The following is a 144,179-nucleotide window of genomic DNA, read 5'->3' on the forward strand; positions in this document are numbered from 1 at the left end:
CAATTTCAACTAATTAAGAAACAGTTTTAAAATGTCATTGACTTGTGGCAATACAACGAAACACCATCTCTACAAATCATTCAGAGAAACAGTTTTGTAGAAAAATACTATGATTTCAGTGTAAGCAATTAAGTATTATTTTTCAGAGTACATTTCAATTATTTTTAAAGTACTTGTTTGGAAATAATATTAAAAACAGTTTAATGCTACATTTTCACCTTTGTACAAGTGTTGTTTATCACTTTATTTCTTCAAATTCTTCAATTATTAAGCGCATTAGACATCAATAAATTTCAAATCTTTTTTAATGAAAAAATATAAAATTAGGTATTTGAGATATAAAAGCATATTTGTAAATATATTTTACTTACTGCATCGTCAATAAACCAGGATACATACTGACAACATCATCCCCTGGAAAAGTTTTAAAATAATTTTTAACTTTGATAAATTATTTTACATTTTAAAAATTAAAAACAATATGATTATTAATAGATTTACGTAGCATTACAATTAAGAAAAAATAATTTGGAATAATAATAAAAATTATAATTCATGATAGTTCTAAAAACAAGGAAATATTTCATAAACTACATTTGATCAAAATCAAGCGAATTTTCATATTGCGTTTATAACTACAGAACTAGAAGATCAACCTAATAAAATTTTACATGAGATACGAGGATAGTCTGACAAACAAAAGAAACTGCATGGTAGTCATCGGGGTGGGAAGGTATGCAGCAGGAATTAGAGAATCGAACAAAAAAATGGTTTAAGTTTTGATAAAACTTTTGATATCTTCGAACATTCTTTGCAAATAAAAATGGCGTCTCAATGCTACGTGATTTTCTACCCTTCAGCATTTTTTCCCTTTCTGTTTCCATGGTATTGAGAAATCTTTCTTTTTCCTCATATTACTTCTTATTGTAACGTACTCGAGTAAGGAAAGAACAAAATTTGCCGATAACATTGTAAAGAGGTGGGGGAAAAAGTAAAGAGTGGAGAAATCGCTTATCCTTGAGACGTCTTACTCTCTTTACAAAGAGTATAGTTGCATTTAAACTATAAACATCCACCTTTCTCAACGGGATTTAATGTGGGAAATAGAACAGTATTGTTATTCTTGTGCTCAGTGCTTTCGATAGCTCAGCAACATGGTTCTCAGGCGATGGTTGCCAGATGACTCGATGCCATATGGTTGCCATTGCAACAGCGGATGGTTGCCAGAGACTCTCGATGGTTGCCAGAGAAAAGGCGAATAGCACTTACTCTTCTTAGGACATGCTTGATAGGATTGAGATCTGGAGTCTAAGATGGCCATTACACACGACAACTACCAAATCTCCAGCCTTTAAAAGATCAGAGTATGTCTGAAATATTTGGGGAGAAAATTTGAACCTCGCAACCTCTCTCTGGCAACCGTCTTAAACCTGAGAACAACGTTGCTGAACAAATCGGACCAGTTACCACAGAATTATCATAACTGTCTTATTTCGTACACAGTAGAAAAAATATTAGTGCTTAGTTGCTCCCATTTTCGGTGCTGAGGTAAAATAAATGAATTTTTTAGTACAGAACTGTATCTATCGAGCAAGAAACTATATAAAATTAATGAAATAATACAGCGAATATATTACTAAAAATGTGCCTGTTTTTTTTAATAAAATGTTCTTGCATTGATGCCATAAATTGATTATAAGGCTCATGAAAATATGCATTGTCAGTAAAATAAAAGAAAACAAATATACAAATAAATAAAACTAAAACAGACCTAAAGGGAATAAAAATTGTGACTGCCAGCTCTGTAAAATTTATTTAGCTTTCTTCAACTCTAAAAGTGATGGAAAATAGGCAGCAAATGTTTTTACATTGTAAACTATAGAGTAGTGTCTGCATACCATTGAAGATTTGCTATGAGGATACTAAATCTCTTTTGGGCCAAGATTTTTGTTTGATTCAGTTACCACTAGATCATTGAATATCCCAGGAGGATACCGAATCTCTTTTGAACCAAGTGTTTTGTTTGATTCAGTTACCTCTATTTCATTGAATATCCCTTGAGGGTAACAAATCTCTTTTGAACAAGTTTTTTGTTTGATTCAGTTACTACTAGTTCATTGAATATCTCATGAGGATACCGAATCTCTTTTGGGCAGAGTTTTTTGTTTGATTCAGTTACCACTAGTTCATTGAATATCTCATAAAGATACAGATCTCTTTTGGACCAAGTTATTTTTGATTCAGTTACCACGAGTTCATTGAATATCCCATGAGGATACCGAATCTCTTTTGAACCAAGTGTTTTGTTTGATTCAGTTACCTCTATTTCATTGAATATCCCTTGAGGATAACAAATCTCTTTTGAACAAGTTTTTTGTTTGATTCAGTTACTACTAGTTCATTGAATATCTCATGAGGATACCGAATCTCTTTTGGACAGAGTTTTTTGTTTGATTCAGTTACCACTAGTTCATTGAATATCCCATGAGGATACCAATTTTCTTTTTGACCAAGTTTTGTATTTGATTCAGTTACCTCTATTTCATTGAATATCCCTTGAGGATACCGAATCTCTTTCGGACTAAGTTTTTTTTGTTTGATTCAGTTACCACTGGTTCATACTTGCTGTTTCCAATGAGTGTTATACAGCAGCATAGTGAGTATTATAACTATGTTAAATGGTTATTTTGTATATATTATATCGACCTGTTATTAGACCGAATGTTATGTAAATTTATTCTCTGTTTCTGGAGTCCTATTTGAAATATAAAAATTCTCTTAATTATATAGCAACGTATAGCATGAGGGTACATTTGGCAATACTATTATCAACATTATTTTAATAATGATAATAAATAAAATAACAAACTAAAGTTTTAAAGACCTAAAGGCAAAATTAAAAATATCATCTTAGACATTCAAGACTTATTTGGAACAAATAAGAAGTTGATGGAAGAAATATTATATTATTTATTTAAAAAAAATATTTTATACAAGAAAGCTCAACATATTTTTTTTAAATTTTAAATTTTTTTAAATTAATTTATTCACAATTCTTCAAACATGTTAGGTCGTTGAACTTGATGTTAGATTTATTCTATATCTAGGAATGGTGAAGTTTGGATTAAAAAAAATATTTCGTATGAAAATGAGATTAATTTTTCTACTTGAAGAAATATATTTTGTTTCTTACGAAGCTTCAAAGAAAAACATCCCGAATCTTCAGAAGGGGAAATAATTACGTCTTCAAAAAAATGCCTCGTTGGTAATATCTATCTAAACTCGACAAAATACAAAAATTTAATAACAAAAATTCCCCAAAAAATCTAATTAATTGTCACTTTTTTTTACTTGCTGAAAATAGTAATCAAAACTGTCTATCAAGGAAAGCATGAATACTCTAAAAAATTCAGTCGCAAAAATTTTCTAATTTAAGTACTCAGATATCGGAATTAAAAAAAGTAATTAGTTAATTTGTATCTTATCAAAGGAATAGTTTTTGCTTGCGAAAAATTTTTTTGACAGAAAAACTTATTCTAATTCGATTTTGAAATTGAAATTTGCAATCATCAATGGTGCAGTGGTCAATTTTAGGTGTCTCAAAACTTTCGACACATTAATGAGGTAAAGTAATTTTTTGGAATGAGTTTCTAACTTAAAATTTAATTATCAATTTCTTTTTCCTCTTTCTTTCCAAACTGAAGAAAACATATGGACAAAACTATCAGAATATGGCACAATTTACCCCGTTTTTGGCTCTATGGAAACACTAAAGAACTCGGTAATTTTTACCGAAGCGCTTTGCTAATGATTGTGTTAACAATAAAATATTTGTTAAAATTCGATAAATATGGTAAAATTTGGTAACTTTATCATGGTACTAAAGTACCATGATAAAGTTATGAACATGGTATAAAAACCATTTATTTGGTTAAATTTAGTTTTCAGTTTTGTGACTTTTACGAAATGTATGACAATAAGAACTAGAATTGAAAAATCAAAATTGAAAAGAATCAAAATTGAAAAGAAAATCAAAATTGATAAGCAAATCGAAATTGAAAAGAAAATCAAAATTGAAAAGAAAATCAAAATTGAAAAGAAAATCAAAATTGAAAAGAAAATCAAAATTGAAAAGAAAATCAAAATTGAATCAGAACTAGAATTTTGAAAATCAAAAAAATGTATGACAGTAACAACAAGAATTTTGAAAATCAAAATTACAGCTAATAATTAATATCATATGAACGGAAAACTTACCAAATAAATGGTTTAAATAGGTTTAAATAACGTAAATTTTCATTTTCAGTACCAGAATTATGCTTTTTTAACCAGAAATACATATAGCACCATAATTTTACTTCTCCGTGTAGTTTCTGTATCAATAAATAAAAAATTAAAAATTATTTTTTTAATTACTCTCTATATATACAGGTCAAATGTGGCATCACAATTAAGGGTATTTCATTATGAAAATTGATAATACTTGGAGTCATATGTAAATGCATTGGATTTATTATTGCCTTTTAAAAATAAAATACGTAAATGCTTGCACTAAAAAACTACCAATTTCTTATTACAACTTACGTGTATATAGAAAATAAGATTTTTCTTGCTTTATTTTCGATAAAATATGAATAAAATTTTCAATTGACATTATGCAAAAATAGTTAAAATTTGAATAACTTTAAATCTAATGATCGAAATTTCATCTACAAGGACTCAATCTTAATAGTGCTGGAGCCTAACTATATAATGCTGATTAATTATTGCAGGTGATATATTTATTTATGAAATCAGACATGAAACGTTCCTTCAATGCATAACTTTTAATAGAATTGAGTTTTAAATCCTCAAAATATGAAGTATAGTTATCATCCGAGAAACATAGTCCCAATCAAATTAATAATCCCAAGAAACTGAAGCAGTGAGATATTTACCTAATAACAAATAAGAAGCAGGCATCAGACGACATGTTTCAAGCGCTTCCAAAATAGGCGCCCAATTTCAAGATTTGCCGATTATGAATGAGAAGAAACAAAAGAGATTTGAAATTAAAAAAACATAATGTTGTCAACGAAAAATGGAAAAATAAAGGTGAGAAACAAAACTAAAAAAAAACACAGTGGACGAGAGGGACAATTCAGGGTAAAATGCATTTCCACACGCTATGGAAAGGTGATGAGGCACTTATGTCGTTAAAATTCGCATGATTCATTCATATGAATTCATATTCATATAAATGCCGATTTCCTTGTAAATTATGTTAGTTTCTCTTCCACAGCGTGTGGAAATGCATTTTACCATTTGCCCCTCTCGGTCACTGCGGTTTTTTTTTGTTCTGTTTTTAAACTTTTTTCTCCATCGGATGATGCTATTTTTATAGTTTTGTTTCTGGCCTTTATTTTTCAAATTTTAGTTAGCAACTTCATTTATTTATTGATTTCAAATAATTTTTTTCTCTTCTTATTCACGTCTGGCAAGTCTTGAAAATGGGAGTCTATTTTTGTAGCGCTTGAAACATATCGCCCGATGTTTGCTTCTTATTTGTTTTTGAAGCAAATTAAGTTTTCAGTTTGGTAGTGACCCGAATTGTTTAGGAAAGAAAACGGTCGAAAGTTTCTTCGTTTCGCTTTTTAAATATTTTACTATCTCAATTCAGTTTCGCAATGATTTTTCTTAAAAATTCTTCAAACTATCCCCTCAAAATTTTGAATTTTGTCATTTATATAAAATATTAAATTTTTCACTTTTAACGCCATCAATAATACTTTTACGCATTACTCTATGTGGTGACAAGTAGCTATCGACAATGTCAACCTTCATCTATGAAAAGGTACCCCGACATAGGATCGAGTTAACATGCCTTATATACTAGTGAATTGGAATTATATTTTTGTAGTGGTAGAAGCACTACAGTATTCCCCCACCGGAATCATAGCTGTGATAGAATTCGATGAACGGATACCACTTGTTGATTCTTTGCTGCTTTGTGAGAAACCGGGAGAGCTGTATTAAGATCACCGTACTCTTAGAGTGCTGATCGTGAGAGCTGTATTAAGATCACGGTCATGGTCGCTTCTGTGCTGCCTTTAGCAGTCGAGTGAATGCGTTGTACGTTATGTGTGATCGAAACTGAATAGTAACAGCACGAGGAGGTGGATAATATCGCAGTCGCAAGTAGCAAATCAACTGCTCAATGTGGACCATCCATCGAAGTTGGGCGTGTTCAAATCGTAGTGGGCGTTTCTGCTGTTCACATCACGTCCGGGTCACCAATATGAGGCTCGTAGCTATCGACAATGTCAACCTTAATCTATGAAAAGGAGCCACGAGATAGAATCGAGTTAACATGCCTTATATGCCAGTGAATTGGAATTGTATTTTTATAGGGGTAGGCGCACTACACTGTATTTACAATCATTTTCGACTAAAATCGATGCTGAATGCTACAATTTACAAGCTGAGCTCCTTTCGGTTTAAAATAGCAAAAGACAACTAGAGTGGATTTACTCCATCATTTTGGAAAATAAATTATTGCGTTGTTGTTAGTAATTACCAAATATGGTGGTACTTCCAGATTCTTATCCAATATATTATTGTTTTTAAATGTCTTAACATAATTACAAAAAAAGGTTTGACTGTAATTTCGGGTGCGAGCTTTTCAATAACAAACATACAACCTTTATAACAACAAACGTAGAACTTTAAAATTGGTCATTGGTTTTTCTTTAGTTACAGTACAGTTCCGATTATACGAGTTTCCGCTTTAACAGAGTTATCAAATATTTCAAGGACTTTCTTTGTTCTAGTTTATTTTTGATGTTTAAAACTACCGCCGAAAAAAAAATCTGAATTTTTATCTTCCAAACACTCAGGAAAACAAGCTGAAGGACAACACGAGATTACCGATGAAATAATCGTTAATATCATCAATAATGAAAATGAATCTAGCGGAGATGATGAAGGCAGTGACGATGAAAATCAACATGCAAAAATCTCTCATACAGTGGGACTAAAAGCTATCGAAAATGCTATTGAACATATAGAACAACAAGAACAGGGGACACCAGTATTCCTCTTATCCCGAAAAAATTGTGAAGCATTGCTACAGAAAAGCGATAAGAAATATAAAAAATAAATTTAAAAAAAAAAAAAAAAAAAAAAAAAAAAAGCATTAAGAACTTTTTTAAATAAAACTTCTTTCATTCTCGTAAAGTATGCTTTTTATGTGTTTTTAAGTAAGATTTTTAATTATAATATGAATTGTATGTGGTCCACTCGTATTAATTTTGTATTTGTTGATTATAATACATTTATACCTGAGCAGCGATAGCTCAGGGGATAGAGCGTTTGCCTTCCAATGCGGCCAGCCGGGTTCGAACCCCAGTCGATACGAATTCCGCATCCGGCTTGCACCGACCACAGTGTTGACGTGAAATATCCTCAGTGGTAGACGGATCATGGATTAGAGTCCCCTGCCGTCAAGCAAACCCTGGTAGGCTCTCGTGGTCTTTCTCTCCGTGTAACGCAAATGCGGGTAAGCTCCATCAAAAAAGTCCTGCACGAAAGCAAATTTCTTCCAATACTCGATCCAGGAGTTCCCTTGTCTTCTGGATTGGGTTCAAAATTACAAGGCTAGGGAGTTAAACATTGGTAGTCGTAAACCCATAAAATTGGGTCGGCTGTTCAACGACTGTTATAATACATTTATACCTACTCACTCTTCTCTTCAACCGAGTTTTTCGGTTATCCGAGTAAGGTTCACATTAATTCGGATAATCGGGACTCTACTGTAGTTTTTGTAGTTAGTGGGGTTTTTTAATGTGCACGTTCTTCTTAAGGTTTATGATTGCGCATGTAAGAAAGAAGTTTGCGTTGTAACCAAAAAAATAATAAAAAATTTCTCTCTATAGACTTAATAAAAATAAAAAGATGATTTCAGTTAATATTAATTTCATTTTTATTTTCAATAAGGAAGTGGGAAATAGTTGTGTTTATTTTGAAATAAACATGTTTACGATTTAAAACATTCTGAAAATGCTTAAAAATAAAATGCTATTACCATATTAATTTAATTGATGCTTTATTATACAAAATGTGTGTGCGTGATACATATAATTTAAGATTAGTTTTGTTGTTTTTAAAAATATTTTTAAAATCTCAATTAGTAAGAACAAATATTTTTGAATTAATTTTATTAAAGATAAAAGCGATTCGTTACAAAAATGAAGTATTATTAATGAAATTTTTAATGAAGCTAATTTTAATAAACATATCTTTTTCAACTAAATTAAGAATTTTCAATTATGTTTGTATAAAATTGTGTTTTAATCCTTCTATTACATTTTTAAATTAAAACTAATATTTTTCGCTGTTGTTTTTAATAAGATAATCATACATAATAACGCAATGTTTCTGGATTATTTTACACATTATTCGCACTGCCTATATTTGCATCGGAATACAATATTTGTCAGAATTATTAATTACATAATTTTATTTTCAAAACATACATGAGATTTATTAAAATGTTAGAATAATTGTAAAATACACAGACAATTTAATTTTATTTCAAACAATTTCGTTTTATTTTACACATATTTCAATATGTTAGCATAGTATAATATATTTTATGCACACTATTGTATAGTGTAATAGTATACTAATATGTTGTAGCATAATATTATGCAATGGAATAATGTAATAATATGTTTTATACATATTACTATATAGTGGAATCGTATACTAATATGTTGGAACATAATATTATATAATGGAATAATGTAATAATATGTTTTATACATATTACTATATAGTGGAATAGTATAATAACATGTTTTATTTATATTATTATAAAGTCGAGCAAAACAAAACATATTCTTATAATAAGGACTCTAAACTTTCACCTTCACCCCAAAATGAAAAGAAAATGTAAATAAAGAAAAAAATATTTCTTTCCGAATTTTTTTTTTATCAAATTTTTTTTTTTGTGGCTTAAAGAAAAGTTCAAAGATTTTAGTTAAACGAAACCTAAATTTTGAAATTTTGAAAAGAAAAATTCTGAACTAATCCTTTCTGAGGAAAAAGCTGTATGTTTAAAAACGGAGACTATTTTATTTAAGAAGATCGAGTTTCTGGTTTTCTTTAAAAATATTTTTTTCTTCTCATTATTATTCTATTATTAATTATTCATTCTATCATTAATTATTTATTCCCTTATTAAATATTTATTCTATTATTAATTATTTATTCTATTATTAATTATTTATTCTATTATTAATTATTTATTCTCTAATATTTTTTACATTAACTAGGAGGCTTCGCCCCCTGCTCGCTGGCGCTCGCCAACCCTCGGAACTGCTTTCGCAGTTCCGAGGGTTGGTTCCGAGGCTGGAACAAAGCTAGCCATGAAAATTTACGATTACATATTTTTCTATTGGCTATTTTTTGCTGAGTTAACAGTTAATAATTAGTGGTGTCAACAGCCAGTTGTGATTTTTAACTTTTGTGCAATTTTCTTATAGTAAAAAATGCATTCATTTTTTATTAGTAGTACACAGCGTTACGACAAATTTAAAAAGGGTGCACAAAAGTCATAAGTTTGGGAAACACTGCCACTACGGCTCAAGGATCGATTAAATTATTTTGATATATTTTTTCTCTCATTGTTATTTAATTGTCTATTATACAAATATTTCATAGAATGATTTATTTCCTAAAAAATGCAATCAGACAAACTTAAATTTTTTTTAAAAGTATTTATTGCTCTTATGTCTATGAAATTTTCTAAATCACAATTCGCCCAAGGAGTAGAACTATTCAGAAACAATGATAATTTTGTTACTTTTTATATTTTTTATGTTTATTTGCGAAACTTTCACTTTATCTTCTCCAAGGACAAATATATATGTTAAAAGAACACTAGCTGTTTTAATTAGAATGATTGATTTAAAACGGATCTGACTGGGGCGCCAATTAAGAAATGTATTACCAGAAATAATGGAAAAGACACGAGAGAAAATAAATGCAAAGAAGCAGAAGAATTAATCTTTACCAATGATATAGATACACAGATTTCAGTTGCTCATCAAAATTTGCTTAAATAGTTTTTAATTAATTCTCAGTGCATTTATTATTTCCATTTTAACAGAGATAAGAGAAAATAGTTTTTAATGTATTTTACCGGAATAAAGTGATTTAAGTGATAACTAAGAAAACCGTCAAAACAATTTTAAAGCATTGATACATTATGATATTAATCTGTAATTAATAAAACTAAACCAATATTTTCAATTTCTTAAATGAGAAATGAAGAGAGCGATGCGTAAACGTTAACAGAATGAATTAAACATACTTATAATGATTAATTTAATTCCCTATTTTAAGAGAAAATCGAGGAGATTTTCTTTTGTTATTTCCTTATTATGTTAGTTTTTCTTGAAAGTAAGGTTTCAGATTACAAAATTTTGAAAGAAGTTTTCGGTGTAGAGAACAGTCTTTTCCAAGTAAAAGAAATGGAATTTATTGATTTTGATAAACGTTATACTTTACCTCTTTTGTGTTGATAAAATCAAATATCTTAACGATGCTTGCAAATTGGGGTTTTTTAAGGTGGAAAATAGTCCACTTAAAAGAGAATACTAACTTAAGCGAATCATTCGAGTGAAAAAACACTGTAGAAAATGCTAGTTTATCTTAACACCAAAAAAGGTGGCAACTAGTTTACACCTAAGGGACGTACCACTATGCCAGCTCAAGTAAATATTTCCTGATGTAGTGAAGAATCTTCTTTTACATTATTTATATTAAAATAGCCACCAGTTTTTTTTGTCATTCAATAGCACTAAAATTTATAATTACTGCAATTCCTATAATTCCTATAAGAGTGAGTCAGGAAAATTTACTTTCATAAAGTAAGAATCATTAACTTAAAATGCAATAATAAAATATTTCTAAAAATAAAATTAGTTTGTAAATCAAACATACGCTCATCACAGGCAGAATATTAGTTTGAAATCAAACTAGGCTTAACAAATCGAAGTGAATAGAAGCAAAATATAATAAAATTATTCAATATAATACACGAATTCATTTAAATCTTATGAGAATAATAAAAGTATTTTTATTATACAACTAAAAGCATACATGCATTTCATAACAGTTTACGCGAGTAGTCGACAATCGACAAAAAAATTTAAATTACTTAGCAAATGATCGACTATGATCTTGAAACTTGCTCTCCTGTACACTGTAAAAAAATTTCATGGATCTCAACACCAAAAAGAGTAGCAACTACTCTACACCAAAAATAAGTTTCGCTACAGCAAAACCCGAAGATGCTCCTTTCACTATGAAATAGTATAATAGAATAGAATAATATAGATATAGAATAGAATAATAATAGAATAGAACAATATAGAATAGAATAGAATAACATAAAAGTGCATAAAAAATCAAAACACAGAAAATGCAAAAAATTTACACCGAAGTCTCTTGCCTCCTTAGACCATAAGTTAAACATTTCCAATTATAATGGACAAAAACTCCAATATTGGTGTGTTTTGATTTTGGCTTTAACTGTTACAGTAGCTGGCAAGTTGGTGAGGGTTTGTAGCTATCTGCATTGTTGTTTTTCATGAGCAGAAACAGAAGTTCTCCTTTAAAAATATGTAAGCATGTTTTTATATTAAGGCTATTTATATTTCAATTTTCAAGTGATTCTGAACTGCATTAAATAATTTTATTGTATAATTCTCAGAAAATAAGTATATAGAACTCATAAAATAAGTTCAAAATGTTGAGAAAACATGGAAAAAATTATAGAACAATGAAAGAAAACAAGAAAAAAATAATTAAAAAAATTTTAAAAATAATAAAAATCCGGAAAAAAAATATATAATCTTTTCATCAGCTCACACGATTATATCCACAAAAATGTGTGCTTTCTAATATTATATCAATATAGTCAAATCAAAATATAGTAATCAATACAATAGTATTTTAACTACTTTTTTCTTCTCTTTTTTCATTATTCTGTAATTTTTTCCATGTTATATCTCTCTCTGTATATATATATATATATATATATATATATATTACTCTTTTCATTGGTTTTCTCTTGTAACGGTGCCACCTATTTTAATTACATTTTTTAAAGTTTTTTTACCTAATTATTAAAGCTCATGATTTGAAGCCCAGTAAGTAATCCAGTAGTCTGTAAGTAATCTCAACAAATGTGAGTTCTTCTGAATTATTCATTTTATATTTTAAATAACAAAAACTATTAACTCCAATAAAAAACCGGACCAAAAACTTAATGCACTTCAGTGATGAAGAGAAAAAATAAGTAAAAGAAATGTTCGAAAAGTTTTTATTTTCAATGCAAGCAATGTGCTTTATCAGTTTCTTTTAACCTTGGTTGAAGAATACTTAGAATGAGTTTTTACTTTTGGAGTGTGAAATATTAATGAGTTCTTGAGAGCACTTAGAGAAATAGATAATGTAGATATTGTAGATTTTATATTTAAAAATATATTTTGACTTTTTTTAAATGGATTATAAATTAGCTTCTTTCATTTATTTTCAAATATCTGGATAAGTTCTAAAATTAGAATGTATTTAGATGGTTCTTAATTTGTTAAAAGCATTGATTATTAATGCAATTTTAATTCTCATTTGTATATTTCTTAATGTTTAGAGAGGTATTTTATGCAATTGGCTTTTCGTATTCGATAAACTAATACGCAACGTATTCAAAACTTATCTTATTCTTTGTAATGTGTTATTTAAATGTTAAGTTAGGATTTTCTTACATAAGATTGCATTTACATAAAATTGTTTTACTATTTTTATAATTACATAAAATTAACATCTTTCTGAAATGTATATACTATTAATGTATAATTATTTGCTTTAAAAAATATATAATTACGATTTATTTAGAATTATGAAAAAGTATATTGCATAATTTGCACGATTTTTGTGCAAGTTATATAGACCGGAATTTATATAGATCAGTGATTTAAAAATATGAAAAGAATTATCTGTGAAGAAATATTTTTATTTTTAAATCGTTAAAAACTAGTTATTTTAAAATCATTTCTGGTTATTTTTTCAATGTTTTCATTCTTTTTATTTTTGTTTATTGAATGCAAAATGTGTGCCAAATTATTTCAAGAGTGAAAAAATGAATTAGAAATATAAAAATGTGTATTAGTTAATAACTTCAAAATTTAAATTTAAGATTATAGCTTAATAGAGTGCGTAATGCTCACTAGCAGCAAAGTTTGCGTCCATTTAAATATAACTTAGATAGTTATTGCAAAATAATTTGTTCCTTGATAGTTCAAAAGTCACAATTCAGATTATCGTTGTAAGCTAAATTTCAATATTATTATTAAATATAATATCATTAGGATTATTATTGCAAGTTAATAAGTTTATATCATGATTATTTATTTGAAACATAAACTATTTATAATAATTTTTATTTAATATACTGATTCGCAGATAATCTTCAAAATACTCTTTACAGAAATTTTTTTTTTACCAATATGTGAATGTTTTAAAATACCTAATACGCATTGTTCAACTTTTATGAACGATAATAAATTATTGAAACCTAACAAAATTTAACTTTCCTTCTAAAGATGTAATTAAGGTACTGAAAAATAGATTGTATTTCATTTTAGACGACAAGTACTATATTTTATTTCTGATAAACCGACAAGGACGGATAATTAAAAGCAAACTACGACCAACTAACTTGTTTACCTTTAATGTTTGTTTCTTTCAAAATCTCCCTCTGGCGGAGATCGCCTGCAACATGTGGTCGTTTTTCTAAATGTTTTCAAGGAGAAGAGAAATCGTTTGCTGATCATTTTCCTTTCGATCATGGTTTCGTGAAGATCATCCACGGATGGAAAAAAGGAAAAAGGATGAAAAACAATGGAATTTATTGAAAGGAAGATATTTCGTGGATTAAAGTTCTCGATTATTGGACTAAATCGGAGTTAGAAATTTCTTGATTTAATTGGTGAGTTAAGAAGTTTCATAAGCATTCATTTAGTTTTTCAAACACTAATTTATTTTGTTGAATTTGTAGAATTTCGTTTTAAAATTATTGTGTTTAGAACAAATAACTAACGCGTTCCTTTAAATATTTTTATTTGCAGGGCCTCTAAAACCTCATTATTTGGTTTTAGTGATTAGTAATGTTAAGTGATGTGCAATGTTAAGTTTAAGTTGGTGATTTCAGAAGAGTAATACTTTCAATATTTTTTTTTAAAAACATTGTTATCTGAGGAAATAAACTTTCTTACAAAATAAATAAAGAGCTTAGTGGATGAAGCAAGTAAGAGAAATTTACAAGGGTATTTATCAATCGGGGATAATAATATAATGTGGTCACAACAATATGTTTTTAGTGTAACAGAATTGTTTTTGTTATCACTTTAAACTTAACGTAACTAAGTTTTGAATATGCTTGCATGATTTTTATTTCAAATTAGCTTGGAGTAAATAAAACAAAGCAGAAAACTATTACATCTTCCTTTTAATAATTCTTTGATAAAATAGTTCTGATGCTACTTTTTTTTCTCATTATCCTAACTATAGCAACTCGAAAAATATCAGTTACCTGGTTCTTCAATTAAGACAATGCAGTACTTTAATTGCAGAAGAATTTGATTCTATATTATCGTCCTCTCTTTCTATCGTTATTTCTTTATATATATATATATATATATATATATATATTACATGCCTTTAAAGGCTAGATAGTTGAAGAGATTTGGGCTAATTCATTTGAAAAGGCATTTAAGTAATCTTAAGTTATTTAAAACAGTGTTCGTTGGCTATTTATATTAATGGGATTTCCATTGCAGGGATGTTTAGATTTGCCCCAGATTTATCTAGTCATGCAAATATGAAAAAAACCACGCATTTTTGGCTGTCCCGATATTTAAAGGGAGGTTCTGAAAGGGAGGTGGTTGCAAGGATATTCTTATCTTAATGAAACCTCATTCAAATGATAAAATTTAGAGATTTTGATTCGATAAAAGGATGGCGCCATTCTGGTGGTGGGAAGTTTCTGGGACTATCTTAATGCGTACTTCATATACGAATTATTGCCCATTAACTTCAGAAAAGAATCTTTTATCTGGCCTTATCTGGTTCATCTTGACTTTCACTGACTCTTTGTGAGAGACCGACTTCTACATCTTAAACTTGATAAGATATATCTGTTTTAAGTTTATCGCTCAATATAGAAAGGCTCTCATGAGGCATTCTATATATATATATATATATATATATATATATATATATATATATATATATATATATATATATATATATATATATATATATATATATATATATATATATATATATATACTAGCTGACCCGGCAAACGTTGTATTGCCATATGAATTATTTCTAGAGTATGAAAATATATCTTATTTATTGTAAGTGTGTGCGTATGTGGTATATGAGTGCAAGAGGCATGGAGCGCAGTGAGCGATGACGGAAAGTGAAAATAGCAACACACCAAATAATAGTTTTTTTAATTTATTGTAACTTTTTTTTTATGAATTGTATATACAACGAATTCCGAAAATATTAGTCAATATTAATCTTTTAGTGCAATGAAGTGTACAATATCTTTTGTCATTCCGTCTTCGAGAGCATGCCACGTATAATTGTCCGTGTGAAGAACATGGTGTGCTCAAATCTAAGACACAAACAGACATTGCTTGACCTTGCCATTGCAAATGCCAATCTAATGGGGAACTGAATGCGTTTAAATTGAATGAGCACATCTGTGGGTATAATAGAGATTCGTGGAAGTAATATACTTTCACCCCGGAATTTGTCATTTAAAATAATGACTTCGATAACATTGTTCTTTAATTTTTTAACGACTAATCCCGTGCTGTTGCACAGCCGCGGTGGGTTCAAATTACGAAGCAAAATAATTGGAGATCCAACTTTGAGTGCTAAATTATGCGGTGGTATGCCTGGTAAGTCCAATGAGTTAAAAAACTCTGTTGGAAAATTTGCAGCTTCAATGGAATCGCAAACTGCATAAACGGATTTATATGTCACCAAGTTACCTGGCAATAACTGTTGAATCTTCAGATTCAATTCGTTGACGTCCACATTTTTAGCTGCCAAAACCCCCCTTTCTGCCAGTCACTCATAATGAATGTATTGCGTGGGTACATCGCGAAATATTAGGTTAATGAGAGCATCTTGTGAATTAATGATTGTGCAGAAATCGTCCGGTAATTTTATGCTTCCAGTCTTATCCTTAGTAACTTTTCCATCACCGATATCTAACAATTGTTTTGAGAATCTTTCAGCGGATGGATCTTGAAGCATTTGGACGCGCATATTTACTTTTAGTTGAACTTTTTCAACATTACGCCACAGTGGAGATGATTTCAAGCAAGCATTGATCTCATCAGCGAACGAACGCGGTATGACGGGAAGTGTTTGTCTGAAATCACCTGAAAGGAGTAACAGAGTGCCGCCAATGTCCTGTTCAACGTCTCAAGCGAATGTTTGGGTGCCATAGTGCATTCATTCCAGATGATAATTTTACAGTGTTTCAACACTGTGGTCACAGACGATTGCTTTTTTATGTTGCACACTGCATCTGAGTTGTTTTGAATATTTAGTGTAAGCTTAAATACTGAATGAGCTGTTCTGCCTCCATCCAATAAAGTTGCTGCAATGCCAGATGATGCAACCGCCATCGCGAGAATTAGCGAAATAATAAATGTTTTGCCAGTTCCCCCTGGTGCATCCAAAAAAATCTACCTTGTCCTGCCGAAACTGCGAGCATAATGCAGTCATAAATGTTCCTTTGTTCCTCATTCATTGTTGGAACATTGCGAATAACAATCGCTGCCATTTCTATTGTATTGTATTGAAGTTCACGATTCATGTCAGTGTTAAATAAATCAGATGCACTTCGATTTGGCGAAGGCATACCGAAATGACTGAGTGGCAAGTTGGCAATAATAATGCAAAGATCCTCAATAGCAATCAGTGCTTCATTGTACATAGCATCACTGAATGCTATCGTTAGATCGTTGCAACGTGTGCGATGTTGATACTGTATATCATCAGTCATCGAATCTTTGTGATTATCAAATAGTAGACGAATTTGCTTCGCAGTACAGTTCAATGCTACTTCAGCAAGCATACATTCCCTCTGGTTGTCGTCTTCCAGCAAGCCGAGTGCAAGGCATGTATCTTTATACGTTGGATGCTGATGTCCATCGACTTTACGTATATCTTGAAATGAAAATGAGCTGGTGAAATTAACCAACAACAGTCGAAAATTAAAGTACTCCAGTTTTTGGTGGATTTATAGCTCGGTCAATCGCTGTCTCGTTCGTGAAATATACGCTCTGACCATTTTCAAGATGGACGGCTAAATGAATAACGGTTTGATCCCGTTCATGAATTGGGAAACCAAAGACACGCCAAACAGCTTCATTGGAGCTGATGCACCGACCAATTTGGTATAGCGTTATTTCATCGTTGTTATTCACTGGAAGAGCAGTCACATTGGTATTTTCAACTCGAAATACTGCCATATAACTGCCTTTATTCATATACTTGCAAATATATTTGATGCTCTTCTTTTAAGGGCGAGCATAAGTAATAGAGTTTAATATGACTTGTTGCAACGTGCGTGAATATTGTTTTTGATTTATTATGTTTTTATGTCTAGTTTGGAATCGCTTAAATAAAGATATATTTAAAATATACGTTAAATCTGTTCAAAAAATGAAAAAAAATTAGTTATAAACCTATTCTCAGACCTACTGAATATACATATAAAATTTCATCAAAATCGGTCGAGCCGTTTAGGAGGAGTTTAACCACTAAAACTGTGACAAGAGATTTTTATATATATAGATATATATATATATATATATATATATATATATATATATATATATATATATATATATATATATATATATATATATATATATATATATATATATATATATATATATATAATTTGCAGACTTGGTCGTTTATCTCTAGAACTACTGAACCGATTTTAATGAAATTTTAAATGTACATACATTACATTGATACAATACAAAACAAATAATAATTCAAAAACTGTAATACACATGCATGATCGTACGTAACACTCGTTGTAGTCGGAAGGTATTAATTTGCCACAGGACAATTCTGGCCAATTGTCACAGGAAATAATAAACTGCCTAATTTCAAGAATGAAATCGCGCTACAAGGTCTGTATATTTGTAAGAGTAGAACATACCCCCCATTAAATCATTTTTTTTTTTGCTTATTCTGCAACCTCTGTTTCATACCTTCTAACTCCAACAAGCGTTATGCACGATCATGATTTGTTTTGTATTGTATCAATGTATGTATATATCAAATTTCGTTAAAATCGGCCCAGTATTTCTAGAGATAATCGATCAGGTCTGCAAATTCTCTTAATTTCTTACACCGAGTATATATTATTTATATATATATATATATATATATATATATAAAAATAAGAAAAAATAAGAAAAATACAAAAGAAAAAACTTCTATATATCTGTACAAAGCGAGTTTACCCCAAATAATTTTTTAAAAAAATAATATTTTAGAAATTTTTTTTGACCTGTAAGCAATAAAAAAAGATAACAAAATTCATGAAATGGAGTAAATTACATATAACATATGTTGATAAAAAGAGAAAATTCTGAAACTTAATTTATAACGTTTCTAAGAACTTAGTACATACAAGAACATTTTTTATTTATAATTTCTTTACGAAAACGTTACAATTATCTTTCAGATTATGTAAAATTTATCAATGTATGCTAAAGAATAATTTAATGCATACAAGGGGGCTTAATGTGCCGTATACTCAAATTGGATACTTTATAATCAGAGCTAAACGGTATATTTCATATTAAAATTTAAAAGATATGTCTAACATTTCAAAATCAAACAAAATGCTTCATATTCAAATTCAAATAGAATGCTTCACATTTCAAATTAAATAGAATGTCTTACATTAAAAATCAAATGAAATTACATTCAAAACTGAAGTTTTTAAATTGAAAACCTGGAACGGAATCGCTTTCAGTTATTATGAAGCGAATTTTCAAATAATATTTCTTTTACAAAATTAATACGAATGCCTTCTATTTTTACAATACTTTTATATAAGATGATAAAAGCTTTAATTCACTTAGCTAACTATTCGTCAAATAATATTTCTCATAACAATAATACGAATGCGGAGTTTTCATATATTTAATATAGAGAAATATTTTAAGTATTTGCATGCTACTCTATTGCTGTAACAAGTAAAAAAAACGTCTTTTCTCCCTCACATTTTTCAAATAACATACGGTGCACTCTGTTAATGTAATACGATTAACTGCTAATTGAACGATAAATTTATCCTTTTCTTCTTTACTTTTAATTGAATTTACAAAAAATTATCTTGCATAGTCTGGTTATTTGATTATATTATTTTCGCAAATTGTTTGAATGTATCACGCTTTAGATACGATTTTGAGACAGTGAATAAATTGATATCGTTGATTTTAAATTAAGTATAACATTCTTAACGTAATTTTAGTGGCTGAAGACGAATTCTTGGCCGCAGATGACGCCACTGAAAAACAAGAAACGCACCCTCTGCCTTAAATTTGCTCGGTTTCACCAAGCTGGCTTGCTAGTGAGGCAAAGTGGCATTAGAAACAACAACAACGTATTTTTAAAATAAGACATAGTATTGTGCTGTGTTTAAATCTATTTTTACCATTTCATTCAAAGGAATTTTTCAAATCTATTTTGCCATGAAGAATAAAAAAGTTACTATTTACCTTATAATTTAGCACAGTGAACACAGTTCCTCTTTGAACAACTCCAGTCCAATTATTTTATAGATTGAAATGAAGCCAATCTTTAATCTTTAATTATCCAGGTGGAGATTCAGTTCCAAATTGGAGGAGGGAGAATAAAGAATTCCATAAAAACCCAGAGGCCGAAAGTGTTTTCAAATGCCACTAGGAGTGCTTACTTATTATAGACAAGCTGCTTATGCGCAATTGAGCCTGTATTTTTATTAATACAGTTAAACCCCGTGATAATGAGCACGGTTTATAGTGAACTTCCAGATATAGAGAACAAAACATTCACTCCCGTGCCTTGTTATGCACATATAATGTTATTTTTTGAGGATATAGTGAACTAAAAAAAGAGAGGAAGTTGGATATTATGAACTTTTTTCTGTCTTCGACTGATTTTTTTCTTCATTTTCTGGTAATTTTGAAATTTCTACAAATAATACATGTACCAATTTTTTTGTAGCCGTAAGCATTTTTCTTGTTTGCTTCTTTAAATCTCAATTTACCATTCCTAAATAAAGACCATCCCTAAATTTTTTGTACGATAGACGAAGAGTAATAAAAAATAAAATTTAGCCCATTTTTTGTTAATACATATTGCTTTTTAGTCATTTTTGTATTTCATTTTATTGGTCATTTATTTAAATAATGTGTAATAAAGGGAGGAGTTCAGAACTATTAGTTGAAATTGTTTGCGGTATGGATATAGTGAACTCCCGGTTATAATGAACCAAAATTTCGGTGCCTTGAAGGTTCACTATAGCGGGGTTTGACTGTATAAATTATCTAAATTTTATGTTTTCTTTCAATTTTTATTAGAAACTGCGCAAATTTAGCTGTTTTATCGTAGCTTAATAATTTGGTGATTAACTTGCACAGATTGACAATTTGATTGACAAATTGGCAAATTGCAATAAAGCAGATATTTTTGGGCTTTCTCAGAAATATAAAATCAAACTAATTTAGGTAAATAAAAAAAATCGATTTCAATGCGTTTGAAGATTTCCGATAGGGAAGTGGCCTAGCGGCGCACTATGTCGTTTCTGGCCACGGATTGCATTTCTCAATCCTAATGATGAGTCCAACGTTCCTTCTGTGTTTTTAATACGTCGGAGGTGAAAAATGTTAAACACAATGAATTAATTCTTTAACGTTAAACCCAAATTTAATAACTATATGGTCTTAGTTTACCTTACTGTTTTAACCTCTGAGCATGATCATTACAGGACAATATCTTGGCTGTTGTGGCCGGAGTAACTGGAGATATTACTACTGAAACTTTTCACACGATTTCCTCATATTCAAAATATTAAACGATAACGCATGATTTTTAAAAATCTAAATTTAACCTACTTCAGAGTAATATTATAAATTCATAGTAACCTTTGACAACCTTGTAAAAACAGCTCTCGACTTCTTAAGTCTTTTCAAAGAAGTCTAATTAAAAATTTGTTAAGTGATTTAGGCAGATGGAAGACAGCAAATTACAAATTCGTTTGGTACTATTAAAAAAAGAATAAATGCCATAAGAAACGTTCAAAAACGGAATCATATACTATGGAAATTTTCTTAAATCGATATGTCATTTCTTTTAATACACATTTCGGCTGCGTCATTTTTCTTAAATACGTATTTTAGGCTTTGCCCACGTATCTTATGAGTTGTATTAAAGAGAAAATGTGACAGTTCCTTTAATTAAATCTGAGTGCAATTAAATATCAACTCAAACTTATTAAAATATATTCAAAATCAAGTTTACAAGCAAAAAAAAAAGGAACTATTTCCTAACAAAGTAAGAGAATACGTCTTCACTTAGATTTTCTTTTAAGCAGGATAACATCATGCTCCACCTTCTTTTATTGCCTTTATTTCTGTCAATAGAGACGCCGCAACATCAAACACGCATTTTGAGCTAAGCATGTTTTCTTAAACACGCATTTGGAGCTATGTCCAATTTCTTAAGCACGCATTTTTGTCTGTGTCCTTATTTTTATAAACAAATTTTGAGCTATGTCCAGAATTAAAAAAAATCCTTATAAGCTGCACTAAATGCTCCGTTATACACTTCATATACATCCAAGCTGCATTGAATCACTCTGTTCATAATATTTTGTTAAAAAAGAAAAGCATTTTCTGAACTTTAAAACAGAAAAATGGTTTAAAAATCTTTTTAAAAAAATCGCCAATTTGGCGAAAATCTCCTACTTTATTTAAATCATCGAATAAATTCACGACATCTGCATATTTTTCTGATCCTAAACGATTTGGATGCTTACTCAAGAAGGAAAATACTTGATTAGACCCAATCATGTGATTTATATCAGATTTAATTGGATACTTACTCAACCTATTTAATTGGATACCTGTAAACAACGCCAAGCATGTGTGTCGAACTTGATTGACTTTTGAATCAAGGGAGGCCACGTTTTACCCACAATGACGTTGCTAGCAGGTATCCAATTCAACGATGCAGTGACTTTTAGAGGATTAAAAAAATTGGCCAGGTATCCTATTTATTGGTCATTACAGTTATCTATATATATAAAAGAAAGTCGTGTTAGTTACTTCACTTATAACTCAAGAACGGCTGAACCGATTTAGCTGAAAATTGGCAGGGAGGTAGTTTAGAGCCAGGAGAAGGACATAGGATACTTTTTATCCCGTGCGATAAACCGTTCCAGCGATATCAGTGAAAGTCGAAATGGAATTTTCTGATTGGTTAAAAGCTAGCCATTGTTTTAAATTTTGATATAAACGATTCAATTTTCAAATATCTTGAAGATAACAACAGTTATATTTTCTATCTTATAACTCTATTCATTTAGAAAAGTAAATTAAAGTAAATTGCATATACTTTAATTTTTAATTCGCGCTTTTCTTTATGTCAGGTGAGCACAAGCAAGTAAAATCAACGAGAATAGATTTCTTAATTGTTGGTCGTATCACGGATTCAGTACTGTGAAAACTGTTTAATAAATATAAAGACAAAAGCAAATTTCATTCAAATTGCACGTTTTCAGAAATATTTATATTTAGTACGTAATTTTAGGTTAGCAAAATTAAATAAACTTTTCGAAGATTTCAGTGCTGTGACAGTTGTCATTTGAAAACTATTAGTTTGTTTGTTTATTTATGCAAAGTTTTCGAATTCATCCATTTTATTTCTTTCATTTATAAAATTGATTTTTGTTTTAAATCTTATAATTTTCATATTTCTTATTCATCTCATTTTTATTGCTCTTTTTATTATTTAAAATATGTATGTGATATTTCGATTTAGCAAATTTGCGACCACTGCCAACTTTTACATTTCTTTTTCGTTGTCAGAAAGAATATTTGCAAAAATATGCCGCCTAAACAAATCGCTCTTAGTCGGTCGACATCTCAAGCGCGCAAAAAGAGAACTACCCGTGTTTCAGAAACATCGGAGCAACGGGAAAAAGACTTGAAACTAATCGAGAACAGAATGCTTTTGCCCGTTCCTTAGAAACGTCTGAGCAACAGGAAAGAAGACTGTCAACAAATCAACTACGAACTACACAAGCCCGTTCGTCGGAAACATCAGAGCAACGGGAAGCAAGAATGAAAACCGACCGAGAACGCATTTCGCTATTCAGACGCTGCCAATACTCTGATTTGAATTTCAGTGCATTTCACTATGATCCGACAACAAACTATAGTCTTCCCCCAAGTGTCATCATCGGAGAAATATATCAATTATGTATGTTTTGTAATGCTCTCAAATTTAAAAATGAAGCAGCTGAAATTTGCTGTTCTAGAAGCATACAGAAACTACAAGATTTTACGTCGCCTGCCGAGACATTATCAACCTTCGTATCAGGTCAAACAAACCAATCGAAACATTTTTTGGCGCATATACGCCGGTACAATTCGTGTTTCTAAATGACTTTATTCGGTGCTACACGTATCCTGAACGAGAATTACATCCCAACATTCAAAGTGCAAGGCCAAATTTATCATCGTGCAAGGATCACTTCTTTCAATGCCTAACGCAGATCATAAATTTCTACAAATTTATTTCATGGATAACACAAATGATCAAGTCAATCAACGTTGTCAGGTAAACAATGGCACTAAACGAAAAATTGTTACCGTATTACAAAAATTTTTCGATCAACATAATCAGTTAATTAGGCTGTTCACAATTGCCCTAGACTAAATGTCATCCGATATTTACAAAGTTGTTATTAGAGCTGAAAAAACACCTGTAGGCCACCACAAAGAAAAATACAATGCGCCAACATTGGATGAAGTGGCTATTGTTATAGTTGGCGAAGAATTTACCTCCCGCGATACAGTTCTTCATCGCAGAAATCGTGACGTTCAAAGAGTTCTCAGAAACGTATCGATCATATGATGCATTGCAATATCCTATTTTATTTTGGTGAGGAGAGGAGGGATATTATTTTAACATAAAATTAAGAAGTCCGCAAACAGGCGAGAAAACCAATAAGAAAGCAAGTGCAATAAGTTTTTATGCATATAGATTAATGATTGCCAAAACGCTGATAATCATACTTTAAAATGTCGACAATTAGTTCATCAATACATTGTCGATATGTATGCGAAAATTGAAACTGAACGCCTACTGTATATTAAATTAAATCAAACCAAATTACGTTCAGAAGAATGCATTCATTTACGGGATGCAATAATTAATGATGGTAACGTTAATCCTAATGATGTGGGGAAAATGATTATATTGCCGACTACATTTGCAGGGAGAAAAACTTGGACTACCTGCAAATGTAGTATTCATACATGTCTGAGTATTCATACATGTGCCTTGGACTCCAAGGCACATGTATGAATACTCACAGGATGCAATGACATATGTTCTCGCATATGGGCTCCTAGATTTATTTATTACATTTACGTGCAATTCTGCTTGGGTTGAAATTAGAGATATTTTGTTACCAGGACAATCATCATCGGATCGTCATGATATTACAGCACGTGTGTTCAAACAAAAATGATAATCTTTACTTGATTTCATTGTGAAGCGTCATGTTTTTAGAGAGACACGGTGTTGGGTGTACTCTATTGAATGGCAAAAACGAGGATTGCCTCAGGCACACATTCTAATTTGGCTTATTGAAAAAAAACCACCTTCTAAAACTGATCAGATATCAGCAGAAATTCTTGATGTCACCATAGATCCAGTCTTATTTCAGATCATTGTCCAAAATATGTTTCATGCTCCGTGTGCATCACCATACATGTCTGTTTGAAAATGCACTAATGATATCCTAGAGAATTAACTGCTTTTTTTCACCATTAAATAAAATTTGCATTTCAAATCATAATCGCAAATGTCATTTACACACTTAAATACAAAATTCAAATTCAAATTGAAAGCGTTGCAACGCACGCAGGGTACAGCTAGTTAAAATTATATTAAGTCAAGCTTATAGGCTGACTCCTACCTTAACAAACAATGCAGATTTTTAGACCAATAGTTGCGCAGTTCTTTTTCGTTACTTTTCTTCTTGGGGTAATACCGGGTACTCTCTTGATGTGTGCCTATACTGGGCCTATGAATGCTGCAATACAGTGGAGGAAAGAGATAACTACATTCAAGGCTAAACAAAGATTTTACGGGTCCTAGGACAGAATTTATTGCGGGGGCCCCTTCTTCAAAGAACAAAAAATTTTGATTTCATATTTTGTAGAATTTTTGGGAACCCTCCATGCAAAATTCTAGTTTTTATATATACATAAAAAAATTTCTGCAATTATTTTGTTGTTGTTGTTTTAAATGATTAATGAGCACGATATTTTTTGTAAGGAACTTTGAACGGGCCCTGAACATTCCCGTATGACAATTAGTCCTCCTTTACTTGAGTACAGACTTGATTACAACACAGATAAATTACATGCATAATTCTCTTAAATTGACATATAATATATAATAAATTTTTCACTGAAATTCTAGGATATCTAATTTTTTCATCGAGTTGACATTTGTAGCGGGTAAGGCCGAGTGATTTGACTTTTTCCAAAAAAAAATTTTTTTTATAAAAGAAATAGTACGTAATTGACTTTTCTCAGGACTAATATATTATACACTACTAAACAATGAATATCTTGATAAATCTGACGTTTTTTAGGTCAGACAGTTTAACTCCAACAATCTTTTGAATCTTAGCTACCCGGTCTTACCCCAGTATAGTTCGTTCACCAGAAGTTGAGACTTGGCTCCACCTCCTGGGACGCAGAGTTCATTTCAGCGCGGGAGTTAGAAGAGAAACATCTCCGTTGTTGAAATTGAGACAACCCTTAATTTGCGCCAAACACAAAAAGTGAATTATTTTTCAGTCATTACTTTGCTTTATCATCTGCTTTTATACCTTTTGTTACACTAGCTAATTAAATATAGTTTAAATTTAAAAACTGTTATTCTCCCAGCGAAATGACTCATAAAGGACAAACTATTCACTCAAAAGAAAGAAATATCATAAGAAATGGTGCAAAATATAATCAAATTTATGAAATATTTATTGTTAAAAAAATGCACATAAAGTTTGCGAAATAAATATTTTTGCCAAACGATCGCCAAATAGCAACATTGTTCAAGTTTGCTCACAACCTTCTCCCAAAAATAGCGAAATAGTATCGTCGCATACCACGTGATGAAGGTGGAGCCAAGTGCCAACTCCTGGTGAACGAGCTATATCCCCTACCATATTTTTGGAAAAATATGGAGTAGTCTGTTGTTGTCTCTGTTAAGCGAAAATAAAACTCTATTTTATCTAGTATTTATGAAACTCTTGACAGTTTTATTTCGTAATAATTAGTTTTAATTTCAGTTAATAGTTAAGTGACTCGTAATAATAATCTTCGAATTTTGTTAGTTATTCAACATTTCACAATACGTCTCCATATGTTTGTGCAGAATTTCTTTTAGTAATTTTCAAGCTGACTCCAGGAGATATCGTATTAAATTTGTTTAACCCTTTGCTTACGGTGTTCCATGTTTCACATGTGGTTCACATGTTGTACCAGCCGTAATCAAAAAGTTAAAATACTATTTAAAAATCGCGATTCGCGCAACATAGGGTTAAGTAATTCGTAACTTAGCATAATTTGTAAATTTTAGAGTGTCATTGCAATTCTTTTGTCTATTAATAAAGAAACAAAGTTTAAACTCAACCACTGTGGAATGCACGTTTACTTACATTTTTGGACACATTATATGTTTTTAATCAAAAGTGATAAAATATTCTAGTGCATTTCGTTTAGCATAACTTCTATAAGAAGAAATTGTTCAACAACTTAATATAGATAATTTATTCTTAGGCAGAATGATTTTTTTTTATATTTAAAAATTTTTAAATACATAATTAAACTAAAAGTGGACATTTCCCTTTTAATTAATACAATAAATATAATTCAGCTATTCAGTGTACGCAATAGTAAAAAATATAAGAAATTAATTGTGCATTTTATTTACATCATAAATGATTGAGAAGATAAAGAAACGTATTCATTAATTCACAGATTACGGTAAAAAAATATATTAATGCTCTCATTTCGAGGAAATTAAAATCTCTGTACCTTAATTTCGTCTTATATAACTTGATTAGGGTGAATTATTCATATCGAGTTGAGCGAACAAAAGAAGGTTTTTTGTTTTGAAATTTTTCACCACACTGCAAATTTACTTCATAAGGACTTAGAAGAAAGACAATTTTTTGAGAAAACAAATATAAAAAGAAAATATTTGTTTCAAAAGTTTCTTCTTTGTGAACTACAAGTCTTATCAAATAAGGAGTTTCTTCAAAATATTTTACTGTATATTACAAACTCAATAGATGAAAAAAAATTTATTCTTAAAGTTTCGTGAAAATATTTGAAAATAATGAACTTGTTATTGGAAACTCAAAATTCTTATTTTATAACTTTTATTTGTTGATGTATTTATTGTTGTATATTTCTATAAAATAATTATGTGAAATTAAGTACTAAATTTTCATGAATATTTAAATAAACTTTTCCTTAAAAATAATATCCGCTTCTATTTCTAAGTAACTCGTAATATAGGGTAAACTAAGCAGTGAAGGAACACTTAAGCTTCGCTTGCCTTTTAAAAAATCATATTAATTTCAAAATTCGTAATTTTAGTTAAATGACAGTGTCAACATATTTGTTACTAATTGCAAATTATGTAAAAAAATTGTAGAGAACTTACATAATATTGTTTTAAAGTTTTGGAGGTTCAAATAACAAGTAGTAAGAAGACCAAGTGAAGGAACAGCTCTTACCAGTGAATGAACATCCAGTGAAGGAACACTTAATTTCGGTTATTTTTTAATGCTCTTCATGAATTTATAAGCCATACAAATATTTAAAAACAAGTCAAACAAACCACAAATTATAACATATAAATACTTGGAAAATGTTAACTTTTTTTTTGTAATCATGAATTGAAAATTAAAGTGTCAACATATTAACACATACTGTTCATTCACTGGGAAATCTATGCCCAGTAAAGGAACATGCCTGTTTCCTCACTGGTTAGAAGTTGTTTTTCGTATTTTTAACATACTTTTGATGCGGAACATCACTAAAGGTACAAGAAAATCAAAGTTTATCTTTTACTTAGGAAAAAAACCCAGTAAAGGAACACTTGTTCCTTCACTGGTTTTTCATCGTTTGGTGATCCAGTGAATAAAAATCCCTTTATCTCAGTACTTTATTATGCTACGATGCTTGAAATGAAAATAAAACGTAACTTCAATAACTATATTTTGAATTCTCTTTTTCACAGTTAGAAAAATAAAACTAGTGCATGCAATTAATTCCACTTCAAACATATAAATACAAACACTCACCTTATAATTTTTTCAAAGAAACAAGGTGTTACAGAGATAATAACAAATTCAAAAATTTTTCCAGAGAAGTATATTTGACCAGCTCCATTCATATTAAAAAATTAATCAATAATTAACCAATAATCAATCAAAAACTAATCAATTAATTAACAATTCATAACCATAAATTATTAAAATGCTAAATGTAATATTTTTTGCTTATTTTGACCTAAATTAATATAAAATAATTAAAAAGTATGAAAAATAAATTTAATAGAAGTTCTACGTCAAAGGGTTAAACACCAACCTTTATTTTCTGTATTTTCAAACAAAAATTACATGCATTTCCTTTACATTATTTGAGAAATTAAAAGTCAAATCTCGCTTATTCATAGAAAAGTGGGACAGTATTTTATTAACCCTCGACGCAGATGGGACAATGGTGTTCCTTTTATGTATTTGCCAGATGCTCTAGTTTCAAGTAAGAATATATTTTGGTATATATTAATTATAAAAAACAGACTAATAGTTACTAAAAAATCTGTTTGATTATCGGAATTATATTTGTACTAAGATATAAATTTTAAATAAAAAGGTAGTCTGATTTTTTTTCTCCATTCATATTAAAAAATTAATCAATAATTAACCAATAATCAATCAAAAACTAATCAATTAATCAACAATTCATAACCATAAATTATTAAAATGCTAAATGTAATATGTTTTGCTTAATTTGACCTAAATTAATATAAAATAATTAAAAAGTATCAAATATATATATAATAAAAGTTCTTTGTCCAGGGGTTAAACACCAATCTTTATTTTCTGTATTTTCAAAAAATATTACATGCATTTCCTTTACATTATTTGAGAAATTAAAGGTCCAACCTCGCTTATTCATAGAAAAACGGGACAGCATTTTATTAACCCTCGACGCAGATGGGTACCGGTGTCCCTTTTATGTATTTACCAGATGCTCTAGTTACAAATAAAAATATATTTTGGCATTTATTAATTATAAAAAACAGACTAATACTTAAAAAAAAATCTGTTAGATTATCGGAATTATATTTGTACTAAAATATAAATTTAAAAAAATAGTCTTATTTTTTTCCCATTTATAATGAAAAATTAATCAATAATTGATTTTGTAAATTAACGAAATTTCAATGATGAATAACCGTTTTCTCTTAGATCAAACAAGTGCAGATTTGAAAAATTATTGTTAGGAAGTTAGCCATGTTTAAAAGATTTTACATATAACGCAGAAAAAGACAGCGGTATTTCATAACTATAAGTTATTAAAATGCTATATATATTTTTTTTGTGCTCATTTTGATCTAAATAAAAAAAAACATTACATGCATTTCCTTTACATTATTTGCGAAATTATAAGTCCAATTTCACTTATTCATAGAAAGGCAATGAATTCTCATAAATGTAAATATTTAAATCTCAAGCAAGAGTTGAAAAAAGTTGAAACTTTGATAGATTCACGCTCTAACAAAGATAATAACAGCGTGTGTTGCGCATTTCCAGTGAAATTGTTTTAACAGTACTATTTCATCTGGAAACAATTCTACGAAGCAGATATGCTCTTACAAGAAAATAAAGTTTGTTACTTTATGCTTTATTCAAAATATTATTTAAATTTAATTCCATTGATTTAGTCGTTTGTTCAGTATCTGTTTGCTGAGAAAAAATGTTTGGATTCTATATAGTTTGTTACAGGAAATATCTATGATATTGTGACTTTCTCATTAAAAGCTTTTTCCTTATTCAACACTTTGTTCCAGAAATATTGTGTTGAAATATTTCTGAGATTTAGATTAATTCGCAAAATAAATTAATTTAGTTTATCACCTAAACTTATTTTATTTTGAAGACCATTTTTTTTGGTAGAAGTTATGTTGGCGGTATTTTTAAAGTTTTACCTACTACAAAGAATTACAATAAACTTGGAGTTCTGTGCGTATAAATAACGGAATTCATAAATTCTGAGCCGCGATGGCTCAGGTGATAGAGCGTTCGCCTTCCAATGAGAGGAACCGGGGTTCGATCCCAGCGATGGCTGGTCCATACGAATTCCGCATCCGGCTTGCACCGACCATAGTCCTGATGTGAAATATCCTTAGTGGTAGACGGATCATGGGTTAGAGTCCCCTTGCCTACCGTCCCCTTGCCTACCGTACCAGGCTAACCGTAAAACGTTCTCGTGGTCTTCCTCTCCATGTAACGCAAATGCGGGTTAGCTCAACACCTCCTCGAAAAGAGCAGGCCTCAGCACGGGTTACCACAAATATCCTTTTTTAGTCCAAACGTAATGACATATTTCGTATTTTCAACCACTGCGCAACTTAGTACCCCGAACGTAATGACATCTTTCTTATTTTTCCTCTGGAATGAGGAAATTGAAAGTTATTTGAAACTGAAAAATCAGAAGTGACCACGAAATAGCTGTTATTATAGTATTTAAAATGAAAGTCACACGGGAAGAACAGTTTTTGTCCATCAAAGTTGATTTAGATGTAAAACGATTTTGCCTCGTGGAAAGAGTTTTTCCTTAATAGAGCTCGTCTTCACTGTATAATAACTCTCGGGGAGTATTCAAAACATTTTTGATTTCTCAAAAATGTGTGATCCTCAAAATGTATCATATGGCGATTAAATCGTCATTTTTGTTTAAAAAAAATGAACATAAACTGTTCTTGTCCCTTTGTCTTCAAATATTAACAGCAATAATAGCTTTTATTTAAACGATAACAAGCATTTTATTTATTTTTAAACTGAACTATTGTCGGAAACTTAATTTTATTTGAATCCTTTAAAATGATTTAATTAAACCATTGCATTTTTTTATTTAATCAAAAAGAGCTTAACAATAACTGCAAAAACATCGAACAATATCAGGCAATGAGGTTAGACAAACGAATTGTAGAGCTTTGTGATAGCGTTTGCTGAAAATATTTATCTTCATTGAATTAAAGCAGTTCTTCCATAGTTCTTGACATTTTTATTTCTACGGCTAACTTTCTGTTTCCGTATAGGATGGGATTATTGATTAACACCAGTTGGCTTTCAGATAATGTCAGAAGGCATTCGAAAAATGATCAATAAAAGAAGTTAATCCCACTTACGGAAATCTTTATCGTAAGTAAGAGGTTAAGATAGATATCATAACTTCTTCTCAATCTCTTAATTAAAAGCAGCAATCGTAAGGACGGTTGGATTGCATCTGCTGGCACTATTCAATGCCAACATAAATAAATAATAGATAAATAAATAATAAAATAAAATAAAAAATAAAAAAAAAGAACAGAAAAACCTTAACGACTATTGATCTAATGATTGAATGTTGTTGTTGACGTATGCCTATTTAGGCAGCGGGGGTGCGACTGTTCTTGCTTTCCAGTGGCGCCATCTATGGCCATAAATTCAAATTCTGCCACACCATACGTTGCACCCGTTTATAGGGCGAACCCATTCATACAGATATTCATTCATCCACAGATCGTAATTTTGATCTGAATCAGAGAACGATCGATCTCCAATCCAGTATCCCCAGAGGTGATAATTTGTTATTGGAACATGGAGGACTTTTGTGACTCGACAGATTTAACTTGCATCAGTCGCTTTACTACACGGGGAGTCTTCGGCCGGCGGGGTTCGAGCCCACGAACTCTCGGGCATGGCCCAGCGCCCTACCGACCAGGCTGTTCCGGCCCTTAATAATGATTGATGTTTACGGAATAAGATGCCATTTTAATGGTTCAAAAACCAAACTTTTTATATGCTAATTACTTGGCGATAACGATAACGTGGATACTAGGGGCTTAAGAGCCCTTTATCTATTCACCAATTCGAATGATTGCTTTGAGAAACTAATTCCAGATTTGAAATCTTCACTACCGAATTAGGCAAGAACAAGTATTTGCATAAATGCAATAAAAGTTTGTTCCCCAGTATAATTTTTCATATAATTTTACAATTTATATTTAATGTATTGTTAAATAAAATGTGACAGTTATAAAATCATCCACCAGACAAGTTTTTATGATCGTTTTTAACTTCAGTTAGCAAAAAAAAGAATGCAGGTGTATTTTCTCAATTATTATTGTATTTTTGTTCAAATAATTGCAATTTTTTCAACAAAGTTATCAAAAAAGTCTTAAGTGAAAAATTTAAGAAAGCAACATTTTATTAACAAAGCAATTTTTATTTGTATGTAATAATATTATTTAGAAGGACGGACGGCGATATACTTCAAAAATCTATTCATTATTTTATAAATAGTATCATAAGTATGAGTAAAACACATTAATTAGTTTCGACCGCTTTTCACGAAATTTTGTTTAAAAAAAATAAAAAATTAAAGAATAATTTTCCGAGTTAAAACTTTTTATGTCCAAAGTATGATAAAAAAGGACTGTTAAATTATCTGAAAATGGAAACTGATGGAAAGTGTACGAAATATCTTTTTTACTGTTACAGAAAGAGGAGATAGTCAAGACGAATTATGATATTTTTGCTAGCATGAATATTTAACAATCAATATTACGGGAAGTAATAAAGAACTATAGTTTAGTTTAAAAAATTTCTACTTTATAAAGTGACAATTTTTCTCAAAATTGTTGCTTTTAAAGACACACGTATCCTTTAATTTAATTAAGATTTCAAGTCATTTAAATTGACATTAGTTCTTAAATTTATTGTCCTAATATTAAATAGTTGCTGTAAGTGTTTCTCTGTTCAATATAACAAAAATCATTTTAATTTAAGTTTTAAGTCATAAAAAAGTTAATTATTTTTCTTTAAAAAGAAATATTTTCTTTTTATACTGTTTATGACTAGGATGATATGCATCGTAAAACATTCCGAATAAAATTACGGTAGAAAGTACGGCATCGGTACCGGTACTTTTTAACGTAAATTCCATTTTTACCAGAATAAAAAACTTGATATATCGTTATTTTCACAAAAATAATTACCAAAAAAATCACTCGATTACTCTAATTAAATAAATATTACAGTTAAATTTATGATATCATATTTTATTGTAAAATGGATTTTATGGCAAAAAAGATTTTATGGTAAAATAGATTTTGCGGATGATGTACCCAAGATGCCGGTACATTATATTGTAATTTAATCCGGAAATTTCTATGGCGTGTTTTTCATACATATTCTGAAAATGTATCTACATTAAAAAAATGTTTAGACTCTGCATTTTACCTCGCAACAATGGCCTCGAAATAAAACATATATATAAAACTTTATATACTTTGAAAATGTAAGTACATTAAGAGAAATGTTTAGACTCTGCTTTTTAACTTTTATATAACAATAACCTCTAAATAAAATATATATATTCTAAACATATAAAACTTCACATATTCTGAAACTGTAAGTACAAGAAATGTTTAGACTCTGCTCTCTAACTTGTAACAATGGCTTCTAAATAAAACATGTATATTCTAAACGTATATATAAATTTTTGCATATTCTGAAAATGTAAGTACATTAAAAGAAATGTTTAGACTCTGCATTTTAGCTAACAATGGTATCTAAATAAAACATTTATATTCTAAACATATATATAAAACTTCACATATTCTGAAAATGTAAGTAGATTAAAAGAAATATTTAGACTTTGCTTTTTAACTTGTAACTATTGCCTCTAAATAAAACATGTATATTCTAAACGTATATATAAAACTTTACATATCCAGAAAATGTAAGTACATTTTAAAAAAAATTTTAGATTCTGCTTTTTAACTAACAATGGTTTCTAAATAAAACATATGTATTCTAAACATATACAGAAAACGTTACATATTCTGGAAATGCAGCATATAAAAAGAAATGTTTAAATTCCGCATTCTAACTCGTAACAATGGTCTCGAAATAATAGAAATAAATTAAAAATGAATCTAATTAAAAAATTATATTTTCAGCTTTATTGAAATAAACATTTTTAGTTCAAGTTGTATAATTTATTTTTCTATTGATGAGTATTCAAATCAATATTGTGATAATTAGCGAGCCATCTTTTTGCAAAAATGATAAACTTTTGTGAAAATAACAATAAAATAACAAAAGAGAAGCAAAAATAATCTGAAAGCACATTAATTGTAATATTACGGATTGAAGAAAAATATTTTCTTCCGCACAACAAGATATTGGCCGTAAATATTTATTCTAAATGCTTCCATCGTACCATTGAAATTATAATCATTTATCATTTCTTCAATAGATGATACATTTTGAATGATTTGGCCAAAATAACTAAGATTATGTTAGATAGCTGAAGATAAATACTTCAAGAAAAAAACAACAATGACATGTGTTTACTGTTCATTGTTTACTGTTGTTTTTATATGGTAAAAATAGATTTAAGAGAATGTCGTGAGATGAAAAGTTATTAAAAACATCTAAGACTAAATATTAAAAGCATATATTATTAATATTGATGCATGATAGTATTGAAAACTTTTAAGACTTTTGCTATAATTTAAGTAAAAACTGAAACACTGTTGGAATTTTCATTTTAAAATTACGGTAAAATAACCTGTGCAGTCTATACATCCAATTAACTGTAAAACTTGTGATTAGGAGCATTTCTTTTTTTCTTTTTTTTTTACGGGTTTGCAATTTCTTTCAACTGGTATGGTTAAATAACCGTTAATATTAAAGTATACGGTTTTGGAACTATTTAAAACTAGCATGGTTTTAAAACGGTGAAAAATAAATTAAACTGGACTGGAGTTCGATAATGTGAGACTAGCTGGTTAGGAAATGGATTTTAGAGTTAAGAAATTTGTATATATATATATATATATATATATATATATATATATATAGAAAATTTAATTTTTGAGGAATTGTTCCCATGACTTCTTGAAATCTTGAATCAAAAAAATGAACAAATACGATCGTATTGGTTATCTTCTGGTAAAGTTGTTCACAAGCGTTTTTACAATTTTATTAGAAAACTTAAAAGTGCAAATGTTACATAGTTTATGGTTTGAATGCGCTGTTTTAATATCTTTAAAGAACGTCTAATTGTACAAATACAAATATCGTAGGATTGCTTATCTTTTTCTGCATTGTTCACATGCCTTCTTAAAAAGTTTTCAAAAAACTAGAAAGTACAAATAGTACCGCATTTGTTATCTTCTGCTGAAGTTTTTTTACAAATATACTATTTAATTCGAGCAAATATCACCACATACTTTGTGAAAAATGCTGGATCAAATTATGATAAAAAATTACTAGGACTCAGGGTACCTGTTTTTTTTACTGTAAAATTCATTTTTATTGGAATATTTAACGCAACAAAAAACGATTGATAAACCGTAATGTTTACATCAATAACTACGGTAAAATAACTGAATCACTCTATTTAAATAATTGTAACTGCAAATTTTACGGTATAATATTTTACGATAAAAATTAGTTTTTACATAAAATGCATTTTAAGTGTATGCACCGAAAGTGCAGGTACTTTTGTCAGTAATTTGATTCGGGTTTTTTTACAGTGCTGTTTAACGTTTTAGTATGTTATTTTAACATCTTTTAAGAGCACCTAAGAGTACAAATACAAATAAGGTAACATAGTTTATCTTTCGTAGAATTGTTCACATCGCCTTTTGAAATCTTCTTCAAAAACGAAAAAGTATAAATATTACCGTACTGTTTATCCTTTGGTGAAATCTTTCATAAGCATTATTTTGTTGTTGTTGTTGACTTGTCCAGTAGTGGAAGGAAAACTAAGTTTGACCAAAAGTATCTATAACAGCTTTGGCCACAGTAATAATCTCTAAAGAATTATAATATTAGCATTATAATTATTAGATTATTAAAATTAATAAGGAATTATTAAAAAAATAAAAGTATTATTATTATTAAGGATTTATAATATAAGCATTATAATTATTTCATTAGGGAACTTAAAAATAAAAATATCACCACAAAATTTATCGCCTCTTGACATTATTAATGCGTTATTTTACTATCTTTTACGAGCACCTAGATGTACACATTTTTTTCATGGTCTTGTTTACATAGGTTACTAAAATATTTTTATAACTATTAAAATCTGTTTAATTTTACAATCAAATAAGAATTTTTATCTAATATCGAAACATTAAAAATACTCCTGTTTTTATTAAAATTTTAGCAACTTTTCAGTATTTGTCAACAGAAAATATATCAGTTTACCCTAGAGATTATGTTTTCTACATTTCCTATAAAGTTGAGTCAATATTTTTGATAAAATGTGACACATGTGTACTTCTGGCCGAATAGTTTAGAAAATCATTTGTAACATCTTTGAGTCAAAAAGTTTTCAGTATTGTATTCTTTATCTTCTTTGGTGTAAAGAGAATATAAATACTGAACCAAATCCAATCTTAAACTTACAGCTCAAATAGAATTAAATATCATAAAAAGTGTGTGTCTTTTGATGAAACTAATAACATTTAAGTTATTTTTGAAAGGTTTCATCATTTTGCTTTTTTTTTAAACCATTTTCAGCTTATGCGTCGCTATGAAAGAAAAATTCGTATACTTAAAATTTGATTTTTCAGAAACTATTTGATCGATTTCGTTCAAATTGTGTATTTTATCATATAAAATTACATTCTTTAAAATAATGTTAAAGTACGTATACTTTACAATTAAAAAAATTTCGACTCTTATTAAATAAAGTAATAAAAATAATAAATAATTATTAAAAATTATTTTTAATGTAGGAATTTTTTTTTGAATAAACGAAATTTATAATTATGTGCAAAAAGTTTTCGATTCACTTAGAAAGTTACAAAGATATGGCAAAATATGCAAAAACTGAAATTAAGATTGAGGGTTTCAAACTTTTGACCACTTTCTTGATCTAACAAGGAACCATAATTTTCCGATTGCGTCTATGACCACACCACCCCTCCTTTTAAGAACCAACAATTCAAATTCGTTGGAGAAAAACTGTGTTAATTCAGAGAAAGAAGTATGTTTTTGTTTCTGATTTCATTACTTGAAATATCCTCTGCACTAAAACATATTTGAGGTCTCTGTTTTAAACTAGTGAATATTGAACATGTTGGGGTCACCACATTCAGCTAAGATTGAGTGCTAGCATATCAGCAACGCTTAACCCCGTATCCCGGGCATCCGGGGAGCAATTTTATTGATCAACTAAAAAAACAAAAACAATTCCCAATTTGAAAAACAAAGGGAGGATGAGTATTTACAATGAGGAATAGAAGGGGTGACTTGAATTCAAGACATAGATAGCAAAACAGATGAAGAGATGACTCAATCAATAAAGTATCGAAAAATGTAAAAATGCAAAAAATGTAAAAAGCAGATGCTTGAACAGATGAAAAGTTAACCCGGTGTGAATGCTAGCATATGAAGATCTGATCATTAGATTACGAACTTAACAAACAGATTGTTTAAATTTAAACATACATAAAAATGGTTTTTGTAAACACTGTTGGCAATGTTGCAGCAAGCAATACATATCGTTGAAAGGTGATAGCGTATTACAATATCGCATGATATTATCATTACTAAACAAAGAATGCTTGAATATCATTCGTTATTCTCATTATAAAAGTTATAACAGTATTTGTCGGTAAATTATTTGTTTTTCCTCTATTTAATAGTATTTACCAACAATATATATATCAATCCGTCTCAAAGTTATTCTCTGATTTTTATTATCTTCAAAATTTTGAATTTTTTTTAAAAAAATGTAATGGCTTTAATTACACTGTTTGAAATTTCTCGGAAAAAATGGTTAAAAAAAACAATTTATGTAATTGTCATAGTACCATATTCAATAAAAAAAACAATCAAATAGCCTTAAAAATGATGGTATTAAAACTGCTAACTGTGAGGAAAATCATTTATTGACTGTTCACCACCTAATACGGTTAAACAAACAGTATTTTATTCGCACCAACCTGATCCACAGTCAATGAGAATCAAGTTCATATTCTTTGAAAGCTGTAAGCTAAGCTATGTGATAAGGATTACAAATTCATATTCTTATTTTCCATCATGGGATGCCTAACAATCTCATAGTAATATGAAATAACTTAGTTCTTTGCAGCTGGCTAAATTTTTTATTCGAAATGTCTACTCTTTCAATCTCATAACTGCCTGAACGGGTATTGAAATCGCAGGTTTGACACAACAATACTTACTCCATTTCCTCAGCACCTGATGAGTTTCTATTGCCCTGCATTCTTCACTTGGTGACCCTGGATTAATGAAATACGAAACTCTCACTTACGCATAGAGCTGCTTGACAAAATAAAGCTAGCATTTCCCCTCATTTGAGATAGATTGTACCACTATATAAATTAATTGAGCCACATGTAACGGTTCACTTGACAATGCACTACGTAATCTCACCTTGACTCAATGTCCATTACCTAAATTAAATCTTATGATAACTAAATTCCAATGTCCAGTTAAATCTCATTTTTGCGATTTTAAAACCATGGTAGTTGTAATTGGTTACAAAACCAAATAGTTTTGTATATTCGTTGCTTTTTAAACAGTTTCAAAGTCGTAAAAGATGTTTCAAACTGTACGCTTTACAGTAAATTGGAAGGACAGACAGCTGTCGTTTCTTTTACCGTAATTTTAAAAGAAAAAAATCTTTCAGTGTTAAAAAATCGCTCCTGTATTATAAAGCAACTGCATATAGCCGTATTACGCTATATTTTAAGATAAATATATTAAGTTACTGATTTAAAATTATTATAAGTAATAACGGTAATAAGTTATATTTGCTTCTTAATAAGTTAGGTTAACTTTAATAATACATTTATTTAATATTTTGACCAGTCAAGATACTGAAGTAAATGAAACTAGTGGGCTGCGCCCCCTGCTCGCTAACCCGCGAAAATTGCTACGCAATCTACAAAGCTCGCTTCTAACTTAAGTACGTTGCAAATGCACAAAATTCTAAGAATTCAAAACAATCATTCAAATCCATATAACAACTTTTTTTTTAAAAAAAAAATTACATCTTTTTAGTAAACACTAAGTCATTAAAATAAATTTGAATTCAAATAAAGACTCATTGACTGAGATTCATTTTTCAATGAATAACTAATAACAATAATAAAACAAATAAATTCGTGGAAAAAAAAACGCTTTCGACAAAACACTAAAATAAAGATCTATCGACAAAGACTACTCACTTCTGCCTAGTTTAGATAGTATGAGATTGCCGTAGCTGAATTGTTATTTCAGTTTCCGTTTTTAAAAGCGCTATATGTTGAGCCACCTCATCTTGATTTGGCATGTGACATTTTTAGCGGCAATCATTGGTCGATTTTCTAGCGTTGCCATACGGGGAGTTCTAATGAGGCTTTTTTTTATCGCCGTGTAAGAGAAATATATATATAGATGCAAGTTTTAAGAATTGATAAGAAATCATAAGAATTAACATATTGCTCCACTTATAAAAAATATTTATGGTGTAAAACGTTCATTGAGTTCTTATTGCATCCATAAACTGCATTAGAATTTAAAAACAAGTTTGTTTTTGAAATGGCAGCCGAGCAAAATTATGTTTAAATTTTATTACAATAGAGCCGGGAACTGAATCTGCGGAACTACATATGCGTTAATAAAGAGGATAAATTTGAATATTTTATTAAAAAGCATTTAATTTTGATTTTACATACTTTTGATCATTAAGAAGTAAAAATAATTACGATGAAAACGAGGGATTGTGTGAGGAAAGCGATCCGGGAGTTGTTACCCTTTGTACAAATATGAATTTTTGAGTACAAAATCGAGTTTATACTGATAAATGACATTTATCATCGCCCCACAGTGGACTGATCGTAAGAACCGTCACTCAATATATTTCTGAATGTGAGTATCACTGGGTGCAGTCAGTGAGCGGATGGGTGACCACTTTGATCACCCTGCAAAAGATCCGAGGGTGCACGGTACCAGTCTTCGTTAAGCCGTTCTACTCATAAGTGCTCAACTTCGCTCACAGGTCATTAGGATACCAAACAACAAAAGTCATCCCTTCTGCAGAGGATCAAAATTGTGATGGCATGTCCTCAGAGCATCCTCAGGGATGTTTTCCAGACCGTTGCCAGTTACCCATTGTACACCTCGAGTGTGATTTAAATAAAGTATTAGTACTATTACTATTAACTGACATTTATGTATGATTAGTACATATCTAGTAAATGATTAAAATGGTAGTGTGTTATCTGAAGGAAAAAAAACAATTCAATGGTTTTTTTTAAAAATTTGCTTTCAATGAAATAAATGAAAACTTGAATTCGTCTGAATTCTAAATTTTTCTTCTTTAGTGATAAAAATTCTTTCTATTGTCAAATAGCTTGAAGACAAAGAATGCTTTAAAAGCAAAACAAGAGAAAGGGAATCTAAATCTGAGATAGGTGAATAAATTCTTGTCTTTGACGATATTTGGGATGTATAAGAAATAAAACTACCCGAAAACAAATAAATGGGCGCCAATAACAAAAGTGTAAGTGTGCTCTGAATTTAATTAATTTGCCTTAATTATTTTTTTGAATGTATATTTTAAGTAAAAAAGACGATTGGCACTATTTTATTGTTCTGTAAGTCTAGAATACAATTTGATTTCTTTAATTAACTAATCGATTAATATGATCGTAAGTATTTCTTTTAATATTTTAATCTAGATATTTTAAGATTTCAAATTTTGTAATTGAAAGGCAAACTTAACGTTTTTTTTTGTGTACATTATTTTTATACAGCCTCAATTTAAAAGAACTGAAATAGCTTTTGCATATAAGGCATACTAGATTGATGCCCGTTTGAAAATAAGTCCAATGATTGATTGATTTCACTTTCAATTTTAACTATTTTCAGGAGATGTCCACAATATTGTAAAAGTTCTCCATGTATTGAAGCTTAGTATTAATTTAAAATCTGTTCAGTAGCTAAAATCTCATTCCAATTCTCCATTACGTTCTGTACTACTTCCTCATACACCTCTCGAATCATATACACCGAAGAGCCATTACATTATGACCACCCTGCTAATAACATGTAGCACCACCTTTAGGCCTCAAAACTGCTAGCACCCGCAGTGGCATTGATTGCACAAGGTGCTAATAGGTACGTAGTCTGAGACATCTGGTACCAAGCGGTCACCAACTGGTCCTGCTATATTCCCTCACTTTGCGAGGGGGTAGCGTGGCAGCACGAATTTGGTTTTCCAAGTAGGACCACAAATGTTCTATTGGATTAAGGTCAGGTGAATTTGGGGGCCAAGACATGACTTGAAAGTCACTGGAATGTTTTTTGAACCAATCCATGACGATTCGATCCTTGGTGCATTATCCTGTTGGTAAACACCATCCTCTGCAGGAAAAACTGTTGCCATGAATGGGTGAACCTGGTCTGCAACTGTGTTCAAGTAGCTAACAGATGTCAAGGATTGTTCTATGAGGATTATGGGTCCTAATGTGCCCCATGAAAACATTGTTCCTTTGCTAGAAACTATGAAAACCCGGGAGAGCCCATTGTTATAGATGGAGGGTGGTCATAATGTAATGGCTCTTCGATGTATATATTATTCGTAACTAAAATTTTATTTTTATGTTAATACGTAATTATTCTAGAAATCACTTAACTAACTATTCAACACCACTTGAACTATCCTTTACGACATTCTAACAAAATGAATCTCTAGACAAATAGCCATACTTAATTTTCTATCAAATCAAGCTCAAATTTTCAAAAATTCGATTTCTGAAAGCTATTTGATCGATTTTGCTTAGATTTTTTATTTTACCATTAAAAATTGTTTTCTTTAAATTGAAGCAATAAATTGTGTACCTTACATTTCAAGAGATTTTCGACTGTAATTAATAAATTAATAAAATAAAAAATATTTACCAAAAGTTGTTTTTTGCATGGGATTATATAATTGTGTATAAAAATTTTCCTGCTCATTTGAAATTTTTTTAACATATAATTAAATACACCAAGAAAGTAAAATTAAGTGGTTTAAACTTTGTACTTCTCTCCTGACCAAACTATTGGGATTATTTTTCCCAGATTGCGGCTCCCCCTATATTTAGAGGATCAGAAATCCGAATTCATAATAAAAGAGATATGTTTAGTACAGAGAAAGAACGTTTAAGTGCCTGATTTCGTAACTTAAAATATCGTCTGCACTAATTAATTAGCATATTTGAGGTCACTCCTCCGTACCATTAAGATTGAGTCATAGAATGTGATGATCCGATCATTAGATCAAAAGTTATACATGATGGACAGTTTTTTATTTAGCGCACTGAACCATAGAAATCAAATTTTGTGTTTTTTATGAATCGTCCTAAATAATCTTTACCAAATAACTCTTATCAACAGCTTGCAAACAATGACTAGCTATAAGCTCTATTTACTAACTCTGAACATAACTCAATAATTCTTTATTCCTAACATACAATACCTACATACTTAAATCACACCTTCACATTTGAAGAGCTTAAGGTAATATAATCATGTGCCATATTTTCAAATTTTTCAGGCGTTTTTGTGAAGAAAAAAAACCAAAATTTTAATACATCCAAAAATATGTGTATTATGCTGTCATCTGGCGGAAATTTCGCGAACTTGGAAAGTATCTAACTATAAACAATACATAGGAAAATTTTGTTATAAAAATAGACCATCTCAGAAAACTGTGGTTCATCATTGTATTGCATCAAGCATGTCATTAAATATGTGTAATGTGCCCTTCTTTGCCTTTCGAGTTATAATTCTTTAATAATGGATTACTTGATTTATCTGCTGCAAATAAAATCAGTTTTAGTTAAACCGATATTATTAAAATCTTTGAAGCACAAAGTATATTATCGCATGTAGGGTGCTCTTTAATGACTAACCTAAGTATGTATTTTTAGAATCGTTGTCAAAACTAAGCATAAAATATTAGGGGGGTAAGAAAGTAATATCGTTTCGGTGCATTTAATATTTGTTATGAAGCTTTTATTTTTAATCAATAATGTATTCACCCTCGGTATCAACAACCTTTCAATGCGGGATCGAAAATAATTCGAATTAGATCGAAAAGAAGGAATTGGTTTTTAAGACTAACAAATATTTAATACGCCGAAATGAGATCCACTTACCAGATACTTTCCAGTCCCCCGAATGGTATATGTGCTAAGCAAAACGATACTCAAACGAGGACAAAACAGCGATAAAGAAATCCAAAGAATCACTACAGAGGAAGGTGGGACTGAAAACAAAAGCCATTTTGGTTATCTGATAAAACGTGAAAATTTTTCTTAATCAAAAAAATTAATCACCTTTGATCAAGAAAAATTTAATCAAAAAATTAATCAAGAAAATTTAATCACCTTTGAACTTCTCTATTTCCTGCAGAATACAAACGGATTTTGATGTTTTCAGGCCTATATTTATTCAATACTGATGTCTTAGATTTTCTTACCGTTTTTGTTTTTTCTCGCTTAAACACTAATATGTGACATTAAAGAGTCTATAATTGTTGGATTTCAGCTTTGGTAAGAATATTAAAATATTAAGAACATTGCTACAGAACACTCTTTATTCTTAAAATAGAGGTTACTTTCTTTCTATTTTTTTCTTCGTTTAGAGTTAATTGTTTCGAAAATTTATCATCGAACTTCCAAAATGTGCGAAAACAGAGTGAATTTACAGAACAGTTCAGATAAAATTAAATCAAATTCTTTACGATATAGGAAAAAAAAATACAAAAATCATTAAGAAAGGAAAATCCATTCCTCTCTTTTATCGTTTTTTCAAAAATACTTTTATTTCGCTTTTCTACTGAATTTCTTTTTTTTTCAGAAAAAAAATTTTAAGTTGATAAAACTATACAATGATAAGACTTTAATTCTAAACATAACAAGTTAAATGGATTCTAGACAAGTAAAAAAATAGATTACTTGTTATTTGAAAGTTCACTGAGAAAAAAAATGTGACCTCTAAAAATCTTAAATGGTTTAAGAAAAGAACTATTTGAGGAAAAAATTTAATATATGTTAAAAGGGTTGACATTACGAAAATAACTTTTATTTTAACTCACAGAAAGTTTTTTTTTATTTTTGATGCATTTCAACTCAGTAAAAAATATATTTGCACATGAATAATTAATTGCATAAATTGCGTGTGGCTAAAAAAATATAAGGTAATATCGATAAAAAAGTTTTAAAAAAATTAAAGGGAAAAAAGATACAACATTCGAAACAAAATTGAGATAAAGAATCCTTCTTTTTTATTCTCCATTTTAATGATAGGAATGATTTTTTTAGTTAACTCTTAACTTTTAATTAAAAACAGTGATTGAATTTAATCATATAAATGATGTATAGAGAAGTAGAAAATAAAGTTGACTGAAATTTGGTTGCAAGATGCCTGTTTTTTTATTATAGATAAAAATATTAAAATCTGCACATTTAGTTTTAGTTTAATCATAAATTTCGCAGAGCTATTTTACCAAAATTTTTCATCAACCCGACTTCTTAGTATGGTTTTAGTTAACAAAATAGAAAAATATTATTTAAGTATGAAATATTTTAGTAAGACCACCAGGGTATGCTAATGAAATCTCTCATATATTTAAACTTTTATAGGGCAATTCTTTTTTTATCTAGTAATGCTATGTTAAAATATTTTTGGAAACGAGACTGATTTCAAAAAGATATTCATTTATTCTGCTACTTAAAACTACTTTGCTTTTTATAGTATTTTTTCTAGAAAATGTGCGTGGGATTTTCAAAGTTTTTCTTTCTGAAAAAATTGGCCATGGATTTAAAATTCTGCGTTTATAAAAAAAAGCATATTTATAAATTCTGTGTTTTAACTACGAATAAACTCAATGAGAGATGATAAAATGAGCAAACGCCTAAACGTAGAAGACGTAACGTACGAGAGAAAAATAGTTCTCCCAGTATTGGCCTGTCTTCTTGACCACACTCTAACCTTTACTGTTACCCATATTTATTTAAACATAGCCTTTCTTTTATATATTATATTACATATCTGTATGTATATCTGTATATATTATATTACATTACAGTCTTTTATATATTATATTTATATATTTCTTTTATATATATACTTCTTTTATATATTCTGATGTCATCAACAGATGACCAAACTACAAATAGTTGGGAAAATAGCTTTAAATCGATATTTCAATAATTAAGTTGCTGGGAACTACACTTCTCATGGCTTTATAAATGATACATTAGCTTACATTTTATTTATCCAGATTTGATGTGGGAAGTCATCGACAATTAATTAATTAAGTTAATAAGTAGTGCACTTTCCACGGCCCTATAAGTGGTTAATTAGCTTACATTTGATTTAGCCACCTTTGATATTGGTAGTCGTCGACATTAAATTAATGAAGTCTGTGGGAAGAACACTTCCCAAGACCTTATAAATGGATAATTAGCTTACATTTGATTTTGGATGCTTCGACTTTGGAATTCATCGACATTTAATTAATAAAGTTGATAGGAAGTGCACTTTCCACGGCACTATAAGTGGTTAATTAACTTGCATTTGACTTAGCCAGCTTTGATATTGGTAGTCGTCGACATTAAATTAATGAAGTTGACAAGAACTGTATTCTCCATGGTCCTTTAAGTGGTTAATTAGCTTGCATTTGATTTAGCCAGCTTTAATATTGGCAGTCGTCGACATTAAATTAATGAAGTCGGTGGGAAGAACACTTCCCAAGGCCTTATAAATGGATAATTAGCTTACATTTGATTTAGCCAGCTTTGATATTGGCAGTCATCGTCATTTAATTAATAAAGTTGATAAGAACTGCATTTTCCACGGCCCTTTAAGTGGTTAATTAGCTTGCATTTGATTTAGCCAGCTTTGATATTGGTAGGCGTCGACATTAAATTAACAAAGTCGGTGGTGTGTATACTTCCCACAGCCTTATTAATGGTTAATTATTTCACATTTGATTTTGTCAGCTTTGATTTGAGAAGTAATCGACATTTATATTATAAAGTTAGTTTATAAAGTTAATTTATAAAGTTAGTTTATAAAGTTAATTTATAAAGTTAGTTTATAAAGTTAATTTATAAAGTTTGATGAAAAGTAAAGTTCCAGGGCCTTATAAAGAGTTAATTAGCTCATATTTGAGTTGTGCAGCTTTGATATGGGAAGTCAAAGGCAAATCCAAGCTCTATTAGTTTCAATTAAATTGTATTTCGTTTTCGAACATTATTGTTCTTATTTTCTTATTAAGTGGGCAAAAAAACCATCGAAATGAAATTCCACTTAGAGAAATTATAACATTTGAAAACCATGCAGAAATTTAAAAAAGAAAGATTCAAATATATAGGCGGAATTCGAAATCGTTATTGCACAAATACCACAAATGGACATAGAAGAAAATTTTTAATAAAAACATTATTTTATTGGGAGATATTTTTCTATTTTAAGCTCACAGTGGTAAAAAAAGTATATTATAATATAGTTGAGTATAAATTAAAACTTTTGAATGCTTGTTCTTTTCAATAATATATGTTCTTCAAAAACATTATTTTACTACTAATACCATCGACTGTTTAGGATGAATTTCAAAACCACTCCGGTGATTTTCAAGAAAGACCTACTTCAAGGAACTGAATCGATAATTTTTCACCTTCAATTTTTCTTTCATGGATACTATTTTGCTTTGACATACTGCATAATGCGGATATTACTTTTCAAAAAAAATCTTTAGTTTATTCATAAAACGTTACCTTTAAAACAAACATATTAAGCAGTCATGAAACTGCTAAATATTCGAAACTTGGGTAAACAATTTGTTTGGCAGCATATATTTTAGAACATTTTTAATTAAAAAAATAGTTCAAATATTTAATTCTTCAGATGAGAAGTATTTAAAAAATATTCTTCTTGGATATTTTATAAGTACAAATGCTATAGCGAAATAAAATCTAAAATATGAATAAGGATATTTTCTTTACATAAAAAGAATAACAAAGACGATAAAAGAATGAAATATATTGCAAGTGAACGCAAAAAAATGAGAAACAGGTTTAAGGCGGAAAAGAAATGTTTGAGATATGATTGTCAAAATAAGTAGAAAATTTCAACAAAGCCAGTGCAATTAACGTGATATGAATGCTTTTAAAAACGAATATCAGTACAAACAAGAAAAATAACAGGCATGAAATATGATTTTTAGTATTTAAATGATAACAGAATCGAAAAAACTTGTTGCAAAGAGAAATTTTAAGTAAAGAGATGGAATAAAACATGAAAAATATGCCTGTTTTGCAAATTTATACAATAAAATATCACATCAAAACTCAAAAATTAATTTTAAAAATATCCATTATTGATCATTATTGTAAAATGTCATCATATAGAGTTTCAATATTTTTAACATTCACTGTAAAAATTCGGATCAAATTATAGTTAAAATTACCGGTGCTTTATGGTAAACAGTACAGGGACGCAGGGTACCCCCAAATTTTACTGTAAAATTCTTCTTTCCGAAACATGTTACAGAACAACAAATCATACATAACGTATTTTTTATAGTAATAATTTACGTAAAATCACTGAATCATTCTAATTAAATAAATATTACTATAAAAATTATAGTATAACATTTTACGATAAAAATTGATTTCCCTCTAAAATGGATTTGCAAGATGCACTCAATGTGCCGGAACTGAGTACAGTAACTTGATGTGGAATTTTTTATAGTGTATAACTGCTAATATTTGATTTTATGAAAATATAAGTTAAACTCATTCAAAGTTTTACTGTTTTGAATATTATTTGGACAAATGACTGGGGTAATAAAATTCCACAGAGGCAACATCACACTAATTGAAATAAATATACAGTTAAAGGGAAATACTAATAGATTGACTGTAAAAGCTCCATACATTTGAAAAATACGTTACAGCAGTAAAATCAATAGCAGCATGATTTATGTTAAATAAATAGTCCCAAGAAACTGAAGCAGGAAGATGAAATTAAGTGATTAAAAAACTTCATTGGCTTCAAAAATATGAAGATGGAAATTTTAATGGTGTGGAAACATTCCAAGAAATCCAAGTCAATGCATAAAACAAATTTATGAAATATGTTAGGTGAGGAAAAATTGATAGTGTTAATTCAATCCATCGGAAAACACTGCTGAATAGAAGGCTATTGGTTCGATTTTTCATCACCTGATATTACTCATAAATTTATTTAAAACATCGACCTGGATTTTTGGGAGAGTTTTCCCATAATTAAAAATACAAATTCTAGTGTTAATGTTGTACCATATTTTTCAAATATTTGGAAATTATAATTTTTTTTTAATTTCCAACTTTTACTGTCAATTTATAATTGTTACTCTTACTATTGTCCTTTTTATTGATATTGTGACGTAACCTCTGTCAAATTATATAATATCTCTTTTGCCATTCCTGCCATTTGTTCTATAGGTGATAGTGTATCTACACTGAAGAAAAAAAATAGTGGTCAAATTTACCAGAAAATGGTTAAACTTACTATGCTTCTAGCTCTAAAGGAACAACAAAATCTTCTGTCACTTTTACCGAAGAGCTTAATAATGATTTTGGTAAAATTAACAACAAAATATGGTTTCATAATATATGATAAAATTTGATAAATGTGGTAAATTTTTGGTAATTTTACCATGATATCTTAGAGTAATGGCATAAAAACCATAATTTACTATTCATTACAAATAAATTTATTATTAATAATAATAACTATTAATAATATTTATTATAATAATATTAATATTAATAATAAATTTACTATTCAATTTGATATTTTTTACTAAATGTGTGAATATATAAACTATAATCTTGAAAACCAGAAATTTCGGTAAACCGTTATGGTAAACCGTTATGGTTAATATGAAAAATTACCATATGAATGGTTTAAATAACTTATATATTTGTTTTTAATACCAAAATTATGTTTTTTTTTTTGTCAGGTCATTAAGTAATGTCATTACTATAGAATACGATTGTTGTGCCAAATTTGTCTTCGTGTATGTGACACAAAAACGTATTTAGAGTTTTAATAAATTTTAGTACTTGTGATTTCAACCATCATTTTTTATTTAATCTAAAAGTATTAATCTTGTTACTTTAAAAGCGAAGTATAAAAATTATGATACATATCCTTCTTATCTGTCAGTTTTTTTTTTCAAAAAAAAAAAATATTAATTTTGCAAAAATTATTAATTTGATTTTTTTAAGTGCATCTCAGAGTGAATTTGTGAACTGCATGATGAGTAAAAACATATTTATTAATATATTTACAATACTAATCAGTAAAATAATTATGTGACACTAAGCACATATTTTCTAGATAACATAATAATTTTTTAAGATGTATGTAACTCCGTATTCAGTTTTAACTTCTTCATCATGCCATTAAAAAGCTAATGTATTATTGTTGCATAATTTCGTTCTTACATATGCATGTGGAATTTATACTTTTATGAATAACACTGAGGAAATATTTATTTTTTTCATTTCCTGTTGCTTGAGATTTCTTAACGGATCTTAAATATTTTGATGTCGTTGATTTCGAATCGGCAATCGGTTTCTCTCTCCAAGCTTCAGTTTTTTTTAAAAGACATTTCTAGTCCTTTTTCTCCCGAAAAGTACAAGTTTAAAAAAGTTATATATAATAGGAGGTCAAGTGAATGTTGTTATGTGAATGCTATGAATGTTTAAATAATTTTGAATGTTTAAATAATTGTTGATGTGTAACTAAACGTATGTGTGCACGATGGAGTAATCGTAAGAGTTTTCTCTAGACATATACACAAGTCTTTTAGTTTTTATATGTTTTTCTGAAATCTTGATTAGCTTGCATATTATTGTAGAATTTTCCATTACAGAAATGATTAAAATATTTTTCAACCAAAATGATGATATATTTAAACGAAAATTTTAAAGAATACCCGAAGTACACAGGATTTTACATTTAATTAAATAAAAGAATAGTGACATAGTAAATTAACCACCTTTTTTTTCTTCAATTTTTCAAATATTTTTTCGTAAGTCCTAATACAATTATATCAAGAAATCAAACGTAATTCACTTCAACATGATTGTTTCATCTAAACAAGATAGTTTATTTATTTTTTAGACAATGTGTTAATTTTATATAAATTTTAGTTTTGCTAAATAAAAGGTTAGCACATAAATTTTAGTTTTGTTAAATAAAAGATTAATACATAAATTTCAGTTTTGGTAAATAAAAGGTTAATACATAAATTTTAGTTTTGTTAAATGAAAGGTTAATACATAAATTTTAGTTTTGTTAAATAAAAGGTTAATACATAAATTTCAGTCTTGTTAAATAAAAGGTTAATACATAAATTTTAGTTTTGTTAAATAAAAGGCTAATACATAAATTTGAGTTTTGTTAAATAAAAGGTTAGCACATAAATTTTAGTTTTGCTAAATAAAAGGTTAGCACATAAATTTTAGTTTTGTTAAATAAAAGATTAATACATAAATTTCAGTTTTGTTAAATAAAAGGTTAATACATAAATTTTAGTTTTGTTAAATGAAAGGTTAATACTTAAATAAAAGGTTAATACATAAATTTCAGTCTTGTTAAATAAAAGGTTAATACATAAATTTGAGTTTTGTTAAATAAAAGGCTAATACATAAATTTGAGTTTTGTTAAATAAAAGGTTAATACATAAATTTTAGTTTTGTTAAACAAACAAAAGGTACCAAATTCTTTAACAAATCATTCATAGAAGCTGAGAAGAAATATGAGAAGCATTTATACCCATAACCCAATTTCAGGAGCGATTCGCGATAAACATTCAGCCGATGTATTTCTTAGCATTTCGGGATAAACAGTATTTTTCTTTCTGGAAAAGCAAATTGATTTGTGTCTTGAAAGAAAATGTGGTCATTCATTAATTCTTGAGGTAATGTTATGGCAAATAAAAATCAATGTTTTTAGAATTAAGATACAAAAGAAAAAAAGACAATATTTTTATCCTTTGATTAAATAAGGAATGAATTTTATTTTTATTTCTTTAAGAGTATTTTTCTAACAAACTAGAAATAATTTAGGACAATAAAGTTCGGTTTGGCTTATCTTTAGCTATGGGATTGATTTATACGGAAAGGTTTAGTTTTCTTTACTCAGCGAAAAAGATAATTGCAGTTCCGGATAAATTTAAAATAGCAATTAAACTAAATGTGACTATTAGAAATCAAAGAATTTTATAATTAAAAGTGTCTTGATGACTCATTAAAGGGTTTAAATTCTTTATAAAATTGCTGAAAACTGAATTTGTATCTTTGATCAAATAAAAAAAAACTTATTGTCTGCTTTTTAAAAAGAATGAAAACTAATTTTCTTAAAAAAAACTTATTTATAATGAAAACTTTATAAAAATAGTTATCATCTAATTAAAATTGGAACACTAAAAATTAGTAATAATATTTATATTGATATTTTAGTAGCTTGGAATGATATAAGAAAACGAACTATACTAAATTATTAGTTAAATTACTAGAATTCAATCTATTGAAATTTTAAAAAAATTTACGTTTAGAGAAATTGATATAGAGAATTTCCATTAATTGAAAACTTATTATATTATATTTATGCAAAAACATATTATAACGACACTTTTATAAAAATAATTGGTTTATAAAAATAAATTAAAAATGAAAGGTAACGGTGATTTCCTTTTTATATCAAATTATTTTCATCACATAGTTTTTTGTAAAACAAGAAATATAATTTTTTTTTATCTTTTCTGAAGTTAAGAAATAATTCTCTATATTTAGTTCATTCAATTTAAAATATATATTACATTTCTAAAAGCTTAAGATATAAATTGTGTTTTGAATTATGGTATCTAATATATCATCTTTCATTTTTTGAACGCTAGAGAGTTGAAAAATGAACATATTTCATTACAAGAGAAGGAAAAAAATCATCTTATGTAACATACAATTCGGACTGTTTAAGAAATATAAAATTCTCTGACGTAAGATACTAGATAAATGTTTTTGATATAATGATAAATTATATTTCTTACTCTCCATGTTTTGATTTGAAACGATCTAATCTTTTTCATTATTATTATCAGAACCCCATAATCTTTAAGAGAACTTTTTATTAGATTTTTGAAGTGTAAACTATTATTATAGTAGTGGTCTTAAATGTTTCGAGAACAAAATGAATTCCTATAATTTTATTCACTAATATCCGCTCTTAACATAGATATTTAGAATTCTGCACGGAGAAAAAAATTCTGGCAAAAGTACCGTACTTGAATCATAGACATTTCGTGTAAAAAAAAAACTTAATTTAAGTAATAAAAATTAATTATTTAAACCATTGTTTCAATAATTTTTCAGTTCGTATGATACGATGTACTGTAAAGGCTGGTATTAATATAGTTCTTATTACCACACATTTAGTAAAAATTCAAAACTGGAAAGTAAATTTAAACAACAAAAATCTTTTTTATGCCATCTTCTAAGGTATCACGATGAAATTACCGAATTTCACCACCTTTACTACGAAACAGCATGGTAATGAAACCTTATTTTATTGCTAATTTTACCCTAAGTCATTACCGAATCTCTTTGAAAAAAATTACCACGGTATTTGGTGTTCATAATGTCAGAAACATGGTAAATATTACCACATTCTGGTACGTTTGGCAATATTTTTTCTTCTCATGGGAAAAAAGTAGGTTCATTAAGGATTCTGAGTCTTTATTTAAGCTTGATAACAAACAGAACAGTATCTCTGTTGAAATGCTATGTATCATTACTGACAAAGGTGAAAGTGCGAACAAAAATCCATTTTTAAAACTCTTTAAGTATGTATAAACAATGAAAGAGGTTTTGATATTTTCTGTTCCATCTTCTTCATTACTGATTCGTTAAGTTAAGATAGCATTTTTTTCTATTTATAATAATTTGCGCTCCTAATTGTGTATACTTTTTGGCAAGGATTATGAAAATATGCGATTGGTAACATAATGTATAAAATACACGAGAGCCTGGGTTTCTTAAAACAAGAAAACAGGTGTTATTGATTTAAGGTCAACAATTTTGTCTTAATTTTAACTGTTTTTTCATTTTCAAACAATAACAATAAAAATAATCTATAGCAGGAGGTGAAATATTAAAATGGAACATTGTACCTCATAAGTAATTGATTTTCATTTTTTAAAAATCTTTAATGTAAGTTAAATAAAATAATGCGACTAAAACAGAACCTTACCTCAATATGCAAGCATATTTGTAAAAATAAGTAAATTCTAAAAAAATATTTGACAATAAACATGACATTAACGACTTCAAATTAAGGAACGTTATCGATACTAATTAATTGTTTGATTCGTTTTGTTCTCTTGTTTGTTGATGCATCTATTAAATCTTTATTTTAGGCTCAAAACTAATTTCAATTAAGAAAATCAATAATGAGTGTTTTCTTAAAATAGAAATCCACTATACATTTCAATGAAAACCAATTACGGCAAACAGACTTCATTGTTATATCAATAATCCTGAGTGCATTATCTGAACAATCTAAAACGATACTTAGCATATTGACTAATTATTCTTACATTTAAAAAATGTTTGTTTACATCCTTTTACATAAAATACACATTTAAAAATAACATTGTCTAAAAAATTACCTTGCAATTTAACTAACAATTTGAATTTGAATGAATATGAAATATTTTGATAGAAGCAGATTTATTTTAAACATAAATAATATTGGAACCATTAAGTAGGCATAGAATCTTAAAAAAAATTTCCGGAGAAAAAACCGATTGGTGTTGTTGTTGTCGTTCATTAATTCATGCGATTGATCTTGTTTTCCAGTAGCGCAATCTATTACTAAGAATTCGACTTCCGTCACACCCTTTAATAGGGCGGACCCATTCATACATCCATTCATTCGTTCACAGATCGTCAGATTCGATCACAGACCTGAATCAGAGGACGATCAATCTCCAATTCAGTGCCCCCAGAGGTATTGATTTGTTATGGGAACATGGATGGCTTTGTGACCCGACAGATTTAAAGTGCACCAGACCCCATTTTCTACACGGAGAGTCTTCGACTGACTGGATTCAAACTCCCGTTTGCACAAAGGTGAAACCAGCACCCTTTCAACCAGACTTAGTTGATTTTAAACCTTATTTATTGTTCATTATAGTAATAAAAACTATTTTTAATACTGCTTATTATGTGTTTACAAAAATATAATATTTTAGTAAACAGTTGGGGATTATAGTCGATTTATATTAATAATATAAATAGACAATTACAATTTAAAAATAAATGCGAATTCGTCTTGTTACAAAGTCAGTTTCCTTTTGTGCTGACTCTTCTGTTATATTAATTTCATAGCAATGCGCAATTTTACAAGGCGAACAATTTAATAATAAAACACTGTAAGTTCGTCTTGTTACAAAGTCAGTTTTTATTTGTGCTGACTCTTGTGTTATATTAATTTCATAGCAAAGCGCAATTTTACAAGGCGAACAATTTAAAAATAAAACACTGTAAGTTCGTCTTGTTACAAAGTCAGTTTCTATTTGTGCTGACTCTTGTGATATATTAATTTCATAGCAATGCGCAATTTTACAAGGCGAACAATTTAAAAATAAAACACTGTAAGTTCGTCTTGTTAAAAAGTAAGTTTCTATTTGTGTTGACTCTTGTGTTATATTAATTTCATAGCAATGCGCAATTTTACAAGGCGAACAATTTAAAAATAAAACACTGTAAGTTCGTCTTGTTACAAAGTCAGTTTCTATTTGTGCTGACTCTTGTGTTATATTAATTTCATAGCAATGCGCAATTTTACAAGGCGAACAATTTAAAAATAAAACACTGTAAGTTCGTCTTGTTACAAAGTCAGTTTCTATTTGTGCTGACTCTTGTGTTATATTAATTTCATAGCAATGCGCAATTTTACAAGGCGAACAATTTAAAAATAAAACACTGTAAGTTCGTCTTGTTACAAAGTCAGTTTCTATTTGTGCTGACTCTTGTGTTATATTAATTTCATAGCAATGCGCAATTTTACAAGGCGAACAATTTAAAAATAAAACACTGTAAGTTCGTCTTGTTACAAAGTCAGTTTCTATTTGTGCTGACTCTTGTGATATATTAATTTCATAGCAATGCGCAATTTTACAAGGCGAACAATTTAAAAATAAAACACTGTAAGTTCGTCTTGTTAAAAAGTAAGTTTCTATTTGTGCTGACTCTTGTGTTATATTAATTTCATAGCAATGCGCAATTTTACAAGGCGAACAATTTAAAAATAAAACACTGTAAGTTCGTCTTGTTACAAAGTCAGTTTCTATTTGTGCTGACTCTTGTGTTATATTAATTTCATAGCAATGCGCAATTTTACAAGGCGAACAATTTAAAAATAAAACACTGTAAGTTCGTCTTGTTACAAAGTCAGTTTCTATTTGTGCTGACTCTTGTGTTATATTAATTTCATAGCAATGCGCAATTTTACAAGGCGAACAATTTAAAAATAAAGCACTGTAAGTTCGTCTTGTTACAAAGTCAGTTTCTATTTGTGCTGACTCTTGTGTTATATTAATTTCATAGCAATGCGCAATTTTACAAGGCGAACAATTTAAAAATAAAACACTGTAAGTTCGTCTTGTTACAAAGTCAGTTTCTATTTGTGCTGACTCTTGTGTTATATTAATTTCATAGCAATGCGCAATTTTACAAGGCGAACAATTTAAAAATAAAACACTGTAAATTCGTCTTGTTACAAAGTCAGTTTCTATTTGTGCTGACTCTTGTGTTATATTAATTTCATAGCAATGCGCAATTTTACAAGGCGAACAATTTAAAAATAAAACACTGTAAATTCGTCTTGTTACAAAGTCAGTTTCTATTTGTGCTGACTCTTGTGTTCTATTAATTTCATAGCAATGCGCAATTTTACAAGGCGCACAATTTAAAAATAAAACACTGTAAGTTCGTCTTGTTACAAAGTCAGTTTCTATTTGTGCTGACTCTTGTGTTATATTAATTTCATAGCAATGCGCAATTTTACAAGGCGAGCAATTTAAAAATAAAACACTGTAAGTTCGTCTTGTTACAAAGTCAGTTTTTATTTGTGCTGACTCTTGTGTTATATTAATTTCATAGCAATGCGCAATTTTACAAGGCGAACAATTTAAAAATAAAACACTGTAAGTTCGTCTTGTTACAAAGTCAGTTTCTATTTGTACTGACTCTTGTGTTATATTAATTTCATAGCAAAGCGCAATTTTACAAGGCGAACAATTTAAAAATAAAACACTGTAAGTTCGTCTTATTACAAAGTCAGTTTCCTTTTGTGCTGACTCTTGTGTTATATTAATTTCATAGCAATGCGCAATTTTTCAAGGCGAACAATTTAAAAATAAAACACTGTAAGTTCGTCTTGTTACAAAGTCAGTTTCTATTTGTGCTGACTCTTGTGTTATATTAATTTCATAGCAATGTGCAATTTTACAAGGCGAACAATTTAAAAATAAAACACTGTAAGTTCGTCTTGTTACAAAGTCAGTTTCTATTTGTGCTGACTCTTGTGTTATATTAATTTCATAGCAATGCGCAATTTTACAAGGCGAACAATTTAAAAATAAAACACTGTAAGTTCGTCTTGTTACAAAGTCAGTTTCTATTTGTGCTGACTCTTGTGTTATATTAATTTCATAGCAATGCGCAATTTTACAAGGCGAACAATTTAAAAATAAAACACTGTAAGTTCGTCTTGTTACAAAGTCAGTTTCTATTTGTGCTGACTCTTGTGTTATATTAATTTCATAGCAATGCGCAATTTTACAAGGCGAACAATTTAAAAATAAAACACTGTAAGTTCGTCTTGTTACAAAGTCAGTTTCTATTTGTGCTGACTCTTGTGTTATATTAATTTCATAGCAATGCGCAATTTTACAAGGCGAACAATTTAAAAATAAAGCACTGTAAGTTCGTCTTGTTACAAAGTCAGTTTCTATTTGTGCTGACTCTTGTGTTATATTAATTTCATAGCAATGCGCAATTTTACAAGGCGAACAATTTAAAAATAAAACACTGTAAGTTCGTCTTGTTACAAAGTCAGTTTCTATTTGTGCTGACTCTTGTGTTATATTAATTTCATAGCAATGCGCAATTTTACAAGGCGAACAATTTAAAAATAAAACACTGTAAATTCGTCTTGTTACAAAGTCAGTTTCTATTTGTGCTGACTCTTGTGTTATATTAATTTCATAGCAATGCGCAATTTTACAAGGCGAACAATTTAAAAATAAAACACTGTAAATTCGTCTTGTTACAAAGTCAGTTTCTATTTGTGCTGACTCTTGTGTTCTATTAATTTCATAGCAATGCGCAATTTTACAAGGCGCACAATTTAAAAATAAAACACTGTAAGTTCGTCTTGTTACAAAGTCAGTTTCTATTTGTGCTGACTCTTGTGTTATATTAATTTCATAGCAATGCGCAATTTTACAAGGCGAACAATTTAAAAATAAAACACTGTAAGTTCGTCTTGTTACAAAGTCAGTTTCTATTTGTGCTGACTCTTGTGTTATATTAATTTCATAGCAATGCGCAATTTTACAAGGCGAACAATTTAAAAATAAAGCACTGTAAGTTCGTCTTGTTACAAAGTCAGTTTCTATTTGTGCTGACTCTTGTGTTATATTAATTTCATAGCAATGCGCAATTTTACAAGGCGAACAATTTAAAAATAAAACACTGTAAGTTCGTCTTGTTACAAAGTCAGTTTCTATTTGTGCTGACTCTTGTGTTATATTAATTTCATAGCAATGCGCAATTTTACAAGGCGAACAATTTAAAAATAAAACACTGTAAATTCGTCTTGTTACAAAGTCAGTTTCTATTTGTGCTGACTCTTGTGTTATATTAATTTCATAGCAATGCGCAATTTTACAAGGCGAACAATTTAAAAATAAAACACTGTAAATTCGTCTTGTTACAAAGTCAGTTTCTATTTGTGCTGACTCTTGTGTTCTATTAATTTCATAGCAATGCGCAATTTTACAAGGCGCACAATTTAAAAATAAAACACTGTAAGTTCGTCTTGTTACAAAGTCAGTTTCTATTTGTGCTGACTCTTGTGTTATATTAATTTCATAGCAATGCGCAATTTTACAAGGCGAGCAATTTAAAAATAAAACACTGTAAGTTCGTCTTGTTACAAAGTCAGTTTTTATTTGTGCTGACTCTTGTGTTATATTAATTTCATAGCAATGCGCAATTTTACAAGGCGAACAATTTAAAAATAAAACACTGTAAGTTCGTCTTGTTACAAAGTCAGTTTCTATTTGTACTGACTCTTGTGTTATATTAATTTCATAGCAAAGCGCAATTTTACAAGGCGAACAATTTAAAAATAAAACACTGTAAGTTCGTCTTATTACAAAGTCAGTTTCCTTTTGTGCTGACTCTTGTGTTATATTAATTTCATAGCAATGCGCAATTTTTCAAGGCGAACAATTTAAAAATAAAACACTGTAAGTTCGTCTTGTTACAAAGTCAGTTTCTATTTGTGCTGACTCTTGTGTTATATTAATTTCATAGCAATGTGCAATTTTACAAGGCGAACAATTTAAAAATAAAACACTGTAAGTTCGTCTTGTTACAAAGTCAGTTTCTATTTGTGCTGACTCTTGTGTTATATTAATTTCATAGCAATGCGCAATTTTACAAGGCGAACAATTTAAAAATAAAACACTGTAAGTTCGTCTTGTTACAAAGTCAGTTTCTATTTGTGCTGACTCTTGTGTTATATTAATTTCATAGCAATGCGCAATTTTACAAGGCGAACAATTTAAAAATAAAACACTGTAAGTTCGTCTTGTTACAAAGTCAGTTTCTATTTGTGCTGACTCTTGTGTTATATTAATTTCATAGCAATGCGCAATTTTACAAGGCGAACAATTTAAAAATAAAACACTGTAAGTTCGTCTTGTTACAAAGTCAGTTTCTATTTGTGCTGACTCTTGTGTTATATTAATTTCATAGCAATGCGCAATTTTACAAGGCGAACAATTTAAAAATAAAGCACTGTAAGTTCGTCTTGTTACAAAGTCAGTTTCTATTTGTGCTGACTCTTGTGTTATATTAATTTCATAGCAATGCGCAATTTTACAAGGCGAACAATTTAAAAATAAAACACTGTAAGTTCGTCTTGTTACAAAGTCAGTTTCTATTTGTGCTGACTCTTGTGTTATATTAATTTCATAGCAATGCGCAATTTTACAAGGCGAACAATTTAAAAATAAAACACTGTAAATTCGTCTTGTTACAAAGTCAGTTTCTATTTGTGCTGACTCTTGTGTTATATTAATTTCATAGCAATGCGCAATTTTACAAGGCGAACAATTTAAAAATAAAACACTGTAAATTCGTCTTGTTACAAAGTCAGTTTCTATTTGTGCTGACTCTTGTGTTCTATTAATTTCATAGCAATGCGCAATTTTACAAGGCGCACAATTTAAAAATAAAACACTGTAAGTTCGTCTTGTTACAAAGTCAGTTTCTATTTGTGCTGACTCTTGTGTTATATTAATTTCATAGCAATGCGCAATTTTACAAGGCGAACAATTTAAAAATAAAACACTGTAAGTTCGTCTTGTTACAAAGTCAGTTTCTATTTGTGCTGACTCTTGTGTTATATTATGCTGGCAGAGTTTAGTGCGTTGTGGAAAATGCCCAGCAAGCATAATGAAAAAGTCATCTTTTAACTAATCATAAATTTTATTAAGCAAGAAAAATCATAACTTAACTTAAACATCATAAAGGAAAAACAATCCTCTCCATAACATGAATTCAATACATACAGTCATGAAATCAAAAGAAACAAAAACTCCAAATCCAATCTTGATTTGTTATATATATATACAAAGTAACACTTGCATAATGAGGGTACTTACAAACTCAAAATTAATACTATGCAAATTCTGTCTTTGAATTATTTTTAAATGTTCGAACTCCCTCTTTCAGAGGTTTTTCGAACTCGTGATCTCTGACTCTTACTCGAACCTTGTTCATTGAAATTCATAGTCTGACATATTAATTTCATAGCAATGCGCAATTTTACAAGGCGAACAATTTAAAAATAAAACACTGTAAGTTCGTCTTGTTACAAAGTCAGTTTCTATTTGTGCTGACTCTTGTGTTATATTAATTTCATAGCAATGCGCAATTTTACAAGGCGAACAATTTAAAAATAAAACACTGTAAGTTCGTCTTGTTACAAAGTCAGTTTCTATTTGTGCTGACTCTTGTGTTATATTAAGTTCATAGCAAAGCGCAGTTTCATAATACGAACAATTTAAAAATAAATGCGAATTCGTCTTGTTACAATGTTATTTTCTGCTTATGCTGATTCTTGTATTAAATTAATTTTATAGCAATGCTCAGTTTTAAGAATTTTTCAAAAATAAATAATATATCATGTTTTTTTATGATGGCGAATTGAATTATTTATAATGCAAACTTTAATTCCTTCCCTTGCAGTTTCTATTAAACAGATATGATATAGTATTTCAGCACAATAAGAAATTAAAATTTTCTCATATGTAGACTTATGCTAAAACAAAATATATAGTTGCCACTAAAGATACAGCAATACAGTCACACTATAAAACAGTACAAAACTTCAGTTACCTGAGTTCGATAATTAGTTTTGATAAAAGCATACGAATAGAAGTTAAAAAACCAATACTCTCAACAAACAGGTGTATAAATGACCTTAAGTAATTCTCAGATAAACACAAAGAAAAATCGATACAAAAAGTCTTATTGTACCTCCAGTCCTGACCAATGCATCCGAAACAAGGACTCCACCAAAGAAGGAAGAGACTAAAATGCTGTCTTAGAAGAAGAAAAAAATTGCGAGCTATTTTTGGCGAGTTTAAAGAATATGATTTCGTCAGAAAATGGACTAACACAGAACTTTACAAAATTATAGGCATTGATGTATTAAAATTCATATAACAAAACAGAATGCGATTTATGGGACACATTTACCGGTTAAATACAACTAACCCAACACTTAATATTTTCAAAAATAAAGCAATTGGTGGCAAAGTCTAAACCTTCGATGGCTGGGCTCCGTCAACAAGGAATATTAAATATGAAAGTGATAAACGAAACGAAATGGATAAGTCTAAGGCCCAACATGGACTGCCGGAACAACGATTATGATGATCATGAGATTAATGCCGTGAATTAATTATTTAAGCGTAATTTTTCTTTTGTTTGCGAAAGAAAGTTTTCGAAACACAATAGATAGTTAATAAAATGATTGGGCAACAAATAAGAAATGCTATATTTAATGCCGTGAATTAATTATGTGTGCGTAATTTTTCTTTTGTTTGCAAAAGAAAGTTTTCGAAACACAATAGATGGTTAATAAAATCATTGGGCAACAAATAAGAAATGCTATAATTAATGGGTGAATTAATTATTTGTGCGTAATTTTTCTTCTGTTTGCAAAAGAAAGCTTTCGAAACACAATAGATGGTTAATAAAATGATTGGGCAACAAATAAGAAATGCTATGGTGAATGCCGTGAATTAATTATTTGTGCGTAATTTTTCTTTTGTTTACAAAAGAAAGCTTTCGAAACACAATAGATGGTTAATAAAATGATTGGGCAACAAATAAGAAATGCTATGATTAATGCCGCGATTTAATTATTTGTGCGTAATTTTTCTTTTGTTTGCAAAAGAAAGTTTTCGAAACACAATGGATAGTTAATAAAATGATTGGGCAACACATAAGAAGTGCTATAATTATTGGCGTGAATTAATTATTTGCGCGTAATTTTTCTTCTATTTGAAAAAGAAAGTTTTCGAAACACAATAGATAGTTAATAAAATTATTGAGCAACAAATAAGAAATGATATTAAACTCTTCTGGTTTAGTTTATGAGATAAACAATTGTAAATTCCCTAGTTGTAATTGTGAATTCTGTATTTTGTAACTTGTATTTTATAGCCAATTTCAATTCAGGCATCTCAAAGACGAATTATAAAATATTTTTCTGGACTTGATAAAATTTTTCAGTTAACACGCGTGTATGGCTTGAATACACCAATAACATTTAGATTAAATATTTTAAGAAATACAAAAGGCAGGGAAACTTAATTTAAAAGCGTTGTTTTGCAACAAAAGTGTAATGTGAAGAGCATATTGAAAACATTTTATTTATAGAAACAGAAAAATTCGAAAAACTTAATACCTTCTTTAATCTCAACTGCATGCTTGAAGTTTTATTTATAGTAATCTTTTCTTTCTTGTCGCCGAATATGTTTTGAAACTTATAAGTTTCACTCTGGCTTTCGTAAGATGTTTTAAAAACATTGCATTTATATCAAAGTAAGATTAGTCATTTGTTGAAACTAAAATCTATAATCGAAACATATGTCTTGATAAACTCTGGAAAAAATATGGAATAAAACATTGTGAAATGTGATATATTTTAGGAAAAGGAAAACAAGAATAAAATAAAATACGGCATCTGGATGTACTTATTCATATCTTAACGCCTTCTTAACGATTGAGAAATATTTTATAAAATTGCAATTTTATTGCAAAATAGTCTGTAAAAATATTAAAATCTCTTTAAGTTTTTTCTCCGTGTCAAATGGACAGACAAATAATTTTTTAGGATATATATATATATATATATATATATATATATATATATGTGGGGGGTTCTTTTTTTATTATCAAGATTTGATATTTTTACTAAACTTGAAGATTAATGTTATTTTCGCAAGTCTCCTAGTTGCATGAAATGGCGTTTTGCATTAGGCTTTTAGCGAATCTTATGATTTTTAGCGAATAATGTGTTGTTTTTATAAATGTTTTGAGTTTGTTTAAGTTATTTATGACAGTTAAACATAGTTTTGTTTTTGTTTTCGTCCCTCTCTGCCTAGTGCTGAAAAAGGCGCAAAATGTGAATACGAAGAAAAACCACATTTTTGTGAAAATGAAAAATGTGTGTGTATTTGTTCTTACCCATTGGCAAAATGGTCCTGTTTTGGGTTTTATGGCTTGCGCACTTTAATTGGATGTCATCACACTTTTCAACTGTGTTCAAGAGTAATAATAAACAGTGCGCATGTGTCGTCGTTGCAAGCGTTGCTATGGCGACCGCTGCTGTTTGATAATTTTTTTAGAATTAGTTTTTTCTTTTTATTTTCACCAGCAGTCATTCTTAATGTATTTACATAATAATAATTTAAAGCATTTTTATATTCTTTTTATTATCAACTTATAATTACTGTCTTGACGGTGATTTTAATATACACCGAAGAGCAATTACATTATGACCACCCTGCTAATAACATGTAGGACCACCTTTTAGCCCTCAAAACTGCTAGCACCCGCCGTGGCATTGATTCCACAAGGTATTCATGGGTAGTCTGAGGTATCTGGTACCAACCACTCACCAACTGGTCCTGCAATTCCCTCCCATTGGTAGGGGGTAGCGTGGCAGTACGAATTTGGTTTTCCAAGTAGGACCACAAATGCTCTGTTGGATTAAGGTCAGGTGAATTTGGGGGCCAATACAAGACTTTAATTTTACTGGAATGTTCCTCGACGATTCGAGCCTTATGACATGGTGCATTATCCTGTTGGTAAACACCATCCCCGCAGGAAAAACTGTTGCCATGAATGGGTGAGCCAGGTCTACAACTATGTTCAAGTAGCTTACAGACGTCAGGGATTGTTCTATGAGGATTATGGGTCCTAATGTGCCCCATGAAAACATTGTTCCTGGGCGAGAAACCATGAAAACCTGGGCGAGCCCATTGTTATGGATGGAAGGTGGTCATAATGTAATGGCTCTTCGGTGTAAATATGAATACTGAAGAAGGAAGGTGACGTCTTGAAACACGTATAAAGGCAGGATTTGAAAACCAATCTGACGACAAACATCAATTGCGACAGTTTTTGCAACCCATGATTTGAAATGTTTTGACATTTATCAAACCAGAAAAAAAGCAATTGACAAATGGGTAACCAGTGATCGTAATAAAGGAATCACAATTTTTTTAATATTTGAAAAGTAACTCAACCGCTGCATGTCTAATGTTTTGCACGAATTGATTTCAGCGAATTTCCGATGTTTGCAAGTTATTTCGTATATTTAAAATACAATGAGAAAAAAAATATCCTCAAAACTACCAGAACATGATAAAATTTATCGGAAGAATTTATGACAAAATGTTATCATTATTATGACTCTGTTTTCACCGTCTACTTAAATCTACACTAACTTCCACATTTTCTAATACAAAGGTAATTTTACCAGATTTTTCCGAAAAACGGTCTGTTCTAAACACCAAATAATTCTTGTTATCGTATTTAATTTAAACTTTAAGCTTTGTTTCGATGTAACGTGCTCAAAATGTGGTTTCTGATCTTTGGTGAAAAAACTTTAAAAACTATCCTCAAGTTAATAATTAACACTAAAAAATAATTTCAATATGAAAAACATGTAATAACTTTAGAATATTTTTATAATTTTGATGTGTCAGTACAGTACTAAATATATTTTAGATGTAGTATTTACAATATTTTTTTAACATGAGAAAATTAATTTTTGTTCCAATTTTCTCACTGACGGATTTTTTTTTGTATGAAATAATATTTGTATGACTATGGGACAAACTTAGAGTATTTTCGGATTGCAAGTAGGTTCCATATCCATTTGAAAACTTCAAGTCAACAAATAATCCGTATTTAAGTATTATTCTGTCGATTATTTTCGCCAACATCGCCCCAAAATCAAACTTTTCAATTTATTTTAATACAGTTTATTATAAAGAATTGATAAAATGTAAATGTAACTTATCAAGTGCAAAAAATGCGATAATAATATTTAAATATGAACTATTTCCAACTTATTTTCAGATTTTATATCCGTCGTTGAACAGCCTACCCAATTTTTGGGTTTACAATTACGAATGTTCAACTCCGTAACCTTGTAATTTTGAACCAATCCAGAAGACACGGAAACTCCTTGATCAGTACCCCCAGAGGTATTGATTTGTTATGGGAACATGGAGAACTTTGCGACTCGGCAGATTTAACGTGCATCAGTCACCATTTACTAAATGGGGAGTCTTCGGCAGACGGGGATTGAACCCACGAACTATTGGACATGGGCCCAGTGCCCTACCAACCAGGCTATCCCGGCCTTTTTTTCAGATTTGGCGAAAATGGTTGAAGGGATAATACAGCCTGGTCGGTAGGGCGCTGGGCCCATGTCCGAGAGTTCGTGGGTTTGAAACCAGCCGGCCGAAAACTCCCCGTATTGTAAATGGTGACTGATGCACGTTAAATCTGTCGAGTGGCAAAGTCCTTCATGTTCCCATAACAAATCAAAACTTCTGGGGGTACTGGATTGGAGATCGATCGTTCTCTGATTCAGGTTAAAATTACGATCTGTGGATAAATGAATGGATGCATGAATGGGTCCGCCCTATAAAACGGGCTGTGACGTGTGTGTTGAAGACGAATTCTTGGCCATTGGACGGCGCCACTGAAAATACAAGAAACACACACTCTGCCTTAAATTTGCTCGGTTTCACCAAGCAGGCTTGTCTGTGTGGCAAATGGCATTAGAAACAACAACAACATATCTTTAAAAAGCTTGCCTCTTAGCGAGTATCAAGAGTAACAACAAGAGTAACATCAAGATTAACAACATCAGAACTTAAAAAGTTTAAATCGGAATAAGGGATTTTTCAGATATCGCCAATCAGAAAATCGAGTGCAAGAAATAAACACAAGACAGAATTTTTATTCCCTTCTGTCAAACGGGTGATTTATAAAATTTTAAGCTAACTTATTCAAAGTCACTAAAATGTGTCATCTACGCAGCTCTTCTATAATAAAATTAACTATATCATTTGTTCATAGTTCACAGAGGTATGAGGATGTATTTTATGTCCATTTGTTTTGGAATTAAACCCAAAAGAAACATTAAAATGCATTTAGTTTTTTAAAAAGTTCTTTTAATACATTTTCACTTTTAATTAATAATTTGCGTAAATTTTTGAAATTGTATTCAAAGTGTATTTCTAAATATTAATTAAAGTTTAATTCAATTGAGTAAAAAAATAATAAAAGAATTATAATTATTATTTTTTCGTTTGGTAATTGGTGTTTTAAGTATTTTTGAAAAGGTTAGAAAAATTCCAATTTTTCCAAATTATAAAAGAAAACTAGCTTTAATCGAATATCTATTTTCCTAGTAAAATAAACAACAAAAACTTTTAAATTAGTTTTTTTTTAAATTATCTTTTTTTAAAATTTAGATAGAATAATTTTAGATCGCATATATTTCTGAGAGAAATATAATCGTTTAAATGCAAGAGAAAATGAAATAATTCAGTACTGTTATAGAAATAAAATAAAACAAAGTAAGTGCTTTGCAAAATAGTTGCACTTGAGTCAGTTTTTTAACTGCATGGTACTGCAGAAAGTGAGAAAATAAGGGCGCCGATGTGAGAAAGGCTTGTAGAATTATGCTCTTGAATTACAGACAAGTGCATAAATCATTACGGTAAATGTCGTTAATACTGGTTATATTAAGTTCCTTAAAACTGTTTGGATTGTAGAATTATGCAGAATAATTAGTAATTTGTAAATCAATTATGCTTGATCCATTTTTCTGAATTTAAAAATGTCGAAACATGTATTTTAAATAAAATACTCAGAGAAATAAAATAACAACGGTAAAAGTTTAAATTAATCGATAGACATTTAGTTATTATAAGCGAAATGAAAAAAAAAACTGATAACCTTAAAGAGGTTCTCATATTCTCCCAAACCAAATCACAATGATATTGATTTCTCAAAATCAGCTGTTTCATCTTATATATACATGATATATATATATGTACAGTTACGTATAATGTTAGTGCTTAATTTTTATTTTAGTTGTGTTCGTTGTTTCGTTTACTTGTGTCCTGTATAGAATGTAACAAATGTGTTGTATCGTTAATTTATAGCATCTATTTCGTTTTCTTTTTAGTTAGGCTAGTTAGATTAATTGTCCGAGGAAGAAACTCACAGCGTTAAGTGAAACAAACCATTAATAATAGACACTTTCTCTCAAAGCAGTAAGGCTTTAGTGTCTTAAGTTCTTTATTTAGAATTTTTCAAAAAAAAGAGAAGAAAATCTTTATTTCGAATTTTTTTCATTTTGAATCCGTTCATTTAAACTTAGCTAAACATGAAGTAATTTTTGTTCGATATTTGATGAAATAGGTGTCTTTTAACATACACCTATTTGTCATGTCACATGTCTTTTGAATTAAAATAGGTGTCTTTTAAACAAAAATTTAAATATAAAATTTAATGTTAAAAATTAAACTCTCTTTGTATAATATAATAAACAGGAGATTATAATTTTATTACTGTAATCTTATTACTCCATTTAGAATATAAAATTAACTCGTATTGGCTGCATCCGCAACGTTCCAAAGGAGATTTGAGAATTCTAGCTAGTTGTCATTTCGATTGACAATAAATTCCTTTTGATACTACGAAACATTTGTCTTATTATAATTAAATTTTATGGTGGTCAAGAAACTTCTAAAATTTTAATTTTCATCGAGCACCAATACAGATATTTTTAAAAATGGTAAGACTTTATATATATACATATATATATGACTATTAGTTAAATTATTAATTATCACAAACTTAATTAATAAGATTTGAATGATTTTGATCTCATGTTTAACGAAATTATTGTAAAACACAGGAAGTCATTGAAACTATTAAAACTCGATATTGATAAATGAAGTATTCATAAGTTGTCTTTTAATTTATAAATTCCAAATCATAATTTATATGATAACGTTATAAAGTATCTTAAAAAGAGGATTTGAATAAATTTAGTTTATCATTTGCGATAGTTTTCAAATTCATTAATTTTCTCTGAGAAATTTTGTTTGTTGTAAGTTGCTTATATTATGTGCAAGTGTGCGTGTAAGAAATTGACATTTACACAGGGAAAAAACTCTTGTAAAATTATAACTGGTTTAAAATTATTCTGTTAATGACGCGGCTATTATGTTTTTTGAGAAAAAAAACCCACATAATTCTGATTAATAAAACTGAAATATACGATTTTTATACTATTCATTTGGAAATGTAAACAATTCGTATTATAACGCTTTACCGGAAGTTCTTGTTTTCAAAATTATGCTTCTAATTAAAACACATTTAGTAAAAAATACAAAATTTTACCGAACAAATGATTTTATGTCATGCTGTAAGGTATCATAATAAAATTATAAAAATATGCCAAATTTAACATAACATAAAATAATATTTTCTTGCTAATTTCACCAAAATCAAATATAAACCGCTTCTCTAAAAGTTACCGACCTTTTTTTCGTTTACATACACACAGAAACACGGTAAATTCAACCGTATTTTGGTAGTTTTGGCCATACTCTTTTTGTCAGTATAGCTTATTTCTTATAAAGGTTTTACACAATTTAATTTTTCTGTGCAAATTCGTTAAAAAAAATTGCTACTGTTACATCATAATTAAAATTGTGACTTTAAATGAAATGCTTTTTACTTTAATAACGTACAGCAATCGGAAATAAATAATTAGAAATTAACAATTATTTAATAAAATAAGTTAAAGTTAGATTCAGAGTCGAACTTTCTGGAAAGTTTAGGAAAGAGGCTAGTATTTCAACTGCTCTGGTGTGGAGATATATTCAGTAAAACATTTTTTAAACTTTTCAAAGTCAGAAAAAGATTATATATTTATCTGCATAAAAGAACAGAATTATTGAAAAGTTGTGGAAGAAAAATAAAATATAATTCGTTTCTTTAACGGAAACTTTTCAATAGAGTTTTAACTTTTCTAAAAAGAAAATGTTTTTTAAGCACGTTTTAGTCAACCGTTAACATTTTTTCTAAACAAACAATGAGTAGGAAAAAATATTTTCATAAGCTCGCTTTTTATAGATAAAATTATTAAATACATTCTTGTTCTGAAAAGATGGTTTTTTCATAAAAAAAATATAAACGTCAACATAAATTGCATTTTTTTTCCAACTTCATAGTCATAAAAAATTCTTAAAGACATAAATTTTTGCTGAAAGGTCTTTAATGTAAATGAGTTCTGTACATGAAAAGAGAATTCATTTCTTTTAAGTAAAAAAGCAACTGCGTATTTTCAGTTAAAAACTTTGTATTTCTTGATATTACTGTTAAGAAGTTTTTTTATTTATTTTTATATCATCAAATAATATTATAGAAGTAAGCAACAATTATCAAACATGGATGTTTTCTAATACAATGTCTACAATGTCTCTACAATCTTCAGATGAACTAAACACGGGATTAAAGCTGTGAACAAGTGTAAAAGAAGCCCAATTTTGCATTTCTGTTCTGTGTTGGGATATTTTCACTTTAAAGGTATGATTTTAATTGATTACCATTAAATACTCGTAAGTTTTCAATGGTTTTATATATAGTACTTAATATACAAGCCCTTTTGAATGACAATATCTTTGCTTCTCAGTTCCCAATCGATCGATCGTAGTTTTTCTCTTAGCATTTGAAAAGCCTTTTTTTGGATTTAAAAATTTCAAGTCAATAAAGGAGTTTTCATGGAGGTTGCGTACACTGTAAAAAAACTCCTGATCAAATTACGGTATTAAGTACCGGAACTTTGGGTGCCTCATCCGTAAAATCGATTTTACCTTAAAATACATTAATACCGTAAAATATTATACCGTAATTTTTACAGTAATATTTACTTGATTAGATTAATTCTCTGATTTTTCAGTGATTACCACTATAAAAATTACAGTATATCAGATTATATGACTCCGTAACATTTTCCGGTAAAAATGGATTTTATGGTAAAAATTACCGGCATCCTGAATACCAGTACTTTTTACAGTAATTTGATTCGGAACATTTTACAATGCTATCAAAGTTTTTTCACTCTAACTAAATTATATTTATATCTCTAGGAATACAACGAAAATTAAAAGTTTTTATATAAAACAAATTATAGCTTTCAAGTTCTTAAATGTAAAGTTTATAATGTAAAACAACGATAAACAAGTTATATATATCATGAAAATTTAATTCTTTTAATTCACAAATAATTAACAAATATTGTATAGTTTAAATTTTCAACCCAGTTTTCGATTACTTTAATGTACGTACAGAGTCTGGATTTGCAATAAGATTTTTTAAAAAAATTAAAGGTTGCCTTTTACATGCAATTTTTTTACAGTTACTTTACACTTTAAATTTTATATATTTGAACTTAAAAACTGAAATTTGCTTTACAAAGTTTATCTATTTATTTTCCTTCAAAAATATAAAACTTCAAAATTATTTCGGATGATGTAAACATATTTCAATTTGGGCAAAATAAAAGTAAGTATTTGACATAATTGCAACTTTTGAAGATTCTAATTTCTTTAAAAAAAGCTTTCCATGACAAACTCGATATTTTTTTAACGTTTTCCAATAATTTTAATAATACAAGTTCAAGTTATTCTGGCTATGAAACTACCGTATGGTATGGTAATAACATTTCTAATAAGAAAAAAGCATAATTCTGGTTAATAAAACCAAAATATACGGTATTTTAACCATTCTTTTGGTGACTTTTCTGTTAATGTGATAATGGTTGACCGAAATTTCTGGTTTTCAAAATTATAGCTTTTATTACCACAAATTTATTAAAAATAAAGCTCAGAAGTAAATTTACACTAATAAAGGGTTTTTAGGTCCTGCTCTATATCATGACAAAATTATCAAATTTTAGCGCATTTATGAAATTTTATCACTTATTATAAAACTATATTTTATTCTTATTTTCACCAAAATCATTTTCGAAGTGCGTCGTTTAAAATTACTGAATTTTGTGTTCCTATAGAACCGGAAGCTTGTAAATTATCCCATATTCTAGCAGTTGCCGGCCAGGTGGCCGAGTGGTTAGCGCGCCTGATTGCGAAGCTAATGGCAGCGGGTTCAAATCCCGCTCTGGTCATGGATGTTTCTCTCTCTCTGTGTGTTGTCTTCTGATGTGTGAATGTATGAATATGGCCCACCCTATGAGCAGGTAATTGTGGCAGTGTGGCGTGGGTGATGTTGCTCGCCTCCGTGACTTTGGTTCACAGGTACCCACTGTGTAACGATAAATGAGCAACACTTCCGGCATCTTCAAAGGCGAAGAACGAAAGTTCAGTACCTGCCGTTATTGAAAAAAAAAATATTCTAGTAGTTTAAATCATACTTTTTCTCAATGTATATACCATACGACAAATATGTATTTTTTTTAAAGAAAAAAAAGTTTTTGTTTTTTTTAAACTGGATGCACTAAATGCACTTTTTCTTCATTGCTGCTAGTATTAAATATATTACTTGATTTGCGTTTTACGAACTATAAAACATAATTCACAATCATAAAAACTGAAATAATAACGTATCTAATAAATGCCATAAATAATATTCAGACTAACTTGATGTTACCGATTCTACCGTAGAACAGCATAAAGTGTATCATAAAAAGTTTATTATAAAAAAGAAGTCCTTAATAGTCTTTTTGATGGAGTTTTGTATCATTTTTTTTAACACAAAGTAAAACGAGAGAATATTAAGAGCCAATACATCTTCTTACTTCATTTGCGTATGTACATATTGACTCACTTAATTATAGTTGTCATTACAACTTAGCTGACAGCCATTAATTTTTAGCGATGTTAAGATGATGATTTTTTGTGAGGTATGGTAAGGAATATGTGTTTGAAATAAGAGCGATAAAAAAATTAAAGCTTGTTATATTTAGGAAATATTACCTAAATTTTCTTTCAACATCCGAAAGATCTGAATTTTAAAAAATCAATATTTAAATATCAAATTATTTGTTCTTAATGAAATTTAAAATGAAGATGGTTTTTAAATAAATACGAAATATGCTTATCTTGATACTTTACTGCTTCATTATCTTCAGAGTCAGATTTTCAACAGTACACAGGATAAACTTTCAACTTTAAATTACAGTCAGTGACCGGTAAAATGTGCTAAAGTCTCTGAACGTAAAAAGAAATTTACATCCGTTAAGCCTACATTACTATAAAAATACAAATCTGTCCGTAAATTTTTTTCCTTGCGAAATATACGGCGACCACCGATCGTAATTAAGCATATTACGCTCGCAAACGGTACTTTCAAATTTGCCTGCATCGTCCCAAAATCAATCTTTCAAATTTGCCTGCATCGTCTCAAAATCAATCTTTCAAATTTGCCTGCATCGTCCCAAAATCAATCTTTCAAATTTAATTTAATATAGTAATTTATCTTAAAGAATTGATCAAATATAAATACACTATCTACCAATAAGTTTTTGGACACTTATGCAAATGGCTATATCTGTATATCTGCGGTCCTGATATGGATTGTTTCCCCTGGAATGGATTGGGACCCTTGATATCCATTCATGGTAAGCTCAACGCCGATGCCTACTGCACTATTTTGGATGACAATGTGCTTCCTACGTTGTGGCAGTTATACGGGGTGGAACCCTGTTACTTCAAGGACGACAATGCCAGCTGTCATGTTGCGAGGCTAACCAAGGCTTGGTATGGTGCCAATAAGGTTAATCGAATTAACTGGCCTACCCAGAGCCCAGACCTAAACCCTATCGAGAACCTCTAGAACGAGTTGGATGGTCGAATTAAGGGGTGTACTACCCGTCCAAAATCGTTGAAGGAACTTACATGTCTTCTCCAAGCCGAGTGGAAGAAAATAGCACTAGCCGTCACACAAGGACTTGTGGAAAGTATGCCCCTGAGGGGTTCATGCTGTAATTGCCTCTCGTGAAGGCTCTACCAACTATTGATTATGAATAAAGTTTGTTTTTCTTTTCAATCACACGTATCCAAATACTTACATTGGTAGATAGTGTATTGGTAGATTGGTATCGCGTGCAAAAATGAGATGATATTCAAATAAGAACTATTTCTAACTTATTTTCAGATTTGGCAAAAATGGTTGAAAGGATAATACTTAAATACTGAATATCCTTAAAAAGCTTGTCTCTTAGCGAGTATCAAGAGTAACATCTAGAGTAACAACATCAGAACTTGAAAAGTTTAAATCGGAATAAGGGATTTTTTAGATATCGCCAATCTGAAAATCGAGTGCAAGAAATAAAGACAAGACATAATTTTTATTCCATTCTGTCAAGCGGGTGATTTATAAAATTTTGAGATAATTTATTCAAAGTCACTAAAATGTGTCATTTACGCAGCTCTTCGATTGGAAAAGTAAAAAAATTACTTGCATCATTTGTTCATAGTTCACAATGTGCGAGTTACTTAGAATGTATTTTAGGTCCATTTGTTTAGGAATTAAACCCGAAAGAAACATTAAAATGAATTTAATTTTTTAAAAAGTTTTTTTATGCATTTACACTTTTAATTAATAATTTGTGAAAATTTTTGAAATTGTATTCAAAATGTATTTCTAAATATTGGTTAAAGTTTGATTCAATTGAGTAAAAAAATAATAAAAGAACTATAGTTATTATTATTTTTCATTTGGTAATTGGTCTTTTAAGTATTTTTCAAGAGGTAAGAAAAATCCCAATTTTTCCAAATTATAAAAGAAAACTAGGTTTGATCGAATATCTATTTTCCTAGTAAAATAAACAATAACTTCTTTTAAATTGATTTTTTTTTAAAATTTAGATTGAATAATGTTAGGTTGCATATATTTCTGAGGGAAATATAATCGTTTAAGTGCAAGAGATTAATTTAGTATTATTATAGAAATAAAATAATTTAAAGTAAGTGCTTTACAAAATAGTTGCACTTGAGACAATTTTTTAACTGCATGGTAATGTAGAAACTGAGGAAATAAGGGCACGGATGAGAAAAAGGCTTGTTGAATTATGCTCTTGTATTACATACAAGTGCATAAATCATTGCCGCAAATGTGGTTAATACTGGTTAGATTAAGTTCCTTAAAACTGTTTGGATTGTAGGATTATTCAGAACAATTAGCAATTTGTAAATCAATTATGATTGATCCATTTTTCTGAATTTATAATTAAAATGCGAAATTGTCTTTATTATTGTCTTAGGTTTATGCTAAAACATGGTCATTCTTAAAAATGTCGAAACATCTATTTTAAATGAAATACTCGGCAAAATAAAATAACAGATTTTAAAGTCTAAAATAATCTATAGACATTTAATTATTATACCTGAAAAAAGTTATCATGTTCTCCTAAAACAAATCTCAATGTTATTGATTTCTCAAAATCAGCTGTTTCCTCTTGTATATATAAATATGACGCTAAAAAACAAGCAACATTTTTTAATAAAATTATTCAATTAGTTAGAAAAGTTTTCAGAAGCATTTAACATTATAGTTATGCATAATGTTAGTGCTTCATTTTTATTTTTTTCGTTTAGTTGTTTCCCGTATAAAATGTAACAAATGTTTAGTATCGTTAATTTATAGCATCTATTTCGTTTTCTTTTTAGTTAGGCTAGTTAGATTAATTGTCCGAGAAAGAAACTCGCAGCGTTAAGTGAAACAAACCATTAATAATAGACACTTTCTCTCAAAGCAGTAAGGCTTTAGTGTCTTAAGTTCTTTATTTATAATTTTTCAAAAAAAAAAGAGAAGAAAATCTTTATTTCGATTTTTTTTTCATTTTGAATCCGTTCTTTTAAACTTAGCTAAACGTGAAGTAATTTTTTTTCGATATTTGATGGTAATTAAAATAGGTGTCTTTTAAACAAAAATTCAAGTATAAAATTTAATGTTAAAATAAAAATTAAACTCTCTTTGTAAAATATAATAAACAGGACAAAATAATTTTATTACTGTAATTTTATTACTCCATTTAGAAAATAAAATTAACTCGTATTGGCTGCCCCCACAGCGTTCCAAATGAGATTTGAGAATTCTAGTTAGTTGGAATTTCGATTGACAATAAAGTCTTTTTGATATTACGAAAAATTTGTCTTATTATAATTCAATTTTAAGGTGGTCAAGAAACTTCTGAAATTTTTATTTTCATCAATCATAGAGCTCCAGTACAGATATTTTTGAAAATGGTAAGACTTTTTCAAGATCCCCTTCCAACAATATCTATCTATCGATTTGTGTATATATATATATATGTACACAAAATTATTATCTGAATGATTATTATGACTATTAGTTAAATTATTAATTATCACAAACTTAATTAATAAGATTTGAATGATTTTGATCTCATGTTTAACGAAATTATTGTAAAACGCAGGAAATCATTGAAACTATTAAAATTCGATATTGATAAATGAAGTATTAATAAGTTGTCTTTTAATTAATAAATTCCAAATCGTAATTTATCTGGCAACTTGATAAGTTATCTCAAAAAGAGGATTTTAATAAATTTAGTTTATCATTTGCGATAGTTTCCAAATTTAAATTTTATCTGAGCATATTTGTTTGTCACTGTAGGTTGCTTATATTATGCGCAAGTATGCGTGTAAGAAATTGACATTTACACGGGGGAAAAATTCTTGTAAAATTATAACTGGTTTAAAATTATTCTGGTAATGGCATGGTAATTGTGTTTCTTGAGAAAAAAACCCACATAATTCTGGTTAATAAAACTAAAATATACGGTTTTTATACTATTTCATTTGGAAATGTAAACCATTCGTATTATAACGCTTTACTGGAAGTTCATATTTTCAAAATTATGTTTCTAATTAAAACAAATTTAGTACGAAATACAATATTTTCCCGAACAAATGATTTTAATGCCATACTGTAAGGTATCATGATAAAATTATCAAAATGTACCAAATTCAACATAATATAAAATTATATTTACTCGCTAATTTTACCAAAATCAACAATAAACCGCCACTCTAAAAATTACCGACCTTTTTTTTGTTCACATACACACAGAAACACGGTTAATTCAACCGTATTTTGGTAGTTTTGACCATACTCTTTTTCTCAGTGTAGCTTATTTCTTATAAAAGTTTAACGCAATTTCATTTTTTTTTTGTACAAATTCGTTAAAAAAGAATTACTACTGTTACATCATAATTAAGATTGTAACTTTAAATGAAATGTTTTTTACTTTAATCGCATACAACAATCGGAAATAAATAGTTTGAAATTAACAATTATTTAATAAAATAAATTAAAGTTAGATTAGAAAAGTTGGATTAGAAAATTCAGAGTCGAACTTTCTGGAAAGTTTAGGAAAGAGGCTAGTATTTCAACTGCTCTGGTGTGGAGATATATTCAGTAAAACATTTTTTAAACTTTTCAAAGTCAGAAAAAGATTATATATTTATCTGCATAAAAGAACAGAATTATTGAAAAGTTGTGGAAGAAAAATAAAATATAATTCGTTTCTTTAACGGAAACTTTTCAATAGAGTTTTAACTTTTCTAAAAAGAAAATGTTTTTTAAGCACGTTTTAGTCAACCGTTAACATTTTTTCTAAACAAACAATGAGTAGGAAAAAATATTTTCATAAGCTCGCTTTTTATAGATAAAATTATTAAATACATTCTTGTTCTGAAAAGATGGTTTTTTCATAAAAAAAATATAAACGTCAACATAAATTGCATTTTTTTTCCAACTTCATAGTCATAAAAAATTCTTAAAGACATAAATTTTTGCTGAAAGGTCTTTAATGTAAATGAGTTCTGTACATGAAAAGAGAATTCATTTCTTTTAAGTAAAAAAGCAACTGCGTATTTTCAGTTAAAAACTTTGTATTTCTTGATATTACTGTTAAGAAGTTTTTTTATTTATTTTTATATCATCAAATAATATTATAGAAGTAAGCAACAATTATCAAACATGGATGTTTTCTAATACAATGTCTACAATGTCTCTACAATCTTCAGATGAACTAAACACGAGATTAAAGCTGTGAACAAGTGTAAAAGAAGCCCAATTTTGCATTTCTGTTCTGTGTTGGGATATTTTCACTTTAAAGGTATGATTTTAATTGATTACCATTAAATACTCGTAAGTTTTCAATGGTTTTATATATAGTACTTAATATACAAGCCCTTTTGAATGACAATATCTTTGCTTCTCAGTTCCCAATCGATCGATCGTAGTTTTTCTCTTAGCATTTGAAAAGCCTTTTTTTGGATTTAAAAATTTCAAGTCAATAAAGGAGTTTTCATGGAGGTTGCGTACACTGTAAAAAAACTCCTGATCAAATTACGGTATTAAGTACCGGAACTTTGGGTGCCTCATCCGTAAAATCGATTTTACCTTAAAATACATTAATACCGTAAAATATTATACCGTAATTTTTACAGTAATATTTACTTGATTAGATTAATTCTCTGATTTTTCAGTGATTACCACTATAAAAATTACAGTATATCAGATTATATGACTCCGTAACATTTTCCGGTAAAAATGGATTTTATGGTAAAAATTACCGGCATCCTGAATACCAGTACATTTTACAGTAATTTGATTCGGAACATTTTACAATGCTATCAAAGTTTTTTCACTCTAACTAAATTATATTTATATCTCTAGGAATACAACGAAAATTAAAAGTTTTTATATAAAACAAATTATAGCTTTCAAGTTCTTAAATGTAAAGTTTATAATGTAAAACAACGATAAACAAGTTATATATATCATGAAAATTTAATTCTTTTAATTCACAAATAATTAACAAATATTGTATAGTTTAAATTTTCAACCCAGTTTTCGATTACTTTAATGTACGTACAGAGTCTGGATTTGCAATAAGATTTTTTAAAAAAATTAAAGGTTGCCTTTTACATGCAATTTTTTTACAGTTACTTTACACTTTAAATTTTATATATTTGAACTTAAAAACTGAAATTTGCTTTACAAAGTTTATCTATTTATTTTCCTTCAAAAATATAAAACTTCAAAATTATTTCGGATGATGTAAACATATTTCAATTTGGGCAAAATAAAAGTAAGTATTTGACATAATTGCAACTTTTGAAGATTCTAATTTCTTTAAAAAAAGCTTTCCATGACAAACTCGATATTTTTTTAACGTTTTCCAATAATTTTAATAATACAAGTTCAAGTTATTCTGGCTATGAAACTACCGTATGGTATGGTAATAACATTTCTAATAAGAAAAAAGCATAATTCTGGTTAATAAAACCAAAATATACGGTATTTTAACCATTCTTTTGGTGACTTTTCTGTTAATGTGATAATGGTTGACCGAAATTTCTGGTTTTCAAAATTATAGCTTTTATTACCACAAATTTATTAAAAATAAAGCTCAGAAGTAAATTTACACTAATAAAGGGTTTTTAGGTCCTGCTCTATATCATGACAAAATTATCAAATTTTAGCGCATTTATGAAATTTTATCACTTATTATAAAACTATATTTTATTCTTATTTTCACCAAAATCATTTTCGAAGTGCGTCGTTTAAAATTACTGAATTTTGTGTTCCTATAGAACCGGAAGCTTGTAAATTATCCCATATTCTAGCAGTTGCCGGCCAGGTGGCCGAGTGGTTAGCGCGCCTGATTGCGAAGCTAATGGCAGCGGGTTCAAATCCCGCTCTGGTCATGGATGTTTCTCTCTCTCTGTGTGTTGTCTTCTGATGTGTGAATGTATGAATATGGCCCACCCTATGAGCAGGTAATTGTGGCAGTGTGGCGTGGGTGATGTTGCTCGCCTCCGTGACTTTGGTTCACAGGTACCCACTGTGTAACGATAAATGAGCAACACTTCCGGCATCTTCAAAGGCGAAGAACGAAAGTTCAGTACCTGCCGTTATTGAAAAAAAAAATATTCTAGTAGTTTAAATCATACTTTTTCTCAATGTATATACCATACGACAAATATGTATTTTTTTTAAAGAAAAAAAAGTTTTTGTTTTTTTTAAACTGGATGCACTAAATGCACTTTTTCTTCATTGCTGCTAGTATTAAATATATTACTTGATTTGCGTTTTACGAACTATAAAACATAATTCACAATCATAAAAACTGAAATAATAACGTATCTAATAAATGCCATAAATAATATTCAGACTAACTTGATGTTACCGATTCTACCGTAGAACAGCATAAAGTGTATCATAAAAAGTTTATTATAAAAAAGAAGTCCTTAATAGTCTTTTTGATGGAGTTTTGTATCATTTTTTTTAACACAAAGTAAAACGAGAGAATATTAAGAGCCAATACATCTTCTTACTTCATTTGCGTATGTACATATTGACTCACTTAATTATAGTTGTCATTACAACTTAGCTGACAGCCATTAATTTTTAGCGATGTTAAGATGATGATTTTTTGTGAGGTATGGTAAGGAATATGTGTTTGAAATAAGAGCGATAAAAAAATTAAAGCTTGTTATATTTAGGAAATATTACCTAAATTTTCTTTCAACATCCGAAAGATCTGAATTTTAAAAAATCAATATTTAAATATCAAATTATTTGTTCTTAATGAAATTTAAAATGAAGATGGTTTTTAAATAAATACGAAATATGCTTATCTTGATACTTTACTGCTTCATTATCTTCAGAGTCAGATTTTCAACAGTACACAGGATAAACTTTCAACTTTAAATTACAGTCAGTGACCGGTAAAATGTGCTAAAGTCTCTGAACGTAAAAAGAAATTTACATCCGTTAAGCCTACATTACTATAAAAATACAAATCTGTCCGTAAATTTTTTTCCTTGCGAAATATACGGCGACCACCGATCGTAATTAAGCATATTACGCTCGCAAACGGTATTTTCAGTTTTAGCCTTGATTTTGTTTGAGATTCAGACAACTTAATTATCAAATCAAGGCGAGTTGTCCAATGAGGAGAATTAGCGTAGGGGTACCATCTTTCGAGGATTTTCGTGTTAGCTTGCCCGTGGTCACCAATGAGCAGGGGTTGTTAGAGGAGTGACCTCGTGTATTGAGTTTTGAAACTTTGTATAGTGTATATATATATATATATATATATATATATATATATATATATATATATATATATATAAATGTCAGTAAAGTTACTTTTACAATACAATATAAAGTAAAGAATTATTAATTTAGAAAGGATATATAAACTAATTCTTAATATAAATTTAGTTTTTAAATCAAACATGCGTGTAACACAAAGAGAATCTTAAGACGAATTCGAACTAGGCTTAACAGAACGGAGGCAGATAGGAATTATACATTATAAAATCAGTAAATACAGTTCTCAGATACTTAAAATTTAAACTATAATTATCCTTATCACATTGCTAAAAACGTACATACATGTTTAACAGCTAATTTCTGTTGTTCATAAATTCGGCACATTCATTTGTCAACTTTCATAAATTCATTTGTCAACTTTCGGTAGTTTATTCCAGATTGTAAGCAAACTGCTTGCCGATATTACTGGAATTTTTAATCTATAAAACGTGCCAACATTGGTGTTTTTTGAAGTGAAAAAATTCTATTATGACCTGAAAGCGTGATATTTCGATGCGAGATTATTTAGTTTTAAGTGTTCCGATTAAAATTCTTTAAACCGCATAGGAATGCCTAAGTGCTGTATTGGCGTGATTTGGCGTTTACCTGGAATAAAATGTTACATCACCCAATTTTTTGTTTTGTTAAAGAGATATTATGCCATATATTTTGCCTTTGGAGAGATATTATACCATAGTTTTTGCAGTACTAGTTTTGCCGAAATTTGCTACAATTACGACACTGATTTTTTCTCCAAAGGGATTTCGTCATACAAATTTAAGGTCATTCTAATTTTGATGAATATTTCAGTTATAAGCCTTGATGGGGGGTTTTTTTTCAAAGAAAAAATTTACCGTATCAATTAATGGTTAAATTTTCTAACTTTGATGAAATCCATTACAATTATCGACATTGGGATTTTTTTACTTTCAGAAAGATTGCTAGCTGTATAACACAATAGTTATCTTAGAATGCTAACTCCAATTTTAATGATGCGAGGAACTCATCTCACATATACTAATATATTGTGAAGACAACATTTTGAGACATGAAATCAAATATATAAGCGTACCTTCTCTGAAGAAACATACCTTTTTTGAGGCTGATTTTAATTTTTTACTTTTGAAATATGGAAAAAGTAATTACGGCTAACCCCCTCTCCTCATATATTGCTAGTCAAGAATCCAAATCCCCTGAACGTTTGAGTGTTAAAATTTATAACTTGAAATGTGAAAATCCAATCATAAGCTCAGAAGTCATTAAGGTATTCTTTTATTATTATTATTGTTATTATTATTATATTTTTTTGCACTTTGCACATTTCACAAATTCTATTTTCTGATTTCTTTTATCTATTTTTTGAAGATGCAACTCAAAAGATTCATTCAAAAACAATACCTATAAAATATCAAGTTAAACATGACATCACATCGGTTTGTATTTATTCAAGGAATTGACGCGACTAGTACTGAATTATTATGGGGCTGATTTTGTGCCTGGCCTAAGGGTGATAAATCGCAATAAGCAGCTATAAAAAGGACTTATTCTTGAGCCAAAGTATTCATGTATCGTCATATTCTCCTTTGTCAACAACTTCGATCATATTCCAGGATACGTTCGATATTTTTTTTCAGATTATTCTACATATAAAAATGCTTAACTAAAAAAAAACATTTATCCATTAATGGCTTGCGATAATTTTTGGGAATGTTCTAAAACTTTTTAATAAGCTCACGGAAATCAATTTTTTACATAAATTAAGTATTCACATCTTTTACCTTTTATCCAAATCAATAAGTGTTAGATAATTTATTTAGGTCCCTTAGGACTGTTCTGAAACTTTATATTAAACTCACGGAAATTAATTTTTCTATATAAATCTCAAGTATTCAAATCTTTTGCATTTCATCTATAGAAGCATGTATTAAATGTTTCATTAAGGATATTGCAGGTATTTCAGTGCTTCGGGTGTCTTATAAAGTTTTATAATAAACTAACGGATATTAATTTTTTCTACATTAATTAAGCATTCACATCATTTGAATTTTATTTATAGCAGCATGTAAGTAATTGTTTGATCACATAGCTTTTTTTTTTAATTTTCAAGTTCGACACGAAAGTAAGGCTTCAAAATCTGGAATAGAAAATTTTTAGTTCAGTTTAAATATTTAAAATTCAGTCACCTGATTCTGCTACGTATTTTGTTAAATACAATCTTAAGAATAATTTGCTTCGAAATGTCCATCAGTTTTAATATGAATATGCCCCGCAGTGAACTGATCACAAAGACACGGTTCCCAGCAGAACACCGAAGTCAAGCATCACTGGATAAGGTCAGTAACCCGGTGGGTGACCACTTTGATCAGCCTTTTCGTTAAACTGTTCTACCATAAAGTGCTCGACTTCACTCCCAGGACGTCGGGCTACCAAAGCAAAGGAGCCATCCCCTCTGCAGAGCATCAAAATTGCGATGGCATGTCTTCGGATCATCTTCAGGGATGCTTCTCAGACGTCGCCCATAGCTCATTGTGCAGCTCTAGTGCAACGTAAATATAGTATCTATCCACCTTATATGAATACAATTGTAACACAATTTTTTAATCTCATTTGATTTTAATAAATATGATTATAATAAGATTTTTCTTGAAATCTCTAATAATGTCCAATCCATCATCTAATCAATACTATCGTCAGTATCGTAAAACTTTTTCTGGGATGCTTCTATAGTTTTAGATTTCGATGTTTTGGATATTTTTACAATGTTCCTCAATCTAGCAGATTGATTTCAATAAATATGATTGTAATAAGATTTTTCTTAAAATCTCTAATAATGTTCAATCCATCATCTAATCAATACTATCGTCAGTATCGTAAAACTTTTTCTGGGCAGCTTCTATAGTTTTAGATTTCGATATTTTGGATATTTTTTACAATGTTCCTCAATCTAGCAGATTGATTTCAATAAATATGATTGTAATAAGATTTTTCTTAAAATCTCTAATAATGTCCAATCCATCATCTAATCAATACTATCGTCAGTATCGTAAAACTTTTTCTGGGAAGTTTCTATAGTTTTAGGTTTCGATGTTTTTGATATTTTTTGCAATGCTCCTCAATCTAGCGGATTGATTTCAATAAATATGATTGTTATAAGATTTTTCTTGAAATCTCTAATAACGTCCAATCCATCATCAAACCAATACTATCGTCAGTATCGTAAAACTTTTTCTGAGAAGTTTCTATAGTTTTAGATTTCGATGTTTTGGATATTTTTTACAATGCTCCTCAATTTAGCGGATTTTTTTATTATTTTTTATTTGATTATAGAAAAAGGCTTAAAATCACTTTTTAGTTTGAAAAACAGATACCGCAATTTTACCAAAAACGCAAGAATATAATCGAATGTTACAACGGAACTCGAACTCATTACATACAGGCTTCAGATCGATTAGTGGAATAGTAATATTGCACGGCGAGGTTTAAGTAAAGTAACCACACATTATTATGGTTAATGTTCTAAGAAAACGCCATTGAATTTATCTGTCGATTTATTTTTCTTTTAAATGCATATCACAGTAACATTTGACAATATGCTAAGAGATATATTTTTATACAATATTTGAAACTATTCTGTAAATCTATGTCTCAAAAAGAGGGAATTTTGTATCTAACATACATTTGTTTCAGGAAAGGGTGTAAAAAATTTTGGAAATTTACAAATAAAATTTATACTATGTTTCAAAAATGCATACGTTATCTTGTCAAATTGTCCAGATTATGTCTAGGTTTATTACGAATGAGTAGACATTCTTCTATAAGTATAACATCACTTGACGTTTTTATTATGAAGAACTCCTAGGGAATTTGAAGAAAACATTTGGGATACGTATAAAATAGAAATAATAAAATGGAAACATATTCTAAATAAAGTATTACTTTTGAAATAAGATTTAAAAGCTCTTTGAAGCTATCTTCTAAAAGTCATGACAGTAACATTCAAGATTGAGATTTGATTTTTGTTGAATATTTATATTGGTGCATTTTATTGTGGAATCTTTTATTTTTAAAACTGTTTTTACCAGTATAAATCAATGGGAAAACAAAGTTTTGATACTGGTTTAGATGTTTTTAAACAATTCAATAATCAAATCTCTCAAACATTACTAAATTTCTTTATAAATAAATATTTATGGCATTGTTATGCAGTTTTGAAATACCGAAGTTTAAGTGCTGAACTGTTTTAGTCGAACATTTTCAACTGTCACAAAACTATTTATTTAGTCAGGTATTTTCGAAGTTTAGAATCATTTCCCCACATATTTAAGCTTTTGCATGTTGATTTAAAGCGTAACTTCTCTCGAATAATATTTAACTATACACTGTTAGAATAATCCTTCTAAAATTACGGTGAAATAACCGGTAGCAGACTGTTTATCCAATTAACCTTAAAATTTACATTAAGAATATTTTTTTACCTTTACGATTTTGAAACCGTTTACAGCTAGAGTGGTTAAAAAACCTTGAATGAAAAACTCTACCATTTACAACTAGCATGGTTTCAAAACCGCAGAAAAGAAATTTAAAAGGACATTGGAGCTAAGTTTTTTGCTAGGTAATGAGCATTGGAGTTAGGTTGTAATTTAGTTGGTTTTTTTATCAAATGAACCGTGCTATGCGGTTTAATAAGTCTATCTGGTTGTTTCACCTATCGTAAGAGATGAGAAATTCTAGTCTTTTTTGTGGTAAGCAGCTTTATGGTGCTGCCATCTATACGTGAACGTGATTATCGTATTCTAAGAGTCCAGGGTCACAAATTGGGGATAGCAGGAAACTTGACACTCTTCGTGCGTTGAAGAGAATGCAAGAAATATTGTAGTGTCTACACTGGGACACGAACCCAGGTTTGTTCGGTCATTTTAGCCCTCTTGGATATAAAATGTACCCATTCGTAAGGGACTTAGTGGCTTTATTAGGTGGGTCCTGTTAGTGAGATAAAATTCTGGTTGTTTAACCGCATTAGAGGACAGCAGTTAATAAACAGTTTTTTCTCACTTTTAATCGTTTGAATACCATCTTATTTATAATTATTTGTTTTGACTGAAGATGGTCAAATAACAATTTAATAAATTGTTATTCAATCATTTTTTCCTAGATATTTCTAACAGTATATTCATTTTTTGCCTCCAATGTTCTTTAGAAGAGGTTAGTGGAAAGGGTAAAAATAAATTAAATTAGTAATGCATTCATTTCAAATAATAAAATGAATATTAAATTTGCGTCAAGTTAAATCAACTGAGTCAATACAAGTAAGACGTAAAGTAGACAAAAAAATTTAATTATTTTTCGTTGAAAAAGTTAATAATAAATTTGTGTTACTTTAGCACAAATTAGTTTATTTATAATATAAATATTTGCAGTGATTAAAACACATGAAAATTCTTCTACAAATAGATAAAAATGTCAAACTTTGTCCAAACTTGTTTACATGAAACAACATGATGTGCTACATTTTTTCGATATCGACTGAACGAATGCTTTTTGCACAGATATAAATGTCAATAGATAATACCATCAAATGTCAATAGATAATGCAAATGGATAAAAATGTCAAACTTTGTCCGAACTTGTTTACATAAAACAGCACAAGTGTTAGATTATTTCGATATCGACTGAACGAATGTTTTTGCATAGATTTTTGTTATATATTTAAAGAAGCTATAGGTAAATTAGTTATTGTTGTCATTCCCTGGGAAGGATAGCTGCGAAGTCTTTTTCTTTTTAATACAGCCAGATGGCGTTCTTTTTAAATTTGTATGAGTTTGTTTGCTTTTTGTTAATAAACCTTTACTTTCTGTCTGAATCTCGATCCACGGACAACAGTTATTTCAGTTAAATAAACCAATATTTATTGCTCTACTGCATTATCATGTAAATTACGCGAAGCAAATTAAACAAGTCTATCAGCTGCAATGTTAACGCTCACCGTGTTTATAAATCACCGGCTGAAGCAGAAACTTTAGGTCAGGTGTTTGTACATCAGCGGTCTTCTTCTGAGAGTTGAAAGTATCACGTTAAAAATTTTAGTGTTACTGAATAACAAACATCATGGTGGCTTCTTTACACCAAGTAGTGTAAAAGAGCATTCCAGGTGTTTTCCTGCACCAAGAACTATTCTGTGTTCTTGGTGTAGTGGAACACTTAGTAGAGCAGCGCTCTGGTATAAAGTAGTTGCCATCTTTTTTGATGCTCAGATGCATGGAAATTGCTTACAGTGTACATGAAAATCCGATTATTAGATCAAAAATCATAAAGGTATCCGCTTTTTTGTTTTGCCCTCTATGCAAGATTGATCACATCTGTAATTATTTACAAAAATATTGACAGCAGTTTTTACTTTCCAGATATGAGCACAAGAAATCGCCATGACATCCGAAAATACCCTCGAATTTCCACATGGTCCAGACCTGAACTCTACAAGTGAAAACGTTAACTATATAATTGGTGCTGCATTCAATTTCCTCAACTCATCACCTGACTTTTTTAACAGTTCTGATCAACCTGAACGACGTTACATATCGAGTGTTGGACAAATCTTTATCACTGGCATTTACGTGTTTGGTGCTGGTGTTAATGTGTGCTCTCTGGTGCTACTGTCACAAGGGGAAACAGCGAGAAATCGGAAACTGACTCTAATGATAAGATGCTTGACAGCAAACGATCTTATGGCCCTCTGTACTTCATTTTTCTTGCTGTATATGAAACTGTATCTTCACCCTAGCCTTGTAGCTAGTCGGTGGTATTGTGGATTAAGAGTTTTGACACGGTTTTTTGGTTTTAGTTCTGGAAGTGTGGCATCAGTCATGGCTGTGGAAAGGTTCATTGCTCTTACGAGACCATTTTTCTATCAAAAAGTAAGTATCTTGATCATGCCAAGATCTTATTAAATGATGGAACACATTAAAATAGTTAAAAAAAATTCCAGAAACCCCAATTTTTTATTTTATTTTAAGACTAATAAAACTTAGAAAGATAATAAAAAAAAGCACATTTATTAAATTTAAAGGCTCTGTATTGTAAAAAGATCAAAAACCGAGTTGGTACATTATTCAAATAGGGTCTCCAGATAATATCGTAATTCTTTGAATTAAATAATTTCATTTTAATGTTCTGTTAGTATTTATCAGTTTTAATCCACTATTCTATTATTTATCCTAAGTCAGTATAAAGTAATGTTTTTCTGCAACACTTTTGTTATATTAACTGAAATGATTTGCTGCATTAAATATGCCGAAATAAAAATTTAAGAGATAAAGTCTCCATCAAAAACTTAATTATCTTAATTTAAATACACATGTTTTTTTGTTCTATAGTAATATTTTTTTTCTCAAACTAATGGAAATTGTCCCCTTGCTCGCTATTGCTAGTTCCCCGCTTAAAATAATCCTGTTTTCTTAAATGAAAATATGATGTTGGTTCTGTCCAAAAGATGAAAAAAATGTATGTTTTTTCACTATTCGGAATTGTGTAAAAAAAAACCAATGTTCTAAAATTTAATAACTCCGAAATTACGTTTTTTCTTAAACTGTAATTTTTTTAATAATGAATAATGATTTTATTTTACTTTATAACCGGCATTGAATTGCCGACCCAATTTTGGGTATACGACTACTAATGTTCAACTCCGTAGTCTTGTAATTTTGAACCCAATGCATAAGATAAGGGAACTCCTGGATCAAGTATTGGGAGAAATATGCCTTTTCGTAATCACATATTAAATTGGAATCTAAATTTATTTACATTTTTAGCAATGCTTATAAATCACAAATATTTAAGACAATGCCATTTTGAATAACTTTTTGAATTATTAATAGTCTAATTGCTTTCACATTATTCAAAAGCACACTGACAAGAGTATACTTGAAGAATTCTTTACTCACTCATAATTAAAATTATTATTACTAGAGTAAAATTAAAATTAAATCTTCTTCGCGTAAATCACATTGCCATGATAAAATCGATATCCTTAAAAATGTGTACTTAAATTCTGACATTGTATTAATTATATCAGTTTTTAAAATTTTATTTTGTATACTATCCATACATTATTTTGACGAATTGGTTGTTAATTAACTTATAAGAGAACAACGAATATTTTCTAACTAAGATTAATTAGCATTAGGCCCAAAAACATTTTTCTCGTTAGTTATTGTATTCCAGTTATGGTTCATTTAGTACAATGAACTTGCTATTTATTACATTCAACTATTTGTCAGTGATTAAAAGGACATTTTGTTAATAACTACAGTGTTATGAGTGTCCAAATGATCGAGATACGAATAGAAATTATATGTAACATCAACTACATAAAACATATAACATCAGTTTCGTAAAAATACTTCGAAGAATTGAAGATAGAACATATTAATATTAAAACAATCAATAACTATTTTAATCGGTATAACGAAACCAGAGAGAAAAGCAAAAAAAGACGTTGTAGAGAGTATTAATTTCCCTTAAACTTGTAAATACTTCAGTAGTTGCTTTCAAAGTTAGAAATCGCATGATAAATATTATTTTCGTTTTGAATAAAGGTGATTTTTGTGAAAAAAAGAACAAATAATACCAAGTGAGCAAACATGCTATTTGTTTGGTTCTGTGATGAAGGATCTTCATTAGTGTCCAAACACAGAAAAAAAGGAAGAAAAAAAAATACAAAAAATAGTGCGTGGAGTGCCTCCGCGCGAAAGAAATTAAACTTCGCAACCTGCGACGTTAATTGTTGAAGAATCAGCAGTCGTAGAAGGATCACTAGTTCTATTCAACGACTCCTTTTCCTGCTCCGCCCGCTTCCGTGCTCTGTAATCACGGTAATATTGTGCATTTTTCTCTCGTGGACCTCTTGAACCAGTGCTTGTGGTTGCCTCATCGTCTCGCCCAGGAAAATGTATGTGTATTAATAATGTATGTAAATGCATCATAATGTAATTTCAGAAGAGAAAAACCTAACAATCAATTGATATTCACAAGAGACGTACCTTGACATAACCTTAAATCCGTCGCATTGTCCGTGGGATTGTTTTCACTCATTTTTTACAATTGTTATCCACTAAATTTGAAAATAAAAAATACTATCCTATTAAATTATATGTGTATCAAAACAAACTAAACAAATATTTGCAGAAAAACAATACTTTTATTATTTTTATGCTAGTGAGAACCAAAACAATATGGAAATGAATGAGGGAAAACTGGATCCTACCACGTGATTTCCCGGCCAATAAAAGTGTAGCGCTAAACGTTTAACGCAACCTTGTTGGAAGTCGCATAAGAAGTATAACTTCAAAAAATAAGTTGCGACAAGGGGAAAGGGAAATTAACCAATAGGGCAATGAGAAAAAATGAGTAACAAATCACAAAAAATAAGTATTAAACAAGATAATTAAGCAAAAGAGGAAAGATAAGACACAAGTGAGAGGGAGGAAGGGTGAGAAATTCAGTTATTTTTTTTATAATGTAGACATTAAAAGATTAGGAAAGAATGGAAGGACACAAAAGTCATTATCTTAATTATTGTAATTTTGCATAATATGAATGAAATGAACCGATTTTTCCGTACTAACTACTACTAATGCAATCTAATACATACTACTAATGCAATCGTAATCTGACAAAAAACAGACTTAATTATAAAACTCGTTCAGCCAAAGAGAGTTTCATGCAAAAATATTTTTTCTATAATTTTTATGATTGATTGTAAATTTTTTAATCGTCAATTGCTCAAAATTTTTATTGTTAAATTCAATTTGGCCCTACAAAGGACATTCGGATATTATGGGCGTCAATATCGTAAATTAGAGAGCTGGTTAGTAAATTTACTTGAGCTTTTTAACTTAGTTATTAACTTAATTTAATTTATTACTTATTTGTTTGGATTTTTTTAATTCAGTTATTTATTTAATTTAATATTTTAATTTAATTATTTATTTTATTAAATTCACTTTGGCCCTACAAAGGACATTCGGATAATATGGGCGTCAATATCGTAATTTAGAGAGCTGGTTAGTAAATTCACTTGAGTTTTTTAACTTAGTTATCAACTTAAATTAATTTATTACTTATTTATTTGGATTTTTTTAATTCAGTTATTTATTTAATTTAATATTTTAATTTAATTATTTATTTTATTAAATTTAATTTGGCCCTGCGAAGGACATTCGGATAATATGGGCGTCAATATCGTAATTTAGAGAGCTGGTTAGTAAATTCACTTGAGTTTTTTAACTTAGTTATCAACTTAAATTAATTTATTACTTATTTGTTTGGATTTTTTTAATTCAGTTATTTATTTAATTTAATATTTTAATTTAATTATTTATTTTATTAAATTTAATTTGGCCCTGCGAAGGACATTCGGATATTATAGGCGTCAATATCGTAAATTAGAGAGCTGGTTAGTAAATTCTCTTGAGTTTCTTAACTTAGTTATTAACTTAAATTAATTTATTACTTATTTGTTTGGATTTTCTTAATTTATTTATTTATTTACTTTAATATTTTAATTTAATATTTTAATTTCCTTATTTATTTTATTAAATTTAATTTGGCCCTACAAAGGATATTCGGATAATATGGGCGTCAATATCGTAAATTAGAGAGCTGGTTAGTAAATTCACTTGAGTTTCTTAACTTAGTTATTAACTTAAATTAATTTATTACTTATTTGTTTGGATTTTTTTAATTTAGTTATTTATTTACTTTAATATTTTAATTTAATATTTTAATTTAATTATTTATTTTATTAAATTCAATTTGGCCCTACAAAGGACATTCGGATAATATGGGCGTCAATATCGTAATTTAGAGAGCTGGTTAGTAAATTCACTTGAGCTTCTTAACTTAGTTATTAACTTAATTTAATTTATTACTTATTTGTTTGGATTTTTTTAATTAAGTTATTTACTTAATTTAATATTTTAATTTGATATTTTAATTTAATTATTTATTCAATTTATATTTTGATTCAACTATTTCTTTGATTTAAATTTTTATTATTTATATTACTTAATGCAATTTTTTATTTGATTATCTATAAATTTTGATCCAATTTTATTTTAATTACTTATTAAAGTTAATTTTTCTATTTAATTTAATTATTTATTCCATTCAATATATAATCATTACGCTATACTATGTATCTAGATGACGCTGAATGCTGAATGCGTGCGTATTTAAGCTGAACCAAACCATCAAGTAAGGCAGTGTATTATGGCCGAAAAAATGCAAAAAGTATATTTAAAAAAAACTTTAAAGCAACTATAACTAACATTAAAAAATTCGCAAAACTATTTCTTGCAAAAGAATTATTACAATTAAACAAATAAACGCTGTAATAATTTAATACGCATAAATATTAGAACATAGCTTGCATGTCAAGCTATAAAATACTCACTTAAGCTTTTAAGCTTTAGCAATTTATAAGCTATATATTTAAAAACGAAATTTTAAGACGGAATAATAGGAATCGATCAAGAATCACACATTAAAAAAAAAAAAAATGTTTAAATAAACTGCTTATCATTTTAAGGTCAGCTTGTTTTAAACAATGTTCTCTTTATCGAAATTCGATTCTTTATCAATTGAAAACCTGTATGCGTCTTTGTGTCAGACGATTTTAATCAATAATAATAATTATTATGTGAAATTTATAATACTACTACGCATAATACAATGCAATTAATTACATGCGGGTCAATATGTATTTAATTGTTTGAAACGAGTATATAATGGTACATCTTCAATCAATTTTGATTTAATATCAAGGAAGAGTATGACATAAATGCCTTATTCGATGATTTATTGTTCTCTATTCTGAAACAATTATCTAGATATGATGGATTGGTGTTTTATATTAATTTCATTTAATTGCCACTTTATTATCATTACCGTAGATTGAAGTCTTAAATGAAGACATTGAGAATATGAGCTGACTGTTAACAGCGATATGTTTAGTTATGGTCAGCGTGCAGAAATGAGTTTATATTGTTCTGCCAAGGAAATATTTAACTCGTTTATTCTAAATTTGGGATTTACGCATTTGAAATTTCCAATCTTAACACAAAACTGAAAATGACAAAACTTTAAATTCCATCTTTTTCTTGATTTAATTAATAATTACTACTTTTTATTAAAATAAATTAATTAATTTTTTAATTAATAAAAAATGATAATTAATATTTTTCAGAGGAATTTAAATTTTTTTTTGCGCTTAAATTGGAATATTTTTTTGCTTTAAATCATCCTTGAATTAGCGAAGAATTTTGTGCAAAAAAATGCAAAGCACACGGCATGACATCACGACGACATCATGACTCATCGGACGAGAACATGCATTTTCATCATTAAAGAGTAATGACAGCCTAGTTAGCGGGTCGCTGGACTCACGTTTGTGATAGCGGGCGTTCGAAGCCAGTCGGCCGAAGATTCTGTGGTAACTGGTGCGCGTTAAATCTGTTGGATCACAAAGTCCTCCATGTTCAGACAACAAATCAATAACCTCTGGGGCTACTGAATTGGAGATTGATCGTTCTCCGGCTCAGGCCAAACTTACGATCTGTGGAAGAATAAATGGATGTATGAATGGGTCCGCCCAATAAACGGGTGTGACGTTCGGGTGTGGCAGAAGTCGAATTCTTGACCATAGATGGCGCTACTGGAAAACAAGAACAATAGCCCTATTCTGCCTTAATGGCCGACTACGACAACAACAACAAGAGTAATGACATTTCTGGCACACACAAAAAAAAACATAATTCAGGCTAATAAAAACAAAATTTACGGTATTTAAACCATTCATTTAATAATTTTTTTCATTCATGCAGTAACGGTTTAACAGAAGTTCTGGTTTTCAAAATTTTAGTTCGTATTACCACACATAAAGTAAAATTACTAAACTGAAAAGTTAATTTAACCGAATAAATAGTTTTTAGGCCATGCTCTAAGGTGTAATAATAAAATTACCAAACTTTACCACTTTTATCAAATTTCATCACGCATTATAAAACCAACCAAATTTAATTATTAATTTCCCCAAAATCATAACCGAAGTACAACGTTAAAAATAAATAAGCTTTTTGATGTTCCCATAGAGGTAATTTTACCACATTCTGATAATTTTGACCATTCTGTTTTTCTCCATGAGATAAGTTATGCTTTCAGCTTTGTCACCAAGTGACATTTGGAATGGAAAAAAAAAATTCATATATCTGCATATTCTTTGATATAAAAACTTTTCTCTGTCACAGGACAACCTATCCTCCTCTGTTACAGTTCGTTTTAGACAAAAATCTCATTTGCACTTGAAATATGCTCCTTTGATTTGGAAGGTTGACTCCTACGGTTAGTCCAACTGAAAAGGGATTCTAACCCATGATACGTCTACCATTGAAAATATTTTTACATGGGCACTGTAGTCGGTGCGAGCTGGAAGCAAAATTTGAAGCAACCAACCATCGCTGAGAATCGATCCTGGGTCGAACTCTCTATCCCTTAATCCACCACGGCTTGAATTAATTAATTAAAAAAATTAAAATTTTGCCTTATTAAGATAATTACCCGTCTTATTTCGTGAAAATCCAATCATAACATCTTGAACCGTGGTGGGTCAGGGGACAGAGTGCTTGCCTCCCAATGAAGGAACCTGGATTCGAATCCCAGCGATGGCTGGATGATACGAATTCCCGTCTCATACAGTGATGACGTAAAATATCCTCTGTGGTACACAGATCATGGGTTTAGAGTCCTCCTGTCCTTGTGATATCCATGGGAGGTTTTCGTGGTCTACCTCCCCATGTAACGTAAATGAGAGTTAGTTTCATCAAAAAGCCCTCCACAAAGGTAAATTTCTCCCGTTACTTGATCCAGGAGCTGCCTTGTCGGCAGGATTGGGTTTAAAATTACAAGAGTTGTAAACTCAAATTGGGTCAGATATTTAAAGACGGTTATAAAATAAAATAAAATCATGACATCTTAAATATTTAGGCTTTTTCGCCTACTATTCTGTACGTTAGTTTAAATTATAAAATTAATAAATTTGTTAAACAATGATTTTATAATTAAGACGTAATCGTGTAAACAATATTCAGCTTCAAAATGTTCAAACTCCATAATATAGAAATAAATACTTCAAAACAATGAATTTTCTTATCTAATTTATTTTTTGAAAGAAAAACTTGTAAATATTTTTAGCGGAATGCTTGTGGTATGCAAAACACCGTCATAAAATCTCGACAAAATAAGTAAACTTATTCCTTATCCAATCTCTTAACTTCGAGGGCACATCTTGCTTATAGAAGTTCTTATATTTTTATAGAACAACAATGCTCTTCGTGTCTAAATTTGGGAATATTTCTTGTAGATCGATTTCTCCTCCAACTTGATTCTACTCGCTTCCCGGCACATGCCTGTCACGTGATCATCACGACCTTACATAGTGAAAGCGGAAAAATATAATATGCTAATCATCCATTCTTTTGGAGAAAAAGATGAAAAATACCCAAAATAGAGATCTCAAATTGAAAGTTGGATTCTAGAATAACAGCAACAATGATTAATTGTTTAAGTAAATTTATATTGTTTTCCAAGGAATAAGTAATTATATTTCATATGGAGAAAAAAATTAGTTAATAATCATTCTTGATCGAAAAAATAATTATTGTTTAGCAGATAGCTTTAGAAATTTTACTTTAATTGAAAAAATAGTCATTTACTAAGTTTTGTATTCATATTTGTATTGATTTGTTACTAACCTAATTAAAAATGTTTAAAATTAAAAATTTAGTGAATCGAGTTTAAACGAAGTTAAAAATTTAAAAGATAAAAAATTTAAAATTTTAAGGAAAAGTTGAAGATTAAGAAGTTAAAAATAAACTCAAGATGATTATTAAGAAGTTAAGATTATTAAGAGGTTAAAAATTTTAAAGAAAATTTAAGTTTAAAAATTTAAAAAGCATGTTAAGAATTGAGTTTGTGAAAAAATTTGAAGTTGTATTATAATTTTTTTTGTTGAAAAAATACATTCTAGGAAGGAAAATTATTTATAAATTTTAATATTTATTTTAACAAATTGATTTATTTCTACCCAATTATGTCTATAATGCGCATAAAAAAAAAAGCAGCTGAATAACTTTTGATCTAACTTTCGAATTTTTTTATACTAATACGCAATCGTAATGAGATCAAAAGCTATATTAAAAAACGTTAATTAAATATTGAAAACAAAATTTTAAGTTTATAACATACCAATAAGCTCACTCATTTTTGATAAATGTTTTTGATTTTTGTTAATTAAAATATGGGTTAAAGAAGTAGTCGAAATCTGGAAAAAAAATTCTCGAAAACATCAATTGATGTTATTTTGGAAACTTTCATTTGTATACTTAGACGTCAAAAATTCTCGAAAACAATAATTGATGTTATTTTGGAAACTTTCATTTGTATACTTAGACGTCAAAAATTCTCGAAAACAACAATTGATGTTATTTTGGAAACTTTCATTTGTATACTTAGACTTCAAAAATTCTCGAAAACAACAATTGATGTTATTTTGGAAACTTTCATTTGTATACTTAGACTTCAAAAATTCTCGAAAACATCAATTGATGTTATTTTGGAAACTTTCATTTGTATACTTAGACGTCAAAAATTCTCGAAAACAATAATTGATGTTATTTTGGAAACTTTCATTTGTATACTTAGACGTCAAAAATTCTCGAAAACAACAATTGATGTTATTTTGGAAACTTTCATTTGTATACTTAGACTTCAAAAATTCTCGAAAACAACAATTGATGTTATTTTGGAAACTTTCATTTGTATACTTAGACGTCAAAAATTCTCGAAAACAATAATTGATGTTATTTTGGAAACTTTCATTTGTATACTTAGACGTCAAAAATTCTCGAAAACAACAATTGATGTTATTTTGGAAACTTTCATTTGTATACTTAGACTTCAAAAATTCTCGAAAACAACAATTGATGTTATTTTGGAAACTTTCATTTGTATACTTAGACTTCAAAAATTCTCGAAAACATCAATTGATGTTATTTTGGAAACTTTCATTTGTATACTTAGACGTACTCAGTTTCAAGTAAATAATCCTTTAGGTTTCATAGTTTCTAGTAAAAAAAATTCTATTCATAATATATAATTGTGGGGAAGATGTTATGGACCATGCTAACTTTCATCTATCTAAAGGTACCTCAACATAGAATCAAGTTAACATGCATTATATACTACTGAATTGGAATCGTATATTTGTAGTGGTAGGCACACTGCAGTACTCCCCCACCAGAATTTTATCTGTGACAGAATTCGATGAACGAATACCACTTGTTGATTCATTACTGTTTTGTGAGAATCCTGGAGAGCTGTATTAAGATCACCATACTTTTGAATGCTGATCGTGAGTATATACAGGACGACGTTGTGTATGATCGAGACTGAGTAGCAACAGCGCGAGGAGGTGAATAATGTCGCAGTCACAAGTTGCAAGGCAACTGTTCAATTGGGAATCCACTGAAGTAGGCGTGTTCAAATCGAAGAGTTTTTGTCTATGTAGGAGTGTTCATATCACGTCCGGGTCACCAATGTGGGGGAAGACGTTATCGACTATGCCAACCTTCATCTATCTAAAAGTATCCCAACATGGAATCGAGTTAACATGTGTTATATGATAAGGAATTGGGATTGTATTTTTGTAGTGGTAGACACACACACTAGATTAATAATGATAAAAAAAATTAATTGTGAAATAAATAAATTTTTACCTTATTTTAATCTATGTTATTTCGAAGCCCAAAATACAATATAAGAACAGAATCGGTCAAATAACTTTCGAATTTAAAAATTTCTAAAAAGTCATATTTTTCAATATATTTTCAGAAGAATTATTCGATCGATTCCATTCCAATTTCATTTAATTTTCATAGAATAAAATAGACGCAAGAAGTTTTTAAGCTCAAAATCTTTCTGACCATAATTAAATTTAACAATAAAAAATTACAAATAATTGAAAACAAAAATTTTTTTTTCATGAAGCGATCTTTAGAATGTAATGTGACAGAAATATGGCAAAATACACAAAAAATTAGACTACTATTTAAAGGCTGGCACCTTCGACCGTTTTCCTGACTGAATTATTGGAGCCATAATTTTAAGCTAAGGACAACTTTTACCATATTTTGTGGGTCAACAATCTAAATCCGTCGAGTTTCACTTTGGAGATTGTCCTTTGTAGGGTTAAATTAGATTTAATAATAACAAATTTGAACTATCAAGTTTAATAATATTGAATTTCATAATAAAACTTATTAAACATTTTTTTTACCCGAAACTCTCTTTGGATAAATGTGTTTTATAATCAAGTCCGTTTCTCTGTCAGATCAAGAAGATCCAATCGTTGAATCAAAACAATCAACGTTCTTTCAACGTTCTTCTTTCAACGTTCAACAATTAGAAATACAATTAAATATTATTAAAGTAAGAAAAAAGTAAAATTAAACGTAATATTAAAGTGTTCTAAAGATTGTCCACACTCCAAATTGGTGCCCATATTATCCAAACTTTGACTATTCTCTATTTAATTTTTTTTTAATATCATCGGTCGAACACACAGAGTAAATTAATTAATTATTTAACTTAAAATATTAAATTAAATAAATAGTTAAATCAGACTTAATATTAAAGTTATAAATAAAAAAACTTCTGAAATAATTATAAATAAAATTAAACGTAACATTAAAGCTTTTTAAGATTGTCCGCTTTCTAAATTAGAATATTGGTGCCCATATTATCCAAACTTTGACAAGAATATTCTCATTTCATTTTTTTTTAAATATTATCTGTCGAAAACATAAAGTAAATTAATTAAATATTTAATTTAAAATATTAAATTCAATAAAAAGTTAAATCAAACTCAATATTAAAGTTATAAATAAAATTAAAATTATAAATAAAATTGAACGTAACATTAAAGCGACCAACATAATTGTCCATACTTTAAATTAGAATATTAGTGCCCATATTATCCAAACTTTGACAAGAATATTCTCATTTCATTTTTTTTTAAATATTATCTGTCGAAAACACAAAGTAAATTCATTAAATATTTAATTTAAAATATTAAATTCAATAAATAGTTAAATCAAACGCTATATTAAAGTTATAAATAATTATAAATAAAATTGAACGTAACATTAAAGTGACCAACAAAATTGTCCACACTCTAAATTAGAATATTGGTGCTCATATTATCCAAACTTTGACTAGAATATTCTCATTTCATTTTTCTTAAATATTATCTGTCGAAAACACAAAGCAAATTAATTAAATATTTAATTTAAAATATTAAATTCAATAAATAGTTAAATCAAACGCTATATTAAAGTTATAAGTAAAATTAAAATAATTATAAATAAAATTGAACGTAACATTAAAGCGACCAACATAATTGTCCACACTCTAAATTAGAATATTGGTGCCCATATTATCCAAACTTTGACTAGAATATTCTCCATTTCATTTTTTTTTAAATATTATCTGTCGAAAACACAAAGTATAATTAAATATTTAATTTAAAATATTAAATTCAATAAATAGTTAAATCAAACGCTATATTAAAGTTATAAATAAAATTAAAATAATTATAAATAAAATTGAACGTAACATTAAAGCGACCAAAATAATTGTCCACACTCTAAATTAGAATATTGGTGCCTATATTATCCAAACTTTGACTAGAATATTCTCCATTTCATTTTTTTAAGTATTATCTGTCCATAGCACAAAGTAAACTAATTTAAATATTTAATTTAAAATATTAAATTCAATAAATAATTAAATAAAGCTTAATATTAAAGTTATAAATAAAATTAAAACTAATAAAATAATTATAAATAAAATTAAACGTAACATTAAAGCGTTCTCAGATTGTCCGCACTCTAAATTAGAATATTGGTGCCCATATTATCAACAAAAAAAACTTTGACTAAAATATTATTTTTTTAATATTGTCTGTCGAAAGCATGAAGTAAATTAATTAATTTAGTTAAAATAAAATATTAAATTAAGTAAATAGTTAAATTAAAAAATTAACATAAAGAGTGAAATTAATTTATTATATCAAATTAATAATTCATTTTCCTATGAAAATAAAAGCGCAAATAGAGAATGGTGGGATGCATTTTATGGTGCGTTTTTACTGTATTTACTCATGCATATATATATTTTTATTCTTTAAAAATCATTTATTTGTTGATATGCGAATTTGTGGTAATGCTAATCTTTTGACAAGAGAGCGCGTTTGAAAGGATATTATAAAAGCATAAGTTACAGAATTGTGTGTCCCAGACTATAAGAAGTAATTTTTATGACTAAACTCAAATAAAGTAATCAAACTTTCTATGATCATGATGAAAACTCTTTAAAACCAAAAATGCTGTTGAAACCAAACTGTTAACTGCTGAAGGTGCATTCTAACGCGAAAATAATAATTTTAAAAAAAATTATTTAGTCTCATTAATTTATTATCAATCGAGTATAGCAAAAATGCTTCTAGTACAAATTTTAAAATAAAAATAAGCATCGATTAAAAAAGGATATGGTAACAAAAGTACAATTTTTCGAGGCGAGAGTTAAAAATAAATTAGTTTATCAAGCATAAACATTATGCTTAAAAACTAAAGTATTTAATGATTTTAAACAATGAAACTTTCTATGATCATGAGGAAAACTCATTAAACCAAAAATTCTTCTTGAAACCAAAATTTTAATTGCCAAAAGTGCATTCTAACAAGAAAATAATAATTTTAAAAAAAATTTGTCTCAATAATATATTATCAATCGAGTATAGCAAAAATGTTTCTAGAACAAATTTTAGTATAAAAATAAATATCGATTGAAAAAGGATATGGTAACAAAAGTACAATTTTTCGAAGCGAGTGTTAAAAATAAATTAGTTTATCAAGCATTAACATTATGTTTAAAAATTGAAGTATTTAATGATTTTAAACAATGGAACGAAAAGCAAAGACCATAAAAAGTTAGTTTTTTTTTATTAACCAAACTGAATTATTTATAAGATGCATGCATCTGTTCTCTTTTGCCCAGTGGGTTTCGAAGATGTTCTTGGTTGTATTAAATTTTTACGAGCCTCGTTTCAATGAATATAAAGTAGAAAATAAGAAAACAGCATTCTTTTGCCCAATGAAATAGTTTTTAAAGTTGCATTTATCGAAATTCTTTTCACTGAAACCTACCAATGGAGCGCAACAAAGAGGAAATTAAATTTTAAAAGGCTTTTAAGGGTAATGAAATGTTATATTCTGTTCTAAAAATGTTTCATCTGATATATTTCAAGTCAGTAAGTGATAGATTTTTTTAAACTTTTGTTTTGTTTGATTAATTTGTTCAGGATGAAACTTTTTAACTATTATTATAATCTTTGTAAGCAGGGATGGCATTATTTAAATCACGATTTGAATCACTGGATATTTGTAGAAAAAATGTTAGCTTAAATCAACTGATTTTTTAAAGCATTAAATTAAGTTAAAAATATTTTAATACAATATATCTAAATGAGTATATCCTTTAGGTTCTGATTTTTTCCTAAGTATAATTTCATTAATATTGAAGGTTTTTTATAGAATTTTAATGAAAATTGGAGAATAATTATTATTTAAGGTCCAAAACAAACTTGTTGAAACATGTCGATTAGTATTTCTAATCTCTATATTTTTGGAGCGAATGTAGTTTTTTAATCAAGTAATTCCCTACTATTTCAATTTCTTAGAATTATTTAATTAATACGTAAATAACATATTTTTTATTGCCTCTTTTGATATTCATTACTTTAATTAATAATAGGCTTAAATAAACAAAAGATTTCTTGAGGCAAGTGTACACGTGTAATTATTAAGACTACTGTGCTTATGTTGGTTTAATTACAAACTCGGTATTCATTTAGTTGATTACTTAGCTTAATTTATTTATTAATTAATAATTACTTTTACATTTAATAATTACTTTTTTCGACATTTTTGGATTTCATTTAATTAAGTCTGTTTTGTTTTCACACAGTAAAACATTCTGGAAAAACTAATCCTTCAATATAGTATTAGTTTAATTTACTATTAGTAGAAAGTGAGCATGAGTTTAATTTACTATGAATAGAAAGCGAGTATGAGTTTAATTTACTATGAATAGAAAGTGAGTATGAGTTTAATTTACTGTGAATAGTATGCAAGAATTCACAAGAAGTTAAGCAACTTTTATCCTGCAAAAATGGCAAGTAATAGAATATTTTGGTTTCCATGGATGACTCAAACACACTTGTTTTATTGAATAATGATTGCTTTAAAATCAAGAAACAAATTATGATCTTAAAAAAAGTCATCCGAATTCAACTACTATATATTTACTGAGAAAACATAACCGCAAAAGAAAGTTTTTATTAGGAAATCGATACTGAATAGAGGAATGCAAAAGGTGGAAAAGGTCAAAGCTTCGACATAAGATTATAATTCTCAGACGAGAGAGCTGAGAAATTAGGAACTAATGTCTTAGACATGAGAAGAATAAAGGATGACTTAATCGAAAAATTATAGTTTCCCGCTGAACCAAATTGCTGTATGTTGTTATTTAAGTGTCCCAAATTTTTATAAGAACTAATTTTCGGATCTCCAAATCACAAAATAAATTTCTAAATAGGCTTATTTAAAAGTTTTTAAAACACAATTTTGGCGCCGCCAAATTTTTGAATAATGTGATATTTTCTCACATTTTAAAATGCATTTTTGTTTTGTCTATGTGGTCAAAATAATTGAAAACTTTTATTATAACTGTTTAATCATGCAACTCGTGTTGTCTGCTCATTGCGGAATTTTGAAGCATAATGCTTGCATATTTTATGTGTCGATATGTCAGAACAGTGCTTTTTGGAGCATTAATAATTAATAAATCATTGTTATATAATTTTCATTGTAAGTACTTAACACTTCCATCCTGGCAATGGCTTGCCTTTATCTCACCCTCTGCTCTAAGGGTTTTTCCGCTACGCTAAAAGTGAAGCAAAACTCAAATTTTTGTAAAAACTTGTTTATTTTACTTTGAAGAATAATAATCAATTGCAATCAATAACAACACTCGCTAATACAAACAGCACAGAGCGCTTAGATTAACACTGAGAAAAAAACTGTCCCCAAAACTATCAGAATATGGTAAAATTCTGACTCGATTATGATTACTCTCAGGAATATGATTACTTTCCAGAATATGATTACTTTCTGCCTCGATGAGAAGTACCAAAAAGTTCGGTAACTTTCAACGAAGCACTTTGGTAATGGGTTTGGCAAAATTAACAATAAAATATAGATTTATTATATATGATAAAATTTGATTAACATGGTAATTGCATCATGATAGCATAAAGCATGGCATAGCATAATTATTCCGTAAAATTTACTTTTAAGTTTTGTATTTACTAAATGCATGGTAAACTATAATTTTGAAAAACAGAATTTCCGGTTAATCGTTACCATGTAAATGGAAAAATTACCAAATAAATGATTTAAATGCCGCATATTTTGGTTTTATTAACAAGAATTTGGTTTTATCAACCAGAATTATTCTTATTAACCAGTTTTTTTTTAACTAGTATTGCTAAACCTTACTGTGCGAGCCGCGATGGCTCAGGGGATAGCGTTCGAATCTCAGCGAAAGCTGATCTATAAAAATTCCGCATCCGGCTTGCACCGACCACAGTGCTGACGTGTAATATCCTCCGTGGTAGACGGATCATGAGTTAGAGTCCCCTTGCCGTCAGACTAACCGTGGAAGGTTCTCGTGGTCTTCCTCTCTAATTAACGCAAATGCTGGTTAATTCCATCAAAAAATCCTCCATGAAGACAAACTTCTCCCAATACTTTATCCATAAGTTTCTTTGTCTTCTGGGTTGGGTTCAAAATTACAAGGCTTCGTAGTTGAACATTAAAAATCGTAAACACAAAAAATTGAGTCGGCTTGTTCAACGACGGTTATAAAACCTTACAGTACGGTAATAATACCAAAAATTTTATTTCGGGTGGGAGACGAATTATCTCGTCCGTCGCGATGGAAGTATTCAATGATCATATACATTTCTTAGCAATCAAATCCGATAATCTTAAATAGTCAAAATTGAGCACTATTAATTTTTTTCTTCGTGCGGGAGACGAATTATCTCGTCCATCGCGATGGATGTATTCAATGATCATATGCATTTCTTAGCTGCCGATTAAATGCCTCAACAAATCCGATGACCTTAAATAGTCAAAATCGAGCACTATTGATTTATATGTATTTATGCGTAGCAAACTGTTAGCATATGTTGTTATTTTTTTATAAAGATAGTAAATTTTAAACAAAAAAAAAAATGTAAACCAAACATGACATAATGCTTACAGCATCTTTCCTTTTAAAAGACAACGTAATTTTCCATGTCAAAAATGAAATTTGATCTTTTAATCAACGTTTAATAGCACTCCCGATGCTGAAAAGCTCCTGCAATTTATTAATAAAGTCGATGTAAAAATGACAAGATAAATATCCATAATCGTAATTTTAATACATTATCAAGTTTGTAAAATGTTTTTTAAGTCAGAAATTAAGTACTAAATGGGTTAAAGAAATTTATTACAGATTTGTTTAATTGGTGAGTTTTCTTTAAGTTTTTATTAAAACGCAGAATACCCAAATTATAGGGAAAGATTAAAACTTGTAACTGGAGAAGCTCTAAGACTTGTAACCAGGTGCAAAAACTTGTTATTAGATAACTAAAACTTGTTATTAGATAAGAGGGATTGTATTTAAGTAAATATTGCTAGTATAATGTATAAGATTATTATATATTATATTAATAATGTAATAATCTATAGTATAATACATGTTTAATAATACATTTTTTATATATAACATGATGAGATGATATGCACAATAATTATATTACAATGATATTACTACTGTTAATATATTACAATATATTATAATGATATTACCACTGTTTGGTCTAAAGTTGCTAAATTAGTTTAAAATGATTAAGCTTAGATTTTATAATTAACTAGTGGGCTGTGCCCCCTGCTCGCTAACGCTCGCCAACCCCCGAAAATTGCCACACAATCTTATATGGTTTGCTTCACAAACCAAGCTCGCTTCGCTCGCTACTAATTTAGGTACATTGCAAATGCACAAAATTCTAAGAATTCAAAACAATCATTCAAATCCATATAACAGCTCCTTTTTTAAAAAAAAATTACATCTTTTTAGTAAATACTATGTCATTAAAATAAATTTGAATTCAAATAAATGACATGTAATTCGTTAAACTTATTAGAAATGTGCTATAGTATAAAATCTTAAAGCATAACACCACGACTGAGACTCATTTTTCAATAAAAAAACTAATAACAATAATAAAACAAAAAAATTCGTGATATAAATCAAAAATCGTGAAATAAATTCGTAATATATAAATTCGTGAAAAAAAGCGCTCTCGACAAAATGCTAAAATAGAGATCTATCGACAAAGACTACTCACTTCTGCCTAGCTTAATAGTATGAGATTGCCGCAGCTGATAGGGTGAATTTCGAAAGAAATCACATTTGGTAAGAATGCTCTCTCTGGCTATTTCGGTTTCCATTTTTAAAAACGCTATATGTTGAGCCAGCTCAGGTAGATTTGCCATGTGACATTTTTAGCGGCAATCATTGGTCGATTTTCTAGCGTTGCCATTCGAGGAGTTGTAATGAGACTTTTTTTGTCGCCGTGTAAGAGAAATATATATAGAGATTATGAGTAAAATTAGAAACTTTGCATGAAAATATATATCCAGTGAATATTACAATACATTTTTTGATATAACCAAATATTGGAAGAGTGAAAATAATTTTGCTAGAAAAATAAATAAAATTAAATAAAGTGAATTCTCACGTGGACGAAATTGTGACCTCTTTTCTCTTAAGTTCAATGACACTCTAGGTGCAGAATGAAAGACGTGTAACTAGAAGTTTATTTAACCTGATTTTAAATTTAAATAACTTTAAACCAATTGAATACCTGCAAATAACGTCATCGTAGGTAAATCTTGGCATTTGTCGATTCAGAAGCCAATTAGGTTCAATACACGCACGTGATGTCACTTATAGGTATCCAATTAAATCGCATGGTTAGGCCTAATTGGTTAGGCCAAGTTGCAAGTGTCCAGTTAACAATTAAAATATTAAGTAAACATTATCGATAATAAGAGCTGTAAAATTTCCAGGGAATTTTACAGCTTGTGTATAAATATTTCCTGCAATTTTATTGCAGGGAACATTGAGGAAGTGTCAAAAATGTTGCGACACATATTAATATAAAGTAGGCTAAATCGTTAGGATAAAAAAGTATATAATAGCTCATGACCATAAATGTCATTGTATTCTCCACCGTAGAACACAATGAGCACTTAGCAACACTGTCTAGGTATAACTAAGTGGCACCATAATCACCGAATTTATTGTACCTTAATTTTTTTTTTTTTTTTGATCTGAAGTTTTCAAAGATTTCGTATTTTAGGATCATTGCCGTACGCATCGTTGTCAAGATAAGCTAGCGCTGCTGCTACAGTCAAAGAAACCTTGATTGCGTTCGACCGTGTTTCGTCTGTGTCCATACACGCAGTACCATTCAATAATAGAAGACACTTTAAGTTTCAGCATATTTTTTTTTAAAAATTCCCAAAAAATTAGTCGATTATTTCATAACTTTAAAAGTGTTTAAGGCATACAATTTCTAGCACTTATCCATAAAGTTCAAATTTTCCTCACAATTTAGGGGTAGACAATGAATGAACAAAAAAAAAAGTGTTTTTGAACACCCTATGTAAAAAAATATAACAATATACTTGTAGCTCGTTTTGATTACTTTGGTTATTATATGCAATAATTGCATAAATTTCTTATCCTTAATATTTATGGAAATATAAAAAATTTTCATAAAGAAAAAAACTTTTTTTTGTCTTACGTTTGCTTTATAAAACTTTTATAACGTTTCCTTGCTATAAATTTGAAAATATTTAATGAAATGAAACAAAACTTTTGGTGCAAATTTGAATTAATAACAAATTATCACATTAAAATAAAAATTAATATAAATTGCGCAAGATATTAATTATCATTTAAAGTAGTTATTTCATCTCCTTAATTTTCATTTTTCATTTAATTTCTTTTTCAAAATCTTACAGCTCAACCAGGTCTTTAAAGCATTCTTTAGACAGACTCTATATTGCGGCTACTGACACTTGCAATTAATTTAATTTGTTAATTATTTTTATAATTTACATGTTTAAATGTTTCAGTCCTTTACTGAGCACATTTAGATACCAGAAAAAGCATAATCAGGTGTGATTTTCCTAGAAGTCAATATATAAATTGTAAATTTGTGTGGTTTATAGGTGATAGAATGTACTAAAATTTTTAATTGCTTTTTGATTTTTCAGCATATCACCCATAAAGTAGTAAAACGAGCCATATTCGTGCAGTGGTTCCTTGTTATGTTCATTGTTCTTCTTCCATTGGCTGGATTCGGAGTGTACTACCATTTGGACGTGCAGACCGGAGCTTATATTTGTTCTCGTTACCGGCAGGCAACAGAGCCACTGGATATAGGGTATGCCTATCTCATGTTTGGTAAGTTCCTGTTTGGTTCTGAACTATCTGAAGACTTGTGTCCTAAACTTAATTTCATTCAATATTTTAAATTTATTAGTAGGACTGGGCGATATTAGAAATTATATATCGTGATATATCGTCAGTTTTGCATCGCGATATAGCGATGTATCGCGATATAGTATTTTTGAATTTCATTTACTTTAAGGCACAGAAAGTCAGATTTCTATCAAGACTTCATACGCATATTGATTTAAATCAATTTATAAATTTGAAAATATATATGTTTTGCTAAAGAAAGATATTAAATAAATTGACTAAGATGTACAAATCTTACTTAAAATATTTATTGAAAAAATGTGTGTAGATACAGAATGAAATATTTGCACTTCTTTATCGTTTATAAGGTATAAGCAGTCTTAATTTAAGTTCACCCCTAAAACACCCTTAATGAAAAAAAAAATTGTTATTAAACAAAAGCTGATTTCAAAATTTCAAAATATATTTTAATTAAAATAAAAGTTAGATTGACTAAAAGTCGAAATTTAAAATTAAAAATGTTCGAATTTTAAACTAAAAAGTAAACATAAGATTTGTAATAATTTCTTAAAATTTTCGTTCTCTGAAAGATTTCTCAGTTTAAAAGTAAAAAGGGAATTTTATAAAGATATCTAGCTGAAATTATTGAAAGAAAATTTAAAAAATTAAAAAAAAAGTTTGTTAAGAAATTCATTATACACTTAAAACAAAGTGTTAAAAATATTTTTTTTTTTTTAAAAAAAGAAACTTTTTTTAACAAATCAATATTTGCTTGTACTATTATGCGTAAATAATTACAGAATTATTAAGTTCGATCGTAATGTTCAAATTCTTAATGAAGAAGTAAACACAAGTTTTGTTATATTTTCTAAAGATGATTACGCAAATAACAAAAGATTTCTTAGTTTAAAAATAAAAAAATAAATAAAAGTGAAATTTATCAATATATTTACCTAACAGCATAGGAACAAAATTTAAAAAATAAGTTCGTTAAAAAATTATTTGTATGCTTAAAACAAAGAGCTAAATAAATTTTAGAAAAAAAATGCTTCTTAAACACTATTTTTATTATTATTTCATATAAATAATTAAATTAAATTAAATAATGACCGAATTATAAACGAAAAACAAAGTAAGGCAAAGTTTCTTAATTAAATTCTTAAAAATAAAAACAAAAGAATTGTGATATTCGGTAATATATTTAGCTAATTAACTAATAATATAAAACGAAAATTAAAAAAAAATAATGATTTTACTCTCTAATAAAACGAAGTAGTAATTGATAAAAAAAAAAAAAAAGAAATGAATAAAATTCGCAAACTTTTCAAATTCTTTTGAACAAATAAAGTTTATTGACTTATGTCCAAAAAATAAGTTTTGTTTTAACTTTATTTCTAAAAATAAAAACAACGCAAGATTTATAAATTTAAAATCAGTAATAGAAGCCCATTAAATAATTAGAAGTTTTATCCGAAAAGTTTTTAATAAATTTAAAAAAAGTAAAAAAATAACCTAACAAATTTATTTACTTTGTAATTTAATTCCTTATGGGTGCCTTAAATTAGATTTCCGATAATTTTCACATTTAAAAATATAAAAAAAGTTTTGTCAGAAAATAAATAAAAAACTTACCTAATTAATGAAGAAACTTTTCTTTATAAATTCTTTTCAATAATAGATTGCGTTCAGAACAAGGTTACGACGGCGATCACGAAGTTAATCCCATTGAAAATAATCTACAAGAAACGATTTCAAATCGCGAAGGTGCGAAAACGAACATGTGATATAACGATATAAGGTCTCAAAAGTGATTCTGATTCTACCGCTCATCAGTCAAGGCCGTCTCAACATAACGAAACAATATCGTCTTCCACAGCGCGAGTTGGCATCGGAACGTAAGAGAAAGTCCTTGCGTGTATCGCTATATCGTTATATCGTCTTCTTCACTCGACGGCTTAAATCACATTTCTGATGTATCGCTTGGAATGAAAGTTGCTGTATCGGTTTGCCGATATAGGCGTTAAATCGATATGTCGCGATATATCGATTTATAGCCCAGTCCTATTTATTAGTTATAATCAGAAGCTGATCGAAAAATATCCGACCTTAACAGTCCGTTCTCCTCTTTTTCCTTTCTCTCTGCCTTTTATCAATAGAAAAACTTCTTTTGTTTTAACCTGATTAAAAAAAAAACTTCATTCGCTGCAAAAATATACAAATAGTAACAGTCGACATGCTTCAAGCGCTTCAAAAATGTGTGCCCATCTTCTAGACTTGTCAGATGCGAATGAGGAGTAACAAAATTTAGGCTTAAGGATCATAATAAATATGTTCGTTCTCAAGAAATCGAGATATCATCAATTTCTGCACATCTTGAAATATTGGGTATAAGTTAAATTTCGACTATGCCAAAATTATTTTCACCCCAGCCACATCAGATCATCTTGATACTTTGGAATCTTGTTTTATTCATGTGAATGCTGATTCTCTTGTTAACGACAATAGTTCTTCACCTACTCTCCATAGAGCATGAAAATGCATTTTACCCTGATTATCCTCTCGGCCACCGTGGTTTTTCTTGTTCTATTTTTCATTTTTTTTAACTCTCTCGGCACATGGTTTTTCCTGTTTTGTTTCTCACCTTTTCTTTTACATTCTTCGTTGCCAACTTTGCATTTTTATTTCAAATCCCTTTTGTTTCGCGCCTACTTTTTGAAGCTCTTGAAACAAGTCGACTGTTATTTACTGTTTGCATATTTTTGAAACTAATGAAGTTTTTTGTAATCAGGTATTATCTTACCGCTTCTAGTTCTAGGGTTTATTTATTTAACTGCTTGTGCTGTTTAATAAGTTCCAGTTGTTTAATATTTTTGGTCCCTATGCGCAAACCGTTCATTTCAAGAGCGTGCAGAAATTCGGCAGTTCTGAAAACTGCGATTACTGTTTGTAATCGGACCAAATTGCATGTACTTCTTTTCCTTATTGCTTTGGATCTATGACACAGTGTTAAACACTTTTTAAAAACAAAAATATCATTAAAAGAAGAAAATTGGATGGAAAGGATTGAAAAAATATCGTTAAAAGGATGAAATTGGATGGAGAGGATTTAAAAAATATCGTTAAAAGGATGAAATTGGATGGAAAGGATTCAAAAAATATCGTTAAAAGGATAAAATTGGATGGAGAAAGGATTTAAAAAATATCGTTAAAAGGATGAAATTGGATGGAAAGGATTTAAAAAATATCGTTAAAAGCATATAAATAATTAAAATGCCAAGGTGATGGAAAGCCAGGCTTGACTGCTATAATGCATTTAATAACGCCATGATTGTAACGTTACTTGCAGGATCAAGAGTGGTAAAAAGAGGATGGTGGTTTTGCGTCTCTGATATTATTTTTATATGTCTGTTTTTTGCACCTGTTGCATTGTCAATAAATAAATTTTAAGATGCCAGTTGATTGTCTTTGTGGAAAGAATTATACGCCTTTACAGTATTAATGACATGATTAATATTCTCTAACTTGGGTTTCTTCCTCTGCTGCGATGATGCAAATTGCTAAATATTGTTGTAACAGGGAGCAAAGTAGCACCAAAAATATTTCTATCCAATTTCAGAAGGACTCAATACATTTGTAGATGCGTGCACTTTCAATATACAGCATAATATTAAGTAAAATTCAATCAAACTAAACAATGCTAAACAAAAGATTTCAATTACTTGTTGTATTTAAAAAATGAACTTATATACATTATAATAAACATTGAAATAACAATACAAATAAAATATATAAAAACAACGTACAAGAACAGTATCAATTAAAGATAATAAAATTTTCAGAACACTTACCAGTATGGAAAGCTTTATATTTGTCCCACACTTTAAAGTTTAGATCTTATATTATTACTCATTACCACTATCTGTTTCGCAGGCTGTTTTTCCATTTGTTTGTTACAACCAATTTCTAGCGTATTTTTCTTTGTTGTCTTTGTTGCAGGTTTTGGCACTACCATGTGCATTGTGATTGTAACGTGTAACCTTGCTGTAGTCGGTGCCCTGTGTCGAATAAGTCCAGAAAGTAGCCATGTCCGACGCACGACTGTGTCCAAAGATCATAGAGAACTATCTTTTAATCACACAACACAAGAAGAGCTCTCTTTTGCAAAGCTTATGGTTATTCTTTGCATATTTTTTGTAGTATGCTGGTTGCCGCAAATGGTAAGTGCCCATTATATTTATACCCATATTTAATTTTGAAAATTTGTAAATTAATATTGGTAGTACAGTATAGATACAGATAGCGTTAAATATTATACAGGGAGCAGCGTTGGCTCAGGGATTGAGCACTCATCTCCCAATGAGGGGACTCAATTTGAAATCCCCGCGTTAGCTGGTCGATATGAATTGACTTCCCGACTTGCATTTACCAAGGTGCTGACATAAAATATCCTCAGTGGTAGACGATTCATGGGCTTGAATCTCATTGCCATCGGGTTAACCGTGGGAGGTATTCGTGATTTCCCTCCCCATTTAGAGCAAATGTGGGTTAGTACCATCAAAAAAGTCTTCCACAAGGGCTAATTGATCCAGGAGTTTCTTTATCTTCTGGATTAATTTCAAAATAAGGCTATGAAGTTAAACATCGATAATCGTGAAGTCAGAATTGGGTCGCCTGTTTACCGCTGGTAATAAAATAAAATAAAATGATATACCGGTAATTATTTTTATCCAAATGAACTGGTTGATGTGAATATTCTACAATTTTAATAAGAAATTTTTTGACTCGAAGATAATGACGTAATGAATCTTCTCTTCATATCCTTCAACTTGAGCAAACTTCTGTCACTCTTCTTTATGCACTTAACCTGATTTCGCATCATTTTTTTCTTGTGTTTACATGGATGTTACATGTAGTTTGTCGAAGCTAAGAACTCCTCTCGCCACAAAGTCTGAGGCACTCTGGTGCTATGGAAGAATGACGCATTTTAGGGAGGGTAGTTTCACTCTAAGACTAACACAATAGACCGAATAGATTCCCTCTCTCTCGCCGACCCGACCCGAAACCACTCCAAAACAGTGACTCCACACCCCTACTTGAAATAGTCATACCTCGTTACCATAGTCACCGCCACAGGTCCAGACGAATGTCTGGAGGAGGTCTTATTTTAGACGAACTACAGGTAGAGATGAACAAAACGTGGAAAGAGAGCTTAATTGGCAAATCATTCATCATCATTTTTAAATATACTGTTTCATTATTATCATTGGCAAGACATAAATATTAGAAAGACATTACATTTTAATGAACAAATATTTTTTGTCAATAGAAGATATTAAAAGACTTCGTATCTTAAAGTGCACTTACATTGCGGCTTTGAGGAGAACTCCTCCAGACTAAAAGTCTGGGGCTGTCTGCTGCTATGGCAACAAGCGAGAGCACATTTCTGATGGAGGTGAAATGGAGGAAAGAAGGTGTCGATTGGTTTACTTACGACGACCTACGCTAAGATTAAGACAAAACTATTCAACCCCACCCCTATTCGAAGTGACCTTTCCCAGTAACCATAGTACCCGCCACGACGCGAGACCGGTATCTAGAGGAGTTCTCCTGAAAGCTGTACTATACAAGAGTTCCAGTCAGAACTAATTATGTATTTTTTCCCCAGGCAACTGTCATCATCTCACAATTGCATCCCGACATGACGAATCATCCATTCTTCAGGATAGCTGACGTTTGCACGGCCCTTAATTTCATCTTAGATCCCATAGTGTACGTGCTGTCCAGGAGGCCGCACCGACGCGGCCTGAGGAGGCTTTTGAAGCCCATCTGCCACCAGTGTTGGCCACAACAGGAAATTTCCAGCTGCACAACTTCAAACAGCCAAGGTACAAAAGGCAAGGAATTGTGCCTCATACCACCGTTGCCAGAATCGAACTTAACCAAGTTTGAATCACCCGCAAGTACATTGAAGAGTAAGTGATTTATCATTTGATTTTGTGTTCTGTTGTATGAGATTTTTTTAGCAGTTGTTTCGTATCGCTGATTTCAAATCTGCAATCGGTTTCCATTTCCAAGCTACAGTTTTTTTTTAAAATATTCGGAATTTTAGTCTGTTTTTTGTCAAAATTTACAAGCTTGAAAACGTTACTTTTGACAGGGACTAAAAGGTTACTTTTGACTAAATATTGCGACAAATTTCTAGGAGGGTTAGGGTTCATTATCAGGATTAAAATTGCTTAGGAACCCATACCCGGAAAAGTTGTTATTTGCTGGTAGGGGCGCTTCCCTGCTATTAACAATTTCTTTATGTGCTTCTGAACAGATCAAAATTGGCTGCGTACAGTGACATTTCAAAACATAGGCTTCAATGCAGTTTTCAAAACTAATCCTGATGATGAGCCCTACCTTTCCTAGAAGTTTGTCGTAACCTTCACGTGACACGCTGTTATTTATAACATTTTTAAACGCATAAATTTCGACAAAAATAGACTAAAAACTTCATTTAAAAAACAGTAGCTTTATGAGAAAAACAGATTTCAGATTTTAAGTCTCCACACCCGAATTAGTCAAAATCAAGTATGTTTGAGGAACTAAGCGTACCCTTAAACTTAAGGGGGGTCAGGACCCTTTAACGCCTTAAACGATACAATGAAATACCATATTTTCGACACACTGTAACTATCTTTGAATTTATCCTAAAGCTATTAAATTTTTTTTATCATTTACTAGCACTATTATCAATATAATTAAATAGCTAAATTCAAAAAAATCATTCATAAAAAAAATTACAGACTTTTTTTAATATAGTGAAATTTTTTTATTTTCGAAAAAGTGAGTTTCATTGTGCGCAAAGCGTACGAGTCAAATATCATCAAAATAATGTCAAACTAATTTTAAATTAAAGTTATAATTACCCTAAACCTGTGTTACCTAATATTATTTTGATATACATATATTTTAATTTTCTAAAAATTAAAAAAGTTTAAGTTTTTCAAATTTCTATATTTTTGGCACATTACACAATTATTTAAAAAGGTTTTAAGAGAGTAATGGTTTTTATAGTAGGTACCAGTTGTAGCAAACCATATCATAAAACTTTTCCTAAAGTTTCGTACAATTCTATCAATTAGTTCTTTGTACGCAGTGCGCACAAGTTCAACATATCACATTTTGAGAAAAATGACTTTAAAGTTAAAAATTTGTTTTTTTCAAATACCACTCAATATATTTTTCTAAAAATGCCTAAATAAATAAAATAAATCATTTTACAATACCTACATACAACTTAAGCAGTAATACATTAACTAAATTTGACTTATAAACAAAATAAAGTAACATTTCACAACGACTTGTCACATAACGAGCATCGAGTCAAATAGTAATCAACTTTTCAAACTTTAGAAATGATTGATACAAAAACCAAACCAACCTAAATGATAGATTTTTGAGATTTATAAAAATCTAAAAGATGATGTTTTAAAATAAATTTTCAAAAACAAACAAAAGATTTTCATGTTAGTAACTTTTAAAAAATTTTTGATAAAAATGACCACAAAGTTAAAATTTTGATTATTATAACAATATCCATTTTTATGTTTTTCTAGAAATCCTAAGAAACCTCAAAGACATAGATATAAAGGAATAAATTTCTTACATTTTATTATTTTATAATAAAATCAATATAAAAAAAAAACATTTAAAAATTAAAAGCCACCAGAAATATACATATCCCCCCTTCACTTTTTTTCATTCTCTCATTTTCACAAATCTTTTTTTGTCGTTTCACTCTGCGAGCTACAATAGACTGTTCACTAGCTCGCTTTTCAGCTTTTGTTATGCGGAGTTTATCTTGAGCATGAAAGTTTTGCTTTGCTTTTTTGTTGATTTGTAGCTCCAACAGTTTCATAATAGACATCAAAGACTTTTTTCCATCGTTAAAAACACAAACACCCATATATGCAGCTATTTCGGCAACATTTTTGCCAGCACTAGCAAATTTAGGGCAAAACTTCCATATGAGTGAGTTTAACGACTCATTTGGGTTTTGGGTCTTACCCCCCAAACATCTTTTCAAAAGAGACGGATGAGACAGATCCTTAAATATTGGCTTTATTGCCTCCATAACAACTTTAGCAACCAGCATTGGGTGCTTATACTCATGCACTTTGTTGTTATGCACAGCTTTATTATAGCTGCACCAACTATTTTCGCCTTTCGGACAAAACCAGTGCATCAGCTCTTTATCCGTGCTGCAAGTATCAGCCCATATGGCCCAAATCGCTGTTCGCATGTTGATTGAGTTATTGCTGTTTTGGCGAATTGCATTGCCATAATAACTTGTAATTCTATTTATTGTTACATCTGTCAGTCTTCCCCGACCACCTATCGTCTTACCATCTGAAAGCCTTTTTTTGCCATATGAAGTTTTGAGTTTTCGCAAACGAGTGCCCATTCTCTTCTGTATGTGTCCCACACACTCCACTTTGGTTATCGAAACATCTTTTCCATATGGCTTTGTCTCACAAATAGCCTGGAAAGTTTTACAATCACCATCGCCAATGTATGTTTCATACTTGACGTCATATTTTTCTTCAGATCTTTGGAAAATCCTCTTCATGCCGTCAACCTCCATTTTTCCAGAAGAGCCGGCATGATTTTTCTGGCACACTGTTTTATGAGAAGATAGCCACTTATGATATCTCAAGCCAAACTTTGGACCCTTGTACGAAGCACAACCTTTGCAGAATGTCGACATTACTTCTATGTCAACAGCTTTTCCTGTCTCGCCGCCTACCAGGGTACATACGCCTATTAAAGACGTATGACCTCTGGTTTTCCAGGTGCCGTCTCCACTGACGGTTAGACTGTTTGAATTTTCTGATAGAGACTTTTCCTCGTTAACTGCCTGTTCCATGGATGACAAAGCAACTTCTTTTGATACTTCCAATATTTTTGAATTAATTTTATCATAAGATTTCTGAGTTATGGGCTTGGGCAAACACATCACAGAACAAAATGTCTGCAGACTTGAAAGTCCACCACCAATGCACCGCATTGCAAAAACAGATCTTCTGTTTACTTCTGGAATGTTCTTATTCACTCCTATCAGTTTGCAGCTTTTAAAAACATCCCTTTTCTGACATGCTTGACATGTTATTTCAAAAGAAGACAACAATCCACACTGGGATTTCTCCGTCATTTTCAAGGAAGCATGACAAATTCCACAAGCAGCCACATTATTGAAAAAACTTATCAAGGAAGCAACATCAATAAGGCGATAACCATCAAAAGTCTCTTTAGTTTCAGTTTCGATATCCTTGAAACTGGAACATGACATCGAAAGCTTTTTCTTAGAAGCACTTTTAAAATCCTCTTTTTCAATAAAAACATTGCAACTGCCCACTTTTACACTTTGCCGAAATTGATTTCCACGAAATCTTCTCTTTTTTGGTCTCTGACCAGATCTACGAGGATTATTCATGATTATTTATAATAAATAAATCAAACCGAAACTAGATTTTTGACTAAAATGAAAGCTAATAGACGAATGTACAAATATTAATCTAAGATTAAAAAACGCATGCAATTCGAATATAAACAAATAAAATCTGCAAAGGGTTGGAGCAGAGTTGAGTTGTAGACACTTTAAATCTCTGATTATTATTAGAAACTATAAGATAAGCCCAAAATGAAGCAATTCGCGACCACGCCCACTAAAACAATTGTTGGTGAGTGACTTGTCTTCTAACCCTTATAACTTTTGAACCAATTGAAAGATTTCGAAATGTAAGATATGAAAATGCGCAGAATAATGCAAGGAATAAAAAAAATGATTCTTGAAAAATCGATTTTTTGAGAGTTTTAAGGGTCCTGACCCCCCCCCCCCCTAAGTAAAATAACGCGATACTTCCAAAATAATGATATTAACCAATCTTGTATCGCTCTACACAGTTGGATTACAGGTTTGGTTTTTTTCTACGAAAATCATTCAACAGTGGTCTTCATCTTCTGAACTCGATTTTCGGGAGTTATTATATATTTTGAAAATTTTTATAGTAAAGTTAATGATCTTTCTAGCATCCCAGCGTTTCCAAAATTTAATGTGTTGCCCCCTGGGGTTTCCGCTAAATAACCTCATCCTTGTTTCTTATCTCCCCATTGTTATTTCTTTGTTCAAACTTGTTCCTTTGTCCCTATTGGTGAAACCACTTTACACCTGTTTGACTCTTCATTTCTCTACATTATTTGTCATTTAGACACTGGGGAAGGCTCTTGTTAATAGAAGTGAAACTATAAAATGTCAATTTATGTATTTTCGTTAGTGCTTTACTCCAGTTTTCTTGCTTTAGTCTATGTTGCACAAAGTCTATGCTGCTATGTTGCATCCTTCCTTTGTTAAAAATCAAGCTGTAATCAAAATTCCAATTGTATAAATACAACAAAAAATTTGTTCCTCAGGGTAATTTAAGATAGTATATCCAAGTATAGTATTTACTCGGTGCTGCCCGGGTAAAAATAACAGATTATTTATTAAATAATCAGTAAGAAAAATAAGTAAATCCTTTCTGCAACAGGCCGTTTTGCTCATGGAGGTTAAATCTTTAAAAATTTTTGTTTTACGGCATGATTGAGGCAATGTGCTCATCATTGCGCAGAAACCACCCTTACTTCCCAGATCAGTAACAGCTGATACCCATCGACTTTAAGCTAGATGTGCTTATTTGTTCGAAATCACGCTCGCTTTGTCAAACATTTTGGACTATATATATATATATATATATATATATATATATATATATATATATATATATATATATATATATATATATATATATATATATATATATATATATATATATATGAGCTATCAGATTTAAAAATTCATTTTATTCAGAAAAATATTCATTGTTTAATAGTGTACTATAAAATATTTTTAAAAAAGTCATAGATGCACTAATTTTTGTGATTCTTTTTCCCAAAAAAATCAAGTCACTCTATCTTAACCTACTAGACTTAACGTATAAGCTTTTTGATTTCGTGGTATCCACGGATTGTAAAAACATAATTTTAGGGCAATTGTATTTTCTTTTTTAGTGCAATTATACGTTATACTCCAAAATTATTCTTTCCTGTTCCTCTTTAAATATATCATTTATGTAGTAATTTATTTATTTTGGGCGTTTTTTTTTTTTTTTTTTTTTTTTTTTTTTTTTTTTTTTTTGCAGGTTTGGAAGCAGCCCGCCGATGAAGTGAAGGACCTGTGAAAATATGTATATTTCTTTGCTGTGTACGATTGTATACGATCTTTCTAGTCAAATGATGATGATATACTTCACCCAAGAAGTAATTATGATTAAAAAAAAGTGAAGAACTCAATCCTCAGTATCAAGAATAAAATTCTTGGCTGCTGATTTTTGACCGAAATATTTTAACTGTTTAAAAGCATGCCAATTGTACAAAATCTGTCTGTATTATTAAATGTTTCGTAACTCTATATATTTGATGTTTTAAATAAAATATGTTATAAGTGTTGTGAACTACTTTTATTGTTAGAAATTTTTACTTTACTAGTTTTCGATTTCTAAAAAAAAATAATAATAAAGGAATACAAAGTATTTATAATAGCTAGGAAATAATTTGGGGATTCATAATATAAATTGTATTTCATTGGTAGGCATAATGTACGATAATTAGAAATCAGAATGGCAGTCATATTGATTTCTATTTGTGTTAATGAACGGTTCTTATTTAGAAAAAGTTCTTATTTATAGTATCCCCAGAAAGGGTGATAATTTTGACAATTTATAAATTATATAAAAAGCTTTCTTTTCTCTCTTTTTTTCTCGAAATTGTTACACAACCCTGAACAATCTCAAATAGACAATTTAAGATAGATAATTTTGAAATAAATAATGGAACTTCCTTCGCGAGTATAGAAAATTTCCGAAGTAGTTTATCCTGATGAATTGTCTTAAAACGGCAAAATGAGTAAGCTTTAATTTAAGGGAAGTTTTACTTCTAGGACAGTCCTAGACAATAATAGTCACCACTCTTCCTTAATAATTGAAAAGTAATTGAATAAATAAATATTTAGTATCTATAGAAGACAAAAACTTGAAATTCATGAAATATTATTATGGTTCTTATAAATAAATAAAGCAGAATGTTTATATGTATGTGTATGCACTTAGTACAAATCCATAATTCTGAACCAATCCAAACCAAATTTGGTGAACAGTACATCACAAAAAAAAAATGAACGACTCTGTCTAACTTTTGAACTAATGATCGGATTTTCAAGTTCTAGGACTCAATATTAATGGTTTAAGGGGTTGACAGCAAATATGCTATTTAAATAGTAATATCGATAGTTTAAGTTATGAAATTAAACACAAGAACGCACTTTCTCTGAATAAACATACCTTTTTTTCAACGGATGCGGATTTCGGACCTTGTGACCAAGCTTTTATATCATTTTAAAGTATGTAATTTTGTATGGCAAAACACAAAATTTGAGCGAAATCGGTTGAATAGTTTCTGAGAAATCGAATTTTAAATAAATGCCTTTTTAAAATTCGATTTCTTATGGTACAAAGCAAAATTTGAACAAATTCAACCAATTTTATTCAAACTTTGATCGTACTATGTAAAATTACGTACTCTAAAATGATGTAAAAGTATATAATGATACTTTACAAGTCAAAATTTTTCCAATTATACTTAAATAAAATAATTAAAAATTATAAACATTTACAAAAAATTATTTTTTGCAAGAAATTTTTTTTCGACAAACAAGTCTTATAATTGTGGGCAAAAATTTTTCATTTTGCTTAAAAAGTTTTCGAGATATGGCAAAAAGGTAACTTAACATTTAGTGAAACTGCGGAAAGCTTTCCTGAGCAAACAAACTATGAAGGCCATATTAAAGATTCAGACTGCGGCAATCCTCTATGTTATACACATGAGGAATCTGAATGCGTCGAAAAAAGTGTATGTTTATTCAGAGAAAGTACGTTTTTATGCCTGCTTTCGAAACTTTAAATATCGCTTGCCCTAAATAATTAGCATGTATGAGATCACCTCCTTAAGCCTTTAAGATTGAGTACTAGAACATGAAAATCCGATCATTAGTTCAAAAGTAATTCAGGGTGGTTCGTTTTTTGTTTTGCTCACGGTATATACGCTCAACGGACCTGACAATTTACTTTAAAAATTCTTCTGATCACGTGATACATCCCACAGAAAATGCTTTCCATAAAATTTAATAAAGATTTTATAAAAGTTATTTTCTAGCTTGTAGCTCTAATCGATTCAAAAAAATAGTTTTATCGCCCGTTTTTATGTATTATTTGTCTCTTCCCCACTTCCGGTTTTCACAATTAAATCACATTTAAAAATTTCGAGAAGTATCATTATAACTTCACCGAATTCCTGTTTTTAAAGGCATATGAAACCCTGTGTTTCTCATAAAATTGAAGCTTTTCAAGCGTGTTTCTATAAACTTAAAGAACGGAAACTCGACAAGAACTAAAAACCACGGGAAAATTGGGGTAAATTCAGAATGTCACATTTTAAATTATAGATATAGTTAATATTTTTTTAATGAGTTAAAGTCCTACCTCATATTACGGTTATGGGGCGGGAAGTAATCGACCATGTCAACCGTCATCTATGAAAAGGTACCCCCACATAGAATCGAGTTAGCATGTCTTATATACAAGAGAATAGTAGTTGTAATTTTGTAGTGGTAGATACACTACAGTACTCCCCCACCAGAATTTTATCTGTGATAGAATTCGATGAACTGATATCACTAGTTGATTGATTGCTTGCTGTTTTTTGTGAGAAGCCGGGATAGCTGTATTAAGATCACCGTACTTTTGCGCGCTGATCGTGAGAGCTGTATTAAGTTCATGGTCGTGGTTGTTCCCTGTGTTGCCGTTAGAAGTCGAGTAATCATAAGTATGCAAGCCGACGTTGTGCGTGATCGAGACGAGACTGAATAGCAACAGTGCGAGGAGATGGATAATGCCGCAGTCACAAGTAGTAAGTCAACTGTTCAATGTGAATCATCCATCGAAGTAGGCGTTACTGTATAGGTAGGCGTTTTCTTGTAGAAATGGGCGTTACTGTCAAGGTAGGCGTGTTCAAATCACGTCCGGGTCACCAATGTGGGGTGAGGAGTTATAGACGATGTCAATCTTCATCTATGAAAAGGTACCCCAACATAGAATCAAGTTAGCATGTGTTATATACTAGAGAATTGTAATTGTAATTTTGTAGTGGTAGATACACTACACGGTAAATCTAATGCTATGAAGCCGCAATAATATATACAACAAATAATAATAATTTTAAAAAAAAGGTTGCATATCGTATAAATGTGCAGGATAGTGGTATTAGGGTACTTGTTATTACTACAGTACCTATTTAATGTACCTTTGTACAATAGTTTCTCATTACATTAGCACTTACAACAACAATATCGGCAGTATTTAAAACTACATGTAATTTAGCATCAAAGGCGACAATAATAGTTCTGCTATTTTTCGCGGATTTTGAAAAAAGTAGTTGTTTGTTCACACTAAAAATGATAATAAAAATATTAGTTTCATTTTGGTAACAGGTAAAAATTCGAATAAAATGAGTACTTTTATTGAAAAGCAAAATCAATAGAGAAAAAGTAGTTCTTTATATACAAAAAAAAGTAAAGTAAATATTGAGCAAATATTGAAAGTAAATATTGAAAAAAAATCGCCTTACCATTATTAACGCCAATGATGTTTAATTAGTTTTAGCGATAGGTACTAATGGTATTATGTTAATTCGAGTCTTTTTTATATAATATACTAAGATATATATATATATACTAATATATATATATACACTAATATATATATTTACTAATATATATATACTAATATATATATACTAATATTTATATATATTAATATATATATACTAATACTTGTACCAAGATACCTTCTATAAGAACAGTGGTTCCGCATCCGGCACAATCACAGTGATAACGTAAAATATCCTCAGTGCTAAACGAATCTTGGGTTAGAGTCCCCATCAGGCTAACGCTAACCATAGGAGGTTTTCCCGGTTTTCCTCTCGATGTAAGGCAAATGCGGGTTAGTTAGTTCCATCAAAAGGTCCTCCCGGAAGGCTAATTTCTCCCAATGCTTGATCCATGAGTTCCCTTGTCTTCTGGATTGGGTTCAAAATTATAAGGCTACGGTAATTAATATTGGTAATGGTAAGCCCGAAAACCGGTTCAGCTGTTCAACGACAGTTATAAAATAAAATATAGGTACAGTGGAAATACGCTTATAGGGCCCACCGAAAGGGACCAAATACCGAAGAAAATTGTTGAGTATGGTAATTTTTGAATATCGGGAGCATTAGTGTTATGCAGATTGATACTGAATGCAATTAATCTTTTTGATAGGATGAACTTGTAAAAACATGTTTTACCTTTTTTAATAATGTGAAGTATGCATGCCAATTCTTTTGACGTTCAGCTCAGTTTAACATACGTTGTGGTATTCTGAACACCTCACGTTGTTCAGGAGCAATCTTATATAATTTATCACAATGTATATATATTTTTTATACGTATCTGTTTTTTTATTATTATTATTATTTTAATGAAACTACTTGTTTATCCATTAACTCAAATTTCAGTTGCATTGAATCTTGCGTGTAATAATTTTTGATTTGTTTTTTCTTTCTTGTACACTCAAAAAATTTTCGAGAAATAGTAATAAATAATACATAATTTTTAAATGGAGAAAATTTTAAATAAAATTACTTAAAAATTTTGCAAAAAAGGTAAATTAATTTAAATTAATTTAAGTTACGCATATAGAATTTAAGAAATAACCTTCATGGAAGCTTCTAAAGTTTATAAAAAAAAGTTTTTGCACTGCAGCGTTTTTTTTTAAAAATGGCAATGAAATGATGAATGCGTGATTGCAATCTTAACATTCCAATAGACACCTTAAAAATTCCACAAACTTTTTATGCGGGGTTTACATTTTAACTACACAAGCATTTTTTAATAAGTAGCAATAATAAAAATGTTGCTGCAAACTTTCCCTACAAACTCATACTTTTTTCATTAATTTCAGTAAAATATTGAAAAAAAAAAAAAAAAAAGGCAATCGTGGCAAAAGATTTTAACGTTGCTTGACGCTCTAAAATTTATTTCACAATTTCTAGCAGCGGAATTTTTATTTAATGAACATAAGTTCTTCCTACGAATATCATTTAAATGATCCATACTTCGTGTTGCATTTTAAACTTGATCTGAAACTTGAAAGCATTTAAAACTTCCCAACTTGGACTTTAGAGGGAATAAATATTTTTGCAACTGTCAGTGCTCAAAATATTTGCCCTAAATTTTGTGCTTGATAAATAAATTTCTTTACAATAGGCAGAAAAATTAATAGTGTTAAAAATCGAAGCGCTACGTTGGAACGTTATGTAGGACCACGGTACTTCTACGTGTTGTAATATATTCCTAATTCCACATTTCCACGTTGACATAACACTTTTTAAACATAAATATTTTCAACTAAATCTTACATAGCTGTTATCAACTAATCTTAAAAATGGTGTCCATTTTACATTTGAATTGACAATTTATTGCAAATAGAAAATAAATGTTATATGAATATTATAGGTTGCATGCATATCAAACCTTTAACATTTGAGGTTTGGCTATTTAAAAAATGACAATAGAATGTTAAGTTTTTTATGCAGTTTAACTTGTAAATCTAAAATGTATGTTTAAAAAATAATTGACAATAAGTTGTATCGTTTAAAAATAAAAAAATATGTTAAATATTTTTTATTTTAGCTGTAACTTTTCAATTGAAAGGCGCCATCTAGTTTTGAAAATCTGAACATATTCATAAGCAAATAATATGATGTTTTGAAAATTTAATTTAGTTACTTATTCATATTGTCTAAAAATATAGTATTATTCATTTATGTAAAATATTGGTATTTCTTCTAAAATATATTAAATATTTTTCCTAATGTTAATTCAGTAATAATAAGAAAAAATTTGGATGATAAGTAAAAGTTTCAACTTTCAACATATTCATTTACTTTGGTATAGTTTTTTGTTTACTAAAAAATAGATTTTTAAAAAACAACACTAAATTGATTAAACTATTTTTTGGCTATAAAAATGAGATTGTTAAAAAAATAAAGAAATATTAACCGTCTTTGTCTAACAAGTCATCTGATTTATTTTGTTATAAGTTATTTTAGGTATTCTAGATAAGTTAAAAAACCTTATAGATCGATTTCAAACCGAACATTGGGATGAAACTTTTTAAGGCTATTGGATTGCACTGAACACAAAAATCTAAAAATAGATACAATTAATAATAATGGGAATTTAATTATTAGAATAAATTTGAAATAAAATGTCTTTCACACAGACGGCAGCACCAAATGGAAAATTGAAAAACTTTTTTTCTCTAAAATTCAATAATCGGCAGCACCAAATAGAAAATTGAAAAACTTTTTTTCTCTAAAATTCAATAATCGGCAGCACCAAATAGAAAATTGAAAACCTTTTTTCTCTAAAATTCAATAATCGGCAGCACCAAATAGAAAATTGAAAACCTGCTCTAAAATTCAATAAAAAACAAAAACTCACTTAAAAAACAAACCAACAATTAACACATAATCCATCAGCTTCTTTTTAAATTGATTATTAAAAAACAGGCAAAATAAAATAAGTAAATTTTCGTAGCATTCACCTTGCGCATAAATAATATAAATAATAAATAAAGTTAACCAAAAATAATTAAAAAATGGAAAATTTATTGCTTATAAAGAAAGAATAAACGCTAACAAAACTAATTGTAACAAGTTAGTTCCATTTCAAAATGAATAATGACTAAAAAAAAAAAGATTTAAAAAGAAATCTTAACCAGCTTATAAGTTTTGATTTTCATCCCGTTAATAGATGGCGGCACCATCAATGCGAGCTTCTTTCTCAACATTATTTCCTCTTGGACGTAATTTTAAACAAAAAATATTTCTTTAAAATATATTTTGTGTGTGAATTTATTATTTTTATATGCATTTTGTCACCATGGAGCATTTTACATAAAATACTTCATTTTTTCTAAAAATAGATGCATTTAATAATACTGTAAATCTGATTATTAGAATAAGTTTTAAATGAAAATGTCTTTTATATAGATGGCAGCATCAAATTGAAAATTAAAATGTTTTTTTTTCTCTAAAATTCAATAAAAAACGAAATCTCGCTTAAAAAAACAAGAAATAAACACATACTATCATCAATTTCATGTTAAATTGATTATTAAAAAACAGGTAAACTGAGATCAGTAAATTTTCACAGCATTCGGCTTGCGCCTAAATATATATATAATAAATAAAATTAACAAAAAAGAATGCAAGCATTGAAAATTTATTGCTAATGACGAAAGAATAAAAGCGAAAACTAGTTGTAACAGCGTAGTTCTATTTCAAAATGAATAATGAATAGTAAAAAAAAGGTAGATTTAAAAATAAATCTTGACCTGCTGATAAGTTTTGTTTTTTTATTACGTTAATAGATGGCGTCCCCATTAATGTGCGCACAAAAAAAAATTTCTCCACATTATTTGTTTTTGGACAAAATTTTAAACAAAAATTAGTTTTTTAACATTTTGTTTGTGAATTTATTAACACTTTTGTATTCATTTCAATACCATGGAGCATTTCCTCTAACACATTTCATTTTTACAAAGATATTTTTCAGATTTTATAAAAAAACATTGCTTCTGATAAATCAAAAATTTACTAAGATCTCCGCTCAAGTTTCTCCGTCCGGCATGAAAGGTTACAAATTTCAATATATGTGTCTTAATTGTGATTTCAAAGCCCCACATTATTCGGAATTCATCATTTCTTTGTAAATCAAGACGTCTAGGCATTTTATACTATTCATCGAAAACAAAGTTATGATTCATTTTAGAGAAATATAAATCAAGTAAATTGAATAGGAAGAATGCTATCTTCAAAATTAATCAGTGAAAAAAATCAAAAAAAAAAAAAAATAGGTGGTGCCCTAGTGCAGTGTTCCCCTACCTTCTTATCACCGCGGACCTGTCAACGTTTGATAATTTTACCTCGGCCCGCTGGGGGGAGGGGACGTCGATTGTTTATATTTTAGATTATTTTGAATTATTAATTTAAATTTAATTGTATTTAAACATGCCTTCAAAATAAAATAGCTACAGCAAACAATAAATGTAAAGTGATTTAACATTTTAACTTACTAACATTTTAACTTACTTAAATCAATGCTTCACGATCGAGAGAGAAGACGAAGTTCTTCATTAGTTCCAATGTAAATTTCGCGCCACGCTTTCGTGTTTTATTTATGATATTTACAGTTATGATGAGTGATTTTTTTTTTAATTAAAATGAATTGAAAGAGAAAATAGTTGCAGTGGTTTTCTTTTTCTTCTTTTTTACTTTTTAAAACATTAAAAAATTTATGTCACTACCTTCGGGGGCCTCTTTTTTTAAATAAATGAAATTTTAATGGAACTATTTTTAATTTGGGATTTATTTTCGGGTTTAAACCTAGGAATTTAAATTCAGTTTCAAGGAAATGGGCAGGCCCGGCAGCATTTGATCCACGGACCGGTACCGCTCCGCGGACCAGGGGTTGGGGAACACTGCCCTAGTACATTTGCAATCCCAATAGATTTCTTTTAATTTTACTTTGTTTCTTAGATAAAAATTTGTTTTAATTTTAGTCTATCATTAATTTTTCCTTTCAATTATTTCAACTTCGCTTTATTTTTCTCTTTATTTTCTTATTTTTTAAATTTGATTTACTGAGGTTAGTATTGTAGTTTTTCCATTTTCAGCTCGATTTTTTTTATTTCAAATTTAAAAAAAAGAAATATGATCATCTCAAACGTCATACCTGAAAACTCAGATGGAGAAAAAAATTACCGCTATTTCGTATTGTTTAATTTGGTTAAATAAATGGGCGAAAAAGCAACTGTACTGAATGACATTATAAAATTTTTAAAAAGTATTCATGGAATAAGAGAATTTACACTTGATTTTTCGAATGCTTAAAAAGAATATAATATTTTTATGTCATCGTAAAACGAATCTAATCGCTGTTATTACTTTAATTTGAATAAAAATAATATTAACTGAACATAATTTTTTATTGTGTAAATTATAAAACAGATTACGATTAATTACTAAACTTTAACTGGCCACATACTAAAAGTGGTGGCTAAAATAATGCATTATTATATGCCTGGATAAAAAGTTTTTTTTTCTTTTTTTTGCCTTTAAAATATATTAATAATTTTAACTATTTGGTTACAATGACCATTAGTAAGATTTTTTTTAAATGCGAAATTTTTATTAAACGGAAGCGAAAACAATTCATTATTGTTGGCCTTTGACCTCTTTTTTTTAACAATTCTATACGAAAAATAAATTAACTAACAAATGAATAATGAGAAAAAAAAGTTACATAACGTATTGGATTAGTGAAATGACTTAGGTACCGAAATCTTCTTGCGTCCCAAAAACGGCTGTAAATTTGAAAAATAATCAAATTTAAAAAAAAAAAAAGTTTGTCAGAAGATTGAACCGATGATTGCGAAGTATTATATATATATATATATATATATATATATATATATATATATATATATATATATATATATATATATATATAATTAAAAGGGCCCATCATTTGTAGCAACAGCAGTTTGAGCACAAGCACCCATGCGTACATTTGAGTTGTAATAGTCAGGCAACCAGAGTACAAAAACATAACATTCCTTTTCTCAAGAAACAAACAAACATTTTTTTCCAATCAACAATGTCATCTGTTTCTTAACTTTGTAACTTGCTTTAAGACCTTAAGAGGCCAAATTCATGATTCCCTAACCAGAATGCATGAGTCATTTTTCAAAAAACTTCCACTTTTGATGTCTCATGATTTTCAGTAATTTAAAATACTACTAGGAAAAAATTCCAAATAAAATGTCTAAGCATTTAAATTATAGTAAATTTAGATACACATAAATCATTTTATTTTAAAAATAATGCCTGTGCAATGCTTTTTTAATACATCAGATACAGCTAAATTGCTATGCCCCTGACTTCGTTGTCTATTTGACGGCAATTAAATCCGCTAACAATTGAAAATAATTCTAATTTATCTAATTGTTAAAATTTTGTTAAATGTAAACTACAGCTCAGTTGATCTAATATACAATTTTTAAATAAGTTTTGAGTGAAAGTCAAATGTATTAGTTTTGACCCAAGATTTTATTCCACTTTGTTACCGTAATTATTTTGTTAAATTATTTCTGCTAAAATTAGTCTAATGGCTTCCTAGATGGTTCATTTGTAGATAAGAGAGTTATTTTAGCAATTGCCACTATATTTGCTTTATTATAAGAAAATTAAACTTTGACAAGGTAAGGTTGTTTCATTCACTTTCCCCTCTAGCACAATTGTTTTCAATTTATAATTTTAATGTTTATTTGAAATTTTCCTGATACGATCACATTATGTCCTTTCGTATTATGTAAACATATTTTATTTTTAATTGAACCTGTTCCGGAAAGTTGACTTGAAGTTTTTTTTTCCTTCTGATATTCTTCCAATCTTTTAACAGGTTAATGATAACTTTATTTATTACTTTTAATATAGTACTTTTTCAAATATTAAATTCATTAAATGAAATATGTAGGTAAGTATGTATATTTGTCTGAATAACAGTAATTTGTAATGCTAGAACATCTCAAATTAACTCAGATGTTAGCCCTCCTATCTGTTACCCTTTCGCAATCTGTTACCTACCATTTATTCAACATTATTTCTATATATAATTTAACGAAAAACAATTTTAATAATTTACAGCGTAAATTTGACTAGATTGTAAATTGTTTACTGCTTCAAGTAGGTTATTATTTTTTATTTATTTAAACACTTTTGAGTATTGGTAATAAAGAGGAACATAAGGCAAATTCAAGTTACCATTGCATGTATAATTCAGCTATTTCATAGAATAACTAGGTATTTCATGAAATAATTAGACAAGTTAATTAAGGTATATAATATAAGAAAAATTTCATACTTTACTGAGTCATTCAAAAAAATATTTCTATGGTAGACCGTTAAAGATTGTAAATAGCTAAAATCTCTCGAAAAATACATTTTATTCCTATTGCGATTATTAATTGATAAATAATACGGAAAAGCAGATGATATAATTTATTATTGCTCATATTGCTCGTAATAATAACTACATTAAGAGCAATGGAATGAAGCAATGCAAAACAGCTATCTATAAGCTCTTCAAAACTGACTATAAGGAGCTAGGACCTGCTCAAACAGCTTTCCAGTCATATTTCATACTTTATGTATATATGTAATTATCTATATGTATATTTCTCTTACACGGCGATAAAAAAAAGCCTCATTACAACTCTCCGAATGGCAACGCTAGAAAATCAACTAATAATTGCCGCTAAAAATGTCACATGCCAAATCTAGATTGGGTGGCTCAACATATAGCGCTTCTAAAAACGGAAACGGAAATAACCAGAGTGTAAAATATTATGTGCTTATGCGCATCGTATTTTTTGTTAAATAATTTATTTATTATATATCAGTTTATAGATGGTAACGAGAAGAGTTTTGTGGTTGCTATGGTGACTAATTAGAAGGTAAATTGTTTTTTTGAGTGAGTGTGAGATTTGTGTTTTGGAACTGCGATGCTGTAATTTTATTGTTTAGTTAATAAATCTTCCTTTTATATTAAACGTGATAGTAGTTTCCTTAATTATTTGATTCGAAGTCCTTGGAGTTTTATTTGAGGTCAGTTTATTTTGTATTTTTTGACAAGAGAGAGCATTCTCACCAAACGAGATTTCTTCCGAAATTCAATGTTTTGTTTATGCAGGGTTTTTCCATTGCAATTTCTCTTATTTAAATTTTTAATTGACTTAATTATAGCCAAAATTTTAACCTTTTTAAAGAGATATCAGTTTTAGAAATTTTATCTTAAGATTTTATACTATAGCACATTTCTAATAGGTTTAACGAATTACGTGTCATTTATTTGAATTCAAATTTATTTTAATGACTTAGTATTTACTAAAAAGATGTAATTTTTTTTTAAAAAAAAAGTTGTTATATGGATTTGAATGATTGTTTTGAATTCTTAGAATTTTGTGCATTTGCAATGTACCTAAGTTAGTAGCGAGCGAAGTGAGCTTGGTTTGCGAAGCAAACCATATAAGATTGCGTAGCAATTTTCGGGGGTTGGCGAGCGTTAGCGAGCAGGGGGCACAGCCCACTAGTATTATATATTAACTTATCCTTGAAAGATTCCGGTTCATGTAAGTTCATTAGAATTCACTACTCGCTTTAAAGATTTCGTTTTGTGTTTTGTTTTTTCTTTACATTTAATTTTCTGTTTTTTGCCATATATATTTTTTACTTTAATGTATTCTATTTGCTTCCAATTTTTTTTTCTTTTTTTGTTTTCCGGCTTTTTAATCTCGATGTACATATATTTTTTAAAAATGTTTCGTTAAATATTTTTTTATTGAAACCTTGTTAATTCTTTATTCAAGCAAGTATTAAGGTCCATTATAATTTACAGCTGAGTGCCGACAAGTTTTAGGCTCATATATTTCTAACAAGTCAATAAAGGTTGATTTGTAAATAGCTTCTAGATGTTTCGATACATTCTTCAGAAAATATTCATAAAATTACTAAAATATCACTTAATATGTTCTTCCTCGTGGCTTTTTAATAATGACTCACAATAACTAAAATGTCACTCAGCAAGTTCCGTTACTAAGCTCTCTAATTTACTAACTTCCATTACTAAAATGTCACTGAGCAAGTTTTTCCACTAAACTCTAATTATGACTCGCAATAACTAAAATGTCTCTGAGCAAGTTTTTCCACTAAACTCTAATTATGACTCGCAATAACTGAAATGTCACTCCGCAAGCTCTTCCACTCAACTCTTTAATTATGATTCGTTATAATTACACTAAAGATTTTTTTAAATTTTTTTTTTGCATGAGAGTTTTAAATGGGTCTTCAATATTTTCGCATCTAAGATTTCATATCTACAACCGGTTTTTATCTTTACTACAGTTTTCTTCCAACATAATAATATATTTCAAACCTGGACTTTTTTAAAATTCCCTCAATTTCATACTTAGTGATCCCACTTTTCTGCTACTTGAGGAGTAGTGGGTAGAAGACGATGATGCATTTCAGTTTATGATGCAATAAATTAAAGTCGTATCATTTTGAAAAAAAAAAATCTGTAGCGTTTGGAACAAAACTAATCTCTTCCCACTCCAATTGGGCAAGATTAAGTACAAGAAATAAAATTTTCCCCCGGGTCATATTTTGCAATTATTAAAAATTAATTAAACTTTCACTTAACATCTACTATTATTAAGTTCTTTAATTATGATTCGCTATAATTATATTTTGTAGTAATTATCCCGCACATACAATTTGTGCATACCTGGCATTACGTGTGAAATTAAATTATATGCTACTTTTACCCAGGAGTTTATTTTCTATGAAAGAAATTCACACTTATTAAATACCATAAAAAATTAACATTAGTACTTAATTAGTAACTTAAAGTACTCAAAAGTAGTACTTAATCAGTAGCAAAGGTTCGTTGTAATGATATGTTCTGGCACCGTGACGCCTCTAAATTGAATAAGTAATATTTCAGTGCACGCATGAACGCAATTAGTAGTTAATTTTTCATTAACAATTTCTGTATTTTATTTGTTTATGCGCTTATAAATATAAAATTGTATTTTATTATTAACTTTATAATGTGGTAGACATTTATTCAACACATTATTCAGGGAGTTCAAATATTTCGCAAACAGCCGATACATGAGTAACTTCTTAAAAATAAATATTCTATATTTTAATTTCTTCGTTAAAAGTACATAAACTTATTGTGATTAAATGAAAAATTTCAAATCAGCAATCAAATAAATACGAGTGTTGTTTGCTCAACTTCCAATTAGAATTTATTTCACGTTTTATCTTATTATACTTCAAAACCAAGAAGATATCTCTACTGAGATATCCAGAATTTAAAACAATGTTTTTCATTCAAATAAGACAAAATAAAATCTTACCTTAAAAAATCTCGATTTTTTCTAATCTATCATTTAAAGCCTTCTTCTTTAGTTCTCTAATTGTAACTAAAATTAGTTCCTTTCTTTAGATGTAGATGACGCTGCATTCTCAACTGTGGAGAAATTTATTAGTTTAAAAAACTTAAAATAACTAACTCAACACAGTTCAAAATTGAAAAGAAAAGAATTAAAGGAAGGAAAGAGAGTCAATTCATTTATATTTAATAAAGTTTTTTGATGCTCTAAACAGACTGACTTCTTATTTAAAGCGAAACGGAAGCGAATAATGATGAAAATTTTTTATTTTAATAGATATTTTAAGTCTTTTTTGTTATCAAGTCGTAAAGTCTATAGCTTTTCGAAATTAAATTGTATTTCCCTTAATTACAATGTTTCCAAACAAAGTGTCAATGTTGACTTTCTATGCAGCAAATTAAAGGTAAAATACAATTATTATAATTTAATTTAGACTTTCTTTAGTTAAACTTTTACTAGGATTCAAACTTTTATTGAATTTGCTTTCCTAATTTAATTTTTTTATTCATTAATTTATTTTTCGAACAATATTTTCTTATTTTTGTCTTAATAATTTTTATTATTTATTTTTTATTTAAAAATTAATTTTCATTTAATTTGTTTTATTTTTACAATGTACTTCATTTTTATATTACTTGATTTTTATATTATTTGATTTGATCACAAGTGTAAATTTAGATAAACAATTTTACTAAACAATTGTGAACGCAATTAGTAATAATTTTTTTATTAGCAATTTCTATATTTTATTTGCTTTTTGTGCTTAATATAAATTACATTTTAATATAAACTTTATGATGTGGTAGTCATTTATTCAACACATCATTCAGGAAGTTCAAATCGTACAATAAACAATTTTTTTATTACTAACTTTTTTTTTATTGCAGCATTTGTATTTTAAAAAACAATGTACTAAATATGCAGCAAATTTAATTCTTAAATAATATCAAAATTCTGTGCTAAGTTCTGTTCTTTTTTTTTCAGTTTGTTGAATAAAATAAAATAAGATGAAACTAAATCAGATAAAAAGTTGGATTCTGATCATTTTTTTTATTAAATTGGTGCGCTTCAAAAAACAATTTATCAGAAAAATAGTGGAAAAATATTTTTGAAAGTTTTTACTATTATTATTAATATTAATGTTGTGTTCATTAAGATTAATAGGTAATAAAAAATGCAACATTAATTTTTTTGGAGCATTTTCTTAAGCAAATCACATTTTAAAAAAGAATTAATTCTTATACACTATCCTATGAACTAAAGGATATAATAATATTTTGAAATAAATACAATTCATCTGCTACATTTTCTATTGAATGTTTATAATATTTTACTGTCATCATTAAAATTAATTAATAACTATAATGTAATAAATTGTATAAATTAATTTTACTTTGAACTAGCTTCAATATCCAAATCGATAAATTATGCTATAATGTTAACAACCCAGTAACAGAATTCTTCCACCATTGTAGCAGACGCTGTAGCAGATTATTAGAGCATTGTAGCTGATTATTAGAGCACCTGTAGATTATTTTCGGTCTAAGTATTTTTTTTAAACAAACAAATAAACAAGTGAAAGGAAATGTCGTGGTATATTATGCTATAATCTCAACAACCAAGTAAACGGATTCTTCCACCATTGTAGCAGACGCTGTAGCAGATTATTAGAGCATTGTAGCTGATTATTAGAGCACCTGTAGATTATTTTCGGTCTAAGTATTTTTTTTAAACAAACAAATAAACAAGTGAAAGGAAATGCCGTGGTATCTTATGCTATAATGTTAACAACCCAGTAGCAGAATTCTTCCATTATTGTAGCAGATTATTAGAGCATTGTAGCAGAATATTAGAGCACCTGTAGATCATTTTCGGCCTAAGTACTTTTTTTAAACAAACAAATAAACAAGTGGGAAAAAAGGCAGTGGCTTATATTTGAAACGTTACTTATCTTTAATTTAATAAAAATCAAACACTTGAATTTAGAGAACGAAATTTTTTTTCAAAGTACTAAATTTCTTTTCTGTTACTTGATTACAATCTTAACTTTTCAGAAATTATTCTAACTTTTTAGTATCATTTTATAAAATTCAACTTACAACAAACACTTAAACGACAAAAAAAAAAAAATTTAGATATGATTTTTGAGATTCTTATGTTTTCAAATTTTTCTACAATTATGTTAGATTAAGCTGAATTTTTGCAATAATAATCCCGTACATAAATAATCCCAAGAAACTGAAGTGGTAAGATAATACCTGAGAGCTTCAAAAACAGGAGCCTGTTTCCAAGACTCGTCACACGTGAATGTAAAGAAACAAAAATGATTTGAGATAAAAACAAAAGTTGCCAACAAAAATGGAAAAATAAGGGTGAGAAACAAAACTAGAAAACCACAGTAGCCAAGGGAGAAGAAAAAAAATAAAAAAAACTGAACAGAAAAAATTACAGAGACCGAGTGGAGAAAATCAGGGTAAAATGCATTTCCACACGTTATGGAGAGGTGGGAGGAACTATTGTTGTTAGCAAGGAAATCAGCATTCATATCAATAAAACAAGATTCCAAGGCATCAAGACAAGCTGATGTGAAAAAAATTTTTTAGCATTGTCGAAATTGAATTTATGCCCAAGATTTCAACAATGTGAAGCAATGGATGGTTTCTGGAATTCTTGACAGCGGAAATATCTATCATGTTCCTTAAATCTAAATTTAAAAGAGCTTTTAGTTTGCCCAATGCAGCCAATGTAACCAAGGTCGAACTGACAAGTAACGTGGTAAATTCCCCAGCGATTATCTGAGCTAATAATAATAATCTCTGTCTAACTGCATTTAAGGTCGCAGTCAAATTTAGATTTATTTAGATAGTGCTGCAGATTCCTCCTTAAATTCTGCTCCCAGGATTAGCAATAATCTATTGTTATTGTTAATATTATAATTAAATTGTAATATAATTACATTTCAATAAAATTAGATTAATGTATAAAGTATGCTGAAATTTTGAAATGCTTTATTATTCCACAGTAGGCGAGTCATAAAACAAAACGAAAGGCATCCTCAACTTCTGCGGATATCCTGAAAACAATCTACAAGTAACTTTCTAGTTTAAATTCGGAACAATAATCTCTGTCTAACTGCATTTGAGGTCGCAGTCAAATTTAGATTTATGAAGATAGTGCTGCAGATTCCTCCGTAAATTCTGCTCCCAGGATTAGCATTAATACATTGTTATTGTTAATATTATAATTAAATTGTAATTTAATTACATTTCAATATAATTAGATTAATGTATAAAGTATGCTGAAATTTCGAAATGCTTTATTATTCCACAGTAGGCGAGTCATAAAACAAAACGAAAGGCATCCTCAACTTCTGCGGATATCCTGAAAACAATCTACAATATAAAGTATGCTGAAATTTTGAAATGCTTTATTATTCCACAGTAGCCGAGTCATGAAACAAAACAAAAGGCCTCCTTAACTTCTGCGGATATCCTGAAAATAATCTACAAGTAATTTTCTAGTTTAAATTTGGAACAAAGGTTTGAACGAAAAACTATAACCGTTAAGAAATTTAAAGTAATTATTTTTTAAGTAATTTATAGAATTCATGAAATGTGGATTATTTGTTTATTGTTGAAGTATTGCAAATTATGCGATTTACCTAAAAAGTAAGAATTGGTGCTAGAATTTTTTCAGTGTAGTGTTTAAATGGATTGGTGAAAAAGAGAAAGATTTGATGGTCACTGTGTATAGAAATTATTCAAGTTATTATTATTTTGATTTTGGAAATTATCTATTAAATTTTGGCTCTGCAATAGAATTATGAATCTCTGTATCAAAATTTAAATATTTTCCTTATAAAAAGATGCTTTGGTGAAGACGAGGAGGAAAAAAGTAAATTGTAGTTCAATTCCTAGAGTTGCACCATTTCAATACATTATCCAAGTGAAAAAAATTTAAAGTTAAAGTCTGAAAAAAAAGTAAGAATTCTTTCAATAGGCGTGATGTTTTTTTGGTATCTATAATAAAATTGGTTTAAAATCTTAAATCCAAACTACTAAATTCCGTTCTGTTTTCCGATTTTAAGACTGAAGGGAGCACGTTACAGCAGGAGAAGCGCGTCAAGGCAGATTCTGTCTTATCTACATTAGTATTTTAAAATACAGAAAAATTAAATTTTCAAATACCGATTTTTTTTCTTTCAAAATTTAAAATGTAAGCAAATTATTACAGAGTTTTCCAAGAATTTTGAATGCCTAATTTTTTTCACAAAATTTTAAAATGCAAACCATTTATTGCAGAATTACTCAGGTTTTTCAAATGCTGCATAAATTTTTTTTCACAATTTCAAAATGCAAACAAGCTATTGCAGGATTACTCAGGAATTTTAAATGCTGAGTTGTTTTTCAAAATTTTAAAATGCAAACATATTATTTCAGGATTACTCAGGAATTTTAGAGGCTGAATTGTTTTTCACATTTATGAAATGCGAACAAATTATTGCAGGATTACTCAGGAATTTTAAAGGCTCAATTGTTTTTCACAATTTCGAAATGCGAACAAATTATTGCAGAATTTCTCGGAAATTTTAAATACTAAATTGTTTTCACAATTTTGAAATGCAAACAAATTTTTGCAGGATAATGCAGGATTTTGCTGTAGGGAAGGAAACGTGTTATATTTTAGCAGTTTGAAGAAAAAGAAATTTGTATTTAGTAATTATAAGTTTATTCCCGATTTAGCTAAACTCATTTTTCCGTATTTCGAATTACCAATGGAGGTAAATCAGAATTTGTCATATAAAGTTTCTCCTGCGATGTAGCGACTTCTTAAGATATTAAAAGAAAGAAAATGACAGCAAGGAAACTAAGATATTCCGTTGAAAATTTACAATAAGAGAAGCATTATAAACAGCTAAGTAAAATACTTTTGATTTAGTAAACACGTAAATACGGTATTTAATTCTAAAATTACGTTAATAAAGTGAAAGATAAAGCAAGGAAATTTTCATAGTTGTATCGGAGATTAATATTAACTCTCGACATTTATACACATATATTTTAAGCCTAACATTAATTTGTTCTCTTGACAATTTCCAAAAGCTTGTTATTCCATAGGGAGTTTTCTTTCGCTATTTTGCTAAGAGGGGAACAATGCACCGACAAGTGTTTTTCCTGCCGACTCAGTCGTATGAAGGAAAAACAACTTTTACAGCTCTTGTGTAAAGAGTTGTTAATTTCCTTCCCTCTTAAAATGATCCAAAAGTATATGACTTCTTCGCCGGATGGCTTAGTTGTCAGATATATTATTGACATTATCCTCGACTTAGTTTCGTGTACTCAAAGGTCAGGGAGTAGTATTTGTTGAGGTTGTTTTAATTTCTGGCAAAATAATCCATTGTATTTACTTTTTTCCATTTTTCATTGGTTTAAATTATCCTTCTACTGATATTTTAATATAATTTTTTGTTTTCGATGACGAAAAATTCGTTTGCAAATGGCGGCTGTTGCTCTGCTTTTGGATGCTGAATACGTTGAATTACTAATTTGTTATTTGAAATTATGATGTAAAAATTTCTTAAAAACCCATTACTCAGAATTTAATGAACTAATGCATTAAACATGAAAGACTGGGGGAAGAAGAAATAGTCACGTTTTGCTATGACGTCAGAGAAGGACAGCAAGACTTCCAGTCAGTTTTTTTTTTTTTTTTTTTTTTTTTTTTTAAATTATAGATGGGGAATGAAAGATTTAAAACAAAAATCTCTGATATATTTTGATCTTTTTAAATGTCTTTGGTAACCAACCATAAAAATTTCCGTCAGTACATTTTTCTTTCTTTTTTGATTTCTCTTTAAGGATTTTTTTTTTTTCTTTTTTCAGTTTTCTTAGATTACGAAAATATATAGTGAATGAAAGTAAGTGCGGTGGTAAAACCGTTATGGGAAGAAATTTCCTATTTATTGTGTCATTTTCTATGAGGAGGTGCTTACTAAGACTAATTCTCCGATAAAGAACAACACTTTCTAGATGAGAGAAGGTTTTCGTATGGATCACAAGACTAATTCTCCCATAAAGAACAACACTTTCTGGAAGAGCGAAGGTTTTCGCATGGATCACAAGACTGATTCTCCGATAAAGAACAACACTTTCTAGACGAGAGAAGGTTTTCGTAAAGATCACTTAACACATAAGCTACACAGTAGGGGAAATTAAAGAAATTATAGATGCTGCATTGATCAGACTCTGAAACTGACCGATGGGGGAAAATCAGAAAGATGTCACAACGTTCGGACTAATTAACACCAATAGAGTTCTCGAACTATTATTTTTCTTTTAATTTCATTCTATTCAGTAGGTTTTCCTTTTCTTTATTGCAAGTACTGCAAAATTTCTCCAAAGCAGCTACTAGTTTTAGCTTTAGAGATAGGTCACACTCTGATACTGAGACTGTGATGCTCTGTGTTTTTTTAAAATTCCAATTTGTTCAAAAACTATTGCAATTTTCATTACTTGTTTCAAAATATTTGGTTTTTCTGAAATAATGATTATTTATCCACTGTTGAAGGAAAATTTATTTATCTCAGCATAAATATTATTTTATAAACGAAACTTTGAGCTTAAGTTGAAAGTAAAATAATGACAAACCGTGAAAGATAAATTAAAAGAGAGAGAGATTAGATATAAGCAATTTATCTAATTAAAAGACATATATATTATATATATATATATATATATATATATATATATATATATATATATATATATATATATATATATATATATATATATATATATATATATATATATATATATATATATATATATATATATATATATATATATATATATATATATATATATATATATATATATATATATATATATATATATATAAGTTCAAAATGAAGAATAAAACAAAGAAAAATTATAGACATATGAAAAAAAGGGGGAGTTTCATTGCCAAAATTATTTACTAAATAATTTCTTTGTTAATTTATATAATTTTTCCATGTGCAAATCCATTTCGGGCAAATCCGTGGTTAGAATTATTTACTAAAAATTCCTTTACTAAATAATTTCCTTTGTTAATCTATACAGTTTTTCCATGTGCAAATCCATTTCGGGCAAATCCGTGGATAAAATTGTTTGCTAAAAATTTCTTTATTAATTTATACAATTTTCCATGTGCAAATCCATTTCGGGCAAATCCGTGGCTAAAATTATCTACTAAAATTTTTTCTTTGTTAATTTTTCCATGTGCAAATCCATTTCGGGCAAATCCGTGGTTAAAATTATCTGCTAAAAATTCATTTACTAAATAATTTCCCTTGTTAATCTATACAGTTTTTCCATTTGCAAATCCATTTCGGGCAAATCCGTGGATAAAATTGTTTGCTAAAAATTTCTTTATTAATTTATACAATTTTCCATGTGCAAATCCATTTCGGGCAAATCCGTGGCTAAAATTATCTACTAAAATTTTTTCTTTGTTAATTTTTCCATGTGCAAATCCATTTCGGGCAAATCCGTGGTTAAAATTATCTGCTAAAAATTCATTTACTAAATAATTTCCCTTGTTAATCTATACAGTTTTTCCATTTGCAAATCCATTTCGGGCAAATCCGTGGATAAAATTGTTTGCTAAAAATTTCTTTATTAATTTATACAATTTTCCATGTGCAAATCCATTTCGGGCAAATCCGTGGTTAAAATTATCTGCTAAAATTTTTTCTTTGTTAATTTTTCCATGTGCAAATCCATTTCGGGTAAATCCGTGTTAAAATTATCTATTAAAATTTTTTCTTTGATAGTTTAAATAATTTTTCTATGTGCTAATCCATATCGTGCAAATCCGCGGCTAAAATTATTTGCAAAGCAGGCAATTTATGTTTCTCTTTTCTATTTTATATTTTTTCTTAAATAAGCATCTATCTTCTAAAACTATTTATGAGCAATTTTTAAAATTATCCAGTATAATATTTCCTTGCGCACATCCATTTCGGACCCATCCTTGGTAACTAACAAATCAAAACTCATAATAACAAATCACTTCAACAGTGCAGTAAGAACGACACTTTAAAACCCTCTTGTTACACTCAATTTGCGCTTTTGTTTTCATCTTTTGTTTTCATATTTTGTAATCTGGCAATCTTTCTGCGAAAACATTTTTAAATCATTCTTGAAAAATATCCGTCCATGTAACTTGTTATGATTTTGCTACTCGCTTTATAGTCCCCCCTTTTTAATGCTTTTTTCTTTTTATTTTATTTTATTATCTGTTTTTACATGTTATTTTTACTTTTTATGATCTATTTTATTTGTAGTTATTTTATAAAAAAAATTTTTGAGTGCTCCTCACACTATTGTATTAATATATTTTGCTTTGGCTTTATAGATACAATATCAGAAAGCACTCTGTTTTGCGGATATAATCGTGTGGGCTGAAGAAAAGATTATATCTTTTTTTTTCCGGCTTTTTTCCCGGTTTCTTAATTAAAATTTCATTTTTTTCTTTTTAATAAAATGTTGTTTGTTATTTTTTTTACTTTTTTTACTTATTATTTCCCACCCCCTTTTTTTCATATGTCTATAATTTTTCTTTGTTTTATTCTTCATTTTGAACTTATCTAATGAGTGCTGTTTACTTGCAGCTTAAGCGCAATAAATGAAACTTATTGTTTTTCTTAACTTTCTTAGTGTTTTCTTGTATTTATTTATTTATTATATATATATATATATATATATATATATATATATATATATATATATATATATATATATATATATATATATATATATATATATATATATATATATATATATATATATATATATATATATATATATATATATATATCATAACAAGGTAACAAACCCCGATATTTGGTTATTGTCTTTAATTTACATTTGTAGAAATAATAAGTCGATAGATTTTAACAGGCTTTATTTACTGGAGTATGATGTAAACAGAAATCTCACCCACTCTCCAGCCGGAGGGGGAAAGACAGATTTCCCGTCAAAACAGACGGAGTTTAGATGGTAAACATAAAACACAAAACGACACGCAAAAAGCATTGCTCCTCAGTTTTATACGACACTTACAATGGGTAAACAGGGCAGTCATATTGTATTAATTGTATTCCTACGCCTCATTGCAAATCATTTAATACTCATAGAAAATCGTTTCATCTTTCCTTACATGGAAGTGAAAGATCTTAAAATAGCTCCTCTTTTGAAACATAAATCTAATTATTATTTATTGGCATGTTTTCAGCCTTGAAGTCCCAAAATTATTTTTGTATTACACACACATATATATATATATATATATATATATATATATATATATATATATATATATATATATATATATATATATATATATATATATATATATATATACATATATGGCAGTACTTTTACTTTCGTTACTTGTACCACCGGTACAAGTAAAAAGTACGTACTTTTACTTGTACTACGTTACTTTTTAAATTTAGTACTTTTACTTGTACTTTCGTTACTTTTTTCTAAAACTTAGTAAGCTTTCTGAAAGAAACAAAAAAACAAAATGCTTTGGAAATCCAATTATTTTGCAAAATGAATAAAAATATTAATTAGCAAGTTATTTTCATTAATTTTCGAGTTTAATGCATTTGTTTAATACATTTTAAATAAAAAATTTAGTATTTTGTTATTGCGTTTTTCAATTTTCTGTTTGAACTCACTAATAATACATTTTTTGTCTTAATACATTTTTTACTAAATACATTTTTACCTAGTACATTTTTTACTAAAATTATGTTTATGCCCGACCTTGTCAAACAATGCCCAGTCAAATCTCTAAGAACTTCAGAACTATTTGTGCTACTGAAAACTATTATAATTACTATTTTAACTCTTGAAAACTCGAAGGTATTAATTTAGCCGCTGATACTAAAATTCGTTTACAAATTTTAATTATTCCATTAGGCAGAAATGTTCGGAAAATGATTTTCTTGTATGACTTCAGCATTAGCCATTGTTACAAATAAAGTTGTAGACTGTTCTGTTTCAACTTATACTGCACATTCAATTATTTTTTACTAGCTCAAAGATCACAAAGCTTTCTGAAACCCCATGTTTGCTTTGTTTATGTTTGTGCTTTTAAAACGCGTTTCTATAAAGTAAAATAATTTGAAATCAATGGTAATTTAAATAAATAAAAATAAACTAAAAATTAAAATAAATAGATAAAATTTCTTTCTTGAGCAAATCCATAAAAAGTTTGATATTAAAATTATATTATACGATTATATTATGAAATTATATTATAATATTCTTCCGAATTTAAAAATAAATAAATGTTCATAACTTTCAAAATTAAAAATAATTAAATAAATAACAACAATTTTGCAAAAACATTAAAGAACATAAGAATATTATTCTATAAAATTTTAGGTGACTTTGAATTTTCGATTTCCTAGAAGTGTACTTTGAAATCGTTACTTTTTTTGTTTAGTACCTGTACTTTTACTTGTACTTTTTACTCGTTACTTTTTAAAATAAGAACTTTTTACTTTTTACTCGTTACCTTTTTAAAAAATACTTGTACTTTTACTCGTTACTTTTTAAAAGTAAAGTTGCCATGTATGCACCTAACTATAATTTAGTTTATTGAGTATTTCCAAAAGTTTACTTAATCTGCGTCGTATAGGACGTTTACTTTCCCTGTTATTCCACGCATAGAGCATGAGTGTTAATTTAAACATTACTGGCTAACTTTAGAACTCAGTGTTCAACACTGCTTATTTCTTGGTACTGTTTTTCGGATCAAATTTTGTGTATGTAATAAAAAAAGTTCTGAATTTACGGTTTTTGTAAGATGTGGATACAAATTGCAATATACATAAATATATTGTAATTCGTGTCCACTTCTGAATTAGCTGCTTTTGGTAAAAAATATTTGGTGACAAAAAGACAATATTGTCAAAGTTATAATGTAGGGGTTGCACAAAATTTGAAAATCAATTTTATTTCTTTATTAAGGAAAATATGTGAATTTAACAGCACATTGACTCTTAGAAGAAATATGAAAATTAATTTCAACTTACTTTTTAAAGAAAATATGTACATATTTAATATTGTAGTGCTAATAGAAGAAAATATGAAAACTAATTTTAATATTGAGGAAAGTTGCCTAATATGCGATCGTTACTAAGGATCCTAACATAGATACTATAGCGACATTTTAATTATTAAAAGAGATGGTGG

The 144,179-nt window shown here is 28.9% G+C and overlaps 1 protein-coding gene across 1 annotated transcript; it reads left to right on the forward strand.

The window, feature by feature from the left end:
• Nucleotides 1–13,874: 13,874 nt before the first annotated feature.
• LOC107456972 (prostaglandin E2 receptor EP3 subtype-like) lies at nucleotides 13,875–119,196 on the forward strand. Its single transcript, XM_087162576.1, has 6 exons — nucleotides 13,875–14,035; nucleotides 87,292–87,801; nucleotides 107,458–107,647; nucleotides 111,662–111,882; nucleotides 113,331–113,637; nucleotides 118,891–119,196. Exons 2-6 carry the CDS (start codon nucleotides 87,313–87,315, stop codon nucleotides 118,911–118,913), a joined length of 1,230 nt encoding a protein of 409 aa, XP_087018702.1. The 5' UTR covers nucleotides 13,875–14,035; nucleotides 87,292–87,312; the 3' UTR covers nucleotides 118,914–119,196.
• Nucleotides 119,197–144,179: the final 24,983 nt, after the last annotated feature.

Source organism: Parasteatoda tepidariorum, chromosome 5, assembly GCF_982258835.1.
Source record: "Parasteatoda tepidariorum strain Cologne lab strain chromosome 5, Ptep-v5.0, whole genome shotgun sequence".
Lineage (NCBI taxonomy): Eukaryota > Metazoa > Arthropoda > Arachnida > Araneae > Theridiidae > Parasteatoda > Parasteatoda tepidariorum.

What these genes read in the sequence shown, in the direction of transcription:
- LOC107456972 (XM_087162576.1), top strand. Translation starts at nt 87,313, where the DNA reads ATGACATCCGAAAATACCCTCGAATTTCCACATGGTCCAGACCTGAAC. An exon ending in GACCATTTTTCTATCAAAAA is followed by an intron (nt 87,802 to 107,457) that starts GTAAGTATCTTG and finishes TTGATTTTTCAG; the next exon opens with CATATCACCCATAAAGTAGT. An exon ending in TATGCTGGTTGCCGCAAATG is followed by an intron (nt 111,883 to 113,330) that starts GTAAGTGCCCAT and finishes TTTTTTCCCCAG; the next exon opens with GCAACTGTCATCATCTCACA.